Source organism: Cotesia typhae, unplaced genomic scaffold (assembly GCF_013202065.1).
Source record: "Cotesia typhae breed Kobodo isofemale line unplaced genomic scaffold, CoteBio_Ctyphae scaffold_121, whole genome shotgun sequence".
Taxonomy (NCBI): Eukaryota; Metazoa; Arthropoda; class Insecta; order Hymenoptera; family Braconidae; genus Cotesia; species Cotesia typhae.
Window position 1 is genome coordinate 434,182 of NW_027423773.1, and position 104,495 is coordinate 538,676.

Consider the following 104,495-nt stretch of genomic DNA (forward strand, 5'->3'; position numbering starts at 1 on the left):
TTAAAAGCCGCGACAACTCGGTCCAGAAGCTCCAAAGCTTACTTTAAGACATTTATCTGAGTTCCTGAAGCTATGCCCTTTAAAATGAGTACCCACATGCCCAAAAAGTTAAAATTTCCAAAATTAAAAATTTTGGATTTCCAAATTTTGGAAATTTTGATTTCACATATGTGGGTACTCATTCTAAAGCTCTTGGCAATTGGAACTCATCGGGAGGGTAAGAGAAAATACGGGAGGTTTTTACCTCCAGAGAGTGACGATTGCCGAGTGTAAAAAAAGTCTGTTGTTAATGTAATCGAGACGCGTATTTAGTGGGGAGCGAATTTATTTTATATACATATGTATAATGATAATAATAATAATAATGATAATGATAATAATAATATGTGTGTGTGTGTGTGTGTTGATGAAGTGAAGAACAGCAGAAGCAGAATCGGCAGCAGCTCGCCCGAGGCCGCTGGTCCGACGGCATTCCTCTAGCTTCTCGATCGCTACACCGAGTACAAGTCTCTTCATTCTTCTTATCGGATCTTCTTTCTTATTCTTCTTATAATTTTTATTCTTATATTATTCTCGAGGACTATGTATGTGAAATCAAGTGTACCAATTGTATTCCATAATTGACCTTGAAATTTAACAATTAATTTAAGATGAAATTTTTATTGCTCGAGAAAATTATTTATTGTATTATTCTTTTATTGTTTTAATTTGTTTTTTGTCAATTTCAATTGTAATTTACAAATTTGATATTCTTTATATATCATCAATATTGTTTAGTTATTATTGTTCTTGTTGTTCCGGTTGTTCCTGTTGTTCCTGTTGTTCTTGTTCCAGTTGTTGTTGTTGTTGTTGTTTATGCACAAATATAATTAAAAATTCACTGAAATTTTAATTATTTTCCCCACCAAAAGGCCCTAAAAGCCAAAAAAGACAAAATACCTTGAAGCAATGGTAGTAATAATGATCCCGATCAGAACAATCTCGTCCGCGAATCTCGGGAGTGTTTTCTCGGCAATAAACGCATCTGGTTCTAACAGTAGCCATCCTACCAGTGGTACAGAAACGTCGAGCTACCTCTACTACTCAACTGGTCTTACCATTACCCATTATATATACAATCCATCCTACATATTCATTACGGCTTCAGGGCAAACAGGTATTATCTCTACCTGAATACAGCTTGTAATTTCGACTTCATCCATCCCCTCGCTCTCCGTTAACTCGCTCCTTACTCCTCACAGACAGGCACCCGGGCTCCAAAAACCATCTCTTCAAACAGCCTTTTCGATGCCCTTTCATTCGAGCCCAAACACGACTTACTTGCGCCGTATGTGCTCATATGTTACATATACCTCCACAATTACACATATGTCCACATATGAGAAAAGTATGACTTGTGGGTAGTCAAATTGAAGGGCTCGGGCTCTACAACGCGAATAAATATATCCGACACCTCGGAAACACTTTTAGCAGGAGCAACGTTGCCAAATAATCTCCTGCAACCTTTTAACAACCCAAGCTTGTATTTTATCAAAATTAAATCGCCTCAATTGATGATCCGGTGGCTTAATTGAGGATGTGACGCCAATCTATTGTTCAACAGTCAGTTCTGAGAGTGACAGTCCTGGTGATAGCGTGAATTTTAGGCTTAATAATTATTTTTTTTTGTGAAATATGAAAGTTACAGGTTAATCTTTTTTATTTTTTTCTTGGCATATTCGCGGCGATATATGAAGCATGATACAACAACAACAACAACAACAACAACAACAGCAACAAGAACAAGTGAGTGCAAGGGCTACCTGGTACGCAAGAGGTACACGCACGTAATTGCGTGCCAGTCGAGAAATTATTCATCTCTCCCCGAGGATCAGGATGAGGACGAGGACGAAGATTCTGAAGAGTGTGGAGGCAAGAATACGTCCGCCGACCGCCCAGACGATACATACGCTTATATATAAATATATAAATGGAGGTGGTATTGTATGTAATATATAATATATAATATACAATATATAATATACAATATACAATATACAATATGGGATATATACATATACATGTGGATATGTTGATATGTGGATATACAAGTGCCAGTCAAGTGATCATAGCAAGAGCTATCCCGGCAGCTATCTATTATTATTGCGCACCAAACAATTTATTTCGAACAAGTTTTGTTGTTGTTATTGTTGTAATGATAACAATTATTGTAATTGTTGGTTACTATTCATCTTCCTGTTGGATTGCCAGGTCTTACTCCTTTTGTTCTTTTTTCTTTTTACAAGATTATTTTTCTTCTGAGTACTTTAGTCAGTTATTTTATGCGAGTTTTTGTAAGAATTTTTTGGTTCTTGTAGTTTTTTCTTTGAATTTTGTTGTTATTGTTGTTTTTGTTGTTTTGTTCCTCTGTAGTCGAAATTTTATCGATATTATGGTTCCTGTCGTTGTTTTTTAGGTTAGTTGAATTTTTGTTGTGGTTCTTGTTGTTCTTGTCATGTTCTTATTGTTCTTGTTCTCCTTTATCTTAATTATATCATCGTTTTCGTCGTTCCTGTTGTTGTTCCTGACATTGTTCATGTTGTTTTCAGCATTGTTCCTGCAATTATTGTTATTATTGTTACAAAATAACAAAAAAAAAAAATACTTCCAGTAGCAATTACTATAAAAATTATAATGAAAATTTTCTCATTATCCTGAAAGTAATTAATCTCATCCCCCGTCGACCATTTACTACCAAACAACAACCAACAAAAACAAAACCAAAATAATTATAAACAGTAAAATAAAAATAAAAATAAAAACCCTAAAAGAATAAAGTTCAATGGCTTCAACGAGTATTATAGTCTCATCGTTTGTAAACTTATCGGACAGAGACTTGAAAATCCGGTCGCATTAAGATATCTATCGAAACAACGGATGTACGCTATTAAAACTTTTATATTATTTTTTATTTTTATTACATACCCTACTCACATCAGCCCTAAGTATTTCACATATTATTTTATTTTTATCATCATCATTTTTTATTATTGTCATTATTATTTATTCCCATCTCTCATATAACCGTATGAGAGATACCTTATTCTTATTCTTACTCTACAACTTCAACTCCAAGCTCAACTCTTGCTCTTATTATTCTCTTTATTCTCTTCATCTCACAATCCCGTCATTCACTATTAATTCCTCTCATATATTTTATACATATTATATAGTATACATATTTTAACTATTTCCTTTATACACACCATTAATTATTTTATTAATTCAAATAAAAAAAAAATTTTTTTACAACCTTATATTATAAACTTTTATATTTTTATGCATTCTATATATAAAAGATATACATTTATAACAATAAATCATAAATTTCAAGTCCGAACAAATCCGTAGCTTTACTAGATCCCGAGAAACAATCAAAATCCGATTGTTTCACTTTGTTTGACCTGCGAGATTTTCTAAATTTTCTTCTCAATATCCCTTCTTAATAAAACACACAGTTTTTTTGTAGAAAATTTCCTGAGGAACACCTTAGAGTGGTCAGAATTGCATTTAGAGCAATTATTTTATAAGTTATGGCCACTTTTATGGTCCAGAGTCAAAAATTCGAATTTTTGATTTTTCGAATTTTTTTCAAGTCCTGATATCTCATGAAAAAAAATTTTTTAGACTCATAAAACACAATGATTTTTGTAGGAAATTTCCCGAGGAACAATTTAGAGTGGTTAGAATTGCAATTAATGTCATTATTTTTCGAGTTATGGCCGCTGAAAGATTCGAAAAATAATAAATAAAAAATCTAGAACCAAATATCTCGACAAAAAATCCTAGAACAATCAAAATCGGATTGTTTCTCGTGATACAAACATTGTATCGACTAAATTTTTTCTCTAACCTTCCTTTTTCACCCCCAAACGTCAAATCCAGTCTCCAAATTCCAACTTTCCCTCTCACTTCTCACAAATAATCAAAATTCGATTGTTCCACCTTTTTGGCGGGAAAAATAAAATTAATCTTTGCACAAAAATGATAGTCTGGCTTGTTGGTACTCATTTGAAAGGTCTTTGAATCCTCAATATATCTCTAGGTAGGCATCCTCATATATAAGTACTTATAAATATATATGTGCGTAAATTGTTAGAGAGGTTTAAAAAAAAAGTTAGAGGGGCAATCGAGTTTAATCGCAATATCCCGCGAGTAAACGCACCTTATATATAAATACAAAGGTTATATATGTGTATCGATAGTTATATGTATACTCATACAGCAACTCGGAACTTTAGAGCGTTATAATCTCGATATCCCATATATTCATGCGCAAGACATGCCTACCCATTTTAAATATAGCATCGTGTAATTCATAATAAATGACTTATAAATGTAATGGACTTTTTGTTAAAACTTATCATCTTTTGTGAGCGTACGTGTGAGCCTGTAGTAGTGCCGGGGTAGAATATAAATATCTGATCACATATTCTACTGTCTTGTAAGCCTTCCGCTTTTAAATGCAACCATGCACTTTTTGTTCCGCCGTTCCATTCCACTATTTTTCTTTTATTTGCCATCTTTGTTTGCCGAGCATGAGTTGAAGTTTGTTTGGGTTGCGGTCGCTTTTATTACGCTTTTTTCTGCTCTGATTGTTTAAAAGTTCACCAACTGAAAGCTTTGAGTTTCCACAGAGTTTAGTTTGCTTAGGTTCCGAACAAAGTTTTTATTTTTTTTTTATTTTTTTTTTTGTTATTGAAAATATACCTTTGCTTCAACCTTGTTTATTGTTAGAATTTCTGGTCAGTTCTTTTCACCAGGTTACTTCAATTCATTTCAGAAAAAAATTTTTTTCAAAGAACATATAATGTAGCTCCAGTAGTTCCTGAGAAATAATCAAAATCCGATTGTTTCTCTTGATACAAACATTGTATCGACTCAATTTTTTTTCTAACCTTCCTCTATTACCCATCAAACGTCAAATCCATGTTCACAATTCCAATTTTCCATCGCTTGTTCCAGAAACAATCAAAATCCGATTGTTCTACATTGTTCTATGGTCGAATTTTCACGAATTTTTTTCTACACCCCTCTTTCATCCTCCCTAGCCCCAAAATACCCCTAGTTAACCAATCCAACGACCCAAAATTTCCTCGAAACAATGCAACTTACTTTGTTTCTCGCATCTTAAAGCTCCAATCACCCCATAAAAAAATATCTCGGTAATTATCTCGACTCGAAAGAACAACTTAGCACATTGTGCATCCAATTTAGCATTATCCCACTTTGTTGGTTCGGAATGCTGATAAAAATGGCGGAGTTAAAAAATGACGATGATGACTCTTATCCTATACATCCACGGTACAAAGGAGCTTGGTATAAATGAGCGGAGTAGGAAGGTTGCCACTTGGTTGCGTGTCGAGTCTTAATGAATGCAAACCACGATCAGGAGGTAGGTAGGCCTTATATACCTTATATACCTTATACCTTCTACCTGTTGTTTTCCAGTCCAGATAGCCTATAATTTTTATTGTCACGGCAGAAATAGCGGGGCTGATGGAGCCAGAGCTTATCTCAGCTTCTCGTTTTGTCTGTGCCTTCCCTTCGTGTTCGCCGAGAGATGTGCACTTGTTATTCTTCTTATTCTTCTTTTATATTCATCCTATACATCACTGATCCCCGTCCTCTTCTACCTCTACCTTGATCCTCAGAGAGCGTCTTTGTCCCAACCGTCTCACCAATTTCTTACGCCTCTTCTAATCAAGGATTTGTCGAGCTTCTCTCTCTCTCTCTCTCTCTCTCTCTCTCTCTCTCTCTCTCTCTCTCTCTTTCTCTTTTTGTTTAAACAATGAAACTTCGTCTCTGAGAGGAAACTTTAAGAGGATTCGGAATTTAAGGTGTAACTATAGGACACTACCACTTGGTATAGACACGGCTGGTGGACTAATTGGCAAACATTTACGCCACTTAGCTGACACTTGGTGGAACTACCGCCAATCAACTCTCATGTCGATTTAACTTTGTTTGTTTATTGATCCACCCTTTGACGTCTAACGTCCTCTGTGGGTGACTTTTCTTTTAGGTTTTATCGATTAATTTTTTTTTTTCAAAATTTTTCATGGCCTTGAAACCCCCCCCCCCAACCTCCTTATCCAACCAGAAAACCTTATCAAGTTGAAGAAAGACAAAATAATCGAATTCAGGAACTCAATATTGTTCATTTAAGGCAATATCCTCCGGAGTTTATACAATCAAGCGTCGTTAGGGGTGGAAGGGGTCTCAGTATGTTCTTTAGCAACCGGGAGTGGGATTGCATCCATCAACCAGCATCCAGACGTTGGCATTCGACGTGATAATTGTATTTCCAAGCTCCGGTTCTGAGGATAGGAGGTAGTACGCGGAAACTTCCCTTAAGATTCAAACTAAAACCGACAATCATAGTTATAGTTACAGTTTAGAGTTATAACTCATCACTTCGCACCACATGCTATTATGCTACTGACAAACGACAATAATTTGGTGGTAAGTCTATTAACTTTGAGCGCGACCTGGGGAATTGCAATTAATCTCAACGAAACTGGGGATTTTTGTGACCTACTACTCGACTATGTACAATTGAGACAATGGTTAGAGCTTACAGGGTAGAGAGAGGGGATTAGTGAGAAACAATGCCGGCAGATTGAGCAGACAAGTGTACTGACAATGGAAATAATATCTTGGAAAAGAATGACAGGAATTTAATACGATTGTCTTGGCTCTTGGAAAAAATTCCGCAATCAAAAATCATTGTTACAAAAATTAGAGGAAGGTTAATAAATCGGTAAGAATAAGAAGTATTAATGGGGGAAAGGGAGCTAGGGTGCTATGGTGTAATGTAATTAGGCTGTCTGGAACACTCATGTCACGTGACAACTCGATGCGAAGCTTACTAAGAACATACTAAGAGAATCGTAGTGAGAGAAATAATTCGGGGTTTAAATTAGGATACTTTGATTTTGATTTGCTTCCCCTTGAATATTGGATATGAATTTTAGAGTATATTTTTTTATACTATGACCAAACTACCCCTTAGATTGACTTCAAATTTTATACACACCCTCCTTAAGACCTCTTTTATTACCCTTTGACGGCATTTTGACTTATCATAATTTTTTTACACCCTCCCCCCCACTCCAGAACAATAAAAAATCCCAAATGTTAAACCACTTACATTTTTGGTTCTCAAAAGCAAACTAAGCTTCAAATCAACTTCAAATTTTATATACACCCTCTTTAAGACACCTTATACCACTCTTTGACGGCATTTTGACCTACAATGAATATATAACCTCTCCAAAAAATCAAGGGTATCATCTTGAAATTTTTTCAAGACACTTCTCACCCCTATTAACTATTTTCTTCCCCAAATCCGTAATTTGAAACTCGATGGTGAAATTAGAAATCCATTTGAGGTCCTCTGATGAGCTTCAGCAAAAAAACTGAAATAAACCCGGAGCCTTGAGCAAAAGATAAAAAAGTTTGTTATCGTCTAACATGTTTTGCCTCATCATTCTCATGATGAAGACCGTTACGAGGTAGGCCGGTATGCCCACTTATATTTATATGAGACCGCGTAAATGGGTGCCCCCCTCCCTCTCTTTGCTGACTCTATATCTTCTATCCTGTATCGCGATCAGGTCCTGACTAAAATAATCCTCGAGCAATTATGAGATGCTTTGAAGTAATTGATCACTGGATTTTTAAGTGACATTGACAATTCGTTAGTGCAAAAATTAGTCAATAAACATTCTGGATTAATAACATTTAATAAAACGGTGGATTTTAATTAAATTAATATAATTGGAAAGATTAGCTATCGACCTCGACCCAGAATGGAATGCCGGGATGCAAACGAGTTTTCATTGTAAAAATAGTTTTATTTTTATAAATAATACAGCTATATGTTGGTCTTTAGTGATAATAAATAAATAAATAAATAACATAATGAAATGTTAATAAACCCGGGTCTTTCTCTTATTACACTAAGTTCAATATACTCGGCGTATAAAAACACTTAGACGTCCGATAGATTTAAATAAATATACATGTTTTATAGTACAGGCTTCACCGCTTTCAAATGGATATAAATTCGTTGGAATTAAGATGATAATGTTAATAAAGCGTCCAGTCTATTTTAATAACAGTCTATTTATTGGCAGATCGTGGTATTATTTATTTTGTTGTATATCAAGGTAATTTGTGGTAGAAAAGCCTGAGAGCCACTATAATTACCTCAATAAGGGGTTAATCAGTTTCAGAATACTTTTATTTTAGTCTGTCGGGTTAAGGAATTGTGGTAGGTCTTCGGGGAGGTTACAAATTTGTGGTAGGTCAAAATGCGTTCAAATGGTGTTGTAAGGTGTCCTAAGGACAGTGCACACCAAATTTGGAGTTAATTGGAAGCTTAGTTTGCTTCTAAGAGCCAAAAATGTGAGTGGTCTAAGACGTAAGTTTAAGATTTGAGTTTTTTAATTGCTCTAGGGTGGGGGGAGATGTAAAAAATTCATGGTAGGTCAAAATGCGCTCAAAGGAGTGTAGGGAGGGTCTTAAGAAAGGTGTATATAAATTTTGAAGTTGATCTGACGGGTATTTTGGTCATAGGAGTAAAAAACGTGTCAAAAAAGCATAAATCTCTTAATTCCTCTTGGATTCTCCAACATTCCCATTCTCGGTGGCTATTTATCTATTTGAGGAAGCTCGGAGACATAAATTTCCATAACAATGTGGCGATACTTCTCGGAAACAATGTACTAGTCACCCGGCGGGTATTGATCGCATGTCGGTAATGGATCCCAACGTTCGCGAGCTCTGGATTGACTCTACAATATTGCAGTTTTAGCTGCACAAGAGTGGTCTTTATCTTTTTATAATTTAACTCTTGCGCTTCGTACAAGCGTGTGTGTTTCTTCATAAGTGTGAGAGAATACACACATAGACCCAGACACATTATACATAAATGTTTTGCAGGAGTCTCTTGTGAGAATAGAACAATCAAGAGTGAATCAAGCTGGCACTTGTTCTACATGCCCAGGGACGTTGGACAGTTTGCCTTGTTTCCTTCAAGTGTTTCATTCACCAGATAGTCTCGACGCCCACAATATAATGTCACAATTAATGCAATCACTCATACACGGTAGGACAAAAACGTTTACCCTTAAAAATAAAAAAAAAAAAAAAAAAAAATAAATAAATAAATAAATAAAATGGAGTAGAACAAAGTCTAGACCGTCAGAATAATTTTTATTATTATTTTCCCTTATCGAGTTTATTTTATTTTACCACGTTGATTTTATTGTGAGAAAATAAAATAAACAAATTTAAAATTAAATTATATCGGAAGGAAATCACGAGGGTGGAAATCAAGATATAATAATAATAATAATAATAATAATAGCAAATCGATTATCATGTCTCTTATTTCTGAGCAGAGACGTGTGAAATAAACTCGCGATGTTTGTTCCTGGGTATCATTTGTCACTCGCTCAAGACAACGAGGCTTATCGAGCCGACACATCTTCGTACACCCGCGCAGACAGAGATGTCACCGGCTTACATATAAGTGTCATCCCTGAGGTATTCGGAGGTTATATTTGATTTTTTCTGAGGCACAAACGGGATTCCGGTGGTTTTACTGAGAAAAACTTGGGGTGGCTCAAAAGTAATGGGGAAGGGGTTGTAGAGGGTGCATGCCAAGTTTGAAGTAAATCTGAAGGTTAGTTTACTCAGAAGAGTCTAAAATGTAAGTGATCTAAGACGCAAATTCAAGATTTGGATTTCTTGATTTTTTAGGTTTAAGATTTGGGCTTTTTAATTGTTCTGGGGTGGGGTGGGGTGTAAAAATTTTATAGTAGGTCAAAATGCCGTCAGAGGGTGGTATAAGGTGTCTTAGGGAGGGTGTATATAAAATTTGAAGTTGATCTGAGGGGTAGTTTGGTCATAGAGACCAAAAATGTAAGTGGCCTAAGATGTAAATGAATAAATTTTGTGGTCAAGCGAATCCTGGCGCCGCCTCAGTCTGAAGTAATTAAACAAACTTATAAGAAGTAAACTCGCTTTCAACAAGGAGGATGATTAATAAATCCATAATGAAACTAAAAAAGCGAGGAGCTAATTAATCAATTATTGACAGGTAACATGTAACTGGCTCGGAGATAAAACTGAACTAAAATTACTGGAATAGCTGTTAGCCGAGCATATCACATCAGGAAGAACAAAATAGGCCGTGGAGGAGCCTTGGACAACCTGCCAAATATGATCGTACCTCGTTCGGTGACATCTCGGCCGTAGAGTACTTATAATGCAATTAAATGTATAGTTATATCTTTAGCTAGCGTTATACTTAAGCTTGTAACCGACGGACAAGGCTGATCAGAGAAAACGTTGTCCGTTGAAAGGAAAGGAGAATGCCGAGATGTTAAATGTGTTTATGTCGATGCTGTTTCTCATTTAATAATTTTATCCATCCACCAGCCAACAGCATTCCAATTAAGCTACCTACTTGATTTCTATACCTTAATTATCTGAAGCTCCTAATTTGGATCAGATTAACAGCCAGCGATGATAGCTAAGTTGGTTAAACAGGAGTCCTTTGATCTGGGGCATCTGGCGAATTTACTTACCACCAACAATTATTCGGAGATAAAATTATTAACCAAACTATTGACTGATACATCCACAGTCAGTGTTTTCTTCTAAGAACGCCAGTAATACTGGAATTGACTGATCTGGCAGGCTGATTTTAACTTTTAACGCTACGGCAGTTAACTTTAGTGTTTACGCCTGTAAACCCATTAATATGGATACCAAGGATTTAATGGCCAGCGTGTGTTGTGTGTAAGTGGTTGACTAATAGAAAATCTGTAGATCCAACAGCCGTATTTGTTTTTCTATTCAAAAGTTATCCACAGACTCGCCAATCCGGACTCTTGTTGTAACAACGTTACCACAAACCCCATTTTAAAGAGTAACCACAATGTTAGAGGGCATGTGTGTGCAAATTCCGAGGATTCATATCCAAGGCCTCAACCGCACGCAATTAAGATGTCAGTGTGTCCGAAATTTTATCATATGTGTGTGGTTTTTTATCACATGAGGTAAAGCAGCTACGGTAATACCTTTTCTCCAGGAGTAATGATGCTAATTGAGTCCTTGGAGGTGGATAACCAGGAAATCCTAAATTTCAAGATTTATGGATAAATTATATTTTAAACGACTTATATTTTTGGTTCCTATGACCAAACTACCCCTTAAATCGACTTCAAATTTTACATGTACACTCCTGAAGACCCTTTCTATCTTCCTTTGACGGCATTTTGACCTACAATAATTTTTGTACACCCTCCCCCCACCCCAGAACAATAAAAAAAGTCCAAATCTTGAATTTTTGGTTCTCAAAAGCTTTTTAAACAACAATCCCGAATGATAAACTAAACACCGATCAATATTCGATTGAAATAGCGGAAAATGAATGAAATATGACAGGAATCCCCTCCCTAAGTATAAAAATAACTTGTATACGTAAACACGGCAGATCAAAGATGTTTGAGTTTTAATAGAAAGCCTTAAAGGCGTTTGTTCCATCTTCTCTCATCTGACTAAATATTCGTCGGATTGAAAACCTACAGATTACTGATGACAGTCACGGATACACATCTATATCTCCAGCTATCCATCCTAAATACACACCCACACACATGTATAAACACGTTTAAACGTTATCTATAAAGCACATTTGACTTTACCAAAGTTTAATATCCCTTACGTCTTGAGTTTATTTTAAGTAAATCGTCGTCTCAGTAGCTGGAGAGAGCCTCCTGGAGTATTGCTCAGGATTTAGTTAACTTTTACAAAGAAAATTTAGTTTGTAAACCACCATCAGTGCACCGGGGATTGCCTTTAACTTCATCCTGATGTTAAACTTTCAAGCAAACGTTGTTTATCATTTTCTCTAATTAATATCTCTGTTGACGTAACTAAATCCTGGGACTATTCAATCTTGCATCAATCTTATCAAAACTAAACAGATAGATCTATATATATATATATATATATATATATATATATATATATATATATATATATCAACTTATCGATATAGAATTTATAATTTCAATACCCAGCTCTAGAATACTCGCTGGGTTGATTGATAATCTGAATGACGGGGACAAATGAATACCATTTACTGAAGGAGTCGAGTGTTTTGTTGGTATTACAGAGCTTTCAGCCCTAATCCTTTGCCAGGGGCCGAATCGTTTGGCCTAAGCCTTACAAATAGTTCCGGATGCTTACAATCAATGCGGTATTACGCTGATAATTGCATTTTTATTGTAATTTCACGCGCCCTGGTTAGATTACTAGGCGGCTGGTTGTTGTCAAATCCGAGGGTCAATTCCAATTGCGATTTTGGGAGGTAAAAAAATTTTTATCATTATAATCAGTCAGCTTACTTAAAAGCTTATTTTTTTCCTCATATTTTGGTATTTTTCAAAATTTTTTACGACAATTTTCTTGAAAGTTATCCTGCGCCAAGTACTTAGGGAGCTTTTTTCTAGATCAAGCGTAACTTGGCGCCAAATTATCGTACAGTAATGTGCTAAAGTGCGCTGGAAAGCTGAAGGTATGTAGTTTTGAGAATTGCGAGTCTTAATAGTCTGAATAGTCTGAAATTTGAGGTACTTAGTGAAAAACTTGCATAAAAACTAAGGTAATTTTCTGATGAGTGCTCTTGAGCGTAAAAGCAATTGAACAATATTTAAAAGGTTATATTTATGAGAATTTTATTATACTTTGACCGGTATAAGCAGTAGTTACTGAAAACAAGTCTATTAACAAAGTTTGTTGATGAGCGTAGTCTAGAGAGTGGTAGATCCATCCGCGAAAACCAGTGTAACGGGATCAAGACCAAGTCAGGTCGGCTTAGAGAGCCCTAGGGGTGAGTTTTAAAGCAAAGGGGTGACTAGAAAGAGCGAAACGAGGTAGATACTAGAGGGTGGGAGTTGAAAAGGGAAAGGGATGGAAACATTTCTTGCCAGCTATAGATACTTAAACCGTTGATCGTCTACAGAGGGGTCTTGGTATCCTTGTGCTAGCCGTCCTCGCATCCTCGATCCTCATCCACCTCAACCAACTCAGCCAAACTCCGCTCGGCTCACTCAAACTGCTCCCTCAGTTACTGCTACCTCTTCTCGTTATACCGTCTCTTTAGTATCACATGAACCAATAAATATCTTCTTTGATGTCGGAGACGCATTAATTAGTAAACGACAAAATTGTATTTAAACAATATAATGGTAAAAGGTTTTAATGAATTGCCACCGTCTACCCGAATCAACATGATTGTCTCTCTTTATTATTTTATAACTTTATTATTTATTCAGGCTCACGGTGTTTATTTTTCCTTACAATCAACGACAAAATGGCTGTTCTAGAATAAACTTTACGCTTACTAATATTCTTCAGTGTAGTTCCAAAGGACTTCGGTATCGATTGTATGGCTCTAGAATTCTTGAAACTGTATATTTTTAGTTTTCCAGCGCACTTTAGTTCATTACTATACGATAATTTGGCGCCAAGTTACGCTTAATCTAGAAAATAAGCTCCCTAAGTACTTGGCGCAGGATAACTTCCAAGAAAATTGTCGTAAAAATTTTTTAAAAAAACCAAAATACGCGGAAAAAAATAAGCTTTCAGGTAAACCCACTGATTATTATGATAAAAATTTTTTTACCTCCTAAAATCGCGATTGAAGTCAGATACCGTATTGAAAAATAACCAGCCGCCGAAAATAGGTGGAGCAGAAGGGTCAAGCTTTGAAAGACGGTAATTTGTCTGAGCGATATCGTGAGTGGACAGTACTGGTAGATCGATACGGTGATTCCTTTGAAATGGTGAACTCCTTTGGCCTCAACACCTTGGGTACGTACGTGGAATACCTAAAAGACTATAGAGTTTGTATAGTACAGACAAAACCTCCAATCTCACCTAATGGTTTTCTTCTTTGGTAGTGTTGTGTAGGCCTCGCACATAAAATATGTACCTTTAGCAGTAGTATTTTGTCTGTGTAATGAATGCAGGATGTTACGTGAAAAGGAGGCTACAAAAGACGGCTTAGAACCTGAGGAACAAAAGACCGGTACAAAGGGAGTAAGCGAGAGGTACTGTCGAGCAATACTGGGGCAACGCGAGCCCATTCAATGTGATTGATCGGATAAATTTATGCGGAGCCTTTTTGAGATCAGACACGTGAACCCAACGAAAATAGAATAAAATAAAAGCAAGGGAGTTGGTGGAACGCTACGAATAAAAATAGCTGATTATTTGATGGAAATGTTGTAATGTCCTGAAGGCCCTTCTCTGTGTCAATAGACGATTTCCCTTTCAAGCTACGTTGTCAACTCTTTTTGTATGCCCAGTAAATTGTTAAAAGTCGGGCGATGCTTAAATTAACATTGTGATTGCAGATACCGAGTCAGGGAGCGGACCCGAGGCCCCGATTTTAAGGTAAACAATCGATCGAACCACTTTGATCTTGCCTGATTACCCCATTATAAACATTCTACCCTCAAAAAATTAACAATGTTTATTTTATTCCCAAGCAAACTTCGAGGAAATTGGCTATTTTGCTTATTGATTTTTTTTCAGACATTTTTGGGGCTTAAAACTCAAAATTTCAAAATTTTATAAAAATACTTTTTTGTTCCTCATAAAATTTCATATAAAAAAGTCTTTGAGCGTTTTGCTCTAAAATCAACCCCTGAGGCTACTAAGGCGTCCCACCATTGAGTTAAGCCAGCACCATCACTTTCAATCTTTAATCAGCTCTAACTTCTGAACGAGTCAGCGTAAGAACAATTTTAAAAAACCGAAATACGCGGAATTAAACAAGCTTTCAGGTCAGTCCATTGATTTTTGGTGAAAAAAATTTTTTTAGCCTAGAAAATTGAGATTAAAACCAACCCTAGATGACGTTGACACCTGGGTTGATGATTCTGCCCACTGGTACTCTTCCTTAAATAAATCTGAGGGTTGATATCTAACGGTAGGGTGTTTTTGGTGCTAAGAGTTGGTCATTCAAGCCATGGACCCCCAGAGGGCGCCGCCGTCGGTGCAAGAATCAGAGTTCTTAATTGAGCGGGCAATTTTCTTGGATCACAAAGGCTTTTTATCTTCTATCAGGATTAAAAAGAGCTAATGAGGGAGCTAGAGATGCAGATCTTGGACGAAGCCATATTGACAATGGAGCTGGATCATAAAGCCAGTTGTAGGCTTTATCTGAATAAAATATACGATGGTATCGATAGATAAGGGGACAATGCCTCTGGAAGTAGCAGGGAGTTCATGAGTGGCCTTATTGAGGACTGGAAGCACAATTATATGAAAAATTAATACGTCTGTGGTCTGTAAGTATCAAACGATGTAAATAACAATTTCCCATACCAGATACTCCGTAGTTCCTTTGGTATTCTTTTGGCATTGTGTCCCAGCATCGGAGGGTACTCAAGCCCTCTCACCGAAGCTTTCGACAAATCGCTTTTGTATAGAAATCCATCCATTCTGGGAAAGCTCGAGGGTAGGAACAAAGTCGCTAGCTACGTTCTATCCGGTATAAATAATATTAAATTACTTGGGCATATAAAAACTCAACCAAGTTTAAAACCTTGCTTTACATATGAGTCGAACAAACTTTTATACAACGAATAAATAACAAAAAAACCAACAACAAGGGAAGAATTACCTTGTTGTTGGGTAATAAAAGGGAAAGAAACAGCGGAGGCATTTCTTCAAGTCTTATTTCGCTAGACTTTTTAATAAAAGGTCATTTTTAGGGCTTAGGACTCAAAATTTTAAAAATTTACAAAAATACTTTTTTGTTCCTCACAAAATTTCCTACAAAAATTCTTCAAGCGTTTTACTCTAAAACCAATCCCCTAGGCTACTAAGGCGTCCCACTGTTGACTCATCCCAAGGTCACGTCTAATTGGATGACTATCCGACTTTAATCAGCTGTAACTTCCGAAAAAATGGTCTTAGAAACATTTTTAAAAAACGAAAATACGCGGAATTAAACACGCTTTCAAGTGAGTACAATAGTTTTGAAAAAAAAATTTTTTTAAGACAATATTAAATAGCTTGGAACATATAAAACCCCGAAGATTGTTTTACATGTGAGGCGAACCAAGTCCTGAGGAATAAATAATAAACAAGGGAAGTATTGCAATAAAAGGGAAAGAATAAGGCATTTCCTTTGGCCTTATTTAGTTACCCGCGGGTAGATTCTGGAACGACTGTCACCGTTTCTCGCGTAAGTTATTGCCCCGCGGTGAATATAAATCCGAGTATTGTTTCGCTGATCGGAAATATATGCGTCGGCATTCGCCGCAGATCCAGCAATTACCTTTAGCTCGGGTGGCGATTCTTTACAGAGAGAAAGAGAGAGAGAGAGATTCACCAGAATATAGCCACCACCAACCAACCAACCAATTAATAATTAATTAGGAGCAAGCAGGGGCAGCGCCTGTCGCAATGAATGTCAGAAGGGTGTACTGGGGTGTCTATCCGGCGAGGGGCTGTAATTTATTGGGGCCATCGATCACCCTACAACACATGACAACTGTTTACATTTTTGTTGGAGGTTATTATGATGATGATTAATCGGATTTTTGAGAGTCGGTTCACTACTTATGCTGGATACGGGAGAAAGGGGGGGGGGATATTTTTTTTTAATGGCCAGGATAGGATAGGATAATTGTTGGTGCATTGACTTGGTGCACCTCCGCATCAACAGCTAGAAAGGTTAACGTATTTTAATAGTTATAAGCAAAACCATTATCTCCTGCGTGAAGCGATTATGATTTATGATACCCGGGATACTTTCCTGGAGAGGCTAGTGTTGATGCGAGCTCTGTTCCGACTCTATACGGACAGAAACCGTAAATTAGATTTAACTTAAACACAGGGAAATTTTCATCGGGGCAGCGTTTAATAAATAACATGCGTGCGAGACGGCACAACCATTTGTAAGGGATTTATTGCGAATACAACCGAGTATATTAATGTGAGAGCTTTGTATACGCGATTTAAGATCCAAACGCTGCTTCATACTGGTAATTTCTTGCTTTTTTGTCGTAAATTCCGATGGACTATGACCTAGGTTAAGAAATATTCCTTTTTTTTTTTTATTTTACGGGCTTAAAACTCAAAATATTAAAATTTTCTAAGAATACTTTTTTATTTTTTACAAAATTTCCTAAAAAAAAGTCTCTTAAAGTTTTGCTCTAAAATCAATATCCAAGGCTACTAAGGCGTTTCCTTTCGACATTCTATGACCTTGGGTGCGCACTAATCATTTTTTTGATTTTTTAAGCTTAAAACTCAAAATTTTGAAATTTTTTTAAGAATACTTTTTTGTTCTTCACAAAATTTCCTACAAAAAAGTTTTAGAGAGTTTTTTTCTAAAATCAACCCCTGAGGCTACTAAGGCGTCCCACCATTGACTTATGCCAGGACCATCACTTTCAATCTTTTAATCAGCTCTAACTTTCGAAATAATTATCGTAAGAATATTTTTAAAAAACCAAAATACGCAGAATTAAACAAACTTTCAGGTAAATTTAATAATTTTTACAAAAAAAATTTTTTTGTTCTTGAAAATTAAGATTGAAATTGAACCTAGGTAAACTTAGCACCTGGATTGGCTGTCCCAGGTGAAAAAATCTTTTGTAAGCTGAATCAAAGGGTTGGCACCTGTTTCTGGAGTAGTTCTGACTTCAAGAACAGGTTGCTCAAACAGAGAAATGTCAGAGGGGGAGAGATAGAGGCTGTGTGACCTTGGAGATGGGGTTGGGATTATTTTTTTGCAATTTAAAGGAAGTCTAGGTAGAAATTACGTGACTCTGTTGCGATACAGATCCTGGGGATTGATTTGAATAGGTCGAAATACAAAAGTTAATTGTAAAAGGTGGGAGATAATAGAGTTTTCGTTTTCGGGTCCCCCTTAAAGATCTTTAAGATGATGAGGGTGATGAAGATTCTTTATAATTTGTCTTTTTGCCCTCGGTGTTTTATTCGATTGAATAAGATAATATAAGAGTATAAGGTCGTAGTTTTAGTATCTCAAGTACGGCGAGCGAATAAACGAATGAATGAAATGAGCGAGTGAATAAGTTACACCGACTACTCCGTCTAAATGTATATCTATATATACTAGTGTATATATAGACAGAGGATGGAGTAGTTGAAGCAGCAGGCGTTTCCTCCATTACTTTTCTAATGATAGCTAGCGTCGACGCGGGTCGGGTCCACGACAAAGCTGGGTAATGAGAGCAGAAGTAAATCATCGGGCATTGTGGGGTAATCCAACAGTATTGTCTGGCTTACACGTGATGTATTATGATGTTATTGATAAAAACTCTTTTTACTTCTCAAAAGCTTTATTAATACTTATCATATATTTTATCTTGCTGTTATTTTCAAAGTTATCTACCTGAAAATCATCCAACATCCAAGACTACATCATTGATTTTTTTTAATTGCAATTTTCGAGGCTTAAAATTCAAAATTCGAAAATTTTTTTTAAATATTTTTTTGTTCCTCATAAAATTTCCTACAAAAAAGTCTTTTGGCATTTTGCTCTAAAATCAATTCCCGAGGCTACTAAGGCGCCCCACCACTGACTTATGCCAACACCATCACTTTCAATCTTTAATCAGCTCTAACTTCCGAACGAATCATCGTAAGAATATTTTTAAAAAACCAAAATACGTGGAATTAAATAAGCTTTCAGGTAAGTATAATGACTTTTGAAAAAAAAATTTTTTTACCCCAAAAATCAATGTTAAATTTAACCCTAATGAATCTGATGAAAGTTAGCACCTGGTCCAAGGACCCCATCATCAAAAATCCTTCCTCCACTATATCCAAGGTTTTTTATCCACCCCTGGAATAATTCTGACTTTGAGAATCTCTGACTTAACCCGTGAAATTTCCTCAACAGCTTTTTTAGGTGATTTTACTTGTTAGTTCTCGCTGAGTCGGACCAGTATTATATATCATGTGTTAAAAATAATAATAGCGCTGAGAATATATAATAATAAGAATGAGAATAAGACAAAACGACAAAACACGGATCAAATGGAGAATGTTAAGACCAAGATGCCGTTATATTATGTTATGTCCATCCTCTCTTCTCAGGTTTTTATTATCCTTCTCTTCTTCTTTTCATTCTCCATCATCTCCATTTACCATTTTCATTTCCATTGGGTTATTTACAAACACACACACACACACACACATACACACACACACACACACACACACACACACACACACATACGCACACAAAAAAATAAAGATTTGTGATATTGTCTTGTTTTATTCCGTGATCTGAGATACCCATTTCCATACTTAGTCTTTTCTCAATTCGATGAGAAAGTACGATAGCGTATAAATATATTTATTGTTTTTTTTTTTTTTTTTTTTTTTTAAATATATTTTACATTAGAGATCTCCCGCATTGTTTTGTCTCAAATATATGTATTATTATTATTATTAAATATAATGATACGATAAATATTGAGGAATATTATTAAAATGGTGTTGAATAAAAATAGCTAAATAAAATTATTATTTGTTGGTAAGATATAGGATAGTTGTCTTCTTATACTGTAGTTACAGTCTAATGGGAATAGTGTTGTTTATGTTATACAAGATTCTAACTGTACTTGGATTTAGTTAGTACCAGTTAAGACTAGCTGAGGAAGAAGAAGAAGAAGAAGAAGAAGAAGAAGAAGAAGAAGTTTGTAAAATATTTCCACTGTTACATTAGATTTTTATCCTGTTTATGGCTATTTATTGTGTGTATGGACATATAATTATATTAAATTGATGGCCTATATATAAATATATGCATAGATTTTCAGTGAGAGGCGGCTGTGAATGTGTGATAGAGTTGCATGTGAGCGGGAATGTCGTAGAGCTGCTCTCGATGTTGATTGGATAATTTTGTGGGATGACTAAATGGGCATATGCCCATTTTTGGAGGACAAATTGGGTGAATGTAGAATTATGGAGGATATTTGGGGGATTTGGAATTTTTCTGCCCCTTTTGTAGCCCAAATATAAGGATAAATGCCCTTTAAGGACCCGTAAAAAGGTAAAGAGAGGAGTTTATGCCTATTTAGGACTCCTAAATAGGCTTAAAAAAAATTTATATGCCCATTTATGATTCCAAAATAGACATAAAAATTTAGGATCCTTAATTTAAGGCCCTAAATATTCTCTGAGCTTAAATATGGCCATTTAGGACTTCAAAATAGGCATTAAAATATTTTATGTGCCTATTTAGGACTCCAAACTGGCCATCATAAATTTTGTATCATTTATTTAAGGCCGTGAACATTTTTTAAGCTTAAATCTGCCCATTTAGGACACCTAAGTAGGCCTAAGATATTTTATATGCCCCTTTTAGGACTCCTAAATGGGCATTAAAAATATTTTATGTGCCTATTTAGGACTCCAAACTGGCCAAAACGAATTTAGTATCCTTTATTTAAGGCCTTGAACACTTCTTAAGCTTAAACATGCCCATTTAGAACTCTAAAATAGGCGTAAAAAATTTATTTGCCTATTTTGGGCCTCCTAAATAGCCATAAAAATGTAATACCCTCAATTTAAGGCCCTGAATATTTCCTAAACTCCAATATGCCTATTTAGGATTTGTCTATTTTTAAATATGTCTATAAATTTATTAAATTTCAATCTTAATATATAAATTAATAATTAAAAATCCTTACATATTAAGAAATAATTTTTCATCCCCCCTTACTACGATCTCCCCACTCCTTCCTGAAAAAAAACCCACCCATTATCATCCTCCCGTAAACTATTACAAATCAATAACTCAGCATACCGATAAAATTCCTCAAGCTTGCCCGTAATTGAATTAGCCCGTAAAAAAAAAAAAAAAACAGTTAAGTAAGACATTACTTACAATTATAAATATATTACAAGTTAAACTCACATATGTGCCTCGCATAATAAATATTTATTAATAAATAATTACTAATTAATAAACAACTCTTATTTGGCGATAATTACCCCTGAGTTGGATAAAAATAAAAATAAATTGCGTTAATTAGCCGTAGGAATTGGATCTAGTGTCTTTGTCTTTGTCTTAACAAGACTGGGACAGCAAGACTTGGCCGGCGCCAGACTCCTTGTTCTGTTAGCTATCCCTAGGTACGCACACGGAGTTACAGACGTCCTGGGTTATCCAAATGGCCAGAGGACTACCAAGCTACCGGGTACTACTTACTTAATCGCGGTTACAGGCACGGGCAAATAGCCAGCTAAATTTTAACAGCAAAGAGAGATATACAAATATATATATTTATATTTATTTTATAAGGGATATATATATATATATATATATATATATATATATATATATATATATATATATATATATATATATATATATATATATATATATATATATATATAGTTACTGGAGTGCTCTCCGCTTTCATCCACTAATGGGCAGGTCTCCACCCGCGTCTGCTCCTTTACTGCGTCATTAATACAAGTTGCATATGCTGCTCTGTCTATAATATTATTTTCTTTCTTTATTATTTTTAATCTTCCATCTCAGTTTTTACCGCGCGCTACAATAATTTACATGAATGGAATTGAAAAAAAAAAAAAAAACATATTTTCCTCTGATGGATGGTAAAAAAAATTGTTTTTTTTTTTTTTTTTTTTTTTTTCTAAAAGACGCCGGAGATTAAATAATCTTTGCCATTTATGTATCAGTAATTATTTATAAAAATAGACTGTCATCACTGGCGTTACAAGTTTGTACGGGCAATAGCGGTTTAGTCACTTTTATATTAATATAAATCTTTTGGTCATTATATCTGGATTACTCTCGTTAAATTTTTAAGATTTTTATGATACAGTTGGATAATTATATGAGATTGAGTGTCTTTTTGGAAAGGGAGGGGATAAAAGTCGGTTTGAAGACTTGAAGGGGTTTGTAAAATTATTTGGAGTCTTTTGGAGGTGTCGAGGGAAATAGGGAATTTTTTTATGCTTATTTTGAAATCCTAAATGCCTTCTATCGGCTAATTTTCTAATTAATATTCTTTAATTAATATAAAAAAGTGTCTTATTTAATATTAATAAATTTTTTTAATTATTAAAAAATATATTCTGCTCCTAATAAAATAATTATTAAATTAATAATAAATAAAATTTTTATTAAATAATAAATTTTTTTGAATTGCAATTTCTTTTCTTAAATATTGACTTTTAAAAATATAAGCTCATCTTAATGCTATACTCATCAAGAGCTTTCATTTGAATACCCACATGCCATTTTTTATATATTTTATATTTATGGTATTTGTGAAATATATAAATATATAAAATATATGAAAAATTAATGTGGGTAGTCAAATGAAAGGTCTTGATGAGCCTAACACCAGGATGAGCTTATATCTTTAAAAATGTCAACAGTTCACAAGATACAAGGCCATCTCTTAATTTTGCATTGTCGGGAAATAAAATGTAATAATATAGATTATTTCTTTAGTAATAAGCCAAAAATCTTAGAATTGGTAAATCCGTCGATATGATTAACGATTTGAGGCACTTGACTCTCTATTATTCTATATATATTGCCCGAGAGCACTTACGGAATATCAAAAGCTTTTATTCCGGCAACATTGATGTCAAATAACCTGATTTATGGCATTCTCACCATTAAAATCAACTTAAATCGTGAAAATACCACCTCAGAATTCCACTCCATTGTATTTCTATTTTATAGATTGATATATATATATATATATATATATATATATATATATATATATATATATATATATATATATATATATATATATATATGTATGTATATATATTTTTATATTATGGTATTGTGAAAGGCGGATATAATAAATGGAATTTTATCGAAACGTAAATGACGAGGATGATACGAGCCACTAAAAATTACCGTTAACAAATCCGGTTATACATACAAATACATATACATATATTTATATGTATGTGTGTCTTTTCGAAAAGATGTAAATAATAAAAATAAAATTGATGAAAGAAAATATATATGTAGTTAACCAATAAAACTAGCAATAGAACTGGAATCACCTTGCAAGAGTGAAAGTTTATTTTTTTTTTTTTTTTTTTATTGAGTTCGGTGATTGTCTCGTTACGTAGGGGAATGAGTGCATACGCAGTAAAACTTGATGATTTTATGTGATGCTGATGAGGTTTGTTTGCACTCTCACGGTCCAGGTCCACGTTCTAAGTTACATAACTTATTTACAGCCATACTAATAATAATAGTTTTTTTTGTAGTGATAAAAAATCTATATTATTAAGAAAATAAGAAAAATTTAATTTATATACAGTTCTAGTACCGAAAAAACCCGACTCCCACCAACCCCGTGGAACGACAAAAAGACATATCATTCGCTGTAGCTGGGTTATTACTTGATGACCGAGAGGTTCTTTGAGACACTGGAGACTGAAGAGGTTGGCCAATAGAGACAGACCAATTACGGTCCTTTGCGTCCCGGTCGGGAATCACCAGCAACAGCACTAGCAGCAGCAGTAGCAGCAGCAGCAGCAGCAGCAGCAGCAGCATCCTGGTACTAGAGGTATCGATTTGCATTGAAATAGACGGCGGGTGCTCGTCGCTCGGTGCTCGGTAAGTAGACGGATCCTCTAATGGATTATCAGTCCGAGTGATCGGCGATGCTTCAAAGCATATCCAAGTGTGCCCCTTTCTCCCTTTTTTCCTTTCGTCTCTTTGCCCCGTTCTTTCCCGTCCGCAAACGAAAGCTGGCTTTGCTCTTACAGAGTTCCATTGCTTCATCCATTTCCTAATGAAACTCTTCTCCAATAGCTTGCTGCTGGTTGATCATAATTATCTTTAGCGTGTGGCTGGAATTATATATCTTGAAGAAATGATTCATGAGTTTTAACGGAGTTAACAATGACGGTCACCTGAATTCAGAATCGGCCTCGTTTGACCATCATCCAGGTATTAAATAATGTTTTTGTCCGGATAAAACATCTGACGTGATTGGTGATACGAAAAGCGAGCTGGGTGGATGCTGGAATGGTTGGCAATGACAGAACAATGCTGCCGAGGCTCTGGGCTCCTTTTAACTCTCAAGTCTCAACTCGCGTTCACCCATTTGTAACCAAACACACCGATTGTACACACCCCGGACTCCAGTTGTGTTCCAGGTTGTTGTTCAACACGTAAGACAGCTCTTTGTCTTCCTTTGTTTTGCTACAAGTCATTTCCCTTTTTTGTCGACCTTCCGAGCAATAATATTGCTTTTGGTTGGAGAGCTTTACATCCTACAGAGCTGTATTTTCCTCGAAATTGTGGGAACTAGCCATTAAATTAATTCCTAATTTAATTTGTACTGTCCCTAGAACTTAAAAAAGGTGACCAAAAAATTTGGAACGAATCCATCGATTAGATTTTAATAGAATCCTTTGCTTTTGAATTATAAATTTTGATAAATTAGCCTAATTGTTCAATTTTGGAAGATTTTAATGAACTTAGACATTAAATTACTTCAGATTGCTTGAAAAGTCAAAAGCCAGATCAGACAATGAGTTAGCAAGTGGGCATTACAGCCGCCGATAAAACTAGGTGGTAAGCATTTAAAAGGAAGTGATAAAAAAAAAGGTTAAACGCTAATCTTTGGAGGTGGATAAGTTGTGTGGTGGGCGAGAGAATCTCTTAGGCTGGGATGTCAGGCCTATAAATAGAGCCTTGGGTAATCACTCTGGATTTATGGTAACCACGGATTATCAAGTTGTACAAGGGGATATATTTCATATCGCGACGTTAGCTTATTTCAATGCCCAGAATACCTGTTTCAGACACACACAACACGGCCCGTACATCCAACAATAATAACAACAAGAGACCGTGGCAAACAAGACCAACAAGAAGAAGTAGGCTCCGCTCGCCGACGAGCAAGAATACCGAGCGATCTCCATCCACTGTCTCTATCTAGTTTCACTCTTTGTCTCTTGGTCTCTAGCTAGCGTCCTGGAACCAGCGTCCAGCGTCCAGCATCCAGCATCCAGCATCCAGCATCTAACATTCAATGCGACAGTGATTCCCACGAGACTATCTGTGCCCAGTTCCTACCCGAAGTACCGAACCGATGGCCGATGACCGATGACCGATGATGATGATGATGATGATGGTGAAGCTGTCGATTCTGATCAATTCGTTATGACGATCGCTTGCTAGGATGCATAACGAACTGTGAAAGTGATGAATCCTCTCTCGGTTGGTCATTAATTAGACATTAGACATTAGATGGGGAAAATTGGTGCCACGGTCCTTTATACTGTCTTGCTCTTGGAAACCACGAAGGACGGGACAATGGAGCAATCAATAGGGTAATGAGAGGACACTTTATTGAATTATCGGGCCGGGGTTTCGGCAGCTTTGACAGCGACACTTAGTCCGGTCGATGCCCCGCGGCAGCTTTTTAAAGAGCAAGACAGTGTGTACACTTGCTGAGACACCTAGGAGCTTTGTAAGTGTCGGGAGGATGTTAATATACGGGCCGTCTATTCCAGTCCCAAGCACTCTTATCGCGCTTTAGTCCTAGTCGACAGGATGGCCATGTTTCGATTGAGCATGTCGTGGTAAGTGATACCGGGCAATGACTTATTACACCGAGTTGTTCCCCTTCATTTACATACTCGCTATCATTTTATGTTCTGCTGCTTCATAATTACCTAAGCAATAAGAATGAGACTTATGGTTGCTTAGAATTACTTGGAAATTTTGCTTTAAAGAGGAAGGGGTGTTGGAAGATTAATATAGCTTCCAAGGATGTTGTGAGGTGTCTTAGAGAGGCTGTGTATCAAATTTGAAGCTTAATTTAATTTTAGGAACCAAAAATGTAAGTGGCTTAAGACGCAAATTTAAAATTTGGGCTTTTTAACTGTTCTGGGGTGGGGGGAGGGTGCAAAAAAATTATAGTAGATCAAAATGCGCTCAAAGGAGCATAGAGGAGATCTTAAGGAGGGTGTATATAAAATTTGATGTTGATCTGAGTGGTAGTTTGGTCATAGGAACCAAAAATGTAAGTGGTTTAAGACGCAAATAACTTTTTACCCAATAAAATCAATCTGAATAAAGTTTAGACCAAAAAAGTGTTTCACTATCCACCCTAATCACCAGAAGAAGAAGAATCTTCAGCATAAGTCCTGCAGGTTATCAATGAACTCCATGAATGATCAGATTGAAACGTGAAAGTAACAACCGATGATTTAAAATTCCAGAGTTGGAACAGGCAGGTGAAGTGTAGCATGATACACGTAAAGCTTTGTCCATACCCCGGAATATTACCCAAGCGTGTTATCATTCCCTCTCTTTCTTGACAAGTGGTCTCCTCGTTTTCACCTGAGCGTGGTTCTCCCCCCTCTCAATGTCTTTGGGTGCCTACATGAGCGACTTCCACATGATGTCGTTGGTCCGCTCGGCTGGATCTCTTACGTGGTGCCTGGTACATTGGTACATCGGTTGCCCCTCCAGCTCCTTTCAACCGTCGGTCTGTCTCTGTTCCACCAACATGATGAATCCCTTCCCCCTCACCTCGGGATCTTGTCTTGTCTTCTTTCTCTCTGGAGCCACGCACACGTGTGTAACCCGGTCCTCAGTGTAAGATCGTACCTGATGGGGAACGCACCTATTGTCGCCCAGAACCCGTCACCATCATCATCATCATCATCACCACCACTATCATCACCACCATCATCATTATCAATAATTCCACTATCATCACCATAAAAATGACCTTATATCCGGTTCTACCGTCAACGTAACACCTCTAATCATCAAAGGACTGACCCGTGAGTATCTTGACCGTCCTAAAAGGGTGGCATCAAGCACCCTTTAAGGAATAGCTATCTAATAGCGTGATATACCCTCCCGAGGTAATTGATTGATTAGACTTTGGGTTAATTGCTAATTGTCGCGGAATGGACGCTCCAACTACAAGTTATAGGGGTTGTTGTTAACTCACAAGGAGCAGGACATCACTTGCTCATCAGCACCAGAGCCAGCGGATTCAGTGTCTGTGTTGTTACAGTGATCTGTGTTATTTATAGTGATCGTTTTATTGATGATTGATGATTAATTTTATTTGTGGTGCTCGTAAATGGGAACTTTACTTAGAATTACTTACGGTGAGTTTCTTGTTATTTTTCACTAAGTTTTCTCTCCAATGGAATGCACACACGATTAAAGCTTGCCATTTTTGGGGCACAACTTTACCAACTGGTTATTGTTGATTGTTGCATTATACTCTTTTGGATAATACCTTTTATGGTTATCTTGGATTGAATTGATAGAAAATTTTCCGAGCTAAAATTTTGTACTGATATATTTTTTTGATATCTCCAATAGTTTGGCCGTATGCGCTGAGGGAAACCTTAAATTTTTGAGTGATGCTAATGGTGGGCTTTGTACGGATTTTTTAGAAAACAAGAGCGGGTTTAGGGTGTGTTAATAAATATATTTCCGGTGAGTAGTTAAAAGAAGCTCAGGAGTGGGCGGAAGGGTTGATCATACCATAAACATTTACGGGCTACGTCACAAAAGAGGAGATAAATTCCAGCCCCGTCTCATCTTAACTGACAACAAGTTGCTGTTTAAAAACCTCAAGAACTTTCTGAGCTTCCTCCACTTGTGGTGTATGTACATACACCAGTCCCCTGCTCATTTTAGTTGCTTTGAAGAAATTCTCCAGCAACGTCAACATCAACATCCACTTGTCTCTTACTACTATTTATATATATATATATATATATATATATATATATATATATATATATATATTTTTTTTTTATTTAGTCAACCTATAAGGGTGTAAGCGCTAACAATGTTACGTTAACTCCAATTAAGACTTCGAGCTCCTCCGGGCAAACACAAGGACGTTCAAAGACGTCCAAAACAATGCGTCACTTATTGCGTAAATTAATAATAGAAGCACTCCAGTATTTTTTCACATATGAGTCCTTGATTAATTGTCCTATGATTATCTTGGATTGACGCATATTCTTAAGACACGATTTCATGGAATCTATTGATCGAAAGGGTATGATATATATATGGTTTTTGGATAGGAAATTATCCGGGAAATCATTTTGTATATTAATACTTTTGTCGTATCTCTTATAGTTTAGCGGGAAATCGTATTTTAATATCATCAATGCAATTTTAATTGTTAGGTCGATTTTCTGAAGCGAATTTTCCGGAAAATTTTATGGAAATTCGAAATATTAGATAATCACTGGATAGGAAATTTTCCGGCCTACAATTTTCTATTCTTACATCTTTTTCCCTATCTTCAATATTTTCGCCGGAAAATCACTTTTTATACGAGTAAGTGTGTTATTGTCTCTATTGACGCCTTTCCATCGATTTTTCCGGAGAAAACTCTTACAAAAAAATCATAAAATAGCATATTTCGATCGGAAATTTCCCGAGGAATCTAAAAATGCCAAAAATTTCCCTCTACCTCTCCCCATCTCCTTCAGCCCTTAAAGCCTTGTTTTCTAAAAAAAAGGTAAAAATCCATGCCGTCTTAAAAAACAATAACAAGCTCGGGCCTAATTAGTCTTGGATATATCTGGAATCTCATGTGGAGCTGGTACAGAGTCACAGTGGTCTCATCAGAGCCCGGAGTTTTATGTAGAAGATTTCTCGATCCGCCGGGATTAGCATACAAATCGATTTAAACTTGAGATAAATAGCCACTCAAAGGCTTCTATCTACTTCGCCGCTCTGAGCATTATCTTGTCCCGGAGATTAACGCTTAATGCTTTATATTTTCCCTCTCTTCTATCCAATTCTTGGGCCTTACTAACCCCCACTACCGACACTACAGACAATTAGACTCGGATATTTTCCTGGGACAGTAAATGTGCCGATGACCGGATTTTGGGGCTCTCAGATAAATATAATTCTCTTCGGTATTTTAAAATAATTTATTTTAGAGAAAAAAAAAAAAACCAACCTCTCCCTAAAAGAGATTAAATCATTTTTTATTGCTCAATTAGACAATAAGAAATTCTTAGATTTTTTTTTTATTTATCTCTGGAAAATAAAGGCCGGTATCGGGTGACACTAAAAGCTTTCTCTCGACACAATACCTGCTCTCTGTCCTTCTGAGGTATAAATAAGACTAGTCCCCAGATTTAACTCCCGGGCACCTGCTGCTAACATTCAGTTTTGGCCCACTTTGACAATTTGGGACTTTTCTTGCGATTGTTTGACAACAAACTCATTTAAAAAAAAAAAAAAGACGGTCAAAATAAGGTTCGGGATGACGAGAGCTTTACGGAGAGTACCCACAAGTCATGTTTTCAAAGAAATTTGCCATATGTGATCATATGTGATCATACATACCATATAAAAAAATTAATTCCAAATCTATCAAGTGGGTACTCAAATAAAAGGGCTCATCACGTAGAATCACTTCAACAATATCTCAATAAGTTAAAAAATTCTTTACGTTATCTAGCCGGAGTTTAGACGTCCGAAGTAATGAAATGTGTAAAGTGAAAAGAGAGTATGCTAATCAATTTACGTATGTGTTGAGTTTGACATACATATACCGAGCTTGATATTTATTCATTCGAGTCTTGCTTAGGAATTTACGTTTAAAGATTAAAGTCCATCTCATGCACGAAAATTACAATTATTATTTTACTTTACAAAAAAGCGACTGTAAGCCCCAAAAATTGTTGGGGGTTTGTTTTTTGGTCTAAATTGCATGTAGACAATAATTATTCAATGACAAAAACATCCACCCAGAGTGCAATCAGTCTACGTCAGTCGGCCGCTGTAGGTTGTAATTTAAAACGGCTTACTTTAATGACCGGCGATCCACTGCACGAGTAAGTGAGCTTCGTTTTTTAATTTTCAACTCTTTCTCTCTTTTTCTCAAAAAATAAAAAAAAAAAAAAAAAATAGTTTCCAATTTTCCAAGAATACTTTTCTAATCGAGTCACAATGGTTATTGTTGCCGTAATATTTTTCGGGGAAATCAAGAAGAAGATATTCGATTCGAATGGAGCCCAGAAACTTGTCCAGCAGGCTTTTATTTACTTTATTAAGGCTCTGCGGTAACGGGACCCGAGACATATATACATATATATATATTTGTACGTATATATTGAACCGACGTTTGGACTTTGGCTACGGTTAAAATTGACTCATTACGCTTGAAATTCTTTAAAGTGTCCCCATTTATTCAACTTCTGAGCCCCGGGAGCTCGAAACTTCAAATTTGTGTCTTGGACTACTTATAAAGTTGTTCCCGTGACCGAACTACCCCACAGGTCAACTTCAAATTTTATATACATCCTCCTTGAGACCCCTCCTATCCTCCTTTGAGCGCATTTTGGCCTACAAAAATGTTTTTACACCCTCCCCCCACTTCAGAACAATTAAAAAGCCCAAATTTTAAATTTGCGTCTCAAACCACTTACATTTTTGGTTCCTAAAAGCAAACTAAGCTTCAAATCAACTTCAAATTTTATATACACCATCCTTAAGACCCCTTCTATGTTCCTTTAAGCGCATTTTGATCTGCAAAAATTTTTTTATCACCCCTTCCCCCTCTCACTCCTCAATTTCCAACAAAACTATCCACAATCGGATTTCTTCTGATCAATAATCGTTAAGTATCATTAGCCACTAAAAGAAACAACATTGTATACAATCTCCAGTCATTTATTCTTCTCCTATCCTCAATCCGCTACCAGCTAAAAATACATAACCATAAAAATATCTACAGAGTAATACTATATAGTACACACTGCGAACAGACGGGTCTTATGAATAAAGAATTCGCTTATACAATAGTCTCTTTGTGAATAGCATCTCTCGCTACTGGGCTGTCCTTTCAGCTTCTCTCTTTATGCTCACACACACACATACATACATACACACATCCACACATCCACACACATACTTACACACAAAAACACACACGTGTTGGATGTTGAGCATCAATGTGCTAATAATCCGAGGAAATTTGTTTCAGTATTCATTTATTTAATTGTATCATTACCATAATAAGGTCTTACAATATTGTGCGTTACTTAAATATAACCTTATTATCCCATTAATTATAAAGCGTTATAATATATATATATATATATATATATATATATATATATATATATATATATATATATATATATATATATATATTTAAATAAAAAAAAAAACATTTTTCTATTTTTCAATACCAAAAGGGTAAAAAATAAAAAAACTCCGTCCAATTATAATTATAATAATAATTATGACACGTAAATAATGAGGTAGCACTTTTAGTATTCGTATTCATATTTAATAAAATTATTAAATTCTATAATTTGTAAAAAACTGAAAGGGCCATTCAAAGGGTTCCTAGTCAGAGGTATATCCATTGATTGTCACTCATGTGGAGATAACGATCAATTCTAGATATGCGATAGTTTTTTGTCTTTGAATTGAGAAAACATTGAAATTGTCACTTTCCGGGGGATAATAGGCACCAGATTGAGATTTTTTTCAACCCAGGGAAGGAATATCGATTTGTAGCGACAGAGGAATTTTTTTTGGGAGGCAAGGAGTCTTGGGTTTAACCTTTTTTGGTTAATAATGCCCTCTATTTATGATTTTCAACCAAATTGAGACATTAATGGCCATTAATTAGTTGATTAATGGCTGAATTCAGCTCATAAAATTACCAAGCACCAAAAAAAATATCAAAAGACAAACAATAGCTCTTTATAAGCCTCAAAGCCGATCCTAAATCTGAGAAAAGTTACATAAGCCGTTGCGTTGGTGTGTAAAATCGTCAAGGTTACTGACTAAAACCTCTCAGAGAAGAGTTGTAGCAACAAATAGCCAGACAATAAGCTAAGACGAGCTGTGAGGTGGCAAATACTTGTACTTGGACAACCATAATGATTTGCTTAGTTAATATTTATTCAGCTAGCCGTTCTTTCAGCTACGAAATTAAGGTTGACTTATTTGCATTGTCTGTACTGACATTTATTATTTTCTTTTATTGTCGTTAATATATACATAACCATACCGTAAGCCATTAACATAATAATAGAGACGGTGACAATGACAAGAGTTGTCATCATCCTTGCCGGACTTTGTTTGACCAGCTGGAGAATTTAGGCGGAGAACTTACCGTCAAGTCCATCATGTCAATAATAGACAACAAATACAATTACCGAATTTAATGTGTTAATTTGTCTCAGTTATTTAGTTTTTATTTTTATTTTATTTTATTTTTTTTTTTTTTTTTTTTTTTTTGTTATGAAAAATAACGCAGGGAGAATATAAGAGAGAGGGAAGCAAGGCAAGGGGTGACCATCAAAGTAGGCCCGTTTTTTCTTTCGATTGAACTTGCCGAATATCGAGAATAAATAAAGCCGAGCGGACCGGAGATTTCTCATTTCCAGGTAATTAATTTACAATGACTTTAACAGAGCTTGAAGGGGAAAAATACTCGAGGGTTACTTATGACCTTAAGCTTACGGAAGCTCTTTTACACTTTTGTTATCGTAACCCCGGTTAGTTGGTGAGGATATGGACGAAAATCAGGAGGACAATTGTTTTTAGGAAATTTTGAAATTTATTTTCTTAACAGGTTATGGGCCCAGGGGAGGAATTTTGGGTGGAGGTCTTTGGAATAATATATTAAGTTAATTTAGAGAGAATCAAATCAATCGATTGATTAGTTTCTGAGTTATAGTCATTTAAATACGGAAAATACGAAAAACCAAAAAAAAAAAACCTTTTTTTTTGTGGGTTGAAATTTTGAGCTAAATTTTTGTGGAGACCTTTGGGACAATGTAAAAAGTTAAGTTAAAAAGAATCAGATCAATCAATTGATTAGATTCTGACTTATATTCATTTAAATAAGGAAAATACGAAAAACCAAAAAAAAACCTTTTTTGACTGGGTTGGAATTTTGAGCTGATTTTTTTTGGACACCTTGGGGATGATATAAGGAGTCAAGTTGGAGAGAATCAAATCAATCGATTAATTAGTTTCTCAGTTATAGTCACTAACAATAAAAAAAGCCTTATAGCTGAAAAAATGTAGACGTTTGCATTGAAAAAAGTAAAGAATAACATTAATCAATTTTCTATGTTATTAGTTATTAGCTTTCTTTTCACCGGCAATATACTTATCCTGTCAAACCCAGGAAATAAGAACAAGTTCTGTTAGTATGCGACTGGCAACATACAACATCGAACATACAATACTTTGTACAGCGGCGATTAGTTTCCGGGGCTGTTTTGCGACTTTATTTCTCCATGCATGTGTCGAGGAAGGGGCGCTGGGGTGAGCAAGGTAAAGAACGAGAAAGAATTATAAGGGCAAAAGTCGATTGAACATAAATTGAATGATTGGGGCGCGACGAGGGTGCTTGATTGTTCATTCAAACAACAATCGTAATTGCGTTACACTGACTCAATACATTCTTGATATTCCAGATCTCGGTCTAATATCCAGAGCGACTAAAGTCAATTAGTAGTCGTGAGTTTGTCGTGTGTGAGTTGTCCATGTGTGAATGTGTGCCCACAAACTCGAGCACCTTCGGACTTCTCGAATCAACACTTGACGCACTACCCACTTTTCATGTTAACGTTATTAGTGCTTAACGTACAATCATTCAAACACGTGTATGAGCACTGTCAACCGTACGCTACATACTCTACGCTACCTTTCACTATATTCATTTCAAGCCATTCTCTTTTTACTTTTTCGGCCTCTAATTAAACCCAATCAAACATTTTTTTACATTAACAGCTTCAGTCTACTGTCTATTGGCCGATTTCAGCCTCAGAACATTGATTTTTCCCACCCGGGCCCATAACCTGTTAAATTCCCTCTATTTTGTAATCACCATAACTCAGAAACTAATCGTTCGATTGATTTAATTCTTTCTAACTTAACTTCTTACAATGTCCCAAAGGTCTCCACAATAAATCAGCTCAAAATTCTGACCCACAAAAAAAAAGTGTTTTTTTGGTTTTTCGTATTTTCCATTTTTAAATGACTATAACTCCGATTCTAATCGTTCGATTGATTTGATTCTTTCTCAAATAACTTAATATAGTGTCCTAAAGGTCCCCACTAAAAATTCCTTACCTGGGCCCATAACCTGCTGGACTAAAAAAAAATTTTGCTCCGTGACTATGTAATTAATCCTCGTAAACAACCAGAAGAGTCGATTAGCCCGTTGATTAATCGCGAAATTAACTATAATAAAAGCAAAAAAAGTAACTCAGGAGATTAATAATAAATCAGGTAACCTGTAAGAGTAAATTAACAACAGACTAAACTCGGAAGAGGAAGATAAAAGAGCAATAAGGTGGGGCGTCAGCGGAGCCCTGTAGCCTCTCTCTGCCTCGGCCTCTCTCTTTTGAAAAAATAAGTACGCATATGTACAAGACGGGTGAATGGCCTGGCGCGTCCTTGCGAGCCACCTGACCATGCTTTGGAGTGGAGTGGACTCGACTGGACTGGACTGGACTTTCCAGCATCCTGCTGCCGCATGTAATTCTTACATTATACCTACGCTACTCAGGTACAAGCCACTTGACTGTCCTGGCAACTAATCTCGGGCTAATTAAACAACCGTCGTTACTTTGACTCCAGTGTAGGGATGTATATATAGATATATGGTATATATATATATATATATATATATATATATATATATATATATATATATATATATATATATATATATATATAAATATGGGATGCCAATTGAATCCTCACATCACATTTATAATTATTATTGTTAGCTCGAATAAAACATTTGCGGAAGAAATCATATCGCCGGCATCAGCTTTCTAATGCCAGCTACTGAAGTAGAGAGTATCTCTTACCGTATGATGTCTCTGTGTTTGAGCTTAACGTTATATTTGTCTGTGTGCCACGTCAATACTCGTATATCCACTCCCATATACCAGCAACCTCAATCCCAACATCATCTAACTATTTATAGATCAGACCACCTGCAGCTTCCGACGGTTACGGCATGTCCGGCATCCTTTTTTTACCTTTTTCAACTTCAAGACGTTACCTTTTTAAGATATTAATTATAAAGTTGTTGTTATTATCGTTTAAACCACCAAAAACAACCAAATCTGATCATTGAAATCCCCCACGAATTCGTTGGTTTCTTTTTCAAATCCAATTTTTTGGATGAAATATTGAAGTTAGGAATTCTGCATATGGATAACGCAAAAGGGCGGTAAATTTACTAACTTTTGAGCTTAAAATTAAATTAAATTAAATTAAACCAATAATTTTCCTTGTTTCAGACGGATCATTGCGTCCCAATGAGTCATAGGCGGGGCCCAGCAGAATCAAAGGACCCAAAATCCGGTAAGTTGATAGATAAGACATCGAGGGTGATAATAACAATATCCGATCCGATATCGTGGCATTGAGGCGAGTGTTTGTCGAGGGGAGATAACTAATCGACAAAGACGTCATAGAGATCGTCAGACGTTTTTGTACTAAATTTTTATTGGTAACAATTATTGCAATTGTTGATATTTAGCTTCGAGAGAGTAAACACGGTCACCTGCTGGCTCCTAGGCAGCATCAGGTAAACTCTCACAAGCAGCCATACCTGCCCGAGGGCTCTGTATGCTCGGCTCTTTTTGCTCGTATGCTTATGTAAGCACCAGTGTGCGTGTACGCTCGGATTATGGACTGCAGATACTACTTTTACTATTTTTAAGAATGTTTCCTTAGGCAAAGCATCGGCTCTACGTCTAGGTAGCCTGTTTTTCCTCTTATCTGTCTTAGGATTAGCGTTTCTGTTGACAATTGATTTTATGGGTTAGTTTTTGTCGATAGTATTTATAGTATAAAAAATTAAGTTGATTGATCGATTAGTTTCTAAGTTATAGTAATTTAAAAATGGAAAATACGAAAAACCGAAAAAAAACTCTTTTTGACTGGCTTGAAATTTTTGGCTGATTTTTTGTGGAGACCTTTAGGGAAATATAAGAAATCAAATTAGAAAGATTCAAATCAATCGATCAATTAGTTTCTGAGTAATAGTAATTTAAAAATAGCAAACGTAATTTACACTAAAGCCGAGTTTGAATAAATTTGAATTTAAAGAAAAAAAAAACATGCCTTAGATAAAATCTCAAGAGCGATAGGACTCTGTTGGGGTATTGTAAAGAAAACAATTTAAGTGTAACTCCGGGACAAAAGAAAAAAAGGTTATCTACCCTCATTGAAAGGTCCGTTATCGTTAAAAAAAATACGGTATTAAATATTAAATATCGATAGCGACAATAGATCGGATGTTTGAGTAGCCTATCAATATCAGAGTACCTTGTGGTGACTCATTGTCACGATTGGGAGTTAAAAATGTATATCTATATATTTGTGATGAGACGCCGAAGAATAAAAATAAAAATAAAAATAAGAACAAGAACAGAAGAATAAAAAATGCCGGGCTCGGTGGAGTGAGAAGCCGAGGCAGGACTTTGACTTTTCATATGGAAGGTGGCCACATATGTGTTGCATGGGAAAATAAATCTTGTGGACACTCAACGGGAGGGAGAGACTGGACACTGGCCGCTGTCACCGGACACGAGTTGGAGTTGCAGCCGTCTCCTCTGGAGCTATCTAACCCGGCTGAGGCTGAGGCTGAGGCTGAGGCTGAGGCTGAGCCTCCAACAGATCGCGTGCGTGAAAGAGACGACGGCTATCAATGCAAGCATTATGTTCCTGTATAATATAATACCCGCTACACGTTCCGAGGAATAAGCCTTACGTCTGTGTGGATTTTATCTTGGTGTGAGTTTGGATTTGTATATTTGTATATATATTTATGCACCGATAATGTATATTGTCAGCGAGCGCCAACTTTTAAGACTCGTCGATTTTATTTTGCGGTTTAAAAAGAGGAGTGGGGGGGGGGGGGTTAAAGTAGAAGAAAGTTAGGTTTTTTAAGTTTTGGCGGGAAAATAAATTTTTTTTATAAATTCAATTAAAAATTTCCCACGTTAAAATTATTCTAAGAAAAAACTAATAACTCTCGGATTAAAAAAAAATAATCTCTGACGACCTCAAAAGAGTATTTTGAAATTAAAAAAAAAAAAAAAAAAAAAAAAACTTGGGCTATTGAGCTGTTTAATAAACATAAACAAAGAGCGTTAGGTATTAGAGCCTCAGTAGAGATAGAGGGCGGAGATAAGATTGGATAATAATACACGGGACAGTGCACCTACAGGCTAAAGAAATTAGGAATACAAACAGAGACATTGGGGGCCACATCATCACAGAACAGACACAGTCGCAGTCACAGTCACAGATTGAGATAAAAGGGCCACAGTGTGCTTCCCCTGCCCCACTTCCAGCCTTTGCCATCGGCTCTCCCCCTCTCTTTCCTTTATTACGCGACTAATACGAACACTCGCTGAGATAAAGTTTGTAAAGCATTTGGCTTTCACGCAAACATCATTTTAATCCGGTCCCAGTCTCGCTTAGAGAGAGAGAGAGAGAGAGAGAGAAAGAGAGAGGGGGAGAATCGGTGGACGCACAAATAAAACAAGACAGGAACAAAATAGACTCGACAATCCACTGAGCTGCGTAATCAGAGAAACATTATTTTCCTTTGAGCTCTGTCGCCCGTTTTTAATGCTATGGCTTTGAAAAGGTTTTCAAAAATTTTAATTGCTCAGTTTTTGGAGACAAACTTTGTTGTTGTTGTTGCGGATTTTTAGTTATTTTAATGTCCCAAAAGTCTCCACAAAAATCAAACAAAAATTCCAATCCATCCAAAAAAAGGTTTTTTTTTGTTTTTCGTATTTTTTGTATTTAAATGACTATAACTCAGAAACTAATCGATCGATTGACTTGATTCTCTCTGAGTTAACTTATTATATTGTCCCCAAGGTATCCACAAAAATTTAGTTCAAAATTTCAACCCACAAAAAAAAAAGGTTTTTTTGGTTTTTCGTATTTTCTATTTTTTAATGACTATAACTTAGAAACTAATTGATCGATTGATTTGATTTTTTTTAGATTAACTTAATTTGATGTTGCAAAGGTCTCTACAGAAAATCAGCCAAAAATTTTTTCCGTGAGCCCATAACCTGCTTGAATCAAAATTTCGCAACGTAGATAGTAAACGAGATTTTTACAAAATCATGATAAAATAAATCTAGTAATTATCTAGACACTTGACTCGTCTAATCACCAACAGCAATAACAATAACAATAAAAATAGAGAACAAAATGTTGTTGATTCGCGTGTGAAAAGTACTCAACAACCGCGTGAACTCGCCATTAATTCTCAAACTAACTCTTACTCGTAGAAAGTATTTTATTGTAGGTACAGTACTTGTCTTGTGTATATATCTATATATGTATAGTATACAATCAACACAACATACATGTATATAAATTTACGTTGTACACTTGGCGTACAAAGGGATCTTGTGGCTTTGTAAGACGAGGATCCTTTATCACCGTATAATATACAGATATACCTTCATACATATGTATGTGTAGATGTTGTCATGACTCTATAGAATGAACGTCGGGACTATAACATTGTAGAAGGGGGTATAAAATAAATAGAAATAAAAATAAAATAAAAAAAATAACGCTCGTATACTTATACCTTATACTCGTATATACAAGGAGCTTAAAAATAAATAAAGAGGATAGTGCAGTTGAGTGAAAATGCCGGTGTATTAAAGAAAACTAACGCTTTTGTCGGTGGCCGGCATTATACGACATCCGGGCAGCCATAAGAAACAGGAATAGAAGCACAAATAGGAGAAGATAAATTGACGATTTAAGAGAGCAAGTCAAAATCTTTAGATAAAGTTATTCATAAATTTTTATTCGAACAGGTTATGGGTCCAGGTCCAAAAAATTCGAAATAAATAATTAATTATATTTTTCTCAGCTTAGAACCAAAATAGGGCAAGTTGGACCCCGAAAAAAAATGACTTACTTTAATAAAAATATCTGAAGAAGAAGGGGTTGAGGCGATCCATAATAAATGGCGTCCGTGCGACATAAAATTTCTCGAATTGCAAAATTGATGCGGCTTATGTTACGGTACAGACTACAACTACTATAATATTATGTATGTGTCCCTCCTTCGGTACATTGAGAAAAATACTAGGACGTAAGTTAGTGTCTCGCGGGTACGGTCCTCGTTTTACTGTAAACCAACTCCATATTATATATTGTAGTACATGGGGAAACGTAATTCATTTTTTACCGGACTCGGATCAATTATTTATAAATTGCTGCTCCCTCGTGATCATAAGATCCCATTCGCTTCCCAATACTTTTCTCAAAAGGAACAAAAAAGTGCTTGCTGCTTTCTTAAAAAAAAAAAAAAAAAAAAAAAAAAAAGGGGGAACTACCCTCGCCGGTCTCGCGTGACAATAAGGAACTGCGCCAAGAGACCAGTAATGAATTTTTATCGCGATAATAAAGTAACCACAATAAAGAACACCCTCGATTCCCGTCAAACTGTTGATTGTATTGCATAAACAATTTCCGCTTTTTAATGAGCAGAAAATTTCCTAAAAAATGAGTACTTACTCAATTTTTCCAAAATTCCAAATTTTTGAATTTTTTTTTGGAAATTCTGGATTTTTGAACGAATCAAGTGGGTACTCAAATTAAAGATAATTTTATGAAGAATTCACCAACGAATTCAAAAATTTATTTTTACGAATATTTACAGAAATAAATGAGGATTAATTCTCCAAGAGGCAAAAAAAAACTTGCAAATATTGACGGTATGAGCTCGAGGGTGGTCTGGGAATTAAAAGAGAAAAATGGGAATAAAATATACGAAGGGTTTGAAGGGACGACAGAGAGATTTTATTCTCTAGGGAGCAGTCAAAGCGCGTGGCCGTGCCCAAGGATCTGAGCATCAAACAGCCGTCTGTATAGATCTATCGTCGCATGTCACTGAAGAAGGAACAAGGAAGGGGAAGGGGGGGGGGAGAGAGGAGGAAGCGTGTGTGTGTATACATTGGACGGCACTCGATCGTATCTATCTATCTATCTATCTGCCTACTTAGGATGCGCCACGACAGGCTAATGTATAATCATACTGAGATATCTAGATGGAATACGAGGAGACACTTTGTATCAGCTCATAAGGGATAATAAGCCAGGATGGGGTGGAAGGGATTATCGTGTAATTGGTGGTAAAAAGAAATAGGGAAGTGGAGGTTATTACAAGGTGATTATTTGATTGTTGATAGCTCGGTAATGAAAGTGAGTTGGGGTTCTGATGAAAGAAAAATAGCAATTCTGTCGATTATCAGCGATAACTTATTTGTGATAACTCATCGTAAAATTAGATGATGATTTAAAATATCATTTGAAAATTTAGACCTAAAAATTTAGTGATAACAATCAATAATAACTAGGCCAGAAATCGGGTGATAATTAGTGATAACTCTTAATGATATTTCAAGTAATAAATTTCAGTGATATTGATAACTTTTTTAATCTTCTAATTCAGGGAAAAGTCAGCGATAACAAAAAATCGAAAAATAAATGATTTTTCTGACCCGAACAACGACCTGGGTCTCTTGCTTTTCGATCTTGTCCATTATCGCTGACGGCAACTCATCCGTAAATAATCCTTCCACTTCCACCGAGTACCAATACAACAATATTAACGCAATTAATCACCCATTTCGTAATGACAGATCATAATTGATAACATAATGGACATTGTCTGACAAATCCAAACAATATTCGATATGTGAATACCAAAAGAATACAGAAGCCGTCATTTGATCAAACACCGGCCAGTGCAAACAGTCTTTGTTATTTTATTTGTTTTTCAACAATTTTGAATTTTAATAAAAACCCCCTCCATATAAAATATAACCTTGATATATATACATATATATATATATATATATATATATATATATATATATATATATATATATATATATTTATACCTTTCAAATATTGAAAATATTTTTTCTCATTTTTGTCATAGATATATTATCTACATATGTATAATATCAAGTAAAATGAGGACGTACGCATGAGAGTTTAACTTTCTCCTTCAGATTAATTAGTCAGTCACTTTAATGGAAATTTTTAATTTTTAATTTATTTTTCAAAATAATAATAATAGTACAAACGTGTTTGAGCGTAAGCCGCTAGGATGATAATGTCATGCGTATTAAAAATGCCGGTGAACAGAGTTAGAGACGGGAGTTAGCATTGAGGTAACATATATACCATATTATACAGTTTATATAGTATCTATGTAACGGTATACAACGATTACTATTGTCAGATTCGTACGAATAAATGGACAACAATGGAGAATTGTAAGAGCTACGGATATGGTTACACTAACTCGCTGTCATTGTCAGCTTAGAGAATTATCTCATGTATATTCCTATTCCGACACCTATTACAGTTTAGATAACATATGTGGTAGAGAATATAAGCTTGATCTTTTGTGGAGGGCCTTCACGGTGATATAAGAAGTTAAGTTAGAGAGATTCAAGTCAATCGATCGATTAGTTTCTAAGTTATAGTCATTTAAAAATGGAAAATACGAAAAACAAAAAAAAAACCTTTTTTTTGTGGGTCGGAATTTTGAGCCGATTTTTTGTGAAGACCTTTGGGACAGTATAAGAAGTTAAGTTATAGAGAATCAAGTCAATCGATCGATTAGATTCTGAGTTACAGCCAATACAATTTCGCAAATTTAACAGGTTATGTTCTTCAAGTGTCTAAAAGCAGAAAATAACATAGTATAAACGTATAACAAGAATAATCAGTGGTACCGAAGAAGACGAAGAAGAAACCTCGTCGTCGGAGGGAAGATAAAAGAGAGAAGAAGTTGCCTGTGCTGGGATCATCTATCATGCAGCTGTTGTTTCCATTGTCTTGTTAGTCTTCCTCTCTGTTTTGTTGCGTACGTATGTATATGTTTGAACGTATAAATGGTATGGCGTATGGCGACGACTACCATGCGTGGACCGAGTGTGCAACATGTGTTTGTCCCCTTGTCCTCTTCGTCAACCTCTCTCTTTCTCTCTTTCACTTTCTGGTACTTCTTCCCTCAGTTTTTCATTGCCGCCGTCACCAATCCAAGTCATCTTCTTTTTTTTCCTCCACTCCACTCGCTGGTATCTCTCGGTCCCTTTCTTCTTCATCTCTGGCCTTTTTCTCACTCCTCACTCCTATCCTGGATGGCGTTATTCTTCATGTCCAATGAATATACCAATGAAAGGACGGAAAGTGTAGTTGTGTATCTGTACCACGGAAATACTTTTGGTTTAGCATTTCAAACGATTCTTTTTTTTTTTTTATTTTTTATTTTTTATTTTTTATTTATTTTTTCGTTTAGGACTAAGCCGACTTTACTCAACTCCTCTTTTGTTTTCTTTTGTTTCACGTTTTTATTTATTGCCGATGACAGTTTTAGGTTCGAGGTTATTTTCAGAGTAACATATTACTTCCGATGTTGATTTCAAGGGAAGAGTGTCGCTGAAGGTGGACTAGACTTCAAACATATTGAATAAATCATCAATTTCATCATTTTTTGGGCGATAAAATATTGAATTTTTCTTTCGATCCTATTATCTGCTACATTTTAAATTTTTGAATGACTATAACTCAGAAACTAATCGAGCGATTGACTTGATTCTCTTTAACCTAACTTCTTTTACTGCCCCAAAGGTCTCCACAAAAAATCAGCCAAAAATTTCCAGCGAGTAAAAAAAAGGTTTTTTTTTGTTTTTCGTATTTTTCATTTTTAAATGACTATAACTCAGAAATTAATCGATCGATTGACTTGATTCTCTCCAACTTAACTTCTTATATTATTCTAAAGGTCTCCACAAAAAATTAGCCCAACATTTTGAAAATTGTGTAATATAGTCAGTAGTCATATGATGAATTTTTGGATGAGAAACTGGTAGTTCTTATAGGTGTATACGGAAGGAGATATGCCCGCTATCTCACCAATAAATTGTCGGATCGTGTTGTCGCAATCCTCAGTTTTATTTTTGTTCCTCGGTGCACTTTTATTATTATTTCGATCGCGGACGTCGGCTTCCTATAAGACAACTTTTTGTCGATAAAATCCCCCGTTTCTTCCTCCTGACCCCCCCCCCCTCCCGCTGGTGACCGGTATCACAACAAAGATGAGTCGAACATTTAACATTGGATCTAACTACTCGGTGGTTATTGAGCGTGTATGCCAGTTGTTTACGTTGTTTAACTGTATTATACACGTATGTATCGGTAGTAAGTAGCGAGTAGCGAGTAGTCGGTGCTGGGCAATAAGAAGTAACTTCGAGTCCTGCTTTCACAGCATCCAATGTAGGATCGAGAAAGTAGCCGGTTCCCGGTTGGTGATTCGTCCAACGTTTATACATACCAATCGAATAGAAAGCCGACATTAATATTAAATAAAACTCAATCCAAATCCCCAGATTATTCATGTTTCATCTTTTAGCTTCTTTATTGTTATTACAAGTTATTTATTATTTGGTTTTAACCCATAACTGCTACTCAATTTTAAGTTCAACAGGTTATGGGCCGTGGGTCGGAATTTTGAGCTGATTTTTTAGCTGAAAATACGAAAAACAGAAAAAAACTCTTTTTTACTGGGTTGAAATTTTGAGCTGATTTTTTGTGGAAAACTAACGCAGTATCAAATCAACCTAACATCAGTATTACACGCCTATAAATTAGGAATAAAGATCGTCACCCACCCTTTGACCATTTTCCGCAAAGCAACCTCCACACGTGGCCACTTGTCCGTCGATTGATCTCCAGAATAAAGTCTCTCGCGTGCAATAAACCAACCAGAAGACAAAGAGAGGTTCACTATCACATCGAGCACGTGCCCTCGTGGATGGTCATTACTAAAACAGTGACCGGGCGATTGTACGCTTAAAAAGTTTAATAAAACTTAATACTTTTTATACTTACGGGCTAGGACTAGCATTTTCTGGTATACTCGACGGGCCGATAAATACCACCTAGGAGGGTGATCTATCCCGCAGTCTACCACCCCTTGAGCAGTCTTTCCCTTTTTTATCATTCCCTCGGATCGCGAATTATAGACGTTTTAAAAATATTGTTCCTTTATTTATTCACGAACTATCGGTTTCCAATACCATGTATATTTTTTCTCCTCTCTATTATTTAGACCCTATTTTTACCATTCTCGTAAAGAAAATTAATTTTTTTTTTTTTTTAAATCGACGGAAGAGTCTGAAAATTCGGCAGTTTCTCGGAAAATTTTATATTTCATTTTTAAATGACTGTAACTCAGAAACTAATCAACCAATTGACTTCATTCTTTCTAACTTGACTTCTTTTATTGTCCCCAAGGCCTCCACAAAAAATTAGCTCAAAATGTCAACCCAGTAAAAAAAAGTTTTTTTTTCGTTTTTCGTATTTTCCATTTTTAAATGACTATAACTCAAAAACTAATTGATCGATTGATTTGAATCTTTCTAATTTGACTTCTTATATCATCCCCAATGTCTCCACAAAAAATCAATAGATCTTATTTATAAAATCACCGATAACTGCTCAGTAAAAAAATTACTGATCGTCAAAAACGATGACAACCATTGACAAAAAAAAAAGTAAAATAAAAAAAAATTATCAGAAAGTTTGAGAGCATGAGAATAGGGATTGGACGGGAATGGGAATGAAAGAAGCTAAACATTCGCGGTAAGCGGCGCTTTCAATTATTCTCCGAACAATTCCGCCGCTTGTTTCCTTCAGCGATTACATCTCCTTCGTATTTATTCCCTACCCGTTTCTTCTTACGCCCTTTACCTTTAGCAGTACCTCCTCTTATTTGCGTTGTCCATTTTTTAATCCTACCCGAGGAGAGGATTTCTTACTCGTGTCTGTCGTAAGACCATTAACTTTTTATTGTCCTGTTCCTGTTTAGTTGTACTACCCGCAGTTGTAGTCTCCAGTATCGCCATACTATCCTTCGACTTGTTCTTAACTCACATTCACCATCCACCATCCGCCATTCGCCATCCACTACCTCTATTCAATCAGACGATCCCCATTTCTGATCAACATCTAATTAATGCGCTTCTTTGTTTACAATCCATCCAGACTGGTTAATCACTTAACATTAACTAAATCCCTTATCACTTGTATCGTTTATCCCTGATTAATTACGGATGTTATCAATTATCTGAATATCAATATCATTATCATAAAACACCAAAAAAAAGTTACTTAAACTTTAAATTTATTTCAATAACTAAATTTAAAAAAAAAAAATTAAATGAAAATGCGTCTCGTTTTTTAATTAAGCTCAAACAATCACGTAATTATATAATAGCTCTCATAAAGACACCCGGGTCGCATTGAAACCATCTTGCTCTCAATCTCAATTCATAATTATTCACCAAGGTCATTATTAAGCCCAGGACAATTATTGTTACTAATTACTGAGTCTTAAACAAACGACCAAGAGGGAGACACATCTTTTGTATTCGCGACCGATTAACGCGGCCTTTCATAATCATAAAATACATATAATAATATAATATAACATAATATACATATAAATATATATAAAATAAAAATAGCCTTGTAATAAAAGCCTTGTAGAGTTTCCTTTCAATGCTTTCATAAAAATTGTCGTGAAAACTAATTTTCTTGGAGAAAACTCTGCAGAAATAAAAGGGGCTATTTTTTTTTTTTTTTTTTTTTTTTTTCTGCTCCCGCCTTTCTATTTATTTCTCCTCATACACACAGACGCAAAAAAAAAAGTACACTTTTATACGAGGTGCTAATCCCGAACCAGGAGACGACTCAAAGAGGACAGGGCAGGGGGTAGAGCCAAAGGAGGAAAAAGAGTACGAGACTGATGTGGGGTAAAAACAGCCCCGACGGATTTTAAATTCCCGGAATTATAATTTTGTTGTTGTTGTTTGGATTATTCAATCAATTATTATCGATTTCTTCAGTAAGTTTTTTAAAAATATTTTTTTAAAGGCTCGGAAAAATAAAAAAATTGTTCCTTGATTTGAGATAATTAAAAAGTGGCGACATATCGAAGATTAAAGTAAGCTCAGGAGGTGCTTAAACGTAATTTGCAGTTAAATTAACGGTGCGCGTCCGAGTTAATGATTCGTTCTCGTGGCGTTTAAATTTAATTTGACGATTGCTCGTTAAGCGTTACCCGAATTACTAGGAATTGGGGTGAGTAAGCTAAAAAAAATATTGTGTAGATAATAATACGGAAAAAAAAAATAAACAATTAAATTTACACTGTGCAGGATTCGAACCCGGTACCGTCTGGGTAGTTATTAAGTCCCTACTATCTTCTCCCCAAATCATTCGATCTGACTGCTCCAAAGCACCAAATGACCACGGTCACCTCTACTATCGATCCCTTCACGTCTTTTTTAGAATCTTTGACCCAAATTTTTCACCCCCCTCTCCGATCTATCAAACTATAATTTGTGCACCCAGAGCACAATAAAGAAGATCCTTAATTTGTTCTCATCAAAGTGACTCGGCAAATATTCTCATCCTTACGACCCAATAACAATAATACCATTAATTGCAGAGGGCGCTGGGGGGAGAAATATTATTTATCTCCGCAAAGAGCCTCCGTAAGTAACAACCGCGTCAATACCGCATTAGTGGGATCACGAGGCTCTAGATGGCGGAGCAGTACCTAGACTTTCATCACCCCCCCCCCCCAGCCTGCTCATATAAGGCGCATTGAATGAGCCCTTGGAAATGACTCTTATGCTCCTCGTCGGATGAGGATGTAGGATAACGGCGATATTACTCCTCTCGACTAAGATTACCAATATCCTTGGCTGGCTCCGTCTGTCATAAAAGACAGGCTTAGCGATGATATTAAAGCATAAAGCCGCCCGATTTCACACTAGTATTAAAATCGATTACCAGTCACCCACCCCCTGCTTATCGAAGTTCTTTGGAAGGAGCAAGTGTTTTTTTTTTTTTTTTTTTTTTTTGAGGAATTTTGACGGTCATCTAGGAACTCCAGTCATGGAAATGAGCAACGTGATACGGGTGCAAAGGTCATATGGGGAGTAAGTGACGACAATCAAAGGGAATTATTCAGAGGACAACATTGTTCGGGGTGGAAAATCAAATTAGTCTGTGCTGATCCCAGAGAAGAAAAGGACTCGAGCATTTGCATGGCTTGAATTTTTGATTTTTAAGGAGTTAAAAATAGAAAGTGTTGTAGGAGGGGGATTAAAATTTAATTATCAGATCTTACCATTAAAAATCAATAAATAATTGTCTCAATAAGCGCTACCAATGCCCCTTCCCCAAAAAAGTAAAAAAGTAAAAACAAAAAAAACAAAAAAAAAAGGCAATTACGTTTCAATTATTCCGATAAATACCGGGCTCAATAAGATCCGGTGTCAAGTAAGACGGAAAGCTCATGAAGACCGAGTGTATTAGTTGAAAGAGATGAACGAGCTTACACTGTAGCTAATGAGTCGAGGGATGATTGATTCGCCTATTCCGTTTCTCATTACCCCCACCCCTCTAATTTTCTTTCTCTCTCTTTCTCTGTTTAGCTCCCGCGAATTCCTTTCATTAGCATGCCGTTTTCTTGAGGTTCATTTTCCATTCACGAGCCGTCATACCGTACAATGAGTACACCACTTGTCGCCCCACGAAGGGGATGAAAGCCTTGAGAATTATTTATTTACTTTATTTTACTCCCTCAAAGAGTTTTGTTGCCTATGATGATTAATCATCTATTAATATCCACCTTTAGTTATTTTAACAATTTAAAATCACCAAAAAAAACACTTACTCAGGGCTCGAACCCAGAACCTTAAATTTCGTTCAAAAAATTAAATTGTCCATATCTCAGCCGCTAATTAACCGATTTGGTCGTTTAATATCTCAAAATACTCGTTTTAATAATCTTCATCGATTTCCGCGACTCACTACCCCATCCTTTGACCCAAATTTTTTCCCCCACCCCTCTAGAAAAAAACTCGTCTATCAATTATGCCCAGTGAGGTCCCTGAAGAGCGTCTATGTACTGGATCTCATTGCAGGCCGATGACAAAGTTGTCTAGCAAGTATCCCAAAGCCATTAGCGACAGATCTGGTCCCAGAGGATGTAATCGGGCGTTGCCCTCCCTCTCTCCTCCTCCCCCCCCCTCCCTTCCCTTGAGCGAAACATACCAACAGGCTACATACCAGCGCCCTCACCGAGTTAACTGCTCAAAGGACAAACATAACAACTTTATACGACCACAGCTCAAGGGGTTAAGCGAGCTCCGTTAATAGGGGTGGATTTGGATCGAGGGTAACACGAGGCTCGGGGGGATCCGATTGATCTACCGTTAATATTTAATACATCCTGCTCTTCATTACGACAATTAGCTCGACGATTTTCCGGGAAATTCAAGATGGACAACCAATGTGGAAGAGAGTTGGAGTGGGGGATCAGATAACAAAGGGCCAATGGAAATATGAAGCTTTGTTAAAATTGAGCGGGGGTGATACTACTCAAACTACAAATATAACCCATTGAGTGATTGAATGGAGGATATCGACTGCGCGGAATCTACCAATGAGGGTCTGCCGCGCATATAATGGGCTACCTCTCACCCTCCGCCCTTCACCTGTCTTCCCAGGATCGTCCTGATATCGACATCGACTATCCTACCTCTCCAAGCTTTTAAACAGAGCCAGAATTCCTCTTGCCTCAATACAACCACCGACTACAAATATCTGTTACTCTATTTATTCAGTAATTATAATTACCAGGTGCATTGCCGTAGCAACCGACGACATCTATTGATCCTCTAGATAAATTTTCTGATGTAAAATAATTATTCATAAATTTTTTTCCCTTTTTCCAAGAGAATTTTCCAAGTAATTATAAAAAAAAACACTACAGAATTTTTGATCAATTTTTAAATAACTGTAACTTTGGTTCTAATTATCGTACAATGACCGGGTTGGGCTCATTGGACTCGGAAAAGAGTTTAAAATCTTAGCTATTTAGTTTTAGAGACCTTAAATTAATTTTTCGACCTTTTCAAAGTGCCTTTGTAAAGGGCTCAAATTAGACAGGTTCAAGGTCAGATTCAATCGCCTTGAAAAAGGGGAGGAAAATTTTTTTCGGGCAGTTTGAGGACAGAAGCTTGTAGCGGAAAGAAAGAGCTTTAATTTGAGTCATTATAGAGGACGCTGCGATTGTTTTTTTAAAAAGTTATGGCATTTTTAGAAAAATAAGGGTTTTTTGGGAAAATTGATGTAACTTCCGGGAAAATGGACGGAAACTTTTGAATAAAATAGGAAATTAAAGCTGAGAGTTTGAGGATTCGGAAAAATCAGGTCCGGAAGGTGAGAAAAATTTTTAAGGTACTCTTTCGAGAGGTTGAAGTTGCAGCTTGGTACAGCGGGATTACGCCAAGGTCAAATTGGGGGTAAATTTGAAAATAACATCCAAAAAAGCAATTAATATTGTAATTGAGACAAAAAGGAAGCTTGAGGATGAGAAAAAATATATTCCGGTCACGGTAAGCGACGGCAAAGACACTGGAACGGGGAATATCTTTGTAGAGTTGAATTGAGTCTCTTGTTGGATGATGACGGACCCTAGAAGGGGGGTAAGGAGTATCCATGTCATAAAAATAATCAACTCCATCATCCAATGAGCCGCCCTAAGGCTACTTTGATCTCTTAGCATTTGTTTTTCCGTCACAACTTTGTTTCGTCTTTTTCTTTTTCACTGTCGGGCTTTTCTGGCGCCCCTATATTATCCTACAGAAAAAGGTAACCAGGGGTGTGGGGTAAAAATATATAAGTAAGTAAAGAAAGTAAGCCGGACGAGGTTCTTATTGACTAAGTAAAACTTTCAGTGCTTTTGCGAATAAAAAGTTAATGAGAAAGGGGATCTTGGTTCGTTGTGCTTCACCTCAGTCATTTGTTAATGCCCTCTGTAATTTTCTTCTTTTTTATCGACCACTCAAATTTAAGAATTGACAGTAATATTCGTCAATAATATTGTAGGCAGGCGGAGGGGGGGGGGTGGCGGCGGCGTAAATTACTGGAGATTGGTCAAAGCTGGAAAGTTCATTACTTTCTCACCGTGGTCAGGGATAATGATAATGAGTAATTGTTATTGTTATTGTAGAAATGACGGGTAAATAATAGGACAAGTTGTTAACCTGAGCTGTATTTCACGCCCACGTGGTAACGATAAGTGCCATACGTCTACCTGTTGTGTAGCTGCTGTGGGTGATGGAATATTATCACAATCGAGAAATAGTAACAGTTTTGGTGGGGGTAAATATCTTGAATAATTTTTTTTTTTGGTGGGTTAATGATAATGATATTGATATTCAGGTTAATGATATTGATAATGATATTTAGGTAAATATCAATGATATTGATATTGGCGTTTAAAAAATAATAAAATTGTTTGGTACTTAACAGTTGTATGAGCCTCCATTCCGATTATTTTCCTCTGTATCTGTATGTATCCCATCGACTAGCATCAAGTGTGTTAAGCCTGTATAGCCAGTATGTATCTTAAAATGTGGTTGAGCGGCTCAAGATTAATATATAAGAAATACAATAACGGCTTTGTGCTGTCGACACGTGTTGACCGTGATTCTCAATTGAAAACACGTGGTCCACCTTCTCCTTATGTTATACCCACCGACTACTAAAAAATATCATCCTATATAATATTTTTCAACGGTCAATTATCTCCGGATTTTTATTTAACTCTCTGTGATAAATATAATGAATAAAGGGGTTTATTATTATTATTTATTATTCATTATTCTGGTGGCAATTGTACAAGTTCGAGAGTCACTTGAGCGCTCTACAACATACACTTTTTTAATTTCAATATCAATGAGCTGGAATTTTTATTTTCATTTTCAGCCTATTGAGAATCGATGCACTGGAATTATATTTTTTTTATTTTAACCTGGTGAAAAAAAAAAAAAAAAAAAAAAAAAAAAAGTTGAAATAACTAATTTTGGATAAAAGGACGGAATATTGATAAGAAAAGGTGGAGAGGGTGGAACGGGTATATAATGGAAATAGAATTGGAAAGAGAAAAGATAAAAAGAAAATAATAACGCGAGATGGATAATGGTGGAAAAGACGTAAAACGAAGTACGAAGTAGGATGTGGCTCAACTCGTTCAAGCCATTCATGTCTCGAATGAAAAGACCGTGCAGAACTCTACCGCTGCCTTATTTTATCTATATATATATATATATATATATATATATATATATATATATATATATATATATATATATCAGACAGCGCTTGAAAAGAGAAGGGAAATTATTATTATTATTATTATTGTTATTATTATTATTATTATTATTGTCATTATTGTTATTATGAACCTTTTCTATAGGAATGATTTTACCTCGAGTTCGAATTTTCAGTTGTGTGTATCTGAAATTGCTTTTCAGAGAATGACTTTGACTGACAAAAAGTTTTGTTTTCGAATAAAATTATTGTTATAAGATTTTTTTTGATTATGGTTAGTTCTAACGATTTACCAATTTATTTTAGTCAGAAATTTATTTATTATTATCACTATTAATCTGATCATTAGTATTAATATCATTCACCTGAATATAATTATCAATATCATTTACCTAAATATTAATATCATTTACCTGAATATCAATAACTCTATTATTCACCTGAATATCGCCATAGTCCTCCTAAAATGACCCTGACACTCGATAAAATCTAACTAACAATCAAAACCCCAATAATTCCGTTGTAACAACTCAATCGGAAAACGGAAGCACAATAAACAGTGGAAATAATAAACCTCGGTTAGCTGGTGTAATCTTTTAGTGACTCTTACCGGCGGCAATGTACATCGTTGTAGCACACTATATAACATAATATAGCCTGGCGCTGCATTTAAGCCAAACCGAGCCGGATTGCCGGATAGAAACGGATAGAGGGCTATAAATATTCTCAGGGTGTCTCTCTACTCCTTTTATCTCTGGCTCTTCCTCAGTACAGCTTAAGTGCTCGGGTTATTCCTTCCTCTTATTCTTAACCATTTCTCTTGGATCCTCCTCCCCCCTCTCTTAATCCGCGAATTCTTACCGCTTCCAATCGCGCTATTTCTCAACTCCCGCACGGACTTAACGGACGCGGCTTCCTCATCTTCATCTTCTTCATCTAAGACTTGTTATTTTATTAATCTGCCAGAGTTTCTCGCTCTATGTAATTTCGCGGATAAAACTGTTGCCATCCCATGTCCCATACTACGTTGGTTATTTCCGTGGCTTTTACTAGCACCGGATATTTCCGGACTATTTTTAAATCAGCATCCACTTTTCACCAGCCGCTAGCTAACCGGGGTAATGAGCGCCAATTATTCACAAGTTTTTTTTTTTTTTTTTTTTTTTTTTTTTAATCCCTCCCTTATTTAACGTCCTTTTTTTTTTTTTCTTTTTATCATTTTTATTTCTTACCAAGTGTGTTCAGATTGTCGAGAGCTTTCCAATGAGCCCAAATACGACTAAGTTTCTAAAAAAATTGCCCGACCGCGAAAAACCGCGTTTTTACGGGAAAACTACAAAAAAACGCGGGAAAACCACGAATGAGATATTTTGATAAATAACTCGGTAAATATTGGAGATACAAAAAAATTGTAAGAAACCTTTTTTGTAGAAAATCTTATGAGCTACAAAAAAGGTATCTTATCATTTTTTTTTTTTTTTTTATCTTTAATATTTTGGCTAGAAAATTAAAAAATCATTTAGAAAAACTAAACAACCACTATCATCATTGTCAGAGTAATTAAATTTAAAATTACGAAATAAATATTAAAAATTTGTAAAATTTATAAGAAACCTTTTTTGTAGGAAATTTCAATAGCTAAAAAAAAGGTTTCTTTTAATTTTATGATATTTCACGTATTTAAGTCAAAAATTATAAACTCAAGACAGGTGGTTGAAGAAAATGATTAATGAGGTAGCGCATTAACCATTTAAAGTGACGTAATCGTGGCAAAGGAGTGAAAAAGGGGCCGACCCTCAGCCTCAGCTTATATCTGTTGAGTATAGAGAGTAAAACGCTGATAAAACTTATTATGGATAGGATTCATTTTCCCTTTAAAGTTCGGCAGAATAGGGAGTAAAGAGTCGGGGTTATCACTAACTCCTTTATAAATTTATACAAAGCTATCGATTTCGATTTCCTTTAAGTTTCAATCAGATTGACAGTGATGATGACACAATTCAATCTCAAAATTTATTTAAAACTTTTTAGTTATCAAATCCCAGTCAGGATTTTATATCCGATAAACGTTTTTTAAACGGAACTGTCAACTACGATTGACGGATACTCGTTACAAACTTTCATATATCCGGTAAACTTAAATTACTCATTTTAATAAATAAAAATAAATACTTAAGATACAAAAAAAAATTATAAAATATATTTTTTATAGCTCATTAAATTTTTTATGAAAAAAAAATTTATTACAATTTTTTTTTAAATTCCAATATTTAGCCCGTAATTTTAAATTTAATTACTCTGACAATGATGATAATGGTCTTTTATTTTTTCAAAATGTTTTTTTTTTATTTTCTGGCCAAAATATTGAAGATAAAAAAAAATGATAAGATACCTTTTTTGTAGCTCATAAGATTTTCTACAAAAAAGGTTTCTTACAATTTTTTTTGTATCTCCAATATTTACCGAGTTATTAACCAAAATATCTAATTCGCGGTTTTCCCGCCTTTTTTTTTTTTGGTTTTCCCGCGGTTGGCCATTTTACCACAAAAAAAAAAAAAAAAAAAAAAATAGGATTGCGTATACTCATTGGAAAGCTCTCGTTACAAGGAAGAATTTTCACACCAGAAAGTTTGACCCAAGATCAATGGGTCGGTATAAAGTGGCGTTAACAGAAAGAGACAGTATATATTCTAAATTTGTCCGTCCCGTTGGCTCTAGATCATTTGTTTTTCTCTTTTATTCCCTTTATTTTAAACTCCCGAGAGTTACTGTCGACTCATTCATAAGAGATGCACCAACAGCTTTTATTATATTATGAGAAAGGGGCAAAGATGACGGAGATGACGGCCGGACTGAGGACTGACTGCAAAAAAAAAAAAAAAATAAAAAAAAAATAAAACTAACTACAGCTAAGCATAACCGCCGGAAACGAACTCGCGAGCCAATGTTCATTCACAAGCTAACCAACCATCCGCTAGTTCTCTTTCTCCTTTTTTTTTTTTTACTCTTACTCTTACTTTTATTATTATTTTGTCTTATTAAAATAACATTTATTATTTTTTTCTCGGACCCGAGCTTCTTGGGATCAATTTTAATAGAGGAAATGTCTTCCTGATAGAAAGAGCTTTCCGACGAGTATAAACAAGCCTAGATCTTAAAAACATCTGCCCGTCCGCGAAAATCCGCGAAAAACAGTGAATTAAATATTTTTCATTATAAGTCGGTAAATACTGGATTTTTTGAAAAATGATAAGAAACCTTTTTTGTATAAAATTAAATCAGCTATAAAAAAGGTTTCTTAAAACTTTTCAAAATTTCCCATATTTTAGCCAAAAATCGCATTTTTGGTTGAAATTATAATCTATAGATCGTAATCAATAAACATCGCGACCTTGATCGGTGTATTCTGGAGCAAAACACCGATTGTTGTCGCTCAATATGTAAATAACAAATTATCATAAAGAATCACGTTAGAATAGCGAGTAGTACAATGCGGACAATAAAAACGTTTGTCGTGGAATTTGTCTTTAATTTCCTGTCTTGATCTTCATCTTGTTTTTTGTTCTTATTTTTTTTTTATTTCATCATTAAAAAATATCCGGCTGCGTGTCAGAGGGACAATAAATAAGGTATGTAGCGTTCAACGATGATTAAGTCATGAAAGAGCTGATATATAACCGGATTGTATGTATGACATCTAATAAATACGTTAGTGATAAAAAAATATTGCAAAAAATTGATACTTAATTGGACGACATTTTTTTTTTTAATTTTTTCCGCAGCCAGTGTCATTGGATTTTATAAATAATTAATAGCTACGGAATATTCTAGTGCTCATGTAAAAACACGCCAAATTACAGGTTTTTTGTTTATTATTATTTTTTTTTGTGTGAAATTTATTGAATTGATTTTTTTGAAAATTCGAGGGGGTGTAGAGGATAAGAAACTGCGTTGATAAAAAAAAAAACCCGATTCAAATCCGTCAATTAGTTCCAAAGTTATGGACAAAAATAAATGGATCAAAAAAAATTATCTTGGTTATTTTTCTTGATCCAGTGTTTTTTTGAAATATCTCCAAAACTACTCAACCAATTTTTTTCATATTTTGTGGGTACTTAAAGACTGACAAGTAGAGTTAATTTCATTAAGATGGGACCAATTGGGTCGATAACTTTGAAAGTTACCGTAAAAATTCCAATAGACATCTCTAGATCTCTGAAGCTCGGTGGGTGTCTTAAAAATGAATCGTATGAGCTTTGACACCAGGAAAAATGTATCTGACACCCAGGTACGACATCCTGTAATTATATTTAGCGTATGTAGCAAAGGCCTTCATGACGACCTCGCGGACAAAAAGGTGGATCAAAAATAGCTCCTGGAACAGCTGCAGCATTCAGCTGGCGTTATTGCGCCAACAGTCCATTGCAATTGGAGCTATCCAGATCTAGGGTCTATCTTTAAGAAAATAGTTGAAAGCTTAAAAAATGTATGAGACGCCATTCCGTCTTATAGAGAGCCAGCGAGGCGTGTCACCCTGGACCTGGTGTTTGTACCGGGTAATTACCATTCACCATTTGGATCGTCTGGATCCAGGACTCGGTAACTGGGCGGTGAGGACAACAAAGGGCATTGTGATTTGCGGGGGTGTAAGCTCCCGGTGTCTTATTGGTCTGCGGACATTCCCACCCTCAAGACTCTCATTGGATCGCGGACTCTGCTGGGAAAGTCGCGAGGGGCTGCTGCGACGGCGCTGCATCCAAACGAGACAATAGACAATGCGCAGCTACCACCTCCACCCGAGCTATACATTATATATTGATTTACCGGGTAGCGGGTGCCCGAAGCCGGTTCTATGCGACTAGGTGAATGCAAATCCATCGTCTTTCAGCTGCATTCATCAGCACTACGTTTGTTTCTCTTTCGAATTGCTAAAACTCCCCTTTGACAAACTTTACTAGTTTCTTTTGGGATTTTTTTGGGCTTTAACGTTATTTAGGGGCTTGATCTTCCTAAGTAGGCATCTAAGGAGTCTCCAAAAAGTATTTTAGAGGTTTTTGGACGAATCAAAACGAGTTTACCCCAAAAAAATCCTAAAAAAAGTGAGTTTTAGGGTGTTTTTTGCAATAATTTGACTCCATTTGTGATCTATTGGCAGTAAAGGGAACTTTAGGACTTAGAATTTTGATGAAATTTCTTGTGAGAGATCCTAAAATGATACCCTAGAGATTATAGATAAATTCGAGAAGTATAAGTTTGGATAGATCCTGAAAAACGGATTTTTGAAGGTGATTTCAGGAAAAATGTGTCAGTAATGAATTTTTATTCCATAAAAGTGAGATTTTTTTACTGAATTTCTACGAAAAAACTTCTGTAACCTTCATAACTTGCTATTGGAAACCTTTTTGAAGAATTTTTCGTGAAAATTTTCCAGAATTTTCCCTTAGAACCTCAAAAAAATCCCAATTTTTTAATTTTTTTTCTCAAAAAAAGCGATTTTTTTACTGAATTTTCGGAGAAAAACTTTTTTAACAGTCAAAATTCTCATCTTGAAAGTCATTCCAAAAGTTTTCCCGGAAAATTTTCCCTAAATCCCAAAAAAATCCTTATTTTCTGATCATTGATCCGAAGATTGTTTCATTTGAAGTTTGTAAAGGCTGTTAAAATTCCTCGACAGCTGTCTTGTTCCTATTGCTCCCTCCCGTTCCTCCTTGGGGCAGATAGAGGTACAGTCTGTCTGGAAACAAAGCCCTTAAAAGTGTACTGGCGCCCAACGTCGTACAAATCACGACCAAGACAGTGGGTTGACATCCCATTATCTGTTGTAGTGGGGATGCGTGGGTGTATAGGAGGCGTGGCTACAAATAGGCGTGTCTACTCGGAAGACAATCGATAGCGTAGCTTAGAGAGTGAGCGAGACAGAGAAAGATGGTGGGGAGGCTGGAAAGCGGTGGTGCGTATTACGCTGTGAGTTTTATGCGTCAGCCAGCGCCCGCCGAAACGAAAAGAGACTACTACCAGCGACTTATTCAGTCAACTAGTCTCTCTGCAGGCAATCGCCACGCGCTCGCTCCTCCTATTGTTCATATTAATTACATTGTTGGTTATATTTAACTGGATTCGGTGATTTTCCGGTGATTGTGTGTTGTGCTGAAGGTTACTCACCTGGTACCTGTACCTGGAAATCGTTAACTAAATATGAGAGTGAGGCCCTGCCCCTGAGGCGGGCCCGGACCCCCACTAGTGCCAGTGCAGTGAGTGCGGTTTATTTTTTGTTATATAACTTATTTTTATTCACCTGATGGCACCTGAAGCGAGGATGATATGAGCACGCTTGGCAGGTGAGCCTTTTTCCATTTTCCCGACAAAAACTTTCCATCGTGATCTATCACGGTAAATCTCGATCCTACGAAAAATCATCTCAAACATTTTTTATAGAAAATTTTACGGGCTATAATTTTTATTTAAAAAATTTTTCTACGACTCCAACCATTCACCCAAAAAATCACCTCTAAAAAATCCGCGAATTAATTCGCGGATTTTGCGGAAGGTCCAACTCTAATCGTGATCTATCACGGTAAATATCGGTCCTAGGGAAAAAATCATTCCAACACTTTTTATAGGAAATTTAAAGGACTAAAATTTTTGTGAAATAAATTTTTTGTAACTCCAACCGTTCGTTTAAAAAAACCAATTTTAGAAATCCGCGAATTAATCCGCGGATTCCGCGACTTGACTCGCGGGTCCCGCTTGCACTCTTCCGGCTTGTGGGTACTTGTTTTGAAGCTTTTGGACTCTAGATAAGGGATTTTGTGGCAAACAAAGTCTTATCTTAGATCGACGGTGGGTTGATAAAAACTTGCGCTGTTATGGAGCTTCCCCTTCTGTAACTGTGATTTGTGGATTGAATAATAGTTTTATGAAAAAATTATAAGATATCTTTTTTGTAGGAAAATAAATTTACTTATCAGTAATTATTTGTAAACATCCAAAAATTTGATATTTAACCTGAATATCATTAATTAAAATGAATAATATTTTTTTTGATGATCTAGCTGATTTTAAAATGGGATTTTTTAGGGTTAAACATAAAATTTTTAAATAACTTTAGTATCTATTATTTAGAAAATTTCATCCTCTACAACTTTTAAAGGAAAAGTTTTTTGATATTTTCAGTATATATCCCCACAAAAATCCCATTTTAAAACATCACTCTTAAAAATTAATGATCCAGGTATATTTAAAAAAAGATTTTCTGAGTAAAGAATCAAAAATATGAAAAAATAATAAGAATAATTTTTTGTACAGAATAAAAATTCAACAAAAAAAACATGTTACATGTTTAATGATATCTTGTGTGGTTGACCGACAATCAAAATAAAACGATTTTAGCAACTAAACAAATAAACGAATTAATATATATGTCAATGATTTTATTATCAAATCAATCGATTAATTCTTTTTAATTTTTAATGTAATCATTACAGAAGTTATTTGTTCAAAAATTTATTTTAATTAAAATAACAAATTTTTTGTTTTTTTTTTTTATTTATATATCTCGCGAATTTTTTTTTTTTTTGTTAAATTTAAAATTATAATGAAATATTGAAGTTAGTCATGAACTTGTGAATTTATATTAGCCTGACAGATTTTCTTAAATAATACGTTAAAGAGAAGGTACAAAGCGAACCACCGAATGATTAATCCCGGCGGGTTGATTTCCCGCGGCGTCAATTAATCTCGCGGCGTTCTTATTAATCGATTTGCTCGTTAGCGCCGATACCTTGCCTCTATATTCTTTCATCTCGCGATATCTCAACCGTTTTGCACACTGCAGGGGCTTAAAATTATTAATAATCACTAATAAAAATCTTAAATTTTCACTTTTTCCACTTTTTCATCTAGCCCAACTTTCCCCACGATTTTCTCCGTAAATATCAGTCCTACGACAAAATTATTTCAGACCTTTTTTATAGCAAATTTCAAGAGCTACAATTTTTTTTCTTTGTAACTTTTCTCTATCTCCAACTGCTCATCAAAAAAATCCTAAAAAACTAAATCACAATTAAATTTACGAATTCCGCGGTTGTTTTTTTTCCCGCCTTAACTTTCTTCGTGATTTTCTCCGTAAATATCGGTTCTACGATAAAATTATTTCAGACTTTTCTTGTAGAAAATTGCAAGAGCTATAATTTCCTTTTTTTAACTTTCTTCTATCTTCAATCTTTCTCCAAAAAAATCCCAGAAAACTAAACCGCGAACCAATTCGCGGATTCCGCGAGCCCTCTCACAGGTCCTCATCCTTGCAAACCCAGGCTTATGGGTACTCATTTTAAAGCATTCAAAGAGCGTAGTGAGAGTATCTCAGCCCCTGAGGCTCTAGGCTCTCGAGTTCCTCGAAAAGAGGGGAAATAACGAGCGTGATTTAATAAAAACTAAAAGTTTGTTCACCACGTGGCTTACAATCACATCCGGCTATCGCACATGGGCTCCCTAGCCGTAGTACTGGATGGTATAAAAGAAATAAAGGAATTAAGGGGACGTCGGGCCTTCTGGCCAAAGAGTAGCTTTATTTAAGAATAAGAAGTGGGGCCATGTGTTTAGTGTCAAATAGCTGTAACAGTGGTTACAATATCTACCTCGTAAATAATGTTTGTGTTTTAAATAACAACCGATCCATAGTCTTAGGTTGAGTAGACTTTGAGATTTGTGATCATTCTCTGAGTCTTTACAATAAATCTAAAAATATATAATTTTTTTTTTTTTTAAATACTAAAACTTGCATGTGGAAGTTTTTTATATTTTTTTCTAGCCGACATAATGTAAGTGAAGGCTCCGTTGAATTACTTATACTATTATATTATATTATATTATATTTTGAGTTTTTTAGTGGAAGTGAGAGGGACAGAGCCTGTTTCGAGAGAATCGAGAACAAAGCCGGCATCTGGAACGCGTTAGTTTTGCGCCCTCCCACGTCACCGACACGTGTGTCTCATTTTTTTGTTTTACTTTTTGACTCTATTCTTCGTGACTTAGCGAGGCTGTGACTTCGGAACAATTGTCAGACTATTTTTAGATTATAATTTATTTTTCGGCGGATAGACCGTTTTTTTTCTCTTTATTTGATAAATACTTGAGAGAATTAAAATTTTTTTGGAAAATTATATAACTGGGAAATGGACAATAGGGCAGTGAAAATTTAAGAAAAAAAATTTTTTTTATCAGTTCAATTTTTGCCCGGAAAAATTCTGGAAAAGTCCAGAATTTTTCGAGAAAAAATTTTTTTTTAATAAAACTTTAACAAACTCAAAAAAACATAGAAAAAAAATTTTTTTTGAAAGTGGAATATTTTTCCGGAAAAATCTTCGGAAAAGCGGAAAATTTTTTGAGGAAAATTTAGATTTAAAAGTAAAGTACAAAATTTTAGAAATTTTTATTCGGCAGAAAATTTTTCAAGGAAAAATTCCGGAAGATTTTCCAAGGTAAATTCTATTTTCCAAGGAAAATTCCATTTTCCGGAAAACTTTTTTTTTTGTTTTTTTTTTTTTCAATTTTTCCTCAAATTTTTAGTTAAAAAAATCTGAACTAATTTTTTTTCACTAAACTTTTTAATTTCCTCATGAATTTTCCGAGCTAAAAAACATTTTTCCTGAAAAAATTTTCTAAATTCTCTAAAAATCCGTTACAAACAACAGAACAGAATGCTAAAAGCCTCGACTATAACTGAAGGCTGCTGACTACATCTATTTGTATTTTATTCCCATGTTTTTTTACGAGGGTTCAAGTGACGGAAGTTAAGCCGGCGCTACACACTCACACTCGTCTTCTTATACATTTCTCAGGCCTGAGTCGAGCCAGATGCCTCACAAAAAGCCATTGTCCTCTGAACTTCCTCTGAGCCTCCCTCTCCACCCAAAAATCCATTTTTTTTCAACTGAAAAAATCAATTTTTCCACCCCCGCGAAAAACCGCGAATTAACTCGCGGGTCTCTATCTCGGGCCCTAGGCCCTCCAACTCTAGCTTGTGGGTGCTCATTTTAAAGCTCCAGAGCTCTAAAAGCTGACTCTTTAAAAACTTCCGCGGCCCATCTTGCCCCAGGTTTGGTAAAAAAATCCCAGCAATACGTCAGTCATAGATTTATTTCATCATGTTTATTTATGTCTCTCTTATCAAGTGAAGGAGGATATTTTTAGGAAATATTTTTGATTTATAGTGAATGACTTGGTATTGTTTCAAATTCTCGTTGGCATACGTAACGATCGCTGTTATTGTTCCTGGTTTTAGCGCGTCATAAATTTGCTAATAATAAAATAAATTTTTTTTTTTTTATCATTATAATTATTAATTTTATTGTAATATTCTTATTATATAATAATATATTTTAACTTGTAGTACTTGTCTCTCGTTAAATAATCTCAATTAATATATTTACTCTTTCACAATCGGGGATATAAAATATAAAAATAATAATAAAAGCGTAAAATCATTCATTGAATTTAAAAAAAACCACAACAAAATCTCATCAAGTTTATTAAAAACTATTACATTCATCGAATAATTATCTTTCTTTATCGCATTAAGCCATATAAGGGTCATCAGGTTATATTTGATAGTTTAGTTTTAGTATTACATTTGTTTTATTTAATAACTAATACTTATCAAATTATATATATATATATATATATATATATATATATATATATATATATATATATATAGTAGTATTTCTTTTATTATGATGATATCACAATTGTATCAATTTATATTAAGTAATCATTTAGCTAGAGCTATTTTATTCCGGAAATTGGTGAATAACTTCTGTTAATTAGATAAACTGTTAACTAAGGAGTGACCAATTTCCTAGCTGAGATTGCTTGAGCCTTAGTTATCGATCTCGAGTTTACTCACTCATAATTAAGTCTATGAGAGTATTGAAGATTGTGGAAAATAAAAGGCTTCTTACTAATTCCACTGTATCTCGGTAAATATGCAAGTTAGCAAAAAGTATTTAAATAGTTTTTTGTAGGTCTTGAGTAGGGCTACAAAAAAGTCCCTTAGCGTTTTTTGATAGGACGGATAGTTTAGCTTACTAAGGCGTCCCACTAACTTGACACCTCCATCAACGTTGGTAGTATCAATGAAACAGTTGAAATAACCTTCGGAATCGCTTGTGTTGCAGACTAAGGATGTCCTCTAAGAGGAAATCGCCACCAACGAAGCTATCGGAGGGCGGGGGCGGCGAGGAGACAGAGGAGACAGTGGCCTGCGAAGGAAGCGAGGGTGAGACTGAAAAAAACAACCACAGGGAAGAGTTTTCCTACCCAAATCAGAGGGATTGTGAGTCCTCAGGGTGCTCTTCGCCGACGATAAGCGAGCCGGAGTTCCAGGATTCGCCTTCTCCGTCGCCCAACTCCCCGCCACCCACCAAAAGACCGAGGATTTACGTTGCCCAGGAGGCGTACACCCTGTCGGTGTCCAGTTTGGAGCCTGCTAGCTCCTCGGAGTGCGGGAGCCCGCCTACGCTTCACGAGTACTACCAGCAGCATCCATTGCTGAACAACAACAGCGTCACCCACAACAACAACACCAGCAACAACGGCGCCATTGTCCCGCCAAAGAGGTCCATGGACGACGTTTTAAAGAGACTCACCTGCAAGATGAACAGCGGGTCACTTTCGCTTCAAGATGAGGCCAGGAGGTCGCCACTCTTGACCGCTCCCACGAATCACAATACGCATAGGTTAGTACTTACCTAGTTCTTCATTTGTTTATAATAATGATGCAGAGCACCAGCAAAATCTCTTGGCTTAATAGCTCGATGTCGTCAACAAATTCTGGAATTAGTTCAAATGTTGCCTTTGATTCAATTCTCAATTCTTAATTTAAATAACTAACGGCCCTCAATATTTTCGAGGATATTAATAGCAACGTCCGTGACCAAATGCTCTCTAACACTCTTGTTTGTAGTAATCTGTTAAATTATGCGCTAGCATGTACTAATTGTCTGGAGATTAGTGTGTTGTATGAATTTCTAGCTAACTGGCAGCATCACAACTTCCTTTAGCAAGCCCTTGTTCGTCTACAGAATGAAGCTTTTGTTCAATTTAGACGAACCAGTAGATCAGTGGGGTCACTGCTGCCAGTTGAATTAATATTACCATTGATATTTATCGCTAACTCGAGAAGGATATGTTGCAACAGTCACGGGCTTTCTTCTGATAATCTCTCACCACTGATTACCTCTAAAAGGGTCGCTAAAAAAATTTTTTTTCTTATTTTAAATCGCTTGGAGCTTTCTGACGAATCCTGAAACTTCTCTTAGATGCTTTTTACTAATCAGGCTGTATTTCGGAAAATATAAGAGCTAGAGAAAAATTTTTAAGTAGTTTTTTGTAGGTCTTGAGTAGGGCTAGAAGAAAGTCCTTTAGCGTTTTTTGATAGGACGGATAGTTTAGCCTACTAAGGCGTCCCACTGGACTGACATCGTCATCACCACCTAGAACTAGACTAAAGTTGTATCGCAGATCAATGCTAACTCATAGAGGTAGGCCTTCCCTAAAAAAATGTCTAAAATGGAGCAAGGAACACAACTAAAGCCTTTTGTATCCATCGTTGACTCAGAAGAGACCGTGGAAAAACTAGGAGGCTAGAGGTAGTGAATAATAAATAGGGTCGCAGTACCGCAATCTCAACAGGGTATGTTTGCACCGGTGATGGCTCCCGGGATAGCAACCCTCGACACTCACTTTAAAATCCCTCTATCTCTACACCTACTCGCGGTTACAGTCAAGCTCTACTCTTGTTGTTTCAACCTCCGCCTCCGGTTCATTTCACTCTTTTCTCCCTTTACCCAGCATCTACACCGCGACACTAGTTGTTGTGTTGTGTCAGCCCGAACAAGTCGCCAACCATTATACTCAATGCAAGTGTGTGTATGTGTATTTGTGTGAGCTGGATAGGCATAGACAGACAAAACACATCCCAACAAGGGATGAGCGTTGGTGTCATCTCCCAAGTTCTTTTCAATGATAGCTTGCTCTATTGTACCGTGTGATGTATGAGTATGACCTCGCTTCTTTCTTATGCTTACCATTATTCTCTGATAATACTGCATCAACCGTCGTATATATTTATATTTATTATTGTTATAGTTGTTAGTATTATTTTATACCAGACAGTGTAGAGAGTAGTATTCATTTTTAATTTCATGGTGATTTTTTTGCTGAAATAGAATTTTTTTTTTTATTATTTTTGGTAAAGGAATGTCATTAACCTGATCATAAAAATAATTGTGTTTAACTTAATCAGAAAAATATTTATAATTTCAGTAGCGGATACAGCAGTATATCAAACAGCGTAGCAGCATCACCACCTTCTGCAAGCAGAAGGACACCCACGACAGCGATATCCTCCAGCAGTAGCAACACCACCAACACCACCACCACCACGGCAATTACCGAGGGGTACCAAGACGGGGCGTTAGCGCTCCACCGCGTCCTCTGTGCGGAGTCAAACGCCGAAAAAGAGCGACGACTCGACGAGATGATAAAGCATTTACAGCTGATACGCGAGCAACTATCACTTCAGCAGGATCAAAAGGTACGCTATTGATGATTTTAATTCCGATAGCCCACTATCTCAATAATTTTTATCGCGTCGTTTAAAAAATTCACCTTCAATGATAATTGATTTGAATTCCATGCCAACTTTCAATAGTTTCATTGGATTCATAGTCTGAAAATGAATAAACAGGAAAGTTTAATACTTTGTCGATTGCAAGTCTGTTTAAATAATTCATGCAGTAATGTGTTATTTCACCGGTCGTAAGCCGATTAAATGGGACAGATATTTTAGTGATATGCTCTGCTATTATTTTAATAAAGCTTTATGCTGTATTATTTTAGTTTTGTTGTCTCTGCTAAGCTAAGGCTTTTACTAATCACGCCATATCTCGGAAAATATAAGAGCTAGACAAAAATTTTTAAATAATTTTTTTGTAGAGCTTGAAAAGAGCTACAAAAAAGTCCTTAAGTGATTTTCTCTAGGACCAATAGTTTAGCCTACTAAGGCGTCCCACCAGGAAAATCCCTGAAACAGGGGAATGACTAATTGCGATGTAACAATTTGTTACTGTTATCAGTATAATTTAAACAAAACGTGACATTGTGATAAACTCGGGGTGAAAAAATACCACGTGTATTACATGAATATACCAATAATAATAACATTATAACAGCAGAAAAAAAATATAATAATAAGTGTAATGGAACAAACAAAGAGAGTAAGGTCATTGAGAGTACGTCCTGCAACCACAAAAATGCGTGCGCGTGCAGATAATGGTGTCCGAGGTTTGTATGACCGTTATTACACTGGGCAATATACGTATTATATTATGTTTGTTGCATTATAAAGGCTGGTACTTGCAGAACCCAACGATTCTCCGAATGAGTTTATGCAAACACTCAGATGCGTGTAAGATAGTTTTTTTTTTTTTTTTTTTTTTTATATTTTTTAAAGAGAAGAAAATTATCAGTGCAATTTATTGTCTCACTTGCTTGGTTACAACATGCAATTTTTTTGCAATTAATATTATATTATTTTATTGCGTAGTAGAAGGAACTAATTTAGAAAAATTCAATTTTCCTTTAGGGAGAACTTTTATTATTATTATTATTATTATTATTATTATTGTTATTATTATTATTATTATTATTATTATTATTATTATTTTTTTTTTTTTTTTTTTTTTTCCATATCCTGACATGTACTTCCATATATATTTAGACGTGAATTTGTTGGGTAAAAAGGAAACCCATTGGTAGTAAATTTCCGCGATGGTATTGCGGTTTTTCCCTGGCAATAAATCACAAGACCGGCTAAGATGCTAGAAAATTTAAGAGAACACGAGTAAAAAGATAAATAAAAATATTGAAGAAAATAAATATAAAAAGCAAATTGAAAAGCTTAAGCTGAAGTTATCGGGAAGTACCAGCGGAAGTGCCCGGTAGACTTAAAAAAATTAAAAAAAAAAATAAAAAGAATACATAGAACAATTTAAATAAAAAACTGAAAGCAATTTAAAAAAGAATGAGTGGGTGGCTGAGAGACAAGAAGGCGGTCTCAATTCCTATCCTCTCTTTAAACTCCACCGGAGGGCGTACAGTCAACTGTTAGGAGTGGGGAGTCCCTACTCCTACCCTCCGGATAAAACCAGTTCAATTGCTACTGTACCTGTTCACGGCAGGTGCATTGTGATGGCCAAGAGATGCTCGACAGAGATCCCATGGAAAATTTTTTGACGTCCAGGGTTTGTAGGGAGTGCTCTCAAGGTTACGGATAAATTTGTTCCAAATCGCTAAGTCAATTTTTGAGGAAATGGGAAACTTTTGAAAAATTTACAATTTTTGGAAATTTATTTTGGAATCTCAGATTTTTTTTTTGGCAACGAAGGTTTGCAGGGGACACTTTGGGGGTGATAAAAAAAATTTGCTCCAAGTCGTCAAGTCCATTTTTGACCAAATGGGAAGAAGCTTTTGAAACTTCAAAAATTCAAAATTTTGGTACCACCAATTTCCTTTCCCCATCGAAGGTTTATAATATCCCCTAAAACGACCCCAAAAAAGCCATTTGCCACCTCTCTAAATCAATTTTCCCAAAGACAGGAGGCTTTTGAAAGAAAATAATTTCAATTTTTCAGCAAATCTGCATATTTGAGACCTTGGGTATATATGAAAGCGATATCCCAATACTGGCAAACAGAGCCGATAATCACCCTCGAATGGAAGCGGGTCGTCAATTCCCGTTTCGGTTTAAATCCGCCTCTCACCCTCTTCCTCTTTATCGAGGGTCCCTTTGTGTATATTGTGAATATCATCTGTGTGTGGCTTTGCCGGGATCAAAACGCCCACAATGCCGTTAATTCCTATAAACCCGTACGCAAATGGACAAACACTGCGCGGATATACTACAAACAGGAATTCGATACACCGTGAATCTCCGTGACCATTACGACCATTACCATTACCATTATCATTCCACCAAATTTTGTCATAGCCAAATGGGAAATTGAAATATTCCTTGAATTATATTTTTTGTGAAATTTTCTGAAATTTTCTGAAATTTTCCTCCTAGAAGGACATTTCAGGAAAAACCGGAAAATTTCTGGAAAAGTCGGAAAACTTCCGGAAAAGTTGGAAAATTTTACTTTTCTAGGACGGTTCCGATGACTATTTCTGGATCTGTGAGCGTAGTAGGGGCAGCTGTTTGTGAGAGGCAAAGGGGTGGGGGTGGCTGTGTGTGTAAGTCAATAGAGAATGCTACTTTGTAACACAAACGAGTGTGTGTGCATATATGAAAGCCTTTATTTAGTACAAATGAAACGCGTCGTCGTTGTCAATGGAAACCGCTATCATCACCCAGTCAACGGTTTATTAACATTCTACCCTATCACTGCATCACTGTATCTTCTTTCTATACGTTATGTTTGTTCCCGGATATATATGGGAGATGGATTTATATATGAGAGATTGTTTTAATTTGAAATGAAACATCAAAGGCGCTTTTAGCAGCCAAAGGGAGAAAAAGGGGAGAGGAATTTTCCGGGAAAATTAAGAGCCAGGGTGATGCTACTGGTTATTCTGGTCACGTAGGGGCCATCACTTTAAGGATCGTTGCCACTTGGGAAAACGGGGTGATTGGATTTACAAAATTATTTAATTTTTAGGCTACATCGGGGGTAATCGAAGTGATTTCGGTAATTTTCCGAGAATTTTCCGAATTTTTCCGGATTTTCCGGCTTGGAAAATCCTCTGTCAGGTAAAAGCTTGATATTTTGGTCTCTCAAAAATGAGGAAAAGTCTCAAAAAAATTTTTCGCAATCATTTGACGAGTTTTAAGAGGAAAAATTCCAAAAATTCATTTTCAAACTCTTCCCATTCTCTTAATTTTCACTTGATGCACTTCCGGCATACGCCATTTTTTTTTCAAATTCTATCCTCTACAACCCTTCGTTGTCAAAAATGGTCAAAAAAATTTTTTTCCTCACCAAAAACGCTAAAAAGTCCTCAAAATAACGTTTTGATTAAAAATTTGACTTTTCCGGCGAATTTTCCGGCGAATTCTTCCACCAAAAGTACTTTTATCATACATCATTTTCTTCAGAATTTTATCCTCTACAACCCTTCGGCGTCAAAAATACTCTAAAAAATTTTTTAACCGCCACCCCCACCACGTTTTTCCAGAAAATTCACATTTTCCCGGAAAAAAAATAACCAGCTGCAATTAAACACTGAAACAGAGACAATAGACTCTTGTAGATAAATAAAATGAAGGTATTTAATTAAAAGATAAATTACAAGCCCCCTATTGTCACATATGAAACACATAACTCATTACATTGACTCGGTACTCGGTTTGTATGCATTTATTTAATATTTCTTGTGTTTTCTCAGTCAAGTAACTTTATATAATTACTGTAATTGCCGCGTAAATTCAGTAACGAGCTTCAATAATTGTAACTGAAATAATGAATCACAATGGGGCTGAATGTTAATGAGGGAGTTAATGACAAAAAAATAGATTGTAATTATCAAAGTCTTTATTTTTGTTATTATTTTATTTTTTTTTTTTTTTTACTTCGAAGCTATAATAAGAATTTTCTTTAAAAATGGTTATTACTCTGAGCACTCGCGTGGCTGTTAAGTTACTTTGTGGGGCTTGTTCTTTATATAATTATGATTTTAATTATCCAAGAAAATTTTTCTCGCGAGAAAAATACCCTCGTATAATTTGTAAAGGGAGATTTTCTTAAATAGGCATTTAATTTTTATTTTTATTCGATTTAAGACGAAAATAATGGTCCTACAAGAAAATTACTAAATCGTATTTTAATGATTTTTTCTATTTTTTTAAAAAAAAAAAAAAAAAAAAAAAAAAATTGCGCGTGTGATAGTTCCTAATTAACGTATTTAAGGTCCTAAAATTCCAAACAAAGGGAAATAAAAAAAAATAAGTAAAATAAATAGCGGTCTCGCGTTTGATTAATAATAATGACGATACAAATAAATGTATGAAGGAGGAATGCAGTTAAAAATTACTAAAAAATAATAATAATTACATTGAGAGCGACGCAATCGATCTTGGGTGACTTTATCAGTTTAAAATCTCACATCTTATACACCGCTATATATATATATATGACCGTGTAAGATTAAATTAAATGGAAATACTTGATGGCACATTGAGTAGAGGCTCTTCTTCTTCTCGGTCCTCAGAGAAGAAAATTCCAGCATCCATGTGAATGAGCTGAGCTGGCCAGCTGCTATAGCATTCCGACATTCTGTCACTTATTTTTTTTTAAATTACCCTATTACATTTCCCGCATCCGGAGGTATGAAAAAATCTCGACGTTAATTAACTGACTAAACAAAGAATTTTGATTTACTGACACACGTGATCTATGTACGCCCATAACTCGGAAACTATGAGAGTGAACGAAAAAAGTTTCGAACAAAAGTTCTAGATTGTTAATAGTACTATCGAAGTAGTCCTTATTAGTTTTGTCGTAGGACCAATATTTAAGGCCTTGATGACGTTTTTAATAGACGAAATAAGCTTTCCATGAAAATTTTGATTAATTGAGTCATTAACTCGGAAAATATTGATGTTAGGAAAAAAAGTTTCGAACAAAAGTTGTAGAACTTTGCAAGTTCTATAAAAAAGGTTTCTTTTGTTTTTTCCATAAAATTGATATTTAAGGCGCTGATAATGGGGAAAAAGTTTTTGGAGTATTTATACTCGGAAAATAATTCCGTAGTGAATATTGTTTACAAAAAGGATATAAATTAGAATAAATATACAGAATTATTGACTATCCATAACATTTATTGGAATGGGAATAAAAATATTACAGTTTCGCCGGAAGCTAAAGTATTTCACGTGAAGCGTAAAGACATCAAGGAACACATAATCATAGATCAGAGAACATACTTGTCTAATATATGTACCTAAATATCATCTGCATATTTAATGTTTACTTTTTTATTTATTTATTTTTTTTTATTTCTTCAAACATTAAATCAACTTGAACAAAAGTTTGACTAATAATCGGAAAAATTAAACCCAAAAATGGCATAACCGAATTGACCCTGCGGCTTCCACGACTAATCGAAGAGAATTAACCATACCCGACACTCATCCGATTACTTACCCGACTCCATCTGACGGCTAAGAGCAAAAATAAACCTCTGAGATGGGAGAGGAATAAAATAAGCCCGAGTCACCCGTCAGAAGGATTATTGTCTTTCTTATCTCGAGGCTTCTCTGCTGATCTCAGACACATACTTGGTTCCCCAGAGACCGGGAGAGATGACACGCGTTACTTCGACTTTCTACGACTTTCTTCTGCTATACTTTCCCCCTATCACCCCCTCAGTCTTGTCACAAAAAGCCGACGCGAGCAAATCGATGGTTTCGATAGAAAATCATTTTTTTTTTTATTTAAAATCCATTTTACCCCAGAAATATAGGTCCTATAAAAAAATTTTTTACAATTTTTTTGTAGGGCTTAAAAAATTTTACAATTTTTGTTTAAAATTTTTTTCTCTAGCTGCCATAGTTATAAAGTTATTTGATGCCATATACAGAAATTTTCTGAAAAGCGTAATTTGACTATTCAAAAGCTACCAAGGCCTTAAATATGGGTTATATGGCAAAATTGGTAAGGACCATTTTAATAGTTCTTTTAAACAGCTCCAACTTTTGCTCGAAATATTTTTCCCCTACTCCCATAGTTTCGAAGTAATCTGATGCCATATACATAAATCTGTGTAAAATAGTAAATTTCATTTATAAAAATCAGATTTAACCGTAAAAATTGGGGAAAAACGTTGATAATAATCCCAGAACTCGGTTATTAATTGAAATCAGAGTATGAGCGCTCAGTTATGCCTCTGATACGTATTCATGACAGCAATACCGCCCACAGATGCTAAATATAAACAGCAGGCGGGGTGCCAGCAAGCGTTCCATTCACATTTACGTCGACAGTGGGGGGACTAGCTCCCCTTCAGTAGCTTCTGTATCTTCTGTATCTTCTATCTTCTGTCTTCTGTCTTCTGTCTAAGCTAGTGCTTGTCTTTCTTTTGGTTTCTCTATATTTAAAGACTGGACGATAATATTACCATCACTGTTATGCATCTGTATCTCTTAGTACTCTGATGAGCCGCATCAACAGCAGCACAACACTCCGAAATATGAATAGCAACCGCTATTTTCGTCTTGTAATTATTCCATACAAATAAAAGTAACCTATCCTCGGGATTTATCACCCCGGTTTGTCAATTCTTTCAGTCCGAGGTCAATTATCTGACTTTTGGATTTTAAAATTCCGATTTTGAGAAAGGTTTGTGTATATGGCATAGAATAACTCGAGAACTATTAGAGTTAGAAAAAAAAGTTTTAAACAAAAGTTGTAGCTTTTTAAATGTACTATCGAAATGGTAATTACTAATTTTTTCGTAGGACCGATATTTAAGGCCTTGATGACATTTTAAATAGACTAAGTCGACTTTCCATGAAAATTTTGATTTGTAAGGTTATTAAATGAAAAAATATGATAGTTCAAGTCCGATATTTTAGATCTAAATAGAAATATAAGTAAAGCGTAATCATTAACGGAAGGCGCGACCGCGAGAAACAGAATGGTTGGGTTAAAAACAAGCGGTTACAATGGTTTTGTTGCAATGAATTTCTAGCTGCACCCTAACAATGTGACCCCTCGTTGGCTCTTGGCTCTCTAATTAATTTTGTATGTGTCGCACGCGACCACATAAGAACACAGCGTTAAGAGTAAGGGAGTAGGAGGGGTAAGGGAAAAAGGGATGGGTGGTTTATGTTCTCGGTTATAAAGTCTTGAATTCTTGAAGCAGTAACAACGGATTCGAGTACAGTGGGATCCACTCGAATCAAGAATGCAGAGGATGCACGTGCCGTAACAAACTCTTCAGTTTTAATAAATTAATAATTAAAATCCGTTTGAAACGCTTTTTTTATTTGGTTTATTTTTAGTGTGGTTGCAAATCAAGGGAGTTTTCTTTTAGACCTACTAAAATACTACAACTTTTGTTCGAAACTTTTTTTTCTAACTCTTATAGTTTCCGAGTTATTTTATGGCATATACACCAGTCTTCTCGAAAGTGCCCTATCCGGGGTAAACTCCTCAAAAATCGATTAAGTCCAGCATTATGCGGTGACAAAAGCTCCAATAATACCACCCGAAGCTCTATAAGCAATGCATGACACCCCAGGGCTGAGCAAACTTTAATAAAAATTGGTTGCTTGCAGCACTATCCACATATGGACGCCAAGCAGATGGAGCTTCAGCGCGTGCAAAGCGAGCAGCTGAAGCGCCAGCAAGAGCAGATGATCCACCACCACAACAACCTCCAGGAGCTGCAGAACCAGATTTCCAAGGGTCAGATCATGCCCAGCACCCAGTCCCTGATGTTCCTTCCGTTTCTGGAGCAGCTCAGAGGCCTGCCAGTGTCCTCTATGCCTCCACCCACCTCTACGGGGAACAAACATATCAACTCAATCGCTAACGTAAGTATTTAATCATCAATTCTGCTGATAATCCTTATTATACTGATTACTGATCACTGTTTCTCAATCCAGATGATCCAGCGTGAACCCCAAGGCTGGACTCCTTTAGAAAAAGAGCGATCACCCACCCCAGTAGCTGCCGCCCCAACAACAGCACCCCTGCCAGATCCCGACGCTCCGCTGAACCTGACCAAGCCCAAGTGCGCTGATTCGTCCTCTGGAGAAGGTAGCAGCAGTCAAGAGCAACCTCTGGCTGCTACTGCTCCGAAGCTGTTTCCCCCAGGGCTGCCAATGCCCAGAAACTACCTTCCCAGTCTGCCCTACGCTGGTCTTCCTCCTCATCTAGGGTCCATGTCGTCGCCAAGTAAGTAGTCAACCATTGATAATCAATCTTAAGCATTCTATTGGATCTTACCTGTTTGTCCTTTGCAGTAATGGTGAAAGACGAACCTGGAGCATCAGCAGCATCTAGCGCAGCTGTGGAGAAGCACTTTGCTATCCATGGGATCTACGGTTTGCAGTCCGGAGCATCAGCATCTCCACAGCGACCAATGAAACAGTTTTCTCGAGAAGATGCGATGTCTGATGATCAAGATTTCCTGGCTAGCACCCACCGTAAGTATCTGGATGACGTTGGTGTTTAGATCTTGATGTTCTTGACCTGGTCCTTAATGGTTCCTCACCTATTATTATGCTATGAACTGGTCCTTCCCCTTCCTAACCCAGTATTTGATACTTCAGAGCTAATTCTTGATCTTATTTTACAGTTTGGCGAGACCCAGGCTACAAGGTCCCAGAAGACATAACCGAAAAGGCGAAAATGGTGCGCCAGCAGAAGCGAGAAAGTGAAAACAAGCCGCACATAAAGAGGCCGATGAACGCGTTTATGGTCTGGGCAAAAGACGAGCGGCGCAAGATCCTGAAGGCCTGTCCTGACATGCACAACTCAAACATATCAAAGATCCTGGGCGCCAGGTGGAAGGCCATGTCTAATTCGGAAAAGCAGCCGTACTACGAGGAGCAGTCCAGGCTGTCGAAGCTCCACATGGAGAAGCACCCGGACTACAGGTACCGGCCCAGGCCCAAAAGAACCTGTATCGTAGACGGCAAGAAGATGAGGATCTCCGAGTACAAATCGTTGATGCGCCAACGAAGGCAGGAAATGAGACAGCTCTGGTGCAGGGAAGGTGGCCCTGAAATGGGATTCCTCAGTCCAGTTGGCGACATGTCTCATCCAGCTGGACCTGGTCCCTCGGCTGGAAGACCCTCGCCCTCTCCTCCGGTGATGATGAACGGGGCTGGGCCCAGCCAGGAGCACTCCAGCTTTTACTACCCCCAGGACAGTCTCTCTCCCGGAGACATGATGGACTTCTCTCCTGATAATTCCGGGTCCATCAGCGGGTACGACGCCAGTCCTAGACACCATGATGAGGATTGAACCTCGGCTCCGGGTCAGCCGATCTGGCAACCCGGAGCGTCTAAACTCACGCGCGAACTATTCTGGTAAAAGTGCCATTGAACAAAAATTTTTTGAGGATTTAATACTTGACTGACACCAAAGGATTGCTGATTTAGAAAATAATAATGGCGATCACCAGTTGAGGAAAATTTATAGCTGTGGTTTGTTCTGTTCTGGAATGTCATATAGGGAATTTATAATCAAAACATATTTAAGACTATTGATAGGAAGGGTACTGAGTACTTCTACGGTCTAATTTATTTTATTGTGACTGTAGAACTTTTCCAAGTTGGTGGTTGTTTTTACAAGAGTTGGTTGTGATTTTCCGAGAATTTTCAACAATTTTTCATTATTATATTCAATTTTTCTGAATTTTCATTTTTTTTTACTTTTCTAAAAGACTTTCCCAATTTTTTTTTGTCCACCTCAAAAAAAAAAAAAAAATTGGTAGTGATTTTCCGAAATTTTCCTCACAATTTTCCATTTTTGGTTAATTTTCAAATTTTTCTAAGAAAAACCTTACCAATTGTCGGTAAAACATAAAAATAACCACCAACCGGTAAAGTAGACCCAAAAGCGAACTAGACGACTCCCAAATGTAAAATATAAAGTCGCTTCAATAAGCACGTACTTAGCCTTCTCTCATAAATAATAAATAATAAATAAATAATAAGTCTCACTAAAATTCACAATCACAATTACAACAACAACAACAACAACAATGATCATTATATTATATTATATTATATATATTTTTTTAATTTATTGAATCTCTCGAATGAATTATTATTAACAAATAAAAAAAAAAAAAAAAAAAAAAAAAAAAAAACAATTATAATTATAATTAGCGGGTGGTTTGGAGCATGTGATAATAACTTATGTGCCAAATAATTAATGATTATATTAATTATCCGATTGGCTCTGAAACAATCAATCGTCTCCCTAACACCTAATTAATTAATTAATTAATTAATTAATTAAGTTCTAATTAACAGTCAGTGCAATTTATGGTACCTTGTATAAAGCGAGATTTTTGTTAATTAATTATTATTATTATTATTACACGTTTAATTAAAAGCTATTAATTATTAATTAGGTAATATGATATGATTTTTATAATGAGCCAGTATCTGCTGTCGGTAAGTTACCTGTTACCGACTGTAGGTAGCTTAATGTTGATATTTATTCTATGTATATAATGGTTACATATTCATTAATTATTAAATTACAAATTAAATTAATTTCTCATTAATCATGTATTAATTAATTATTAATAACTAACAACAACTCTTTTTTTTTTTTTTTTTTTTTTTTTTTTTTTTTTTTAACGGCCATTTTTTATTAGTGTACAGTGTAATATTAATTGTGATGTACGTAGTTACACTAGATATTACTGTTGACAATTAACGTTTTTATTAATCTTTTTTTTTTTTTTTTTTTTTTAACGAGGTTATGTCTTGTTGATTTTTTTTTAACCGGAAAATGAAATTAAAATTTCCCAGGTTATAAAAAAAGAGAAAAAAAAATCAATAATTAGACTTAATTATTTTTTATTGTAAGTTAAGACATTATATTTTTCCGTTAAGATATTTTTCATTTGAATTATGATTATGATTATTATTATTATTATTATTATTATTATATTGTTTTATTATTATTATTATTATTATAATTATGATTATTATTGTCTGTAATGGTACTGAGGTAAAGGTTGTATGTGCCAGTTAAAATGACGAAATATAATAAAGTGAATTTTTTTAAATTAAATTATATATTTTTGTTTCATTGTTTTTTTTATTTGTTACTTTTATTTTTAGTTAATTTGTATTTTTATTTGAAAATTCATGTGAAAAATAAGATGTTTATTGCTTCTTAGAAGAAAATTTGCTCCTAGCAACGGTTGCTATGGAAATATTTATCCTTGACAACCGTTGCTATGGTCATTTTTCTCTTTAGCAACGATAACTAAGGTCAATTTTACCTTAGCAACCATTGCTATGGTCATTTTTTTCCGTAACAACAGTTACTAGGGTCGTTTTTCTTCTTAGCAACGGTAACTAGGGTCAATTTTACCCTAGCAACGGTAACTAAGATCATTATTTTCCCTACCAACCGTAACTAAGGTCAATTTTTTTTTCTTAGCAACAGTAACTAAGAAAAATTCTTTCCAAACTTTCAAATTACATGAATTTTCAAAATTTTTTTTTATTAATAATTATTAAAAAATATCAATAGTAGTTTTTAATAATAAAAGCGTTAAATTTAAGTAACCACGATTAAAATTTGTAATTAATATAGCTATCGTAAATAATGCATTGTAAATCGAATATATATCGCAACATAATTCATAATAATAATAATAATAATAATAATAATAATAATAATAATAATAATAATAATAATAACAAACGGGAACACCGTCGACAGAATGCTGATGAAGAGAGCCCTGCAGTCAGTGTGGATGAAGTTCGTTCAGCTCTAAATGGCAGCAAAAATTGGGCTGCCCCGGGACCAGACGGCATTAATGTCTTTTGGTGGAAGAAGTTTACTTCTACCCACCTCCATCTGGCCCGCATATTTACATCATACATTAGAGCTGACGATCCGATTCCGGACTGGCTTGTAGAAGGGCGAACCGTACTGATACCTAAAAAAAGTGACTTGTCTGACCCTAAGAATTTCAGGCCTATCACCTACTTGAATGCGGTTTATAAAATTTTTACAAAAATTTTAAATAACCGTATCTTGCAGCAGATAGAGCCTGTATGGCAACAGATATATGAACAACGTGGCAGTAAAGAGGCCTGTCAGGTTGCAAGGAGAACCTGATAGTGGATCGATGCGTCTTACAAGATGCGATCTACTATCAACGCAACCTGTCAATGGCTTGGATTGACTATCGCAAGGCATTTGACTCAACTCCACATGAGTTAATTTTATATCTACTCAAATGCCTGGGAGTCAATCCCGAAATAGTGGAATGTATTCGGCGTACAATGCAGCTCTGGCGAACGCGATTTCACATTGGAAGTGGAAACGCATTGCACGTAACCGGAGTTGTAGAGTACAAACGAGGGTCTTCCAAGGCGATTCCTTGAGCCCTCTGCTGTTTTGCATTTCACTGCTGCCTATATCTGTTGCTCTCCGTAAAACTCGTGGGTACTCTGTGGGGCCTCCGGGTGATCGAAAATATTCGATCACCCATCTGCTTTACATGGATGATCTGAAGCTATATAGTGCTGATGAAGATCATCTACAAGCAGCCCTCAACATCGTAGCAGAGTACACACGAGATGTCGGAATGTCTTTTGGGTTGGACAAGTGTGCGGTCGTACATCTGGCGAGGGGTAAGTGCTCTGATACTGGTGATGATGTCGAATTAGTGGATGGGAGCGTCTTAAGCCAATTAGACACCGGGGAGTTGTATAGATATCTAGGAATGGAAGAACACCGCATGCATGCGGTCTCTGAAGTCCGAACAACTCTCCAGAGCGAGTATGTTAGGAGACTCCGGAAAATTTGGTCCTCCGAACTTTCCGGCAAAAACAAAGTCTCAGCTACTAACATGCTCGCTGTCCCAGTCTTACTATACTCTTTCGGTGTCGTGAAATGGACCCGAAAGGATTTACGAGATCTCGACATCAAAACCCGTAAGATCATTAATATGAATCGGAGCATGCACCCCAATTCATCAGTCGCCAGATTATACCTCTCCCGGTCCATCGGTGGGAGAGGTTTGCAGAGTTTGGAGCGGCTTCATGACCGTTTGGTCCTGGGTTTAACTCACGAAGTTGTCAATTTCACTGCAGACGAGGATGACTTTCTTATGCAAATTGTACATAAACATGAAAATGCGCATAAGGGGTCATTCTTGTATAAGGCAGCAATATATGCGGCAAGAACCCTTGGTCTTGGAGAAATAAACGCTCTTATGGAACTCCGAAAGGAGGAATTTAAGAGCGTCATCAGGAACGCCGAGGAAAAACTACTCCTTGGCGAACTGATGGACAAGTCCATGCACAGCGTGTTCTTTAAACACGTGCGTGATCATGGCTTGTCCATCCAGCTGACGTTTTCCTTCTTAAAGTCAGCGGGCCTGATGTCCGAGACTGAAGGGTTCATATTTGCCTGCCAAGATGGTGTCATTAACACTCTTGAGTACCGTAGCAAGGTGCTCCAGGTGCAGCTTCCGGACACGTCCTGTAGGAGGTGTAGACAACATCCGGAGACGCTTATGCACCTTTTGTCGGCATGTCCAGTGCTGGCGAGAGGTGCATATATCCAGCGTCACAATGCTGCCCTGAGAGTACTGTACTACTATCTTCGTCATTGCTACGGTATTGACGTGACACCAGTGCTGCCTTATTTGCCAGGAGATATTCCCCAGGTTGTTGAGAATGACAGTTGCAAAATTTATTGGAACATGCCATTTGCAACAACCCGGCGGATAGATCACAACAAACCTGATATTGTGCTCTTCGACAAGGCCACTCGTGACATTTATGTCATTGAGTTCTCGGCCCCGGCTGAATACAACATCTCAGCCAAAGAAGAGCACAAAAGACAAATATATCAGGATCTCCTGTTTGAAATTGGCCAACTTTACCCAGGTTACCGTGTCAAGCTTGTCGTCCTGATTGTTGGCGTCCTAGGAGGGATGAAACAGTCTTTTGTACCCTCACTTGCCAAAGTTCCAGCTTGCTCATCAAAAGCTGAGTTCTTGGCAGTTAGGATGCAGAAGGCTGTTTTACTTGGTTCTCTCCGTCTCTTAAGGGAAATGACTTTGGCCTGCTGTGATCACTAACCGCCTTGTTGTGCGGAGTGGTCCAGCAGTAACGGACGGAGCTCAGGCTGGGCCCTCGGAGAATCGGACTCCGGGGATAATCCCCCTGAGCATTTAATAACAAAATAATAATAATAACAATGATATTTATTATTAACTAATTAATTATTAATTATTGATAGACTCAATAAATATTAAATATCTTAACTGATAAGTTAATATAAAATATATAAATATCTTTATTTAATCACTAGATTGTTGATACATTAAATAATAATTAATCAATTAATCATTAAGCGATCGGTAACGCTACTATAAATAATAATAATAATAATAATAATAATAATAATAATAATAATAATTAGGAAATGCTTTTCTGACATTAAACTTTTATTAGACTAAAACGATAATGATAATTATTATTATTTATTATTTATTAATTATTAATTATTGGGCGAATGAGATTGTAAATAGCCGCGACGGATGAATGAAACTCATTTTGATATGTTTGAACTTATTTGGCTGTGAATTATTTTTAATCACCTTTTTTTTTTTTTCTTTCATGTTTTGGTATTAATATAAATGAATAAATATATATATATATATATATATATATATATATATATATATATATATATATATGTAATAAATATACTAACTGTAAGAATAATAATAATAATAATATAAATAACAATAATGGTAATTTATTAACAGTATAGTTATTATTTGTATTATTTCCCAATTCCTTTATATTCATAAAAAAAATAAATAAAAATTCTTTATAAATTTATTATTATTATTTTTTTTAATTCCGTGTCTGAACTTAAAAAATTTTTAAATCTCATAATAAAATTGAGATAAAATGTATGTGGCATCAAACTTTTCGTAACGTGATTGTTCAAATATATCAAAGCATAAAAATATATGCAATTCTTAAATTCATGAGCGCAAATTTGAATTCTAGTAGTTTAAATTTCAGCTTATCGATAGTAAGCAAAAACTTACTCGCATTAATCATAAGTAGGAATAATTTCTAGTTCAATAGATGTCGCTACTGCCTTACGGCAATTTTACAAATACCTCTTCGAAAATCCGTCAGATGGCAGCAACTCAATGTTTTAATATTTATTTTGTTTGCGTTTCTCCCATCGCCGGTACTTTGTTATCATATTGCGATCACAATATTATTTTTTTAATCTATTATTTTTTAGTTAATTAATTTTTTTTCATATTAATAATCTTTCTTTTTAATAAAATAGTCTTAAGTAACGTAATTGATAAATTAATTTATTTTATTTTGAAGTGTAATAAATTTTTTTTTTTTTTTTTTTTTTTTTTTTTTTTTTTTTACGATTAACCTTAGTCTTATAAATTTGTTTACAATTTTTATTATTATCATTTTTTGCAGATAATTTAAAGGATTAAAATAATTTCAATAATATAAGAGGAATAATAATAAATTAAGGTAAGAAAATAATTTTTTTTTTCTATTAATAAATTTATTCAATAATAACAGGCAGTGAATATAATAATAATAACAAATATAATTTACTAAAATTTACAAAATCTCACTAATAATACTTTCAGGAAAATTTTTTTTTCAATTTTCAAACTAATTGCCCTTAAAAAATTTTTTCATCAAATTTGTTCCTACATACTTTGTAGAAAATTAAATTCTGGACAAAATAAGTCTCTTAAGTTTTTCCGGAAAAATCAATATTAAAAAAGTTACAGTGCCTAGAAATAAAACTTCCCTATTTGACCTTGAAAAAAAAAAAAAAAAAAAAAAATTTTCCTGGCAGCTGTGACGTAATCAGTCACTTCGTACTTTTCTCCCTGCCAATCAGAAGATTAGCACTAAAAGCCTGAAGCTTAAGCCTCCGGCCCTTCCTACTGGAACCTGGAGCAGCATTTCCAACCCCAGGAACTTCATCAGAACTGGAACTGGAGTTTTTAGCAGGAGCAAGGTTGATCTTTCCCTTGGCAACATGAACCGCAGCTCCAGCAACAATCCCAGATTTCCTGAACTTCCTCCTCTGCTCTTGGGAATTCTTGTTGTTGCCCCCGGAAGAGCTCTTGGGCAGCTTTCCAACTTCAAAGAGCTTGAGCGCCTCTAGGCCAGCAACCCTGGGCTGGAGGTTCTCCTCAGTCCTGCGCTTGACCTTGCTACGCTTGTCAAGAGCGTCTTTAGTCTTCTTCTTGGGCTTCCTGGTCTCCATCTGGGCCTCGTGCTCCAGGGACTTGAGCTTCTTGGAGCACAACCTGAAACCAACAGCCCAACAGACCTTAAGTGTGATCCTAGATCACCTGGTAGGTTACTCACTTAAGCATGGCCTTGCTCTCGTTGCTGACCATGGCCAACTGGACCAGTTCCGTGTCCAGCAGGTTTCCGTCCACCTGGTGGAGCACCCTGGTCGTCCAGATTTGCTGTCTGAGCTCAGTGAGCTTGATCTGGATGTTGTTTCTCATAACCGGCAGCCGCATTGACCTGGTCCTTGGACTCCTCCTGTTCTTAATTTCATCATCAGGCAGCTTAGCGTAGTTGTCCAGGTCCTCCTCGCAGCACATGTCGCTGCCGGGGTCAGTTGAGGGCAGGTCCAGGGCTTGACGACTCTACCGTAAGACATCAATTATCAGAAAGATCCTAAAGTAACTTTGAAACTTACCATGAGCTTCCTCTTAACTCGATAGGTCTCCCTCAGCTGTGCCTTGGTCCTGGTCTTCCTGAGCTTACGGAGCGTCTGGGCCTTGGTCATTTGGGGTGATGGCGGCGGGACGTTCAAGAACCCAGTGTCATCATCAAGCTCCTCGCTTTCAATGGGATTAGATTTGTTTATAATCTTGTCCTCAGAAGAGTCACTGTCGCCTTCGTCGCTGGAGTAATCAGTCAGGTTGATGTTGGTTGGCTCATCGGCGCTGGAGCCTTCCTTGATCAGCCTCAAGAGGATTTTGTTCCTCAGCTTCTCCTAGAAGAACCATTAATTAGTTTAAGAAAGAGGTAGAACGTAGGACGTAAGCTACCTTGACGGGATCATCATCAGAAAAGTCTATTAAAGTCTCGCAGAAGGCCTTGCCAATTTGTTGATAGTCTTGAGTAGAAAAGTGGGTCCCTGACCGGGACCCAAGCTTGGAACCAGCCATCGAAGCCTCCATGGTGTAGCTATTTTGAACCCCCATCAGCCAGACCACCACTCGGCTTGTTCCTTCCTTCCCTTTTTCAATGTAAAACTTGCAGCTCTCAAAAGAAAACTTATCCGCTGCGTTCTTATGAAGCATCAGCGGGAAAATCTGCTCAGCTAGCTTGCCGTAGCAAGCCCTCTTGCTCTCGCATCCGTAGATAAAGATATTGTGCTTCCGAGAGTGGGCATGAAGGTCACAGTACATGGCAATCCCGCACTCCTCCATCAGCCGGCGGATCATCAGCTTGGTGTGCCAAACACTGGGGTAGCTTTCTCGCATCACTGTTCGGTACTGCCGATTCAGGTCTTTACCGCTCAATGAGCATCGGTTGTTTCCTACGATGACGCCATCTGGATTCAGCATTGGGACCAACTTGAAGATAAACCGCTCTCTTAGCTCCTGGAAAGAGGAAGCATTAGTACTCAAATCAAGTACCTTGTCCGTGAGGTACTCACCCTAGCTTGGTTAGATTCCCCCGTCAGGAAATCGATGATTCCCTTCATCATCCAGCTGGAGGGTGTCTCACCGGGATGAACCCTAGCAGTAATAACAATCCCTTTTTTTTTTTTTCCCTCCTCATTGACTGGAGCAGTGATGGTTAAGTAATGGACACTGTTCCCTGCTAGAGTTCGGCAGAGCAGCCTCAGCTTGGTGAATTTTACCTTAACCGGGTCGCTGGACAACTTGGCCAAGTACTCTTGGAGGTCGGAATAAGTGTAGGGGTAGCAGTGCGCCAGGTAAACCGTGTCCTGGTCATGAGGAAAGGTGATGTTGAAGGTCAGGGTGTGCTTCTCTCGCTCTTCATCCCTGGAAGAGACAAGATCAGTCGCAGTCTTCCTGATCAGCCCTTACCTTACTTACGAAGAGTCGTTCTTGTAGTAGCTGATGTTCTCTCCGCAGCGCCTCCAACCAACTGCATGGAGGCTCGCGTCCTTCAGAGAGTACAGCAGTGGCTTGAGCCCTTCATTGTACAAGCTGTCCTCCTTGCAGAGGTTGACTATCGACAGCCTGTAGATGATCCTACTCCTGGTGTTGGAGATCCTGAAGTAGAACCACTGCATGTGTCTTTGGGTGTAAAGGTCTTTCCTCAGGTACAATTGGTAGTAGGTGTCTGTTATCTTGATGACCTTGCCGAGGTTCCCAGACTCGAATCTGGACTCGAATTGGAGATCGTCATCCAGTACCACGCAGGACAGCGACTCTATAGCCGTTCCTCCGATGCAAGACCTGGTGAACTAAATTGCGGGTCAATCACCTGATTTACCAAAAATTAACCAATGCTTACGTAGTTCGTGACGCTCATCGGGCAGTAATTAAATACCAGACTTCCAAATTCATCATTAATTGGCTTAGGCTTGGGTTCTCTTCCTGTTGGAGAGTAATAAGGCTCCGGGACTGACGGTGTGTAGTCAATATGACGGACCCGCTCTGCTATAACCTAGAAAGGAATATTTAGAAAGGAATATTATCTAGAACCTAGAACTTAGATTATAACCAAGCAAACCTTGCACTCTGTTGGCCACCTTGGTTCCTGGGCGACCACGTCCGTCAATTGAACGTCTACTACCTCCCGGAACTTTACCAGCCCCGTGGTTACCGGGAGAGAGTCCAGGTCCCGTTTGATCACTCCAAACCGTTCCTGGAGAATTTGGGTGGTAAGCCCACCTGGAGCAGATAAATATATCATCAGTAGTATCCTGATTAACCATTATCATCATTTACCTGGAATAGGCTGGACTGGAAAGAGTGCGGCTTGCAATTCTTTGATTGGGCTGGTGGCTAGATCCATGTAGACCTTCCGCGGTACTAACTCACCGTATTGATCAATCAGCCCTCCTACTCCCACTCCCGCTCCCGCTCCCTAACAACTTCTCCTTTGAGATTTCTTTGACAGTCAGTCTCTCGGTCTGTTCCAGAATGGGGCGAATTGTGACTGTGGCGGTGAGTACCCTGAACCAATGGGCGATGGACTTTGATGGGAACCTCCGGAGGATCCTGGAGAGCATCAGTCAGGCAAAGGCAGCTGGCGCCAAGTTCCGCAGTGGGCCCGAGTTGGAGATATCGTAAGTAGAAGGAATCTTGGTAGTGGGTTGACAATAAATAAGCAAACTGGTGATTCCAGGGGGTATAACTGCGAGGATCACTTCTTCGAAAGTGACACCAGGTTGCACAGCTGGCAGGTTTTAGCTACTCTTTTGGCCTCCAGTGTCTGCCAGGATATGATTATTGATGTTGGAATGCCGGTGATGCACAAGAACGTCATTTACAATTGCCGCGTCGCCTTCCTCAACTCTAGAATTCTGCTGATACGCCCCAAGATGCAAATGTGTGACACTATCATGTACCGAGAGAGCAGATGGTTCTCTCCCTGGACCAAGGTAAGTTCATCCTAATCCAAGGTAAGGTATAGGATCAATCTGAGCTGATTTCCTGATCCGCAGGAACGAACTGTCGAAGACTTTTTCCTACCAAGGATAATTACCCAGGTAACCGGACAAACTGTAGTTCCAATTGGCGACGCTGTTATCTCCACCAGAGACACCTGCATCGGGTTTGAAATTTGCGAGGAATTGTGGCATCCAGCTTCAAACCACATAAACATGTCGATGGACGGAGTTGAGATAATCTCCAATTCCAGTGGAAGTGTCTTTGTAATTCGCAAGGCCCATATGATAACTGATCGCGTTAAGTCTGCCACTGCTAAAGCCGGGGGCGTTTATATGTACAGCAATTTGCGCGGGTGCGACGGTGGCAGGATGTTCTTCAACGGGTCCAGCTCAGTGTCTTTAAACGGCGAGATTGTCACAGCAGGAAAGCAATTTTCATTGGCTGAGGTCGAGGTTACTGTTGCTACAATTGATCTTGAGGATGTCAGGTTAGTAGTCAGGTTGATAATATTTGGGTTGATGGTGTTGATTTAAAAATATTAATCTTCCAGGACCTACCGGAACAATATTAGATCAAGAACTCATTCTGCTGCTAGGAGCAATCCTTACCCCAGGGTCAAGGTTGAATTTTCAGTTTGCGATAACGGGCCCTTTAAGCTTACCAATGATATGATGGACACTGAGAGCTTGGACAGCAGAAAGGAAGTCGGAGAGTTTCACACTTCTGAGGAGGAGATTTCTATGGCACCTGCTTGCTGGATGTGGGACTACCTCAGGCGTTCTTGTCAGGGTGGATTTTTCCTGCCTCTAAGTGGAGGAGTTGATTCTTCATCAGCTGCGTGCTTAGTCTTCTCTATGTGCAACATGATCGTCGACGCTGTCAAAAATGGAGGTAAGTTGTGTTAATTAATCAGCCTGAGATAATTCCTTTATCGGCAACCTTTCCAGATAACCAGGTCCTAGCAGACGTCCAGAAGATCGTTGGGGACTTTACCTACGTGCCAAAGGACCCGAAGCAGCTGTGCAACACCTTGCTGGTGACCTGCTACATGGCAACGGAGAATTCTAGCTCCGAGACCAAGTCCCGAGCCACCGAATTGGCGTCTGATATTGGCTCCTATCACCACAGCATCATCATTGACACGGCAGTATCAGCAGTCCTTGGAATATTCCAGCAGGTCTCGAACCTGATACCCAGATTCCGGACCCACGGTGGCTCCCCGAGAGAAAACCTCGCTCTACAAAATGTCCAAGCGAGGTTGAGGATGGTGATCTCTTATCTGTTGGCCCAGTTGATGCTCTGGGTCCGCGGGAGACCTGGAGGACTCCTTGTTCTCGGCTCCAGCAACGTCGACGAGTCTCTTCGTGGATACTTTACCAAGTACGATTGCAGCAGCGCTGATATCAACCCAATTGGCGGGATCTCCAAGCACGACCTCAAGAAATTCATTACCTTCTTTGGCTACAAGTTCAATCTTCCGTCACTGGGTAAGATCATCCAAGCTCCCGCTACCGCGGAACTGGAACCGCTGATTGATGGACAACTGGCCCAGCTGGATGAGGTTGATATGGGGATGACTTACCAGGAGCTTTCGACCTATGGCAGACTCAGAAAGGTCCAGTGTGCTGGACCGTTCTCCATGTTCTGTAAGCTGGTTCCCCTTTGGAGCCACTGCTCCACCAGAGAAGTCGCTGATAAGGTAAGGACCAAGCTTATCCTGGTTGAACATTTCAAGATTCTACAGTCAGGTTTTTTTTTTTTTTATTTTAAAGGTCAAACACTTTTACCGGTGCTACGCGATAAATAGGCACAAAATGACAATCCTCACGCCATCTTGCCACATTGAATGCTATTCACCTGATGACAATCGGTATGATCACAGGCAGTTCTTGTACAACCACACTTGGAAATGGCAATTTGACGCTATTGATAGTCAAGTAAGTGAATTTTATGATTATTTATTTATAATTATTTAATTACAATGATTGTTATTTTTTTTTTTTTTTTTTTTTTTTTTTTTTTTTTCCCAGATTCAAGCTTATGAAGAAAATAAATAAATTAAATTATTTTATAGTACAATTGTTACTTTGATTAATAAATTGATATAATAATAAAATTTAGAAATAAAGTGTTGATTTTTTTTTTTTTTTTTTTTTTTTTTCTATTAAACCTTTGAGTACATATCATTTGCAACGTGGATTTAGTAATGACTAGTAGCATTTTGATGTGTACAAAAAAATCCTATTCAATCATGGTATTAAGAATTGCAAAGTAAGAGTAAGCTTTTTGTATCACCTGAAAATAAATAATAATAATAATAAAAGGCAGAGCTGGATATTAATTAAATAAAACAATTAAAAACATAAATGACTTTTACCGACAGATAAGTTTTCATTGAAAAAATAAAAAAGTATCCAGCTTGCATCACCATGGGAGTAAGTGCCTGATAGAACCCAAATACAATAACTGGCTTGATCTTGGGGCTACTAATATGATTCTCCCACCCGCAATTGTAGACACTTTTAGCGAGTTTATGATGCTAAAATACCAAAATTTTGATCAAGCGATTGAATCATTAATCAGGACGACATTACCTCATTGATCAGTAGATTGCCGTAAATGGACCAGTAGCCCAAGTGGATAAGGCCAGATCCGAGCATCACGAGATCGCGGAACAAGTTCTTCCTCCTGCGTTTGATTGTCTAAAACAGCAACGTGATTAAAATAACGACCACCGAGGGATGATCCAGCCGATGAATTACCAAAGCGAATTGAAACAAGCCGATGCAGGTGAGAAGACAGTCAGAGGTAATTTGAGCAAAAAGAATCAGCCCAAACAGGTCATTGAAGCGGTTAAGAATTTCGATCAGCCGGCGATGATTTTTAACGCAGTGGCAGAACCTCAGAAGAAACGAATCATTGGTCACATTGGCCTCTTTCTCGGTAAAGGGAATAAACGACTTATTGAGGATCTTAATGTTGTTGTCGCTTTGTCGTTCACGCTCCCTCTCCAGATTATTATCAGTTATTACAAAATACCCACGAGGAATTCCGTCGTCGCAGTGCTGAAAGTTAGACTGTAGAACGTTAATCTGAAAAGTGATCCACCTGACAAGGCCCATCACCGCAGGGTCGAATATCACGCACCACGCGCACTCTATCATTAATCCGTAATACTGGAGCGTATAGATGATCTCAAAAATTGGATAAGGCGTCTCGTCAAAGGGAAACACCCCGCGGATCATCAGCTGTCGGGTGTTCAATATTTGACGAATTGGCAGCAGACCTGTTACGCAAACACATGAGGTAGCGAATATGAAGATGCGGAAATCAAGATTCTGATAAAACACTGATTTCTTTATCAGATTTACCACCCCAATGTCTAAGCAGGTGATCAGCCTAGTCACTGGCATGTGGACGTCTTCGATAATCTGCGTTAGGGCAGTTTGTCGCATGAATAACGCCAGGGCTTTCAAGCTTGTTGCTATCATCGGAAGTATGTAGCCAATGTTGTAAGATACCTCACTTAGCTCGTTAATATTTACGAAAAAATCAGCCGTGTTTGTGATTATCACAAGGGTTGTTATTATTATGTTGAACGTACGGAAAGCGACAGTCGCTATGTACTGGCCCAATGGTCGTTTAGAGTATCCATAAATACCAAATATTCTGTAGATAAATATTTATTAAAGGTACTATTATTATCAATTATAATATCTTGTTTTACTTAACGATCTTCAAATTAATATCAAGAGTCTCACGATGCGTTGTCAAAACCATTTTTATTTTTGATATATCAGGAACACGACTAGAATTGTCTTGGAATATAATTCATATAAATACTTGGCATCGATCGCTTGAAATCGTCCGAGGCTTGAAAAAATTATTCCTTTTGATGTTACGATAAAAATAAATTTTTTATTATTTTAGCCTAAAGCCTAGCTTTGATCGTAAAAAGAATTTTTTTTTTATCGATCAGAGGGAGGTGCAAGAAAAAAAAAAAAACTGAGGGTTTTTATTTAAAGTTAAAGCTAGAGCTAAAGAATAATAGTAAAAGTGCTGAGTGAGAGAATGAGTCAGAGAATCACCAGCTTGTCATTGGAGCTCCTTTTCAGATCATCAAGGCCACGATATCCTACTTGATGGTAATAAATATTCTGGTTTGATCTTTTTAACCTAGACTGTTTTAAATAAATCGGTATTTAACGATCTGAATGATGTTTATTGCCGTCGTTCTGTTTGATCTGTAAGAGCACTTAGCAACCTACGGACTTATTTTTTAACTCATCACCGCGGTAAATGGAGTCCAAGATAAAAAAGGTTAGACTCGTAAATCTTCAATAAGAAACTCGGCTTGGTTTAAAATGGAGCATCCAGTTGTAAAAATCCAAGAGGGATTGATTCGAGGAGTTGAACAAGTCAATTGTTATGGTGTTAAGTTTCTTGCGTTCAAGGGAATTCCCTACGCTGAGCCACCTGTTGGACGCCGGAGGTTCCAGGACTCTAAGCCAGTAAAGTATTGGTCTGGAACCTTGGACGCGAGTCGTCACGCAAAAAAGTGCGGACAGATTAACTGGTTTAACAAGAAAATCATTGGTGATGATGATTGTCTATATTTGAACGTCTACACCAGGGATTTGACTGCCAAAAAGCCTGTCATTTTCGCGATCCACGGTGGGAACTTCTCTTTTGGCTCTGGGAATGACAACGTCCTGGGTCCTGATTTTCTGGTAGAGGAACTAATTGTGGTAACGATAAACTATCGCCTGGGAATCTTGGGTAAGATTAATACTTCTTTGAATCAATGTTAATAGAAGGGACTAAAGGGGAAATGATATTCTACAGGGTTCCTTAACCTGGAAGATGAATCCGCGCCCGGGAACCAGGGACTCAAGGACCAGGTGCTAGCTCTCAAGTGGGTAACCAGAAACATCTCTAATTTTGGTGGTGATCCAACCAATGTCACTATCTACGGATACAGCGCTGGTGGCGCGGCAGCTCATTACTTGGCGATATCACCCCTAGCAGAGGGATTATTCCACAAAGCGATACTCCAGAGTGGAGTGGCTAGCAACCCTTGGGCCAGTGTTTCCGTGGATAGTATGAAAGAATCAGCTATTAAGATTGCTGGAGCCTTGGGGCTCCAGTCCAGAGACCTGGCTGAGGTGCTTAAGCTCCTGAAGACAGTCCAGGTTAAAGATCTCCTAAAGGCCGAGGTTCCTTTCTCCACTTGGAAGCTTAGCGTCAACAACTTTGGCCCTTCAGTGGATTCTTATGCCAAAACTCCCTTCCTAAAGATCCCTGTTGAAGAAGCTATCAAGAAGGGGATCAGGGTTCCTTGCATTCTAGGCTCAACCACCCACGAAGCTATCATGCAGCTAGCTGGTAAGTTTATGGATCTTTGATAATCTTGATTCTGATCAAAAGTTTCTTAGGTTTAACTGACGAGCACTTTTCATTGATGAACCAAAATCCGAATCTGGTGTTCCATCCATCAACCGCCCGGTTCTTAGAGCACCAAAATATCTCTCTAGATGCCGTTCGGAAGTTTTTCATGGATGACAAGGAGATTTCAGGGAAGAACATTCAGAATGTTATCCAGTTAATGAGTTATGTTCATTTTGTGGCTGATGTTCAACATGTTTTGGAGATTCAACAGCTTAAAGATGTTCCCTGTTACTACTTCAAGTTTGGATATTTCTCCGAGGACACGGCGATAATCCAAAAGATCATGAAGACCAATTTGAAAGGTCAGTTGGTGGTGGTGTTAATTTTATTGATTGCAGCTAATGATTCTTGGATAATTAGGAGCATCTCACTGCGAGGATGTCAGCTACATTTTCAACATGAAAATCCACAAGAAAATAGGAATTGAACCACCGAAACAAGGCTCAGTAGAGTGGAACATTCAACGGAGATTCATTGAATTTTGGACTAATTTCGCTAAAACTGGGTAAGTATGGATTTACTTCCTCTTTGATTTAATTATATTGCAACTGCACAAACTTACAGAAACCCAAACTCAGGAACTTCAAAAATGCTTACCGAACCCTGGTCAACTCTAGGCTCTGACCGAAACGGGTTTATTTGCCTCCAGATGTCTTCTTTCCTTAGCACGACCTTGGAACGAAACTTATTGGTCAGATTCCGGATCAGGCCTTCTTTAGACTATCCTCAAGTCTAAATGCACTTTTCGTTGTTTAAAATTAATAAAAAGGTGACGGGTATAGAAAATTTATCTTATTAGATGATTTGATAAAGATATAAATTGATAGAAAATTTAATATATCATTTTTGGTATCAATAATTAATCCTTTTTTGACGCATGATGTCAATCCTCCTCTTTGAAGGTTTTGTTTGAAGATTTTTATTTAGAAACGCCCACTCAATAACCCTGGCGAGCTTAGCACCGGCCCCCTTAGCAACCTGATAAACATAGTCACGCCCCCTTAGCAACCAGGTAAGCATAGTAACTCCCCTTAGAAACAGTAATGAGGTCAAAATCTGGACATAAATTATTTAAAAATTTATTACCCAAAATTTGGGAACACTACATAATTTTCCAACAAAAATTTTATTAATTAGCTATTGAAAATCTTCTTCGGTAGTTACAGTGTTGAGAATAGCGAAAAACGAGTAAGATTTGTTGAGAACCTGTAAGAAAACCACCATTGAAATGATCCATTAGAATCTGTTTAAAAAAAAACTAAAAACCCACCGCCAGATAGGTTTTCATTGAGAGATCAAAAAAGTGTCCGGCTGTTATCACTATCGGTGTCATTCCTTGTATAATAGTGATTATCATAACCTGTGCGAAGTCTTTGTCATCAGTATGGTTCTCCCATCCGCACTCGTAAATGCTGTTCATCAAGTAGTCGTGCTAAAAGTATCCCAGTGATGATAATGGCACTTTTTACTGAAAACAAAAAAACAAAGACACCTACCTGGACTATCAGCATGTGCCCGAAGACAGACCAGTAAAGGAGGTTCAAGAACCCGATCTGAAGCATGACAATATCGTTCGCCGGGTTGGTGTGCTTCTTGATGCTCTGCTAGGATAAAAAAATAAATGAAATTTGATTGGTAGCACCTGTCTTATTGGTCCTTACTCCAACCAGTCCGAAGAGGCCCATACAGGTGAGGGTGCAATTGGAGATCGTCTGGATAGCAAGTACCACGCTGAAGAGATTATTGACATCGTTGACATTTTTGATGACCTGCCGTTGGTGGATCAAGCAGCTGGTGAACCTCTTCAAAAAGGAATCCTCTTTGACGTGGACCTGGTCCTCGTTGAAGGGAACAAAGTTGTAGATCTCGTCGTCATTTTTCAGCTCATTGATGAAGCTATACTTTTCAATAGCGTCAAATCCTTCTCGGCTGACCATCAAGGTGCCGCGTGGATTGTTCAGAAGTGGACACTGCCGGTAGTTCAGCTGGAGTATCTCCAGGTCGATTGTCATCCATCTCACCAAACTCAGCAAGACTACGTCAAAGCTGTACACCCACCAGCAATTTATTATAATCGCGTAAATTTCAATTGCAAAGATCACCTCGTAGTTTGGCGAGACTGTTGCATTCACTGGGAATACTCCGCGGATTGGTAATTCAAATTGTTCTGTCTCCGCCAACAGGAAGGTCGTTGCGCTTACGCTTATGCATACGACTATATAAATTACACTGTCGAAAAATTGATACGACATTGCTATTCGGATTATTGTCAAGACACCAACATCTGCCGTCAAGGTTTTGAATCATTAAAAAATACAAAAAAAAATTAAAAATAGTCACTCACCTGATGAGTGCCTGAAGATCATTATTGGCTTGTAAATTTCATCGACAATTTTTCTTATTTTATTTTCATTAAACAATGAAAATATCATTTTAGTTAGTATAACTGACATTGGAAAAATGTAACAAATATTTTCTGATAATATCATTAATGTAAAATTAGATATAGTATCGTAAATAATCGTGGCAATAACTCCAGATTGGACAATAAAATTTATTATTTTAAAAATATTAATTCCAATATTCAAAAATACATTATCAGATTCGTATCTGAAGGGTCCGGTAAATCTGAATTATAACAATACACAAGTGTAAATAAATAAATAAATTATTTAAAATTATTTTTTATACCTCAGCAAAGTAAATGCCCTTTTGACAAAGCATTTAGGGTCTTGAATTGGCGATGACATTTTTAAAAACAATCGGATCCAAAACTTTTACTCAGAAATATCAACCAGAGTAATAATACTTCAATCAGCTCCTTTATTATTATTCATATTGCGTGACTGGGTCGTCTAGTTAGCCAGTCTCTTTGAACTGCCTCGGTAAAATGAATAAATCACCAACGGCATTGACCCTTCGACGCCTCGGGTTTCTTTTATTTGAGTGGTACCTCAAGCAAGGGTCTAAAAATAAACTACTGAGGCTCTGGTTGTCTAGCCGGCTTGGCAACTTTTTGTTTTAAGTGAAATTCTCGATGTATTCTGTAAATTTTCTTGATCCAATGAGTTTTGGCGATAACTCGCAAAGTTTTCAACCGATTTTGATCTGGTTTGAAGAAATTAACTTGGTATTGTCACCTTTTGATCCTTACAAAATTTGAAAACAATCGGTCAAGTAGTTTTAGAGTTAAATTAAAAACAAAATTACAGGCTAAAAATGAATAATATGTAAATTTTCTTGATCCAGTGAATTTTGACGATAACTTTTAAACTATTGAACCAATTTTAATAATTAAGGAGTGTAATTAATAGTGAGTATAATTACATTAGTAAAAGTTATAAACAATTTATTTTTATTAATAATTTCTCACATTTTTGTATATATATATATATATATATATATATATATATATATATATATATATATATATATATATATACTTTTATCTTAATACAATAATAGTAAACAAATAAATAAACTATGAATAAAATCTAGTAGAATATGAATATTTAATTTATAAAAATATCTATTTTCATATATGAGTATTTTATTATTAATATATTATCTAAGTAAATATATTTATTTAATTTAATTTAATTTTTTATTTTTTTTTAATTTTTTATTTTTTAAGTATCAAAGTGCCGGTAGTTATTATTATCATTATTTACAGTCTTTTTTTTTTTTTTTTTTGTTTTTTTGTTTTATTATTTACAGATATATATTTATTATTTATGCACCGTTTTACGTTTTTAATATCTACTCAATAATACATTAAATATTTATATAAATATATATATTTATTACGGTGATTTATTAGTGATTTTTTTTACCCTCTATTGATAATAAATTGCACGAACCCACTTTTATTATAAACATATTAATAATAATAATAATTATAATTATAATTATAAAAAAAATTACTCGTGGGAGAAATTATAATTGCGATATTTAACATAATTATGATAAAAATTACAATAATAATAATAATAATAATAATAATAATAATAGAGTAAAATTAAAAATTATAATAATGATAATCTCATCTTAAATTAATGATTCCTCTTGATCACTGCGAAAATAAAATAATTGTTAAAAATTAAAACATTAATTGAAGATTTTATTAAATAATTAATATTAATTGATGAAAATAAAAATAATAACCGTTGCCCTATCACAGGTCACCCTTAAATAAATGCGCGCGCAATTCCCTTAAAGGGTGTCATAATTGTAACCGAATTAATTAAACGAAGTCAGAGGAGTTATATTAATTATTTTTGACGTTAAATAATAAGATTTAAGATTCTACGGGCCCTAAATTTATTTTAGGTCCCATAAGTCCCAAAATAATTAATTTAGGGCCTTATAGGCCCAAATTTATTCCCATAAATCTAAAAAAAATTTAATTTTAATCCCTAATTCTAAGTCTATTAATTGTCCCATCTAGAGTTCTTAGGTCTTATGGGTCCCAAAACTGCTCCCCCCTCTTAAAAATCTATTTCTTCCCATCATCCCTGACTCGTATATTATCCCTTAAATCTATCCGGTGCACGATTCTAAACCTAAAAAAATTCCCCCACCACCCATTACATATTTACATCTAAACCCATAAAACCTGAACAAATACTGAGCTTGAAATCTATTTCCGGGGGCCTAACCATCAAATGATAAATCTAGGTGCGCACCTGCAGTAGCATATTTGCAAAATTACTGTTGGTAAACTTAAAGTGTCTTTTATCGTAGAACTTCAGCAGGGCTGGACTGTAGGGATGTTTGTCCTTGAGATGAAGATAGTGGACTTCTGGCTCCTGGGTGGTGTGGCCGCACTCTTCACATACATAGACCTAAAAGCAATCACCTGTTATAACCAACCGACTAATTATCACCTAACAAGTGGGTAAGTTGGATCCTTACCTTTGTCCTTCTCTCCTTGTAAGCGTACTGGTGCTGGACACCGTGAACTTTAAGGCAATGACTCTCAAGGGAGCACCGCTGGGTGAAGCTTTTTTCGCATAGATTGCACTTGTAGGGCCTGACACCAGTATGGGTGCGCGTGTGGCGCTTCAGGTCAAAGGTGTCGTTGAATCCTTTGCCGCAGAATGTGCAGAGGTACCGCTTGACATCACTGTGACACTTCATGTGCCGGTTCAGGAGCCGCTGGAGGCTAAAGGTCTTGCTGCAGATCCTGCAGGAGAATCTGTTGGGGTCATCATCCTGAAATAAATCGCCTTTTAAGGTCCAGTTCCGTTCAAGGTCCAGGATTCTAGATCCTAGATCAGGATTTAAGGCTTACCTTGCCGGAAGGGGGCCTGGTGGTTCGCTCCTCATCACGCGTGGTCTGTCTCTGGCCCTCAATAGCCAGTGGATTCTTGATCCCGTGACCTCCATTGACGAACTCAAGCTGACAGTCACCCGGTAGACCAAGCTGGAAGAAAAAAAAAAAATTAGTATCTGGTGAATCCAGCCGAGAGAAAGCACTCAAGTTGGCAGGTTGTCCTGCCACCCGGAATGCCTACCCTCTGTTGAAGAGCACCAGGCCGGGATTCGCCACTCGAACTCACAGTGGCGCTGACTCCCGACGGACTGGGCGCGTGCTCCATCAACCCGCAAGCCGGAGAAGTGCTGGTGGAGTTGTCAACAGAGCTAACGCCTCCAGGACTTGGAAGACTGCCTCCCGTGCTGCTGCCATCAAGGTCCAGGCCTGAAACATCAACTAATCAGTACCATCACTGATTACCGTCACTAGATTTGAGCTAATAGGATACTTACTACTGGAGAAGGTCAGTCCTGGGCTGAGCAGCCCCTGATGCGGCGCAGGGTTCTGGACCTGGATCTGTAGCTGCTGGAGCTGGGGCTCAGTCTGGCCTTGGTTGATGTGCAGGGCCAGCTCGGGGCGTTCTTTGGCAAGAGGCTGGTAGCTGCTCTCTTCGGGGTACGGAAGGCTCGAAAGCTTCGACAGGGCAAACTGATTGTACTGCCTGTCGAACCCTCGAAGTGCTAGACTGTGTTCCGGGAACGGGTCCACTGATGGTTCCACTGGAGTGGTCATAGGTCCCTCTGCTGATCCCGGCGAGTGCAGGGAATCCTCCAGCAGGTCGGTTCCACCTTCATCGGCTGGAAGTCGAGGGAGGAATAATTCCGCAGCGTCTGTCAGGCTCTCAAGTAGCGCGGTGTGGTCAGATGGAGAGCTAAATGTCAAGGTCGCTGTGAACTGGAGTGGGTCTACCATTGTTCCAGTTACCATGTCAACCATCATCCCTGAATCTGTCACATCGTACCCGTACTGCCCACCCAGCAAGTCCGGCTGGATCTTGTAGTCCGCGAGATCATCTTCATCAGTCTCTTCTTTGAGGACCAGGCCGTAAGACGCGCAGACGTTTTGGAGCAACGAGTACTGCTTGCCTTCCTGAGCGTTGTACTGGTGCTGGATTTCCGGCTGGCCTGTGTCGCACTCCATTCCAACATTTGTCGGCGTCAGGAATCCATTTTGGCCATATTGGTTTACGAAATTAGCTAGATTGTTCCCACCTTTCAAGGATTCATAGAACGGCGGAAGAGATCCAGAAGGTGGTGAACTAGGACCGTAGTTACCCCGGCCGTTTCCTCCAGGATTCATGCCGCCGTCTCCAGCGCCGCCACCAGCGCTTCCACCGCCGACTCCTCCGCCACCAATTGAAGCACCTCCAAGATCTCCACCACCAGAACCACCCGAGTAGCTGCCTCCTGAGCTGCCCCCACTGCTTCCAGAAGATCCAGACCCTGAGCTAGCTCGGCCATGACCTGCAGCACAGTTGACCGTCTGCGGAGCAGACAGCCGCATGGCCAGCAAAGGCCTGGCGATCGAGTTCCCTATTCTGGAGGCCTTAGCACCCTCCTTGTCCTCCTCCTGATCTTCCTCTTTCTTCTTAGGAACCGCATAGTCAATCGGCTGCTCCTGTTCAGGCTCAGTTCTCGGAATCTCAATGGTCTCTTTTCTGGTGGGGACCCGCTGGATCACTGACACTCTGGTGGGTGGTTCGACTCTCGGGGTCTTGGGTGGTGTTACCGGACGCGGCAGGTCTATTTTGTCTGGTGTCCGGGGTAATTTCTCCGGCAAAATAACCGGACTCCCGTACTCCTTGCGCTCCGCACGAGTCAGCACGTGGCTTCGGCTGCCGTACGGAACATCTCCACCCAATATGCTGGAGATAAAGCGCCGTGGACCGGAATTTATTGGGCCCGATGAAGGCTGCCATTGTGGCGGGGGGGATCCGGGCGGACTGACACTACGAACTGATTCAGGTGTTGTGGCTCGGTCGTCCTCGGTTTTATCGCGATCTGTAAAAGAAAGGGACCCTCGGATGAGTGAGACTGAAGTGAGTGAAGGGCAGGCCCTGAATAAATCGATTTAAAATTAAAGGGAATAACGTTATTACTTACATTGGTGCTTGTTGACGATCAAACTTAGTGGTTCGGTGGTGAGAGGGCTATCCTTTCCACTAGGGGGTGACTTGCTGAGGTGCTGGGCCTCCAATAACCTCAGCTGCTGCTGGTGCAGCCGGTTCTTTATCAGAAATATCTTGGGCATTTTGATCACTAGTCTAGATCACTCAACTAAACTAAAACACTTAAACCCGACACTGATCTGACCTTAAACTTCACTTTAGTTACTAAACTGATCATAGATCAGGGATCTATGGATCCACTCACTGGGTATTGTCATAGATCATAAATCACTTGAGATTATTGGAATACGTCGAGGGTTTTTAATAAACGAAACTAAGGTGTGGTGCAGACGAATCCTCGCGAGCAACTGGGGCTTTGCCTGGATGTCGGACGGGACCCTGGGCCCCGACCGTGAGTTAAGAGTCATCCCCCCCCCCCCCACTTATTCCTCGAAGGTATTTACTTGTACCTGTTGGCCCCGGTCGCCCCGCCACCCGCTCTCTATACTACTGCACAGCTACCTTGGCTCTCATAATACATACCAGCTGCCCCTCCACCTTACGGCTAAGCGTCTACTACGCAGAGTCGCTCAAGCGGTTCTCCGCTCTCGGATCGTGAGTTGTATATTGTGGTTCTCACTATACATTATTTCAGTATTCTTGTTATGTAGTGTGGGTTAGGTATTATAAGACATTGCCATGCCGGCCTCGTGGCTTTAAAACGGACCTTTTAGATCCTAAGCTCATCCTGTTCATCGAGCGTTATAATACTGTATTTTTAGAGTATGTTACAGGTTTTTTCTCGAAATATACCTGTTTGAGAAAACTTTTAGGGGTTTTAAGAGCTCAGAAGCTTCAAGGGGGGTTGCAAAATTTTATTTTTGATAACTTACAACTTTTTTCATAATTAATTATCAAAAATCCGGTAATTTTTTTCTGTTAAATTGGGATTTTTTTTGGGAAAAAAATTTTTTTTACTAAATTAAATTAATAGACCTTATAGAGGGCTTAATTCTGCGTAAAATGATGTATAATAAAATTGATTTTTAGAAATCTAACGAATTTTTAGGACCAATTGAAAATTTTTTTCGGAGAATTTTTAAGAATTTTTGACTATTTTGTCTTAAATCAGGATTTTTTTGGGAAAAAAATTTTTTTTCATTAAATTAAATTAACGGACCTTGTAGGGGGCTTAATTCTGCGTAAAATGATGTATGCTGACATTGATTTTTAAAAATCCAACTATTTTTTAGGGTGAATTGAAAGTTTTTTTTTTTTTTTTTTTGATTTTTGGACTTTTTTGTCTTAAATCGGGATTTTTGAGATGAAAAAAATTTTTTTTGGAAAATCAAAGATTTTTAGCTTATAGGCGACTCAATTCCGCACAAAATGATGTATAACAATAATAATTTATCATGCGACAACTATCTAAAAATCAGCAATAGAAATAACATCTATGAATGACAATTATCGAAAGGTTGTCTAAACCCGATGACCTTGGCTTAAGTTTGATTTATTACAGACATTGCCATTAATATATGAAGGATATAAATGTAAAAGTGATAAAATTCATTGTTTCTACGCCTTCACATTAAATAGATATACCATTAAAATATAAAAAAAAAAAAAAAAATATGCGGAAGGCTGTAATAAACAGATGACGGAGACAGTGACTCTATAATGAGTCTAAAAAAATAATAATTCTGAGCTGTCTTTCCTCCGAGCATTGAAATCACCGGTTGGTATTATTACATTGAAGTAATTATAAGATTTTCCTGGCCGAGTTGCCCCGCTTAGCAACTAAGATAAAAACCATCCGAGATCGAAGACTTTCTCTGTATCTGTAATTGTATTTGTGGGTTTGTATTTGGGTCCGCCCACCCCAATCTCGGGCCTTTGGGACTTGGACATGTAATACCCGTAATGTTACGCTGTCGTAATCCCTAAAGTAATTATTTATATTTAATTTTATTTATTGTTATTCTGGTTCGGTTGAATCAAACGGATTATAGGTTTATTGTGCAATAATATGCCGCGCAATCAAGATGCAATGTCAAGGCCAAGATCTGCTTATGCAATAACTGATGTAAATTGCTTACTATCCGTTATATTAGCTCTAGCCTAGCGTAAGATTTCAGAAATACCATTACTTTTTATTATAATTGAGATTATAAGAGACTGATATTACGGAAAATTTCAGGAATTTTAATTTTGATTGGGATTTTTTCAGACACCATTGTAGATAAATTTGGATTGATGTACATCATTTTACGGGGAATTTAATGCTCTACAAGATAGATTTTTTGATTAAAAAATCCCCGATTTAGTACCAAAACAATCAATTTTTAGCAAAATTTTTGAGAATTTTTTTGTAATATTCGTTTAAAAATGATCTATAGCATCAAAAGCATTGTTATTATATGTCACTATACGTAAAATTCAATGCTCTAGAAGGTATGATCATGATTTTCTAAGAAAAATTTTTTTTTGATCAAAAAAATCTCGATTTAGTACCAAAAAGTCAATTTTTCGTCAAAATTTCAAGAATTTAGCGACAAAAATTATCTATTGCATAAAAAGTATCGTTATTATACATCATTCCACGCAGAATTTTATGCTTTAAACGATGCAAGCATTTATTTTGAATTTTTTATGAATTTCGACTAAAAAAATCCTGATTTAATGTCTCTAAAATATTCTTATCTCTTATATTTAACTCAGATTTACACTCTAGAGATAAAAATTTTCAAGGTCGAAATTCCCAGTCTATTTTTGAAGAAAAAAAAATCTAAAAAAGGGATTTTTGTAACATACGAGCCCGCTAGGCTATTAAATGCATATATGTAAGTATATACACATATAATGTATATAGTAGTAATTCCGATTCAAGTCATGTCTGTTTCCTTTTACGGACAAACGTGTTTGTAAAAAGATAGAACAACGAGTCGAGAGAGACATCAGCGGTAAGAGTGAGAAAGAAATAGGGAGAGAGAGGGGAGCCAAAGAAAGAGAAAGAACCAGAGAGAGTTCACTGCCACTGTTGCGGACTTAAAGTTCCGCTGACGGTCATTACATATACTATTTTATAATAGTTGTTGCTACTAATATTATGTCTAGTCTCTAGTCCGTAGCGGTGGAAAAATTTTATTGTATTATACGTGAGAATTCAGAATATGAAATAGAATACCTTGATTATTCTACACCAGCTGCATTTTTTTTTCGGAAAATCGTCATCTTTTGAGGTTGAAAAATTTTTTTTTTATAAATAAATGAATGAACTTTGTAGATGGCTTCATTCTGCATAAAATGATGTATAATAACATTGATTTTCATTTATGCAATTATTTTTAATGTTCAATTGAAAATTTTTTTCATCAACTTTCATGATTTTTCGACTTTTTTTCCATAAAATTGAGATCTATTTGGGTTTAAAAATTTTTTTTTGAAATTTTACTAGTTAGAGCTTTTAGAGGGATTCATTACACGTAAATTGATGTATAATAATAATGATTTCAAGTAATCCAACCATTTTTAAAGTTCAATAAAAAATTTTTTTTCATGAATTTTGGTGAATTTTCGACTTTTTTGCACAAAATTAGGATCTATTCAGGTTTAAAACTTTTTTTTAGAAAAATGAATGGCTGTTCCTTGTAGAGGACTAAATTCTGCATAAAATCATGAGGATTTAAAATTTTTTCCACTATCGTAACTATATATAAAAAAAAAAAAAAAAAAAAAAAAAAATAAAATTAAAAATAAACTCGTATCACTAAAATGATTTTAGGCATCACATAAAAGGAGCATGTAACCTAAATTGAAAAAATTATCACCTGATACTCATATTAATTAGTGGGTAAATGATGACGCATATAGTGACGTAAATGGCCGGGCACTATACCCGGATTCTTGAATCACCCGCGACTCTTGGTTTTAAAAAATAACGGGTCGCTCCGAAAGTAAACACGTAAAATCACGAACTTTTCATATAATTTAATATTATTTTATATTTTATTATTATATTTATTTAGCTGATAATCATTACGCTTACCTGGGTAACCTATAGAGTATAGAATGCAGGTACCCGCTCGGTTAATCAGTACCCGCAATTATAATCTTTATACATAAATAAAACATGAATATAAAAAATAAGAATAAACTAGTGAGAAAATAATATTTTATTTTAAAAATATTCTGCCTTCCATTGTCAAGTTCGCATGCAACAATTGTTAGATCTGAAAGTAAGAAAATTTTCTCAAGTTTATTGCGCAATTATTATACTCACTGTAACTCAAGATGGAGGCTGTAGTATATTCATACACGCAGCATATATTATAGATATTTTTTCTTACCGGTTACGTGTGCTCTCAAGTTCATGGAAGAAAATTTATTATAACTATTTTTTTTTTTTTAAGGATATGATACTTGGAAAAAAATAGTCTAGCATGTTATTTTATGCAGAAATTTGTCCTGTACAAGTTACATTAAATTATTTGATAAAAAAATTTATTTTCAGTTAAAAAAATCCTGATTTAATTTTAAAAAAATCCTCAATTCTCAAAAATTCACAAAAAAAAATTTTAAAAGCTTTGCAAATCTACTGGCATTACTCAAACTTATTATTATTATATATCATTTTACGCAAAAATTAGCCCTCTACAATGTGTATTCATTTGTTTTTTAAAATAAAATTTTTTTCCCAAAAAAAATCTCGATTTAATGCAAATAAGTCGCGAATTTTTAAAAATTCACCAAAAAAAATTTTTGAAGGCTTCACATAACTACTTGCATTACTCAAACTTACTATTATTATATATAATTTTACGCAGAATTTAGTCCTCTACAAGGTGTATTCATTTATTTTTCAAAAAAAAATTTTTAAACCTAAATAGATCACAATTTAATGCAATAAAGTTGAAAAATCTTAAAATTTGGTGCGAAAAAATTTTGAAATTAATTTTATGAATAGTTGGATTACTCAAAATCAATATCATTATACATCATTTTACGCAGAATTGAGTCATCTACAAGATACATCCATTTATTTTTCTAAAAAAAATTTTCTTAGCCAAAAAAAATCTTAATTTAGTGTCCTAAAATCAGGATTTTCCTGAAATCCCTCCGAAAAAGGTATTTTTTTTCATCTAAATCTTCTAAAAAAAAAAACATGTAAGTCTTTAGCAAAAATAAAACCCGCAGTGTCACTTACCTATGATTACTATCCGTGGTACGGTAGCCCTAAAATAAAAACCGAAAAAAGGAAGCCAAGGTTATCCAATATATTACGTAGTGGATTACTTAAACTCAGGCTACAGTATATATATTTATTCTTAAGGTACCGCAAGCTCCAGAGACACAACTTTGTTCACTTTTGCTTGCCCGTAACCTAACGGTTCACCGTCAGCTCTCGGTAATCGTCAGGCAGACCAACAACAAAAAATAAACATCACTCATTTTATTTGTTGACAATTGTTGAATCAATGAAAATCCCAATCCCTCCATCTACATAATAAAATTTATTTAATTTATGTGTCTACGACGATCAAACCCTTCAACTTGGACGTGTCCGACTTACCAAGACCGTGTTGTACATACTAATTACCGCGGATGCCATCACGTAATAGTATTACGCCACTTGCCCCAAAATCCCTCGGCTTTTAATTTTAATTGCTATTTTTCTGTTTTATCTTTCAGAATTTTGGGGATTTTCTTGTTAAATAAACGACAAAAGAGTCTTGATTTTTTTAACCAACAATATTAATCGTCTTTTTGCTTTTTTGCAATCGCGGTATGCGAGGATGTGTGGCGAGGATCGAGTGGGTTCATTGGACGCCAGCGGCCGCCAATTTACCGTTACGTCTTCGGAGCAAAAATTACACGCCAGTTCTCCAAGCACCAAGCTAACTTCTCTACTGGTGAGTTGTAGAGAATAACAAGTCTAGTGTAGGAGTTTTCAAGTTTTTAAAGGGAATTATGTTGTCCAGGACTCAAGGATTTAAGATTAGCGAATTTTTAGTCCGGGAGAATTTTTATCAGCGATTTTTTTAAGAAAAAGACGATTTTTTAGATTAAATTGGGATTTTTTCAAATAAAATCAAGTCAACAGTTAAAAATAATAACTTTATCTTGTAGGGCAAAGAATTCTGCGTAGAATGATGTATAAAAACAATCCATTTCATCATCTGGATCATTTTTAAATGGGCTTTGAAAAAAAAAAAATCTTGAGAATTTTGGAAAAAATTGAGTTTTTAGCACTAAATCGGGATTTTTTCCGTAAAAACTTGTATTAAATTAAAAATGATTAATGGTATCTTGTAGAGTATACATTTCTGCGTAAAATGATGTATCATAATGATAGATTTGATGATCTAGATCATTTTTAAATCGCTGTTGACATAAAATTTTTGAGAATTTTACAGAAAATCGAGATTTTCCCCTAAAAAAATGGAACTAATAAAAAAAATTTCTTCTAAATGATATTTTTTAGTACGAAAAAAATATAAAATGTTAAGTTTCATTTGATGAACGTTAAAAAAAATTTATGGCAAATAAAAATGGAAGGGTAAAAATAACTAGTTGGTTATATATTTTTAAAACTAGTAATTTAAACTTCCGTAGTTTACTATTATTCTCAGTTGAAAGCAGTTAATCCTTCATCGGACAACTGTGCAATCGACAATTACATTTTTTTTTTTACTACCCTGATGGCTGATGGCTTTTTAAACCCTTTTTTATGGCCGGTAAAAAACGTAAGGGTTGTTGTCGACAGGTATATATATTCTTATAAATCTATTTGTTATTTATAC

General features: G+C 36.5%; 7 protein-coding genes across 14 annotated transcripts; 3 read left to right on the forward strand and 4 right to left on the reverse strand.

Annotated features, from left to right (window-relative positions):
• Nucleotides 1–23,689: 23,689 nt before the first annotated feature.
• Sox102f (transcription factor Sox102F) lies at nucleotides 23,690–74,938 on the forward strand. Of its 4 annotated transcripts, none has more exons than XM_074252530.1 (8): nucleotides 23,690–23,746; nucleotides 35,443–35,506; nucleotides 62,590–63,150; nucleotides 64,739–65,009; nucleotides 72,753–73,010; nucleotides 73,083–73,374; nucleotides 73,443–73,625; nucleotides 73,778–74,938. In XM_074252530.1, exons 3-8 carry the CDS (start codon nucleotides 62,597–62,599, stop codon nucleotides 74,446–74,448), a joined length of 2,229 nt encoding a protein of 742 aa, XP_074108631.1. In that variant the 5' UTR covers nucleotides 23,690–23,746; nucleotides 35,443–35,506; nucleotides 62,590–62,596; the 3' UTR covers nucleotides 74,449–74,938. The 4 variants fall into 4 exon arrangements, with proteins under 4 accessions (XP_074108631.1, XP_074108632.1, XP_074108629.1 ...); XM_074252531.1 differs by lacking the exon at nucleotides 23,690–23,746 and adding an exon at nucleotides 27,213–27,273; XM_074252528.1 differs by lacking the exons at nucleotides 23,690–23,746; nucleotides 35,443–35,506 and adding an exon at nucleotides 57,443–57,750.
• A 5,458-nt stretch (nucleotides 74,939–80,396) lies between these two features.
• Nucleotides 80,397–87,233, forward strand: Nadsyn (NAD synthetase). Of its 2 annotated transcripts, none has more exons than XM_074253090.1 (9): nucleotides 80,397–80,556; nucleotides 80,661–80,717; nucleotides 84,349–84,495; nucleotides 84,555–84,810; nucleotides 84,874–85,307; nucleotides 85,371–85,711; nucleotides 85,768–86,519; nucleotides 86,593–86,757; nucleotides 87,204–87,233. In XM_074253090.1, exons 3-9 carry the CDS (start codon nucleotides 84,350–84,352, stop codon nucleotides 87,216–87,218), a joined length of 2,109 nt encoding a protein of 702 aa, XP_074109191.1. In that variant the 5' UTR covers nucleotides 80,397–80,556; nucleotides 80,661–80,717; nucleotide 84,349; the 3' UTR covers nucleotides 87,219–87,233. The 2 variants fall into 2 exon arrangements, with proteins under 2 accessions (XP_074109191.1, XP_074109190.1); XM_074253089.1 differs by lacking the exon at nucleotides 87,204–87,233 and adding an exon at nucleotides 86,851–86,966 and having other exon boundaries at nucleotides 80,402–80,556.
• On the reverse strand, nucleotides 81,026–84,221 carry LOC141533689 (cytosolic carboxypeptidase 2). Its single transcript, XM_074252699.1, has 9 exons — nucleotides 84,155–84,221; nucleotides 83,937–84,097; nucleotides 83,718–83,870; nucleotides 83,294–83,667; nucleotides 82,888–83,239; nucleotides 82,274–82,831; nucleotides 81,919–82,218; nucleotides 81,576–81,865; nucleotides 81,026–81,514 (listed from the first exon to the last, which is right to left on the reverse strand). The coding sequence occupies exons 1-9, from the start codon at nucleotides 84,219–84,221 to the stop codon at nucleotides 81,070–81,072; spliced, it is 2,700 nt and encodes an 899-aa protein (XP_074108800.1). The 3' UTR covers nucleotides 81,026–81,069.
• LOC141533963 (uncharacterized) lies at nucleotides 86,975–88,936 on the reverse strand. The gene is made up of 4 exons (XM_074253100.1): nucleotides 87,583–88,936; nucleotides 87,415–87,522; nucleotides 87,198–87,359; nucleotides 86,975–87,115 (listed from the first exon to the last, which is right to left on the reverse strand). Exons 1-4 carry the CDS (start codon nucleotides 88,309–88,311, stop codon nucleotides 87,062–87,064), a joined length of 1,053 nt encoding a protein of 350 aa, XP_074109201.1. The 5' UTR covers nucleotides 88,312–88,936; the 3' UTR covers nucleotides 86,975–87,061.
• A 123-nt stretch (nucleotides 88,937–89,059) lies between these two features.
• On the forward strand, nucleotides 89,060–91,111 carry LOC141533960 (carboxylic ester hydrolase-like). Its single transcript, XM_074253094.1, has 5 exons — nucleotides 89,060–89,599; nucleotides 89,666–90,205; nucleotides 90,256–90,570; nucleotides 90,629–90,773; nucleotides 90,833–91,111. Exons 1-5 carry the CDS (start codon nucleotides 89,185–89,187, stop codon nucleotides 91,002–91,004), a joined length of 1,587 nt encoding a protein of 528 aa, XP_074109195.1. The 5' UTR covers nucleotides 89,060–89,184; the 3' UTR covers nucleotides 91,005–91,111.
• A 270-nt stretch (nucleotides 91,112–91,381) lies between these two features.
• LOC141533968 (uncharacterized) lies at nucleotides 91,382–93,551 on the reverse strand. Its single transcript, XM_074253106.1, has 2 exons — nucleotides 92,960–93,551; nucleotides 91,382–92,896 (listed from the first exon to the last, which is right to left on the reverse strand). Exon 2 carries the CDS (start codon nucleotides 92,518–92,520, stop codon nucleotides 91,873–91,875), a length of 648 nt encoding a protein of 215 aa, XP_074109207.1. The 5' UTR covers nucleotides 92,521–92,896; nucleotides 92,960–93,551; the 3' UTR covers nucleotides 91,382–91,872.
• A 649-nt stretch (nucleotides 93,552–94,200) lies between these two features.
• Nucleotides 94,201–98,097, reverse strand: LOC141533955 (uncharacterized). 4 transcript variants are annotated; one of them, XM_074253086.1, is made up of 7 exons: nucleotides 97,688–98,097; nucleotides 96,038–97,585; nucleotides 95,785–95,981; nucleotides 95,562–95,693; nucleotides 95,183–95,482; nucleotides 94,954–95,112; nucleotides 94,201–94,340 (listed from the first exon to the last, which is right to left on the reverse strand). In XM_074253086.1, the coding sequence occupies exons 1-7, from the start codon at nucleotides 97,833–97,835 to the stop codon at nucleotides 94,338–94,340; spliced, it is 2,487 nt and encodes an 828-aa protein (XP_074109187.1). In that variant the 5' UTR covers nucleotides 97,836–98,097; the 3' UTR covers nucleotides 94,201–94,337. The 4 variants fall into 4 exon arrangements, with proteins under 4 accessions (XP_074109187.1, XP_074109188.1, XP_074109189.1 ...); XM_074253087.1 differs by having other exon boundaries at nucleotides 94,201–95,112; nucleotides 95,785–95,969; XM_074253088.1 differs by having other exon boundaries at nucleotides 94,201–95,112; nucleotides 95,830–95,981.
• Between the last annotated feature and the right edge of the window lie 6,398 nt (nucleotides 98,098–104,495).

Coding starts and splice junctions, on each gene's coding strand:
- LOC141533689 (XM_074252699.1), bottom strand. CDS start 84,221: ATGGATCTAGCCACCAGCCCAATCAAAGAATTGCAAGCCGCACTCTTT. Junction 82,832..82,887: donor GGGAATCTAACCAAGCTAGG/GTGAGTACCTCA, acceptor TCCTCTTTCCAG/GAGCTAAGAGAGCGGTTTAT. Junction 81,515..81,575: donor GAGAGCAAGGCCATGCTTAA/GTGAGTAACCTA, acceptor TGTTGGTTTCAG/GTTGTGCTCCAAGAAGCTCA.
- LOC141533955 (XM_074253085.1), bottom strand. CDS start 97,835: ATGCCCAAGATATTTCTGATAAAGAACCGGCTGCACCAGCAGCAGCTG. Junction 97,586..97,687: donor GATCGTCAACAAGCACCAAT/GTAAGTAATAAC, acceptor TTTCTTTTACAG/ATCGCGATAAAACCGAGGAC. Junction 95,483..95,561: donor CCAGGCCCCCTTCCGGCAAG/GTAAGCCTTAAA, acceptor GATTTATTTCAG/GATGATGACCCCAACAGATT.
- LOC141533968 (XM_074253106.1), bottom strand. CDS start 92,520: ATGTCGTATCAATTTTTCGACAGTGTAATTTATATAGTCGTATGCATA.
- Sox102f (XM_074252528.1), top strand. Junction 73,011..73,082: donor ATATCAACTCAATCGCTAAC/GTAAGTATTTAA, acceptor TTCTCAATCCAG/ATGATCCAGCGTGAACCCCA. Junction 73,375..73,442: donor AGGGTCCATGTCGTCGCCAA/GTAAGTAGTCAA, acceptor TGTCCTTTGCAG/TAATGGTGAAAGACGAACCT.
- Nadsyn (XM_074253089.1), top strand. CDS start 84,350: ATGGGGCGAATTGTGACTGTGGCGGTGAGTACCCTGAACCAATGGGCG. Junction 85,712..85,767: donor CGACGCTGTCAAAAATGGAG/GTAAGTTGTGTT, acceptor CAACCTTTCCAG/ATAACCAGGTCCTAGCAGAC. Junction 86,758..86,850: donor TTGACGCTATTGATAGTCAA/GTAAGTGAATTT, acceptor TTTTTTTCCCAG/ATTCAAGCTTATGAAGAAAA.
- LOC141533960 (XM_074253094.1), top strand. CDS start 89,185: ATGGAGCATCCAGTTGTAAAAATCCAAGAGGGATTGATTCGAGGAGTT. Junction 90,206..90,255: donor AGCTATCATGCAGCTAGCTG/GTAAGTTTATGG, acceptor AAAGTTTCTTAG/GTTTAACTGACGAGCACTTT. Junction 90,774..90,832: donor ACTAATTTCGCTAAAACTGG/GTAAGTATGGAT, acceptor ACAAACTTACAG/AAACCCAAACTCAGGAACTT.
- LOC141533963 (XM_074253100.1), bottom strand. CDS start 88,311: ATGATAGCAACAAGCTTGAAAGCCCTGGCGTTATTCATGCGACAAACT. Junction 87,523..87,582: donor GCTTGTTTCAATTCGCTTTG/GTAATTCATCGG, acceptor TTGCTGTTTTAG/ACAATCAAACGCAGGAGGAA. Junction 87,360..87,414: donor GCAATCTACTGATCAATGAG/GTAATGTCGTCC, acceptor TTGGTATTTTAG/CATCATAAACTCGCTAAAAG.